Source organism: Apostichopus japonicus, chromosome 2, assembly GCF_037975245.1.
Source record: "Apostichopus japonicus isolate 1M-3 chromosome 2, ASM3797524v1, whole genome shotgun sequence".
Taxonomy (NCBI): domain Eukaryota; kingdom Metazoa; phylum Echinodermata; class Holothuroidea; order Aspidochirotida; family Stichopodidae; genus Apostichopus; species Apostichopus japonicus.
In genome coordinates this window covers 12,882,525-13,026,703 of record NC_092562.1, presented here as the reverse complement: position 1 = coordinate 13,026,703, position 144,179 = coordinate 12,882,525, and the positions used below count along the sequence as shown (strand labels likewise).

Genomic DNA, 144,179 nt, shown 5'->3' with positions numbered 1-144,179 from the left:
CTGGATTACGATTCTCTGTTCATTCTCGTCTTTTCCGTTTTGCCTTTGAACCCAGCGTCCTGTCTGGATTCAGATTCTCTGTTGATTCTCATCTTTTTTGTTTGCCTCAGTCACCCCCTCACTGCTTTATGCACGGTAAGGAATTAGATCTATTTTTCTCCAGCAGAGATCCATTCCAAGCCATCCCGACTCCTCCTTCTCCCCGGTCGGGCCAAATGGACGCCAGATCGTTACAGAGTTTGGTTACGGGAGACGGGATATCGGGAGAATGCTCCCTTCTCTTCTCTCCGTCCATCTCATCTTTATGACTTCCCTGTTGCGATTCGTAGTAGAACGGATTGAGTTTCTCGCTGACTCTTTGGACGTTTAGGGCCCTAGAGCCGGAGTCAGAGTTGCTTCTGGTTACACCTCTCTTTCTGGACGACTTGTAGAGGTTGCCGGGGGCGTCCGTTGTCGCGGTGGTCCTACAGCGGCTTCTATGTAATTCTGCAGGATGAAAATAATTATGTCCTGAACCAATAAGTTTGATAGTATCTTTCAAACTAATTGTGAATAATTGTGAGAATTCTTCAATTTCTTCCACATGGTAGCCTAACACCACACTAAGTCAGTGGGGTAATCTACCTAACCATCTGTTTATTAGCTGAACTTGTGACGCAGTTATAAGATATCCATGGAATACTTTCGTTGTTGCTGTCATCTTCGACCATATAGTAGCCTAAAACCACACTAAGTCAATGGGAAAAATTTTGCTTAGGAATTGGGTAATAAATCAGGAACCGGGTCGTATCGCGTCGGGCGGGTACCCTGCTACCCGGATAACCCGTGCAAACACTAGAAGAAACCATGACAAATAGCTGCAACTCCCATCAACATCCAGCAAAGATTGACCATTTTACAAGTCTTTTCTTAATTCTAGTTTCATTTATGAATAAACATTAGCTAATTATGCACATTGATGATGTAAAGGGAGTGACTGCCTTATTTTCTGTTATGTTATTCATTTGCTTTTACAACCTTTGTTTCAAGGACACTGAACACAGGTTTGTGGCCTATGGACAATTTCTCGAAATATTTTGTTGACTTCATCGAAAAGAGGAACATCACATTCTTCAAATGATATATTTGGGCTTGTAATAAAGGGTTAACTTCTGAAGGGGACAAACAAGAAATTTTGATGAGCACAACACTCCACGTCATAGTTTGCACATATTTAATGAGTTTCACAGATTGATCAAAACTTAAAATGTGTATATCTTGGAAACAAAAAAAAGAGCTTTTCAAACTTTTTCAAAAGATTTTGAATGACAATATCACACACAACAGATTTACTGAATATGGCTAGGTGTCCATAGTACTTCAAGAGTTTGGAAACATTTGTGGCACAACTGCCTCTACAGACACACTCCACTCTTTAAAATAAAACCTAGAGGAAGTCAGCAATCCCACAACACTATTCCAATCACACTGAATCATAACTGTTTAAATCAAAGACCAAACAACTTCATCCCCCTCCTCCACCACCTACTACCAACCACTCCCCCAAACCCCACCACCAACCTGCAAACCACAGTGCTAAGTGGTATCTCAACCTTGTACTATTTTAAACTTGGATTACTTTAGAATCTTTTGAATAGGCTTCACCATCAAGTGGAACTGTGATATCACACATTGTCGAGGTGGCTTCCATACTGAACAAGAACTTGCAATCTCTTGGATGCTCCCACCCCCCCCCCTCTCCCCAAGCATTTCTATCACATAAGACAAACGAACATTGTCTCCTATAATTAGCATTCTAAAGTGAGTCTGTGTCATGCTTTCTTGTAAACAACAACCGAAAAGAATCCTCCTGCTAATAACGGGCACGCATCAGACACAATGGGAAGTCTGTGAGGGTAGGTGAAGGGGTACACATCTTTTCCAAAGAAAAGCCCTCCTTGTTAAAAAAAAAATGTTCAGAAAAAAAATAATAAAAATGAAAAACTTACCAAACCTTGCATCTGTACAGGATAATGACTTGCTAACATTAGTGACATGTGGGTGTCTCATTTCGCCTAAAATGGCCACTATACTGTGAAATGTTGGCCTCTCCTTTGGAGAAACCTGGAGTTGATAGACGAAGGGAGAAGAAGATCTTGCTGACTTTGTCCAAAAATCTCAAAGCTCACCAAAGACTAGGGGAGGGGGGGGGGGGGAGAGTTAGTGTCGCAATTGCAACGAGGCATGAATTGTAAGAAAATCATGAGGTGAGAATTTACAAGTTACCATACATACATACACATATACCTTCACACATACATACCTTCTTCATTGAGGAAGGGGGGGGGGGGGGGAATTAATATATGGAAAACCAGAGCTCAGGTGTTTGATAGCTCTTTGAAACTCCATGAAACATAATATCTACTTTTCACAGAAAACAGTGCCAAAAATATATTACATATCCAGAAGGATGCCTAATATATGTTGTAATATTTGCAACCTAATGTGGTATTACATATCGACCCTGCAGTACTTTTATGTTTGTTTTCTAGTACTTTGGTTGGATAGGTAGGACAGAGGCATGAACATCCTGACAGTTCTAGACACACACTGACAATGTTTCCACGTCATGACGTGCATAAATGAAGAGCCAGACCATTTACACCCCACTGCATTTACTTTCCCCTTAAATGAGATGTAAAATCTGTTACGTGGGTCCCTCAAAAATCTCTCGGTCTATCGTCTGCATGACGAGCTAGCCAATTACTCTGTACCTGCGTGAAAATCAGTAACACTTGAAGATGTGGTAGATACTTTACCTTACAGCACTGTATTGCGATATTAAACATATTCTTAGGACATTCACCGGCCAGAAATTGAAAGCCTGCTTCATTCAAACCGAAATCCTAAAAGGAGAAAAAGAAGAATACAAATTTCTATTTTGGTTTGCTCATATAATTTGCTCATATAATTTTTTATTTCAAAAGGGGGGGGGGGGAAAACAATAAAAGGGATGAATTTTTTTGGAAATATCACAAGAATTTTTGAAAACCCTTTAAACAGCGATTATTGAATGTGTTAAGATACTTTGCACATGCAACGCTTCAGGTTCATAAACAGTAATAACCATGTACATACACACAACAGACAACGGATTAGATACAAATGTCCCAAAGATCAGCGGCGACTCACCATCCTCCTTGGCAGTTCTTCGGGATCGGCGCTTACTCTGCCGATGATCTCGCACATGATAATCCCAAAAGAAAATACGTCGCACTGTAGCAAATGGAAGAAGAGATCAAAGGATGCATTTATGAAGAGGTTCTCACACGAGGAGTGTTCAACAAGCACTAAACGTGTCATAACCCGAAACTAATACCTAGTAATGGATCAACATCTTGTTCGTTCCTAACAAAGAATCAAGACAAGCTGACAACGTGCATTGCAATTTTTACCATAGTAACATAGGGAAATTCGGTCTTCGTAATAGAGCAATACAAATTTGGAATGATCTATCAAGAAAGTTGAAGTCTATAACTTCAAAACCCACATTCACCAGACATTTGAAATTAGAAATTTATTAACTCGTACTAGTATTATATAATCTATTCACATATTCATCTCAGCATCATTAGGATTTTATTACTGTATATTTAATCCTTACGTATATTCTGTATTATATATATTTGTACATTTTTCTTTTCTTTTCTCCCAGGCAGTCTCCTACCTTGTTAAGTCTTTTTAAGACTTTATAGGAGACTTCCTTTCCCACTGTACACAATTGGCGATCAAACAAATAAATGAATTAAACTAAGTTTGCTTCCCACAAAACTCTACTAGCATTTAAAGGGTTAGAGGGCCCGACAGGTTCCATTTCTGTGCAGGCTCTTCTTCGGTTTGTCTACGGGAAGAAGGACCTGCAAGGTTTGAAATGTGATTGACAATTTTTTTGCAGTACTTAGATAAAACAGGTTTTTTTTTTTTAACAGGATCACTTTCCTCTAAGCCTCTTTCACATTTTCCTACGGTAGATGATAACACCGTACAGCTGTGTAGAAGATAAATTTTTGCAATCAGCATGTTGCATTCATACTGTTGATTACTCTACTAATTACTTGATAATTTACATGAATAACAGCAAAATCTTCTACTAAAAGTCTATACCTAGTGTTTTTTTCCCATTTTGGGGTTGAAGGGTAGTCAAATTTCTTGTGAGAATTTTTAAAAGCATTTTATTTTTAATATGCTGAACAATCTGACTTGGGTTGGTGAAATTCCACATTGGGAGACATTACAGGGTGATCGAAAACATGTTTGGAACCTAAGATTTAAGCTCACTGAGAAGATTAGTGGACACAAAGTCACCAAGTTATTAACAAATGGTAGCATTGTGGTTTGTTTTTTATCTTTCTTTACAGCATATAACCTGCCATTTGTTCGGATTTATGGTGAATCTTTGCCTCAAGTTTAAAGTACTCTGAAAGCAAAAGGGCCTTAGGACATGCAAAAATTCCGCACATTCCAGGATTAATGTGAACTTATTTACTTCAAACTAACATGCATGGTAACATAAAAATCGATGCTAAACTTGGTAGTCCAGCTGCTTTGGCTGATGAGCCTTCCTTCTGGAAGTAATAAGTACTACCAAGATGTGTAAACCTATACTAATAGTTGTAATTAAATGTTGAACCAGTATATGAACATTGATGTAATGTTGGGAAAAGTCACAGTTTAAACCATCAGTTAGAGAAGATCCTACCGTTAGGGTAAACAGCTGTTTTTTTGCCTGTTGCATGGCTTTAATTATCACTAGTTGTAACAAACAGGAAGTAGAAATAACACTTCCAAATCCTGAAATGGAGTATGTTGAACATACTGGTGAATTTTTAGTCCACATCGACACTCTGCAGACTGTGTGGTGCAACAACAAAAGCGGGTTGCGAGAACCTTTAGGTCGGTCGCTGGAATTTATCCAGACGTCGGAAATTTTATCTCTTGACAGCGAAAACAGAGATGGATTTGAAAGTGTTTTTTTTTTTTTTCTTTTAAACATTCAGTACATATAGTCCAAGCTAGATTTCATGAAATCTGAACATTGATTCTGAAGGGTGGAGTTGGGGGGGGGGGGGGGGGGGGGTGGTAGGTCATTGTTGCACTCTACATGGAAGATCATGGGCTGTGGGCCTAGAAGTTTTGTCGGACCGCTGATCTAGGTCCATTAGTGAAACATGTGGCTTACCTTTGAATCGTAAAATTTCCCATGAAGGCACTCAGGTGATATCCAATATGGCGTCCCGACAACCGGTAAGACTTCATTCTCACTTCTACGATTTTTAAACAGAAGAAAAGAACGCATAGTGACATCATATACAGACAATCGATGCTCCCAAATCCTAAATCTACGCCGTTTATGCCTCGTGTTATTGTTGGAGGTGTGTTAAACATCCTTCTAACCAAGCCATGTTTAGCATTAACAAATAACTGGATATCGACTCTCAAAATTAACTAAGAGATCTTTGTGGATGAAACCATCGGCTGAGCCTGTGTTGCTTGTGCTACACACTGTCTAGTCTAGTGGGGTGGGGTGGGGTGGGGTGGGGGTAGTGCAGTTGCAGTCCGCATCTAACCCTGACGCAATTTTCTAAGACCATCGAGTCGGCTTTTCACAACCTCTGCAGGCAATGGAGGAGGAGAGATCAAACAAGCTTTCAAGCAAGTTTCTCAAACAAGGAGTCTTCCAACATGCTTTCAACATTTCATAACCCCAGAACTAATCCCTTGCATCATTCAAGTGGAGGTCCTACATCTTTGTTTGGTCCTTAAATAAAATCCAACTTAGTTTGCTCCCCCCAAAATTCTACCAGCATTTAAAAAATGTAAAATAAGTGCACCCGGTGTTCCATTCTAGCGGGAACTTCTTGTGGCCAGAAGTAGATGAAATATGTATACTTTGAGGCATTTGTGCAGCAACAACAGGCTTCTTAGGGTTAAATTGTGCGAGGATATTTCAACGTTTTATAGATGGGTATCAATGCACATGTAAAGCTCTTTGATCCTATGAGCTTATAATAACAAAATAAACATAGAGTAAGATTCCCAAATCACTGGCCCACCACCCAGTACGGTCACATCCTTAAGTGTTCTGGCCCGTGGAACAGGAACCAAAATTTCACTGTGGTGTGCAGGATCCCTTTTTGAGCCCATTCCTGGTTTACTACAATTATTACCAAAGTTTTGAATCCCACAGATTTATCATTAGCTTTATTTCCAGGTCATCAAGCTACCAACATGCCAACACTAGAAATTACAGTTACTGTATCTCAGCTTCTGTGTCATCAAGAAACCGTTATCCAGTTCTAGTATATTTGAAGCTGTATTTTTAGCTTTGGGGTTTCTCATAAATTTTTGCAATCCTCAATCCAGCTGATTGACTGAAAATATTACCACAAAAATACAACAACAAAAAAGCACACAATTTCTAAATAACGGACTCTTCTCAGATGTCAGCAGAATAAAACTAGTTGTGTACAAGTACTTCATAGCATGTACTGTAGTCATTATCAATCTAATCAGTACATAGTATCCTAACCACAACTACATACAATAATTCCTGCTTGTTAATACTCTGTGCTTCAGGTTTCATGTTTGCTACTTACTTCCTTCCTTAGTACATTAATTGCTTCCTTATTTACCTGATTGTTGGTTAAGTCCAACCTCCAACATTTCTACCTTAAGTTTTTAAGATAAAATACCCCCCAAAAATTACCAAAAAAACCACAAAAAAAACAGGTAAATCTATGCAGAATACAGCAAGGAAAGTTTCTTACTTTGGTATCCTTACAGCAAGTCCAAGATCAGCAATTACACATTCAAGATCAAGGTTTTTTCTTCTTACTAAAATATTCTGAAATAAAGTGTTTTCAAAAAGAGAGAGAGGAAAGAAATTATCATATCACCAGGTTGTCAACTGAATTGAACTGATACACACATTTGTAATATTAAATTTAATATCATGTTGAATTCTTGTATTCCCTTACTGGAGTACATGCTGGGACCTATAAGCATGACAGAACATTGCAGGGATAATGAAACTTTAACTGGTGATATTTACATGAATGATAACAATTTTCACAACCTTAACAAGAAGCCATGGTGATATTTTCCTCATCCTGTTTCCATTGTCACTAGTGCTGCACTTATGCTCCAAGGGACAATCTTACTTTGAGACTGTATGACAGTATCTTCCAGGAGACAAACTTACTGTACTTTCAGACTGTACACTGTCATACTCCAGGAGACAACCTAACTCTCAGACTGTACACTGTCATACTCCAGGAGACAACCTCACTCTCAGGCTGTACACTGTTATACTCCAGGAGACAACCTCACTCTCAGACTGTACACTGTCATACTCCAGGAGACAACCTCACTCTCAGACTGTACACTGTCATACTCCAGGAGACAACCTCACTCTCAGGCTGTACACTGTTATACTCCAGGAGACAACCTAACTCTCAGACTGTACACTGTCATACTCCAGGAGACAACCTCACTCTCAGGCTGTACACTGTTATACTCCAGGAGACAACCTCACTCTCAGACTGTACACTGTCATACTCCAGGAGACAACCTCACTCTCAGACTGTACACTGTTATACTCCAGGAGACAACCTCACTTTCAGACTGTACACTGTCATACTCCAGGAGACAACCTAACTCTCAGACTGTACACTGTCATACTCCAGGAGACAACCTCACTCTCAGGCTGTACACTGTTATACTCCAGGAGACAACCTCACTCTCAGACTGTACACTGTCATACTCCAGGAGACAACCTCACTCTCAGGCTGTACACTGTTATACTCCAGGAGACAACCTCACTCTCAGGCTGTACACTGTTATACTCCAGGAGACAACCTCACTCTCAGACTGTACACTGTCATACTCCAGGAGACGACCTCACTCTCAGACTGTACACTGTTATACTTCAGGAGACGACCTCACTCTCAGACTGTACACTGTCATACTTCAGGAGACAACCTCACTCTCAGACTGTACACTGTTATACTCCAGGAGACGACCTCACTCTCAGACTGTACACTGTTATACTCCAGGAGACGACCTCACTCTCAGACTGTACACTGTCATACTCCAGGAGACAACCACACTTTCAGGCTGTACACCATTAAATGTTAAAGGAGACAAGTTTACTAACATTTTACAGTCAAGGAGAGGTATTCATGTTCAATGCCATTCATTTCCTGTGAGTATGACAAACATACTAACCTGAGATGATAAGTCTCTATGCATAAATCCTTTGGAGTGTAAGTACTTCATGCCCTTTGCTACATCGTTGGACAATTTTAATTTTACAGGCCACGAGAGGTATTCCCGGTCATCACAGATTAACTCTTGGAGATTCCCGCCGTTGATAAACTGAAAGCAAGAGAAGAGAGAAGACACCAAATATAACTTAAAAAGCCATAACAAAAAAACAAAAAAAGCCATTTTCAGCTTTGTAATGCACAGGCTGACAACTCCCACTTTTGAGAACAATATTCCTTACTATTAGTCTGTTACTGTAAAGTACAGTACATCAGATGCTATAGTGAATTTTAAGGCTTTATAGCTTTTGTTAGTCTAAATGACAGTGTGTATTAAAAGTTCATTGCACTGTGCACTATTTATGAGGCCTCTGGAAAGTCTCATCCTTGATATATGTCAATTATAATGAATAGCCTGGGCTGATAGTCTTCCTTGTAACAGTCTTGACACGAGACACTCGGTACAGATATTAACACGATTAACCATTAAGTACAAAGTCAACATGTAGTTTCAATTTCCGTGAACAGGCTCTCCAAATGTCAAAGAAATATGACTTTAATTTTATCAGCAACATTAATAAACTTATCGGGTTTGAGTGACGAGCTTACCTGTCTCCTCACAAACTTAGCAGTCTCGTTCTCATGCACAAAACCAACGTTCTGGTGCGCTTTGGGTGGTAGAATGAGAAGGAAGGGCATTGATAGGACGGGTCCGGTCATAGAGGGCGCACAGTGTTAAAAAGGTTACCAGTTCATTCTATGCATGGTAGAACGAGGTGCTGAGGTTGTGGGGAGACAGGTAAGCGAGGAATGAAGTCAATCGTACCATTCAGTGTGAAGACTATGTTTAACATTTGCAACATTCAGTGTTTACTGCAGCTATTACATTCTTCAGAAATAAACTACTAACCCAGGGTCCCAAGTACAATCTATACCAACCTCCCTCTGAAAGCTTCATGGGATATGGTTCTCCATGATGTACTGTTTACTACTTTCTGTGTTGACCTTTGATGACCTTTGGATACCATTCAATAATGAAGTTTCGTACAAAAGTTGTCCATCAGTCCGAACTTTCATGCTTCATTTCAAATCAAGGGGGGTAAAAAAATACCCCCCAACAATTTTGAAGTTTCTCTTTTAAATACCGGGTGTAAATACGCTTGGAATGAAATGCAAGTACCAAATCTATTCTCCACTTGACATGTATTTGACCCCCAAAACAACACAACCCTAACAACGAAAAAAACAAAACAATAGCACAGATGGCAGATTTGGTCGATTGATGACAAGACCGGCTACCAAACATTAAGGGCAGCATTCAAACTCATGGGATATAAAACCGATCAGCGATGACTGAGCTAGTTATAGCCAGTTACAGAAATATTGAACTTCTGGTAATTTATAACCTTTCAAATGGTTGTGTCATTTCCTTTCTTGTGGATATGATACTGCAACAAAAGAACCGGAAAATTCAAGAAGCAGGAATCGATCAGTGACCTTCGCATCCTGTGTCAATCCTATTCCTTTCTTTTCGAGCTTAAACAACAGGATATCAACAGACTTGTGTTCTAGCCCAATGTTGTCAAAGATAGCTCGGGGAGAAGAAAAAAAGCCCACATGACACAGCGTACACAGAACTTGTTGGTGATTTATATTTGATAAGCGTTCTTTCCTTCTTAGCAATTCCTCTTGCACGATGCCAGTTAATATTGTTGTCACACTCTCGAAAGGAAGTAACACCTGTTTCCAAAACCATCTCACAGATCATGTCTACAAATTGGCAAGTACCCATTGATCTCTAGGAAATAGCCGAGAGGGAACTGTTTTGTCTCTACTGTCGATGATATGTAGTCTAACCTGCGTCCCAGTCTTCCAATCTAGTTTTGGCCTGTAAGAGGAACTTCATCAAGATATCTTGCTGAAGGTTTGCGTTAACGAAAAAATCAAAATCTCAGATCGCTGGTTGGACAGTTATCACACCCTGTACCCGAGGGGGAAAGCAAGCAGGTGTGATGTCATAGATCTGCATATTTTGACAAAAAACATGTTCCTTTTTGCCCTTTTGTATTTTTTCACTCTAAGGTTTTTTTAATTTCCAACCCTCAGTACGATACAGTAGTATGTGAAGATTATACATTACCAAAAGAACATGAAGAGATGCATCCACTTTTAGGGTAGAAATTTGAACAGAAGTAAAACAAGTATATCAATACTGTTGCTCACTTCAAGTTCACTTTTGGTACCAAACATAAGCTCTGGCCTAGATTAGCTCTGCTTCTGCCAGGTCTCTCCCACTTCACATCATTTGTATATTGTTTAATTCCTATGGAATGTATTTGTATTGTATATTCAAATGTTATATGTTCACTTTGTTTATGTTTTTGTGAAGTGGAAATAAATAGTTTCCAATTTCAATATATCATAAACAACAAGTGAACAGACCTTGAAAACCACAAGTAAGGAAAATAAATATTTCCCCCACATGCTTAGATTACATTACTCTTTTACACGTCAACAGTCAATAAGGCTCTAAAGTATCCATTAAATATTGTGATGCAAGATGTGGTGTAGGATGGGGTGTGGGATGTGATGCAGGATGTGGTGCCTGATGTTATGCCTGATGTGGTACGGGATGTGGTGCGGGATGTGGTGCGGGATGTGGTGCGGGATGTGATGCCGGATGTGATGCCGGATGTGAGACCCCATGTAATGCCTGATGTGCTGCAAATGAGACACTTTCTGGTTGTGATGTAGTGATGTTGTAAAACTATGAGTTTGAGAGAAACACTTACATTTGTTTTCATTGCTTTCCTTCAGGGCAAGTTGTACATATTCAGCTGAATTTAGCATCCCCCCTCCACCCTAATCCTCATAGATTCCCCACTAGAAATTTCAACCTTCCCTACCTAAGCTTGAAAATGTCTCTTTTAAACCAAATATGTTACAACTAAAAGAGGATCAAGGACCTGCACCTTCATACTGCCAAGTCCCCCATTCCGTATTGATTTTTTTTCTCTGTATACTGACGATATATACATTACAAATCCTACATTGAATTCAATGCATACAAACTCATGTTCAGAAGAATTATAGAATTATGTAAAAAAATTGTGTTTATGTGAACGCCTGTGAACCATCGACGTGATGCTTGAGATTCTTTAAGATGCATTCTGACAAAAACTACTCTGTGTGTAGAATGCTTACCATTTAATCAGGTATAAACATAAAATTAACTACCTTTGTCTACATATTACATAATAAACATTCCTTTTGGTAACAGACTAAACACTGGTTGTTCATGATCTGAAAAGAGATCATCTACGTCAACTGCATTTCTTTAGGAAGGAAGTTTTTGGCCCATAATCATAAACAAACAGTTTTGTGGGTAGCGACCGATAAAGGAAAGCCTTCCACAGTTCAACTGTAAGGTATTTATGCCAAGAATAAAAGACGAAGCGATGAAATGTGATATTTTGAAAAACCATCACCAAGTGCCTTTCGAGATATATAATTACAATATCCCCCATCTTGGCAGCTTACATAAGAGGAAACAAGATCTAAAGAAGATGGTACCATCTATGAAAAAGACTTACTATCGAAGATATTGATGGTGGAACCTCGCTGCCTAACAAAGATGGAGTGTTGATATGATAATATATAGATACCTGTTGCTCTACTGCTCTGTCAACAACAACAGCTAATAGTGTTAATGCTACATTATACTTGACAGGCATCATTCCATAACACTAGTTTTACAGCTTCAGTGTTAATGTTGCATTACAGTATACTTCCCAGACATCATTCCATAACACTAGTTTTGCAGCTTCAGTGTTTATACTGCATTATACTTGCCATGCATCATTCCATAACACTAGTTTTACAGTTTCAGTGTTAATGCTGCATTATACTTGCCATGCATTTTTCCATAACACTAGTTTTACAGCTTCAGTGTTTATACTGCATTATACTTGCCATGCATCGTTCCATAACACTAGTTTTACAGCTTCAGTGTTAATGCTGCATTATACTTGCCAGGCATCATTCCATAACACTAGTTTTACAGCTTCAGTGTTAATGTTGCATTATACTTGCCAGACATCGTTCCATAACACTAGTTTTACAGCTTCAGTGTTTATACTGCATTATACTTGCCATGCATCATTCCATAACACTAGTTTTACAGTTTCAGTGTTAATGTTGCATTATACTTGCCAGACATCATTCCATAACACTAGTTTTACAGCTTTAGTGTTTATACTGCATTATACTTGCCATGCATCATTCCATAACACTAGTTTTACAGCTTCAGTGTTAATGCTGCATTATACTTGCCAGGCATCATTCCATAACACTAGTTTTACAGTTTCAGTGTTAATGTTGCATTATACTTGCCATACATCATTCCATAAAACGTTTTACAGCTTCAGTGTTTATACTGTGCTTATACTTGCCATGCATCATTCCATAACACTAGTTTTACAGCTTCAGTGTTAATGTTGCATTATACTTGCCATGCATCATTCCATAACACTAGTTTCACAGCTTCAGTGTTAATGTTGCATTATACTTGCCAGGCATCATTCCATAACACTAGTTTTATAACTTCAGTGTTAATGCTGCATTATACTTGCCAGGCATCATTCCATAACACTAGTTTTACAGCTTCAGTGTTAATGTTGCATTATACTTGCCAGGCATCATTCCATAACACTAGTTTTACAGCTTCAGTGTTAATGCCATTCAAAGGACAGGTACTGTACAATCTCATACAAACAAATACAAATTCATGTTACCCCGCTGTTCTACTTCCTTCACAGGTATTATAACTCTCATAACTCTCTATATAACTCTAACTCTATTACTCTATATAACTCTCTATATAACTCTCTATATAACTCTCTATATAACTCTCTATACAACTCTCATAACGACACAACAAGAAATTACAAGTTCATCTTTAGTTTGTACACAGTAGCACAATAATAATCTCAAAACAAGACAAACCAGTAATAAATCACATATTGTTCAGAGACTGCAACACAAAACAACAACACAAATAAAATACACAAATATCGTTTCAGTGTTAGCACTCTACCCTTAGAATGCACCACAGTATACATTGATCAATGTTTAAGTTCTGTTAATATGGCAGATGCATTAGTCCAGGTCTCGAAATTATACAATGTACAGTAGCTAATTATAGCTTGGTTTCCTCTACAATTAACTGCAACAGGAAAAACTCACTCACCTCTGTTAGAGCATGTAATTGACCTTCTTCAATGCACACACCTTTTAACCTGCAAGGAAGCAAGCAAGAAAAAAAAAGAAAAAAAAAAAACACAATATTGATATGAACTTATTACGTTTAGTCTTTGACGAGGTTTCTATATGAAAAATTTGGAAAAAAAAAAATGGCTTCTTTAACCCCTGATGACATTAAGATAACAGAACAAGAAAAATGATACTGTTGTTACTATGGTATTAACAGTAACATGGAATTCCAGTACATTATTAATAGGCAAACTCAATATCCATATCATTTAAATGAGTCACCTCTGCGGGATGATGAGTGAGAAACAGTGAGAAATGTCTTTGGCTCTTGAAGTTAGCTCTCTTTTGATACTCAAGATCAAAGTCAAATGGTGACAAAATAACAAGAAAATCCTCTATACCTTGAATCTTACACAGTTCAATGGATTTCCAGCAACTTGACAAAATCATCTGAATTAGCTTCTAAAGGTCATTAGCATTGCGGGTCCAATATGACGATCATCAACTACAGTTTGTTCTTGACTTTTTTATTTCTCATCCCCCAGACCCTTTTCTCTATTCCTGTATAGTACCCATAATAATCTGGCAAACATTGACTAGAATGTTCAAACTGATAGAATCAAATTTGAGACATCTGGTAGATCCATTTTAATTTTTCCATGTCGGCCCCCATAGCATTTAATCAGATGCTACCAGTTGGAACCGATTAAACATTTAACTAATTTCCCCAAAGATTTCAGCCACTGATCTCTTGCTGCATGGTCTAATCAATACCATGTGAAACTCTACATAACATGGATATCACAAACAGGTCAAATGCAAGGAGAAGACCCACCATTAAGAGGATTCCTAATGATACAAGAATGCACAGCACATACAGTATGTAAGACGAATATCTTGATGTGGTGGTGAAACGTACTTTCTTTACATGTCCCTGTACGCATGTATGCAAGTGATATTTTTTCTAGAGCGAAAGTCTGCAAACTATGGGACGCCACCCAAAAGTGGGTGGGTGGGCGGGCGGTGGGTCACAGCATATTTCAAGATGTTCGAACTTTATCTACGGTTTTTCGGCGCTTGCCAATTGAGATCGATGAAGTCATTTTTGTCGATATCTAGTCCATAGTCTAAGTTACAGTTTTCATGCATACTAAGTAACGATTCTGAAGGGGGAAGGGATCTTTGGTGGGTGGGTGGCACCAGTCCTCATGGAAGATCCTGGGTTGTGGGTCTTAAAGTTCACCTAACACTGATCTAGAACAATGAGGGTATCCTTAACCTAGAATGTTGCAATACATCAGTAGACACCTATAGCATAACCACATTATAGCATGATACCTGATCCTATAGCATGTTGTTCCCACAGCCAAATTACACCTTGCACCTATAGCATAACCACATTATAGCATGTTGTTCCCACAGCCAAATAACACCTTTAACCTATAGCATAACCACAATATAGCATGATACTTGATCCTGTAGCATAACCAATTTATAGCATGTTGTTCCCACAGCCAAATTACACCTTGAACCTATAGCATAACCACATTATAGCATGATACTTGATCCTGTAGCATAACCAATTTATAGCATGTTGTTCCCACAGCCAAATTACACCTTGAACCTATAGCATAACCACATTATATCATGATACTTGATCCTATAGCATAACCACTTTATAGCATGTTGTTCCCACAGCCAAATTACACCTTGAACCTATAGCATAACCATATATTATATTTAACCTTTCAAGCTAACCGGTTTCATTTTTCTCTCTGGAGTTATATTCTAGAAGGAGACCTAGCTATATCAGGATAGTGATGATGATGAATCATCCTGCAATCAGTTTACAGGAAATTTAACACCTCCAGTGGAAATAAACAGATCTTGTAAATCAGTATGGTCACCTACACGTATTTGCACTGTACTTACTAACTGCATCAAATCGACTTACACAACCGCATAGAGATGCTTCAGTTTATCCTCGTACATACTGTACAGTTAATAAAGTACACAACAATTGCTTACAGCTAGTTTCTTGTATTAAACAAAAAGTTTTCTTTCTCTTCCTTTCCCGTCACGCCCCTCCCCCCCCCCCCACTTGTTCACATGACACTATAATATATGCACGGTCAGAACTTTGAACTTTCGACGGAAACAGAAACTTTTCATAGAGATGAAAAAAGCTCAAATTTACGAGTGGTTAATCAAGTGCCTCTCCTATATTTACTGTAACATGGAGCTGATGGTTGGGCATCTTTCGATCGCTTCCTAATCATTCGCAAGCTACTGCGCTGTAGGTACAGTAGATCAGAGCCGAGGAGACGGGTATATGAGAAGAGAAATAAAATAGCATAAGTGGCCACATTACAGCATGGAAAATTCAACTTTGAGGCTTAGCTTTCAGATCTGGTTTCGAACTGTTGCATCAAAGAGAGCATTGACTTTCAGTAGGGCAGAGGAAAGAAAGTCTTCTTAAGAGGAACCAAACTGAAAAAAATAAAAAACAAACATGTCTTTAGTTCTGCCGACTTGGGTGGCACTTATATGCATACCCGAGAATATTAGGATGATGCAGTTGGTTCAGTAATTCAATTTCGTGGAGGTTGTTTGCTCTCGTGTTGGTCTGTTGACTTATCTTCATCACCAGAACCTCTCCGGAAGAGCGATGCTTCACCTGAAGCAAAAAGAAAAATGAAACATGAGGATGAATAGTTTACCTCAGTGAGCTGCTAATGCATGAATGGATGGAATGGGGGAGGGGGTAGGGGGCGGGTGGTATGGGAGGAGAATCTAATCTGTTTAAGACAGATAAAAGAAGCACTCATTGCAACTATATGTACACTACTAATATGTTGCTTTGTCACCTTAATGATGGCCTTGAAAGATAACTTCTACTATCGATCCTCTCGTATTCTTTCCTGTTTACATTGCTGAGTACAAATAATGTACTTCCACTTCTACAATGTCATAAATATACGGTATACAGTAGTGGCTATGACTATTAAAGTGATGCAAACTTTGTTTACAATGCAGCTCGAATTACGATGCTGAGAAAGAAGATGATTTTGCCAAGTTTCATGCAGGATGCAATCAACCAGTGACATTGCATTCAATACCCTGTAGTATTCCATCAATATGGTTAATTCTGAAATGCATAATACAATATGTACAGAGTTTACCATATAGAATAATATACTGTATATCTATTCTGCGTCATGCAGAATACTGTCTGTTTACCACACAATGCATTCAGTTACTTGTTATCTGCTTACAGTACTACTTACTGTTTACCATACAATGCATTCATTTACTTGTTATCTGCTTACAGTACACAGTAGTACTGTTTACCATACAATGCATTCAGTTACTTGTTCTCTGCTTACAGTACATAGTACTACTGTTTACCATACAATGCATTCAGTTACTTGTTATATGATTACAGTACATAGTACTACTGTTTACCATACAATGCATTCATTTCCTTGTTATCTGTTTACATTACATAGTAGTACTGTTTACCATACAGTACAATGCATTCATTTACTTGTTATCTGCTTACAGTACACAGTAGTACTGTTTACCATACAATGCATTCAGTTACTTGTTATCTGCTTACAGTACAGAGTAGTACTGTTTACCATACAATGCATTCATTTACTTGCTATCTGTTTTCAGTACATAGTAGTACTGTTTACCATACAATGCATTCAGTTACTTGTTATATGATTACAGTACATAGTAGTACTTTTTACCATACAATGCATTCATTTCCTTGTTATCTGCTTACAGTACATAGTAGTACTGTTTACCATACAATGCATTCAGTTACTTGTTATATGCTAAACAATACACAGTAGTACTGTTTACTATACAATGTAATCAGTTACTTGTTATCTGATTACAGTACTACTGTTTACCATACAATGCATTCAGTTACTTGTTATCTGATTACAGTACTACTGTTTACCATACAATGCATTCAGTTACTTGTTATCTGCTTACAATCCGTATATTGCTGTGTGAAGCAGCAGCATTAATATTACACTGAACTTAGAATAACCTTGCATTGAGTCTCCCACTACTAGCTGAGGTCACAAAGACAAAAACTGCTCTAGGTAGCAGATTAACAACAACCTTCAGCTTATAATTGCACATCTCATGGAATACTCTCAAGAAAAGCACTGAGCTTGCCAACCTTTTTCCTTCTTTCCATTTCATTTCCTAGTCGGGTTCAGGACTAGGTCAGATTACACTAATTAGAAATCAACATAGTGTAGAGCTTATTACTTGTTCCGTTTAGTAAGTTCTATGATGTAAGAGTAATTCTATATTTATATTATATACTAAAGGGAATAATTTTGCCTCCAACCTTGTGTAAAAATTTTGCGGGCACTGAATTTTACCTAATTCATATAGATACGGAACTTACAGTACTACTGCTAATACAAAATTGAGCACTAACCTGAAGGGTACATTTTTGCAACTGTATATCAATATGTACTAACAGTACTACTACTAAAATCGACCACTAACCTAAAGGGTACATTTTTGCAACTGTATGACCAATTTGTGGCATGAGTTAGCTGCAGTATGCGATACTGGACAAATTACTGCACGCAGCGTAGTAAAAAACTGTTCCGTCAACAACTACGCTGTGTGCAACACTACTTATTTATTGTACAATAGCTTAAGTACAGAGATGATGCATCATTTATTTAAGGCAGTGTTTTGCTTTCTGTCATCAATTTGAGCAAACTCATCATCCAGTATCACACAAAATAAGCTTTGAAGTTGATCAAACTGTACAGTAAGATTGCTTTTATATACCGTTCTACGGTACATATTTCTTCATGTCCTTCTGCAGTACAAAGGTCATGTCTTCACCAAGTGAAGGCTAGTGAGCAATTATTCAATCGGATTATATTCTCAACATTTTGGTGACTCCAGCACACTAGGTGTAAATAACTTGTTGTATCCGGAAAGGTCCGGATATTGAGGGCCCTCAGCGTTAATAGGTTACCAGTTCATTCTAGGCCAGTAGAACAAGGGTGCTAAGGTTGTAAGGAGACAGATTTAATCGAGGAAACAAGTACAGTAACTATAACTTGTCATAATAAGCAAAATTTCAGAAGAGTTGTGACGTTTCCTTTCACAGAGTGAGAGCTCAGTGTGTGTATACTGTATACATACAGTACAAGTTTGCACTACTTTACCACCTACTGCATAGTACATTGTTACATACGGAATTTTACTATCAAGTACAGCACTGCACATAGCATCATAAAGGTTCTAACAAGATTTAATCAACATTTTTTTTTTTTTTTTTTTTTTTTTTTTACGACGCTTGCGACCACAAATGTGGGAGAAACTCGCAAGGGCTTATGGATTACAACTTACTGTACACGTCTGGTGGCTTCCAATTCAACATTTTAACTCAAATTTGGAATCTTTTCAATTTAGAAAATCATATCAGATGGGAAAATCCGTAGATTGCTCTTGGATGAAAAACCCACCTTACTATGACCCGGCCGGGAATCGAACCCCGAACCTCCCGATTGCTAAGCCTCATTGCTTCAAATGCCACCGCCTTTATCCACTCGGCCACAGCACCGGTTACCTTAGAGAGGAGGCCATCATTATGCCATGCTTCCAGACATTGGTTGTTTGCCTACAGGTTTGGCTAATATGTACTATAAAAACAGTGCAGACAGCAGATTACTGTATGAATGTGAGATTTCATGTTCAGGGAGCCTCATTAACCAAAGAAGGATGCACATAAATTATACCAGTAGTCAGGCCTCGACAAATTTTTCCTTAACTACTCGCCAACCGGCGACGGAGTCTAAAATTCTACTCGCCGAAACGTTAAATTTACTCGCCATTTTTTCTCGCTAATTGTTTGTGTGATACAAGCCTACTAGTAGTACTGGTAGTATGGCCTTTAACTTAGGATATCGCCGTATTGTGTTACTGTTAGTTGTTTACAGCACAAGCCATATTAAATTGTGGTTCGTTAAAGTGTTTAATGACTACTGGCAGTAGTTGTTTGAAATGTATGTTGCTGGTCTATACATTTGTGCCTCTCATTTTAACAAGGTTAATAAATACTAGTGTTTACACGGGTCCAAAAATCGGGAACCGGGTACCCGAGGGCCGTTACCCGTCGGGTATCCGGGTACCCGGAAAAAAATTGTTAACGCTCGTGTATCACGATTTTCAAGAAATTACATATTGGATGCAGTAATAAATGCATTATGATCTCTACTGACAATGTTTTCATGTTCAAATACGTAGGTGTAAGATAAGGCATAAAACCCCTCCCTCAATAATTTTTATTTGCTTCTGTTTCTTTCATTAACTTGTTAATAAATTATTTAATTATAATTAGCATTACTACAAAGATCGCACTGCCGCCGCTGCTTATGCTAGCTCGTGCACGTCTATTGGATCAAACCATATAAATATCCAATTTAGCTCTTAAGCAGTTTTTAATACTACTTCTATCTATTATGCAGGCCCAGGGTTCGCATTAGCCGCGAGATTGCGCGATTGGCGCAATTTGATCGCATATGGAATAAACGGTTAGTAAAAAGCCACTTGCGATTACTATTTTTTAGTTATCCCGTCTATAATCCATAAACATCGCATAAAATTCCTTGTCAGCCTTTCCTTCTTTGAAATAAACGAATGAATAAATAATAATTTCTTCCACATGGTAGCCTAACACCACACTATGTCAATGAGAAATCTAGCTAAGCCTAACCATCTGTTTATTTGCTGGAGTTGTGACGCAGTTACAAGACATCCACGGAATACTTTCGTTATTTCTGTTACGTTCGACCACATGGTTGCCTAACACCACACTAAGTCAATAGGGGTAGTCTAGCCTAGTCATCTGTTCATTAGCTGAAATTGTGACGCAGTTATAAGATATCTATGGAAAGCTTACGTTATTGCCGTTATCCTTGAACACATGGTAGCCTAACAACACACTAAGTCAATGGGAAATCAGCCTAACCATCGTTTTGCAATTTTTTTTTAAACAATCACACTTTGCGTATGATTCGGTAATAAATTAGGAACCGGGTAGTAACGCGTCGAGCGGGCCCTTTCGTTATTGCTGTTATCTTCGACCACATTGTAGCCTAACACCACACTAAGTCAATGGGAAATCTGCCTAACCGTCGGTTTGGCCAATTTTTTTCTTAAATCACACTTTGCTTAGGATTCGGGTAATAAATTAGGAACCGGGTAGTTTCACGTCGGGCGGGTACCCGGGTACCCGGATAACCCGTGCAAACACTGATAAATACAGTACTTATGATACATATATACCATGCTGAATTAGCCTTTAAAGACCATTGGTATTGGCTCAAAGTCATATCAAAGTATAAACACTTTCCACAAGAATTTTCTCGGAGGTTTCCACCATCCAGGAAATGTTAAAAACTCGCAATGAAGAAAATTACTATGAAGGTGGCAATGAAATGCATATAAAACACTGTTATTTACAGGTTTATCTAAAGGTCATCAGAATCTCCCACCCCCCACCCTAATCCCCACTCCCACCCCCATCCCCAAATTTCCTTTAAAGTCAAATACTGGCTACTCACCTTCACACTAGCACCTTACTCCAGCACCCATGTTATGGTCACCATCATAAAATGTTTGACCCAAACTTGTCCAACTTAATCCATGAATCTGATAACCTGGGAATAATTTGGACCTCCAGAACCTAACGGAAGGTATTATTTTTTGGGGGGGAGGGGGGTGGGGTGGGGGGGAAACATTTGGCAATCGCTCAACTTTGGGACAGATCTACCTATGAACTTAGAAAGTTCACTCTACTGAAGGTACACATGACCTTGTAAGTGTTTATATATCCTATAGTGAATTGTCTAATACATCATCTAAGAGGTTATTTCCTCTTTGCCATCTGTTCAGGACTTTTGGCTAGTGACAGAGATTACTATCAACTATTTTAACCTTGGAAAAACTCTCTCTCAAAAGTTCAATCCAAGACCCTACAAACCACTCCAGGGGTTTTAACTTCCAATGTGCAGTAGGTGAATATATAAACAGGTTCTCTCCACAGCTCGAGGACGAGCCGACTCCGTAAATAATAATTATTAATTTTAAGCTCTTTTTAAAAAATATGGTTTACTATCGTGGGTGAGCTAACACCTGATGTCAGGTTAATTAGCTTGGCGTCCACCTTTTTGTACCCGAAACAAAGTCAGACTTTGATTCGTGACAAAATTAGAGCGGTTTAATACCGCCGCATGTTGCACCGGAACCACTTTACGAGGTTGTGTCTTAGCGACGTCACTAATATGCACCAGTTCAAAGAATATTGTCCTTTTGTTTTAATTTAGACAAAAAGAAAATGTCCTTTCTAGAAATTCATAGTCTCTACAGACATTCTTATCCACTTGTCAGGTCTTTTCAGATCATGACCAAACAAAGCAAGCAACATATATGAGATTATCGACAGTTATTACATCTCTGTCTACTTGCAACATGTACAGTAGGCCTACATGAATACTGTATACACAACAAAGATCGGATATTTGGCTACTTTTCCAGTTCAAGGAAATCATCCAGCTCAAATTCAAAATGGTTGATTTCTGAACTTTTCTGTTCGGTTTTGCTCGTTTTTTTGTGTTTTGAATGTGGATAGAGAGAAAGGATTAGGTTGGAGGTGGAGAGATAGTTGCAAGGTGTCCAATGTTACCAGAATGAACCTTTGTGCACAGGCCCACAATACCAACCAGCACAATACTTGAAATGGCAGTGTCAGCAAACTGTGCGTACAAGCTTGGACAATGGATCAGACTGCCGGCCGAATCGATTCTCTTTTGACAAAAACACAGACGTCGCAGCTTGACAAATTTGGGGAATTGTGAAGGCTGATTCTCTCTCCAAGTAGGATTTTTACACAGGTCTGCCACCTACTTACAGTATGTTCAACTGATTTTGTTTTGTTTTAAGTATTTAAGTGCATGCCTTTTTCTATAATTTACGTCTAGTATTTATTTCGATCCTCTTACCCCCAACTCCTTCAGAACTCCAATCTACCAAGTCCATGGAAGTTGGTAACATTTTTAGCACTATCCCATCCCTCTCCCACAATCCCAATCCCCCCCCCCGCCCCACTATATTACATCTCACAGACAGGACAATATCTAATTTCTCTCCCTTCCAAATCTACACAACTACAGTTTTCAGGGTACTTTCCATATCTGTAATCTTTCATCTTGGCTGTTAAAGTGTGAGGGTTCAAAGGTGTTAACATCATTATTGACACTGTTTGCCTTTATGTAACAAAACGGCTTACTGCATCACTGGGACTTTAAGTCAAACTATTTGTTTTTGTCTGTGCCATTACAAAGGATGATAGTACCACTTTAAAGAAGAATACATCCTCCTTTCATCCATTTCCTTATAATGATATTGTCTCAATCAGAGATTCATCCAAACGTTCGGTCATCATAATAATCTTGTTTTTGTACTGTCAAGTAATCCATTTACTGCCAAAGAAGTTTTTCTTGTTCCATCCTGATAGCTCATACAGTATCCTGTACGACTGAAATCTTCAGATTACCCCAGCCCCCCCACCCTCCCCCACCCTCCCCCACCCCAAAAACTGATAACATCTTTGAAAGTATTTTTTAACTGCCAGACTATCAACCTACTCTATTAATTTGTCATGACAGTGTTTGGGAGGTGATGGCAGGGTGGGCTTTGGAAGGGGGGGAGGGTGTATGGTGCAAAATCCAAAAATAGAAAACTACCATTTACTTGGGTCATATCATTACACAGAAATAAAACAGTTCAAAGACTGACCTGAAAAAAGTATGGACAAAGTTTGACAAAGCCAATAGCAGATATGTTGCTACAAGGTAATAGAATCTGTGTTGCCTCGGGAATACAAGCCCTCCAGTTCAGCAGATCCCTATCTTGGTACTATTCGTCTCTTGTTAACAAACTTTCTTTGCTGGAGGTACAGTAGGGGTAATGTCACTGAAGTCACTGTCACAGAATCTGGGCTATGAAGCCCATGATGACCTTTGCAAGTCTCTGGATGGTAGACACCATGCAGTACTGTACATACTGTACTGTAGGTAAAGTATATATGAGCAAAGTATCTCCATCGCAACTCACAGCCTCACAAGCGCTGATGACTAACAGGTCCGACTTTCAAGAAGCGTTCCTGTTTTGCACTCAGAACGACCTGGAGTTCTTTCGCAGTCCTTGTCGCAGGAATGTTAATAATATTTAAACATGGTACTATGGAAGGTACTCACTGACATACTTGCAGGTTAATTTACAATCGATTTATAACTTATAGGTCACAGTGACAGCACTAGCCTTAATTTTCCAGCAAGGACCTTAAACAGTCAATTCTGACCAATGCACAACCCCTTCTCCCCCTCCCCCCTCACCACCACCCCCCCCTTGATCTCTGTAGACTTTTATCTCCTAACCATTCTGTACCTGTTTTGTCAACACTTAAAAAGCAACATGTGATGCAGCTTACAACCTCTATAAATAATAAAATAAAGAGACTTTCAAATATGATATATATCGAAAGTATCGAAAGCAAGCAGAACGACAAAATTGTCACTTAAATATAGTCTTGCACAGGTCGTCTCCAACCTTAAGATTGTTCTATATATGACAATGGCCAAGAAAAACCCTGTCAATGAATAATCCACAAATATCATGCACTTGAGGGTCAAGTACTGTCACCCATTAATCACTATTGAAATTGAATAAATATGTCAGGGAAGATACATGAATTGTATAATGTGACGTTTATCAATCATTAAAATGGGAACCAGGATGTACATAGGGAACCAGGATGTGGGATCCTGGTGAAGTACATGAGCCCAGAAAACAAACAGTCTTCCAATGTATCATCTATCTACTCTCTGTAAAACATTACCCACTCTGTGGAAACAAATATTTGCAACTATAGATGTGAGTGATTAACCGACGGACCAAAAGGAGTGACGGTTGGCCACAAATTTTGCAGTAAACAGTTAAAATAATGTTGCAATAGGGCTTTCTAAGAAAGAAACATTAGGGAATATAATACGTAATACATTATCCAAATTTGATTTCTCTGGTCGACTGTGTGCCACTGATACTATCAAAAGCAATCTCAATTCATCAAATTTATCTTGTCTTGCAAAATTGTATTCCCATAGCAACAGAGCAATACTGCACATTATCTTTCTTGCCTGTCTTTTTGTAGTGTCTCATATATGGATTATAATTTATATTTTAATGCTTCTCATGTAGAGCGATCATTACATATAATTTAGCACAGACTATTATATCGAACATTTTCGAACTAAAGTATGTTCAACCACTTCATCTTTGCTGCAAGATTTTGCAAATGGAAGAATAGGATATCAATTCTCTACATCGGCCAACATGAAGTGTTATCAAACTTGCATCTGATATTCAAATAGCGAAAAATGTATGCGGTACAGTAGTCCCAACTTGTACTACTAAGTCCGTATTCAGACTTGTACTTCTAGCATACAGTAGTTGCATGTACTCTTTATATTCGCCGCCCTCATAAAATTGTACTCGAGCAGGCAGTGGCGGAGCGTCCATACAGTCAAGGGGGGCGGATGCCCCCCCCCCCTGAAAGACTCAAATGGACTGCTGGAGCCCTTTCCAGCTTTTTACCACCTTTAACTTATTCACTATTATTGACTTTTTATTGCGCTCTCATCTACCTTTTGACATTTGTCAAATTTTGTTGGCGGTGACACCTATTTATTCTTTGTTTATCTGCAAATTAGCAATGCCGGGAAAGGGTCATTTACAGCGATCCAGGGAGTATCTTTAATACTCAAAAAATTCCTGTACGCTCCGTGCCAACCTGTGGTGGCGCTCCGCTTAGATAGTGTCGAAAGCGCCCCTACAGAGCATTCTCGCCCCTCCTGACCAATACCCTTAGCTCCGCCACTGCGAGCAGGTACTCGAGGGATTTTGAAAATCTATAAACTATGCAATCTTACATGTTACTCTATAATAACTAGTGCTTGTAGAGTCTTGTACTCATACTCATACCAAAGGAAATACTACTTGTACTGTACACATGTATACATGCTAAATGTACAGTACCTGTAGTATTATGTACATCACTGTACAAACTATGTAATGATGTCCACATCTAACTATGACCCTCAATGTACAAATTTATGTTTGAGAGTAGTTCTACACATTATAACGTAAACCCAATTACTGTGCATATATACAGTATAGCTCACTGTCAGGTACATGGACAATTAATTCCCTCCAAACTACAGCTAAGTACTGTACCATACCTTGTACACGACGGAGAAGAAGCCGGAAGCAATCCTCTCCCTCCAGAAATCCTCTGCATTGTAGAGAGCCGAGAAAGCATTCTTCAGGGCGATGCAAGAACTCGAACGCTTCCTCTGTAAATTTCTCCTGTCTCCTGAACCATCCTCTGCGTTGTTCCTGGCCGCCTCTCGCATCCGGCCTAAATTACGACCTTTGGCATCTTCCAAGCTGTAGCATTGGCTGGAAGAGACGCAACTCTCCTGGGAAGGATGACGCTCGCCGTTTGTCACCCGCGGCGGCGACAAAGCTCCGGCAGCTCGCTCGTTCAGGTTGACGTTACCATTCTCGTCGCGGTATTTAGACGCCGCCGACTTGGTAGCATGGCAGGATTTCATGGCATTCATCAATCTCCCGGACGACGCTTAAAATGTTAAGGAGGGTGTACCACCTTGCCTTCCAACTAGGCTCGCCATTGGGTTCCGCAATCTGTAGTGCAAAACAATCAAACAAAGTTACAAATGTCTGCGTAACTTAAAACCAATCTTTAGATAGTTTCCGTGAAATGAGGAAATAACAACTGCTGGTTGAGGTCAGGCCAAAAGATATTTGGCAAGCAGGAAACATCCCAAACACTCACCCAATTAGACACCAATATATATTAAAACCCAAAGGAGTATTATAATTTCCTGTTTAATAGAACTGCATATAATTTGTATATTATATAGTATCTCCAAGGATTGAGACTATCTATCACTGCTTTGTCGTGCATACATTGCAACATTACTCAATACTTTGAACTTTTGCAGACGGTCCTTTTTTTTCCTCCTTTTTACCTTGTTATTTTTTAAAATGCCTTTGTAGGAACATACTGTAAACATGAAATCAACATTTATGTGGCAACTCAATGTTTAGTGTACATGTGTGGATATCCTGTACTGTACACAACTCAGGTTGACTAGCATTTTTTCGTATATAGTTACAGATTTTATAAATACTGCAAAGATCTTTGTTTCTTAAATAGCCAAACTAACAGCATACAGCAGTACTCTAGCATCGTACGAACAGACCTGTACATGCGCCGTAGTACCGTAGCATCGTACGTACAGACCTGTACATGTACATCAGTACCGTAACATAGTACAGACCTGTACAAATGTACAGCAGTACCCTAACATAGTACTCTAGCATTGTATGAACAGACCTGTACATGTACATCAGTACCCTAACATAGTACGTACAGACCTGTACATGTACAGCAGCACCCTAACATAGTACGTACAGACCTGTACATGTACAGCAGTACCCTAACATAGTACAGACCTGTACATGTACAGCAGCACCCTAACATAGTACGTACAGACCTGCACATGTACATCAGTACCCTAACATAGTACGTACAGACCTGTACATGTACAGCAGCACCCTAACATAGTACGTACAGACCTGTACATGTACAGCAGTACCCTAACATAGTACAGACCTGTAAAAATGTACAGCAGTACCCTAACATAGTACGTACAGACCTGTACATGTACATCAGTACTCTAACATAGTACGTACAGACCTGTACATGTACAGCAGTACCCTAACATAGTACAGACCTGTAAAAATGTACAGCAGTACCCTAACATAGTACGTACAGACCTGTACATGTACAGCAGTACCCTAACATAGTACAGACCTGTACATGTACAGCAGTACCCTAACATACAGTAGTATGTACAGACCTGTATGAATGTACAGCAGTACCCTAACATAGTATGTACAGACCTGTACTTGTACAGCAGTACTATAGCATCGTACGTACAGACCTGTACATGTACAGCAGTACCCTAACATAGTACGTACAGACCTGTACATGTACAGCAGCACCCTAACATAGTACGTACAGACCTGTACATGTACAGCAGTACCCTAACATAGTACAGACCTGTAAAAATGTACAGCAGTACCCTAACATAGTACGTACAGACCTGTACATGTACATCAGTACTCTAACATAGTACGTACAGACCTGTACATGTACAGCAGTACCCTAACATAGTACAGACCTGTAAAAATGTACAGCAGTACCCTAACATAGTACGTACAGACCTGTACATGTACAGCAGTACCCTAACATAGTACAGACCTGTACATGTACAGCAGTACCCTAACATACAGTAGTATGTACAGACCTGTATGAATGTACAGCAGTACCCTAACATAGTATGTACAGACCTGTACTTGTACAGCAGTACTATAGCATCGTACGTACAGACCTGTACTTGTACAGCAGTACCCTAACATAGTACGTACAGACCTGTACATGTACAGCAGTACCCTAACATAGTACGTACAGACCTGCACATGTACAGCAGTACCCTAACATAGTACGTACAGACCTGTACATGTACAGCAGTACCCTAACATAGTACGTACAGACCTGCACATGTACAGCAGTACCCTAACATAGTACGTACAGACCTGCACATGTACAGCAGTACCCTAACATAGTACGTACAGACCTGTACATGTACAGCAGTACCCTAACATAGTACGTACAGACCTGTACATGTACAGCAGTACCCTAACATAGTACAGACCTGTACAAATGTACAGCAGTACCCTAACATAGTACGTACAGACCTGTACATGTACAGCAGTACCCTAACATAGTACGTACAGACCTGTACATGTACAGCAGTACTCTAGCATCGTACAGACCTGTACAAATGTACATCAGTACCCTAACATAGTACGTACAGACCTGTACATGTACAGCAGTACCCTAACATAGTACGTACAGACCTGTACATGTACAGCAGTACTCTAGCATCGTACGTACAGACCTGTACATGTACAGCAGTACCATAGCTTTGTACGTATAGCGGTGTACTGTACACCTAGCATCGAATGTACAGACCTTAAAGTACAGACTTCATGGGCAACACTTGTGACCTACTATGACCCACTTCCGGGTCATATGCTCAAACTTCCTCGTCCTTCCAAAGCTACTGTACTGTACAGTAGCTACAACATGGTGCATTGTAGCTACAATGCACTATCATAGCTAGAATATTTAATGCAGAATGCAAGCGCAGTGCAGAATGCAGTACTTACTAGTATTTTCACTGAAAACAGGTAATTGAGGAATAAACTAAGTACATATCATGTACCAATAAAGTGCCAGCCCAACTGTAAGATAAACATATCCAGTGAATGTGTCATGGTGATTAACAATGCATACAGTATATTGGAATACCTCAAGGATCACACTTAACAGGCCATTGGAAGATTGTTATTTATTGTTTGATATGATTCAACTTGCATATAAACTACTCAACCTTTTGGCTATTAATGTATTACAAAAGGAGACACAAACCTCAACATTCATCATTGATCTATTAGATCTAGAGATAAATTAGATCTGAGAAAAATCTGATTCCATTTGAGAGATATTGCAGATTTAAAGGAATAGTTCAGGTGTCACAAATGTTTATCTTATATGAAAGAGGACAATAAAAGAAACCCAACAGTGAAGAAATTATTCAAATATCTTTTTCCGTTTAGGAGATATTCAAGTTTAAAGTTCTATCTGATTGTGTAGAAACTGCTGAAATCAGACTAGCTGTGACATCATATCCTCACAGTCCTGAAAAGTTTTTGTTATTTTATTAAAATATTGTGTAAGATTTTATGACCTACAACAAAAAGATACGTCAGGAGATCTCATATGTGTCAAGGGAAGTATTTGAGATTTAACATCTGAAGAATGTTTCATTAAATTTTTTTAGATTTGTGAAAAAAATGTTATTATTTTTTAATGAAATATATTGACACATGTTAAGGAAGTGAGGATGTGACATCACACCCTCACAGTTAGTCTTTCTACACCAGTCATTTGCAAAGAAATTGTGAAATCTTCAAAATGTCATATTTCCTTAACAGAGAATGCTATCATGGTAGTTTCTTCACTATTCTGTTTTTCTTTTTAAGCTCTTTCATACAAGATAGACATGTCAGACACCTGAACCAATCCTTTAATGTCCGTTATCATCACGCACGACTCTGAAGACTTGGTCCAGTCTAAGTATGACATCATCTAGCCACGTCTCAACTTGACATGTTGTTCATCTCTATTTATTACAATGTTTCTTTCCTGGGACACAGATGGGTTTTAGCAAATTCCCTATACAAAATATATATATATACTGAAGCTCTCTTAACACACACTGCCTAATGAGGGTATCGTTTTCAGTGTCAATTAGCCCAGTTAAAACTTTCTACTTGGAAAATTTGACAAGCAAAGAAAAAACTATTAAAATGACTTCAAATCCCAGGGGCACTTTGCCAAGTTGATGACACAATTTTACAAAATTAAGAGCTCTCAGATACATACAACAGGTTTCAAAGTATAATATTTCTCAAACAGAGCAAAACTCTCCTAAGCTTTTCTGTGTAGCCCTTCTTCACAAACAAGTATATCATATAGATAAGCTGAAGAAGCCAAGATTATGGTCAGGGTTTTGTCTCCTATAAAGCTAGTTCTGATAATATCTAGTATATATCTGAGACAATATTGCCAATTTATGACCACACTACTGTATATTTGACCTTCCAGAATAAATGAGCCTCACGGCACTATATGTATATATATATCTGTATATATTAACGAACATATCTAATACTCAAATGAAATTTTGGGCGGGATATTGATTTCATCTTTTCATTCCTTTATCTAAACGAGATGAAATCTGTAGGTCAGTGAAAATCAGCTTAAATTCTGTCAGAACGCCAATTTCGTACCAGCAAACGCAAAATTTGAATGGGAAATTTGACAAACGGATGCAAACGTGAGGAAGTGATTGGTTGTAAAGCTTCCAAATTATACAGTACTTCTTGATATCAGACCTATAGTGTTTGCATACTTCTAGGTTGTGGACGTGCAGCTGGTTATTGTTAATCAATTCTCGTTTGTGTTAGGCCAAGGCAAAAAAAGATGAGAGAATTAAGAACATTACAGTACATGTCAAAAGGATAAGTTTAAATGAACTATTCAGATTGTTTGTGGTAACCGACATCTGAACATGACAGGAAACATAATAAGATAATGTCATTCTTAATTCCCCCCAAAAAATGCGTCAAAAAAGTACAGTACTGTATGACAAAGGACAAGAGAGAAAAACAAAAACAGATACACAGCTTTTGAGTGGTCCATTTCAACCATATTTGGCAATGTTACAAGTGCATCCAATATGAAGAGAAATATTTACAGCAAATTTTAATGCACATAAACCAAATAAGCTATATTGAAGTATGGTATGCATGGTGTATATCAGTACATTCTGTTCCATTGTAACATGGGTTGATGTTGACTTACAACATTAAAGTACAATATGCATGGTGTATATCAGTACATTCTGTTCTAGATATATTGTAACATGGGTTGATATTGACTTACAACATTAAAGTACAGTATGCGTGGTATATATGAGTACATTCTGTTCTGTTGTAGCATGGGTTGATGTTGACTTACACATTAAAGTACAATATGCATGGTGTATATCAGTACATTCTGTTCTAGATATATTGTAACATGGGTTGATATTGACTTACAACATTAAAGTACAGTATGCGTGGTATATATGAGTACATTCTGTTCTGTTGTAGCATGGGTTGATGTTGACTTACACATTAAAGTACAATATGCATGGTGTATATCAGTACATTCTGTTCTAGATATATTGTAACATGGGTTGATATTGACTTACAACATTAAAGTACAATATGCATGGTGTATATCAGTACATTCTGTTCTAGATATTGTAACATCGGTTGATGTTGACTTACATTAAAGTACAGTATGCGTGGTATATATCTGTACATTGTTCTGTTGTAACATGGGTTGATGTTGACTTACAACAATAAAGTACATTATGCGTGGTATATATCAGTACAACCATTGTAACATGGGTTGATGTTGGCTTATAAACTTTCGTAAACTGCCCTATTCCCAGCAAGTTAAATTGATAAAGAAGTAGTATATAAAGTACTGTACACAGTGTGCAGCCACTGGGGTATTACATATCATCCCATCCACACAGTCAACCTTTAATCCCTATCTATTAATTATTCAAAAGAGTGTGGGTTCTATTAAAGTTAACGAGTATAATATAAGCCAGGGAAGGTTTACTTTTCGACAAAATGATTAACTTTTTTAATCCAGGAACACACAACCCTCTGTGAATTAGTAGTTTGTTGTATGAGTGAAGAATATAAAAAGATAATTAAACAAAGAAAGGGGGACTGAAACAAGACATAACTTGTACAAAGACACAGAAACTGCAGAGACTGAATAAAATCTGGCCGCATTCTTTCCCTAGGTTGTACCATATTTCTGAATAAGTTACTTTCTCTTGCATATTATTCAAGTTTTAATTTTTATGAACCACCTGCACATACTTCCTTTGATTTATATATCTGAGGTCAATATTGAACTTTCCGAGCAGCAACACTCTTATAGTAACTTTTTGTTGGGATCTTATATTGTATTGATGAGGTACTGTAGCTTTCTACTGTATATAACATATTCTGTATGAAAGATATATGATTGAAGGTAACCGGTATTGATCCATAACATTATACTGTATGACAGTGTATATATATATGATTGAAGGTAACCGGTATTGATCCATAACATATACTGTATGACATTGTATATATGATTGAAGGTAACCGGTATTGATCCATAACATATACTGTATGACAGTATATGATTGAAGTAACCGGTATTTATCCATAACATATACTGTATGACAGTGTGATTGAAGGTAACCAGTATTGATCCATAACATATATACTGAATGACAGTGTATGTGATTGAAGGTAACCGGTATTGATCCGTAACACATATACTGTATGACAGTGTATATGTGATTGAAGGTAACCGGTATTGATCCATAACATATACTGTATGACATTCATATGATTGAAGGCAACCGGTATTGATCCATAACAATGATAACATATACTGTATGACAGTGTATATGTGACTGAAGGTAACCGGTATTGATCCATAACATATACTGTATGACATATATGATTGAAGGCAACCGGTATTGATCCATAACATATACTGTACTGTATGACAGTATATATGTGATTGAAGGTAACAGGTATTGATACATAACATATACTGTATGACAGTGTACAGTATATATGTGATTGAAGGTAAACGGTATTGATCCCAAATATGCTAGAAAGTTAATAAATGGTCACCTCATGCTCCAACTTCAACTGTCATTTGCCTTGTCGGGACATTGTCCAACACTTCTCAAAGTCACGAAAAATACATAATTTGGAGGTTCAGAATCATCAGAAAAGTCCTTTTCAAATCTGTTATCAATTGTTAGCATAATGCTAAATGGTAGAATGAGAAGGAAGGGCATTGACCCGAGGGGTCCGGTCATAGAGGGCGCACAGTGTTCAAAGGTTACTGGTTCGTTCTAGACACTGTAGAACGAGAGTGCTAAGGTCGTGGGGAGGCAGGTAAGCGAGGAACGAAGTAAATATGCTATAAATCTGGGACCGACTCCTATGACCTTGAAGGTATCTAGGCACTGCAGTATACATGTGTTTAATAACCACCTCTCACCCTCAAAATGTAACAATGTTCCACTGAAAATATGAGCTGACATCAGTTCCATTATAGAATTTCCTCTTTTCGGCTTTTTACTTTGCTCGTCCTGTCTTGCAATTGCCAAACTTACCCATGTTAACTATGTAGATCCTCTTTCAAGTTTGTCCAGGAAAACAGCACCGTATATAGATCAAGTAAATAATACTCTGAATAAGCTTAGACTGCATGCAATATAATTACAGTACCTTATCTTTTGTGTTCAATGATACTTTGGCGGTCTGTGATTTTCCCACACCTACCGTGTACCCTAAGTTTTCTCAAAACAAAGACTGATCGAACTTAACGAGACACCCGTCTACCTTGTTCCCACCGAACGAATGGAAAAGGAAGAGAGTTTCAAATAAAAAAAAATTGAAAAAAGTAAACTCCAAATTTTGGGACTTTTTCTCCTCTCCAAATCTTGGCTAACTCAAACTTTATAATGAGATTTAATTGATATGAGATTTTATTATAAAAACAGCATCAACTTTTTTTTTTTTCATCAAAATCTACTCAATAAGCTGCTTAAAAAGGGAACAGAAGTATCATCTGTCTACCTTGTTCCCATCAAACGAATGGAAAAGGAAAAGAGTTGCAAAAAAAAATAAAAAATACATGGAAACTCAAAATTTTGGACTTTTATCTCCTCTCTAAATCTTGGCTAACTCAAGCTTTATCATGAGATCTAATTGATATGAGATTTTATTAACAATAACATCATCAACATTTTTTTTTTAATCAAAATCTACTCCATAAGCTGCATGAAAAAGTGAACAGAAATATCATATGTCCTTGCAAAAATAACAACAGTTACAAAGGATGATGGTCATGCACCTGTTGTACACGGTCAATCTTTGACCTCAATTTAACTGTTATTATCCGCACGCAGCAAAGGTCTCTGCAGGTTCCTGAAATTCCAAAATAGTCCGAATATTACTTGGAAACCTTAACAGGTGCTTGTCCAGTTTGTTGGTTTTCTTTACTTACATTTACAATTACACAGAGCTACACAGTACAGTATACCTTATGGGCCAGTACTGTGACCTACAGTATCCCTGTTAGAAACTTGTGTTTTTGATATTGATTTATAACTTGGCAATTTTTCTTTCTACAAACCAAGCCATGTACATTTATTACATTCACACATCATTGGATATCCTTTGTCATCTTGAAAGACTCTCTGTCCAAGAAACATGGTTTACTGTAGGCCTTTCATTTGGTTGCTTTTTTGCTTCTTTAATAGATCAATGAGTTATAAACGTGGTTTTAGGCCAACATATAACGTTTTGTGTCCCACAAAATTAAGGTAATCCCATTGTTTCATTGTTCCATCAATGTTAATTAATAATTTCGAGTTCAAAACTTTATGTAGCAGGTTTTATGGCTCTGTAACTTTTATCTCATATCTTGTGTACAAAAACATATAGAGTGACAACCTTCAGATCCATCAAAACCTGGTTAACAAAAATGTGATCACTGAAGTTATTACCTGTTACTGTACAGTTTGTACACCCACACTCACACACACAGAGACATATGACTATAACAATTATTTATACTATCAGTTGAGATGATAATATAGGCCTTGGACTCAAATCAGCAAGTTGTCTTTTTAATGAAAATATCCCAGTAATAGCCGTAGAGATCTGCTGACTTTGCTGGTGGGTATTAATCTACTGTACGTGTGAACATCAATTAACTGTCCGGTGAATGACAAAGATGGAAACGATGCACGATGCAGCTGATCATGGAGATGATTAGAGGGTATACGGTGTACTATGATGCTGTATAGCATACAGTGTACAGTGTGTACTTGTAAGTCTGCCATTCATGACCTACTGTACTACGTACACTGCACTCAAAGGCATTGCACTGCACTTGTACTGTATTGTACTGCACTGTAATCTATTGTATGATATGTACTGTACATATAAATGCACTGCACTGTAGATATTTAACAGCATTGTTACGAATGAACGACACAGGATTCTGCGTCGGGTTGCATTGTTTTAGCCAGGGACAAAAAATCTTCATATTGCGTGCGTGTGTGCTGGCGGGACGCAAACTTTTTTATTACAGAACAAACCCCAAGTACACACACTCACAACTCGGCCTATGCAAAACATTAAAAAAAAAATTTTGAATAAACATCTTTCTTTTCTTCTATCCAAAAAGCCCCAACTTCTTCTGAAAAGAACCAAAATTCCTTCCAATCCTACCTTTGAGTGATTTTGTTTGAAAACAAAAAGTATATCATAACAATCAACCAGCAAGGTACAGGGTTAATAACATTTCCATTACAGGGATTTTCAAGCTAAAAATAGTCAATGATGCTTGTCAAATCAAGTGATTTGATTGGCTAATAGTCCCTTACGCATTGTCTGCAGACATCATTGCATCTGTTCTGCTCAGTGAACACAAAGTACGTAACTACTGTACTTGTACCATTACATTCCCCTGTGTAGAGATAACAAAGTTTGTGGTATAGGCTATCATTATGTGTGCAGAGAGAAGAATGTACAGTATGTTGTCACATTCGGTACATGTACAACAAGCGCTCATAGTACAAAGATGCACTTGAATTGTCATCATGTAATATTTGAATCATTGTGTTGTTCAGAAAATGTTATGAGTTTAGACAAGCTATGAATTTTGTGGGAAGCTAGTTCGTCTCTGATCCTTAAAAGGATATTTCATCTCACAGTATGTTTCTTCTCTCTGCAAGGATAGTTGTTCATGTAAAATGTGCATTCATACCACAGTAGTTTCTTGCTTGCAAACTTTGTTGCGGTCCTTTTCACTACGTGGTTCAGTTAATTTTTGGGCTAGATAGTAACATTACTGGCAGTGTATAGTAAAATGGTTCTAAAGCTTGACATGTTAGGGTGCCGATATATCTGTATGGTTTTGAAGAGACAGGTAAGCAAGTAAGCGTTGAAAGTAAATCTGCAAATTATGCGCAGTACGGTACTTCCGTACAATGTCTCTACCGTGGTCCTGTACTGTCCAATACAGTGTACCCAATCCACGATTCGTGCCGATAACCAAGCCCACAAAAGATCAAACTAATTAGACGGGTGTATATAGCATGAGAAAGTGGGTAATTGGTTGGAAGTGAATGGCCGCTAAGGGTAAACTGCAGCTTAAAAGGTTACCTATGTGTATACCATAATTGACAGAAAACATTCACAGTAAAATCTTGATATGTACAGTAGTTTTGTTACAATGTGCTGTATACATAGTTACTGTTGCTTTAATACAAGTTATAATACACATATATCTGTCTAGTAAATTTCTAGTTGGGTATACTATATAACACACAGACTTGGAGAATTTCATGCATGTTGAAATGCAAAATTACTGATCTTGTGTATGATTCCAAAGTAACAGTATTAAACATGTACAGTGAGTTAATTTGTTCTAAAACTTGATGACCATGACCATCACCATGACGATTATGAAACAAACTTTAATTTATGGAAAATTATTTGATATACTGTAGATCTAGACACAAAAAAAAAATGTGAGGCTTTCATTAACGCATGTCTGGACCTCTCCGGCTTGAACAAAAATGGCGCAGTGTTAAGAGGTTACCAGTTCGTTCTAGGTACGTAAGAACGAGAGCGCTAAGGATATGGGGAGACAGGTAAGCGAGGAGGGAATTAAATTTTTATAGTTTCCTTTTACACACTTTCAGTTTCTCAACAGGTGTGTTTTCCAACTCCAAGCAAATGTTCTTTCCTTATAATCAATATATTTCATCATCATTTTGAATTCTTTGGCTACATGTACAGTACAGTACTGAACATGGATGCTATGTAAAAGTATAAACTGCCAGCTGCATAATACTGTACATGAGCCAAATTCCACACGTAAACTGTATCCAACGACTAGATCAAGATTAATCGTTTCGTGCAATAAATTTACAAATGGGTACCACGCACTATACTGACATACATACAACATGTGAAACCACTTACTGTCAAACCAATGTTTACAAAAGTCTGTTCTTACAGTGTTTATGGTACACTAATTACCAATTAATTAGTGATAAAGCAGGTGCGAGATAATTCAATATACCGCCTGTAAAGGATGTATATATATTTAATTAGAACTACAGTACAGTATGTTGGATATATACCTGTATACATAATTTACACAATATGGTCTATAGTACAAACATATACAAGTATTGTCACATATGTGACAGTCTTTTAAGGTTCACTTTGCGGTCTGCAGACAATTTACAGCTCTTTAAGGATTTATTTAAGTAGAACTGTGTTGGATATAACTGAATACATAATTTACACAATATGGTCTACAGTACTACAAACATATAGACAAGTCTTGTCACATATAGACAGTCTTCACAAGGTTCACTTTGTGGTCTGCAGACAATTTGCAGCTCTTTATGGATTTATTTAAGTAGAACTGTGTTGGATATAAAGTTCTGAATACATAATTTACACAATATATATGGTCTACAGTACTACAAACATATAGACAAGTCTTGTCACATATAGACAGTCTTCACAAGGTTCACTTTGTGGTCTGCAAACAATTTACAGCTCTTTAAGGATTTATTTAAGTAGAACTGTGTTGGATATAACTGAATACATAATTTACACAATATGGTCTACAGTACTACAAACATATAGACAAGTCTTGTCACATATAGACAGTCTTCACAAGGTTCACTTTGTGGTCTGCAGACAATTTGCAGCTCTTTATGGATTTATTTAAGTAGAACTGTGTTGGATATAAAGTTCTGAATACATAATTTACACAATATATATGGTCTACAGTACTACAAACATATAGACAAGTGTTGTCACATATAGACAGTCTTCACAAGGTTCACTTTGCGGTCTGCAGACAATTTACAGCTCTTTAAGGATTTATTTAAGTAGAACTGTGTTGGATATAACTGAATACATAATTTACACAATATGGTCTACAGTACTACAAACATATAGACAAGTCTTGTCACATATAGACAGTCTTCACAAGGTTCACTTTGTGGTCTGCAGACAATTTGCAGCTCTTTATGGATTTATTTAAGTAGAACTGTGTTGGATATAAAGTTCTGAATACATAATTTACACAATATATATGGTCTACAGTACTACAAACATATAGACAAGTGTTGTCACATATAGACAGTCTTCACAAGGTTCACTTTGCGGTCTGCAGACAATTTACAGCTCTTTAAGGATTTATTTAAGTAGAACTGTGTTGGATATAACTGAATACATAATTTACACAATATGGTCTACAGTACTACAAATATATAGACAAGTCTTGTCACATATAGACAGTCTTCACAAGGTTCACTTTGTGGTCTGCAGACAATTTGCAGCTCTTTATGGATTTATTTAAGTAGAACTGTGTTGGATATAAAGTTCTGAATACATAATTTACACAATATATATGGTCTACAGTACTACAAACATATAGACAAGTCTTGTCACATATAGACAGTCTTCACAAGGTTCACTTTGTGGTCTGCAAACAATTTGCAGCTCTTTAAGGATGTATTTAAGTAGAGCTATGTTGGATATAACTGTATACATAATTTACACAATTTATATGGTCTACAGTACAAACATATAGACAAGTGTTGTCACATATAGACAGTCTTTTAAGGTTCACTTTGTGGTCTGCAGACAATTTGCAGCTCTTTAAGGATGTATTTAAGTAGAGGTATGTTGGATATAACTGTATACATAATTTAAACAATATATATGGTCTACAGTACAAACATATAGACAAGTGTTGTCACATATATGACAGACTTTTAGGGGTCACTTTGCGGTCTGCACACAATTTGCAGCTCTATAAAGGATGTACATTTAAGTAGAACTATGTTGGATATAACTGTATACATAATTTACACAATTTATATGGTCTATAGTACAAACATATATAGACAAGTGTTGTCACATATAGACAGTCTTCACAAGGTTCAATTTTGCGGTCTGCAGACAATTTGCAGTTCTAGAGAGCTGTTGTAAATTACAGCTCTCCCTAAAAAAGCAATTCTTGTCAGACTACTGTAACAGAATTAACTGAAAGGAGATGGGGGCAGGGCCGCAGGGGAAGGGTGTGTGACAATAGGTGTGGAGATGGTCTGTATTCATAGAAATTCATAAGATTGTAAGCTAAGGTAGCATTGTTATAACATGGATCCCTGCATGCTGACAACATCTTCACTCAAACAAGGAAACAAGTACTTGTTTTTATAAATAGTTTTCTCCACCTGTAGCTTTGCTGTTAATTCTGTGTAATATTTATGCAGTTATATGTTATTGTACAGTAGTACGACATTAAAGGGTGTGAAGACTCGTGCAAAAAGAAACGTCTAATGCCGGTAATCTGACCTAGTTTAGAATGAGGTGTAACAGAAGTGTTAGAAACCACCATTGATCCCAGAAAATACGCACACAGTTTGCTACCTTCGGTAATTAGACACTAGTGTACAGTCAGTGCATACAGCTGCAGTCAATACCCACAGCACAGTGTACAGACAATACAGCGATGGACATCTCAGGTCCAGCTAAAGATAACAAGGTATCATGTTTCATTACTGTCTGCATTTTGTAGCGACAAGCAGAAAACTTCACTTGCAAGCAACGGAAAGTTAACTTTTTCAAAGAGCTGCCCACGGTTTGGGGCGAGTCTTCAATGCCTTTAAAACATGTGTACCGTCTACAGTACCCTAGGCAAGGAACTGCATGTTTAAGTACCATGCACTGTCTACCTATGTGACATCAATCAGCACTGTCACAGTACTACTTTACTGGTTTCTCATGTTCCTTTTTACTTAACATACAGTAGAGTATTCATACAGTAGAGTATTCATATATATATAGCCTAAGTGGTTGGTCGCATAATAATCACACATTACCTCGAATCACTTTTATACAGTTCAATAGTGAATAAAACCTTGCATGAGAACAAAAATATGACAAATTTAGGTATATATTCTATTGTCAAGTTGGTCCAAGCTGGGTTCATGTTTGGAAGAGCCCAAGATGCTCATCTACATTCAGGAGCGTACATCAAAGGGAACTTGATCATTTTGAAAACCAAACAAACTTCATCTAAACTAAATTAAGTGTGCAATACATGTAGAGTAATGTGATTCTTTGAATTGCTATGTACTGTAATTGTAAAGTGCTCTATGTTTTCTGACTACTACTGTCTGTGGTTTTCAAAGAAATATGTACAGTTGAAATTACTACGATTTGTCACCCTTAGGGCCCCACCTCCATGCCACAGTATGTAGTAATGCACATACTGTACTTGAACAGTATCTACCAACGTATACAGGTATACAGTGCAGTAACTGATCTCATCCAGCATAAATTTGTATAACATGTACACAGTGGTACTACAGCATTTTAAACAAATCAGGCAAGCTGTGTAACAATAAACACAGCACATACTTCTATCCATCTGTGATTGGTATACTTACAGTAGCAATGTGCAAGTGGCAGTAATGTACTGTTTTTTCTTCATGTATTGGCATATACATTTGATAAATAACTGACATTTTTCATATGTAATATACTCAGATAAGATATTTGTATTAAAGCCCCAAAGATCAACAATGCCAGCAACAATGAACAAAAAAAAAAAGGAAATCTAAAGCACATAGTTAACCTCCTGGCTCAGAAAAGCAAATTGACTGAACTTAAAGAAATAATCAATGAAAACACATTTAAACTGTATGGTCTCATACATGAACTTTGAAACAGCAGTCTTCAACTGACTTGTTTGTACGTCTATAAATAAATGACAACTGGCCCAGAACCGCAGCTCTGGTTACCAACATACTGTATAGTCCTACCAGTTAACATACTTGACAGTTATTTCTGTCACTTGAGAGTACGTAGGTGGAGGAGGAGGAGGAGGAGGAGGAGGAGGGGGGGAGGAGGAGGAGGAGGAGGAGGAGGAGGAGGAGGAGGAGGAGGCGGCGGCGGCGGCGGCGGCGGCGGCGGCGGCGGCGGCGGCGGCGGCGGCGGCGGAAGAGGAGGAGGAGGAGGAGGAGGAGGAGGAGGAGGAGGAGGAGGAGGAGGAGGAGGAGGAGGAGGAGGAGGAGGAGGAGGAGGAGGAGGAGGAGGAATTTTTGTCAGTAATATGTATGTATTTTAGATCCTGTGGCAAGCATGAACTCGCGAAGAAGCCATCATTGGCTTATCAAAGCCACAAGCTGACTGAGTATCTTAGATTCATATTTAACGTCCATGATTATGTATTGTCAACAGCTCTGTAACTAGACGACAGACAGAGCTACTAAAGCATTTTAAACAAATCAGGCAAGCTGTGTAACAATAAACACAGCACATACTTCTATCCATCTGTGATTGGTATACTTACAGTAGCAATGCGCAAGTGGCAGTAATGTACTGTTTTTTCTTCATGTATTGGCATATACATTTGATAAATAACTGACATTTTTCATATGTAATATACTCAGATAAGATATTTGTATTAAAGCCCCAAAGATCAACAATGCCAGCAACAATGAACAAAAAAAAAAAGGAAATCTAAAGCACATAGTTAACCTCCTGGCTCAGAAAAGCAAATTGACTGAACTTAAAGAAATAATCAATGAAAACACATTTAAACTGTATGGTCTCATACATGAACTTTGAAACAGCAGTCTTCAACTGACTTGTTTGTACGTCTATAAATAAATGACAACTGGCCCAGAACCGCAGCTCTGGTTACCAACATACTGTATAGTCCTACCAGTTAACATACTTGACAGTTATTTCTGTCACTTGAGAGTACGTAGGTGGAGGAGGAGGAGGAGGAGGAGGGGGGGAGGAGGAGGAGGAGGAGGAGGAGGAGGAGGAGGAGGCGGCGGCGGCGGCGGCGGCGGCGGCGGCGGCGGCGGCGGAGGAGGAGGAGGAGGAGGAGGAGGAGGAGGAGGAGGAGGAGGAGGAGGAGGAGGAGGAGGAGGAGGAGGAGGAGGAGGAGGAGGAGGAGGAGGAGGAGGAGGAGGAGGAATTTTTGTCAGTAATATGTATGTATTTTAGATCCTGTGGCAAGCATGAACTCGCGAAGAAGCCATCATTGGCTTATCAAAGCCACAAGCTGACTGAGTATCTTAGATTCATATTTAACGTCCATGATTATGTATTGTCAACAGCTCTGTAACTAGACGACATACATTTATCTTGGAGTGACTCGAACTGGGGACCTAATGATTGAAAGGCACCGGCGTTAATACTGACATACAAACATCTCCCAATGTTGCTGTCATGCCTCACTGACATTGAGTACTGTAGATATATCAGTCTACCATGGTCCCACAGACTGGTTTTCATAATATTATGGCTACGTTAACAGGTTCCACTTTAAAGGGAAATATTGCGTTTAAATATCATCCCAAGGTCATGCCTGCATACCATTAATTGTGACCCTTACCCTACTCCAAACATGTACCAAAGTACCAAACATATTTTACAAAAAACGTCTTGAATCTTACAGAATTTTAGTAACATCGATGAACATTTTTCATCAGCAAAATGGCTAATTATCCCACGATAAGCCACGTCTATAAAAATTCTTACTGTAACATATGCATTTCATGCAGAAAGGTCACTCTACATGTAGAAGAATGCTATTGAATGAAAACTAATTTGAATATCATAAGAGAGTTTCATACACATTTTTTACCTAAATGTTTACTATAAATGTAGGCTGAGAGAAGACAGTAGATGTGTTGTTATAGAATATTAAGTTCTGCTACTGAATGATATAGCAATGAGCTTAATCATGCTGTGTTTTTGTTCAATGTACCATTTTGATGTTCAAATACCGAATGCAAGAAGAATGTGGAAAAGACAAAAATAAATAAAAAATAAGTTGATACCCTACTTGATCCAAGTTCAAACCAATAAACTAAACACAAGAAAGAAAAACAAAGCATTTTTTTCTGTCAGCGTGCAACAATGTTCTGTATGACAGGACACTTGTTTGCTCCAAGTTCACTTTCTGTTTAAATAAAAAGTATATACTGTAGTACTTACAAACAGTGACAGAATATCTCAAAAACGCTGCTGCGTAGAATCTAAACGCAAAATTTCTCCCAGAATGCATTTCCAAAATGTTCCTCTTTCATTTAACTAAAAAGTTAATTTTTCACTAGAACGATCCCTATTAAATACAAACAGTTTAGGTTTGACACAGAGCTCTAATGTACAAGTTGTGCTAAATATATCTGAAATTATAGATACAGTATATTGTGTATACTTAACTAAGTTACTACTTAGTGTTGTGCCACAGTCCCCATGTACAGTCACCTTGAAGGATTTATCCTGTTTGCAAATGGCTTTTCTGCAAGGTTGTGGATTGATACCAAAAAAACTCCCTACAGTGCACAGTACTTACTAACTTCAAATTGCATGCAACTTGAGGTGTACAGTAAAACCTAAAAGAATCTTTCACAAGAGCTTTTTTTAAGGAAATTCCATAATCTCACTTGGGTTTATTTATTGGATTTTCCACAGAGTGTAGTCAAAGGATTACACACATCTGTTGTGGAAGGAGATTATCAGGAATTTAAGCTCATTTGGAGGGGGGGGGCACTGCATGCCATGTTTAACTTGCCACTCAGTAAACTTTTCAAAATAATTGGAAGCAATGAAATGCAAACAACAGAGAGGAAAATAAAGAGTTAATTTAAAGAGTCAATGGCGAAAGCTTAAACCATTGCTAAGTGATGTACTATGGAATAACAAGACATGGAGAAGATTGTCCCACTTATGTACAGTAATTATGAGGTTGTTGAATATCAACACCAACAGTCTGGTCCTGTTATTATTCGACAAACTACTGAAGTCCAATTAAGCTATTTCTACACATGTCTGCTATTTTAAAGGCATTGAAGACGCGCCCCAAAACGTGTGCGGCCATCTGAAAAAGTTAACTTTCTGTTGCTTGCAAGTGACGTTTTGTTCGTGTCACTACAAAATGCAGACAGTACAGTAATGAAACGTGATACCTTGTTATCTTTAGCTGGACCTGAGATGTCCACTGCTGTATCGTTTGTATACTGTGCTGTGGGTATTGACCGCAGCTGTATGTACTGACTGTACACGAGTGTCTAATTACAGACGGTAGCAAGCTGTGTGTGTAATTTCTGGGATCGATGGTGGTGTCTAACACTTCTGTTACAACTCATTCGAAACTAGGTCAAATTACCGGCATTAGACGTTTCTTTTTGCGCGAATCTTCACACCCTTTAAATCTCTCTTTACAGACTAAGTCTGTTTTAATTCCAGTTGGCGTTTGGAGAAGATCCTGCTGGGATCGAAATGTCGGGCACACTGCCTATTAATGAACATTTACTTACCTGTACCTGATATTTGTGCGGTGTAAACGTAACATCAAAGTAAGCAATCAGAAAGACACATGCACACTGGTGTGGGAATAATATGTACTGTAGCTAGTGTATGGCACAGTATTTTTTATGACTAAAACTGTTCAAAAATTGTTCAAAAAAAGTGCCAAATTGTCCAGTTCTCAGTTTGAATAGAATTCAAACAGGAAAATTACATTGGAAAACATTTCACGTCAAAGGATTTTTCATAAATTTTAAATTGTAACCAGAGAGTTTGTTGTCAAGACCCATGAACAGTTGGAAATATTGAAATATATTATTTTTAGACAGCTTTATAAACTTTGCAGCTACAAACTGTGCATCTGTTGTCAAAACACGACAGCAAATTAGTAAAATTCAAAACTTGGTTTGACACACATCAATCTGCAACATCCACAGTAATAGTCATGGAGAGGAAATGGGTTTTTCAGGTTGTCCCTGTCTTACACATTTTGGTTGTGGACCTAAAAATATGCAGCTCAATTTAACATAGAACAAACAATTACATACATGTATCTACTGTAGGAGAGACACACAGGTTCAATGGTGCAACATCAGCTTCAGGCAAGTAGAATTCCACTTAGATTTCTGTTTTATTTCAAAATCTCCAAATTGATGTAACAATTCAACATATTTATATACCTGTTTCAGAGTATTTAGTTTATTAGTTACAATGCAATCTGACCTTTATGTACACAACTTCATCATACATTTTGCTATGACCTTCAAATGAACTTTGCAATGACCTTCAAAACTGATTTTGCTTGTCCGAACAGAAAGTTGGTCATCAAGCAGAACAATAGCTGTGGATTAATGACCCAAGAACAATAGGCCTCCAATCAAAGTGATATTATTCTGACTGAATATGAGTAAAAAAATCGTTGGTCGAAATGACCATGCTGGTTGGGCAAAATGACCATGCTGGTTGGGCGAAATGGTTGTTGGGCGAAGTGACCAGAAAGCTGCATGCCTAACATTATGTTTGGCTTGCTTTAGGCTACTGACAATTTGTGATTAACTTTGTGTCAGATCACATTGTATAAAACAACTTGCAGACATAGGCTTTAGCTCTTATCAGCCTAACGTCTAGGGGCCTAGACTAGGCCTAACTTAGATTCATAGGCCTAACTTAGATTCATAGTCCTAAGGCCTAGATCCATGTTTGTCAATCCAGCTGCCTAGACTAAGCTCAACCTAGGCTAATTGTAAAATCATTGTATGCGAAATAAAAGGTTGGCTTCTAAAGTGATAGTCATTTGAATTTGAGCCTAGCATAAGCTAGGACTAGAAATTTGTAGAATATGTCTAGGGTCTAGCTAGTGTGACTGTGGGTGTTATTCTGTAGGACGTACACACGTCTCTTCCTGTACTAAAATATGCATCACACTATGTGGCTAGAGTGAATGATAGCCTGAGCTACGGTAATTGTGAGGCCATGGCTAGGCATACTGTAACTTAGGCCTTAATGTTGTCTTCAGCAATAGAAGAAAAGATTTAGGCCTAGGGCCAAGACCTAAGCATAACAGCAGTAGGCCCTAGGCCTAGTAACAATAACAGTTAGAATTTTAATACGCTGAGACTTACCGGACGCCTCTCTTATCGGGCTTTATTTTTCTCTTCCTTCAAGATCGTTTGCTTCTTTTTCGGCTTCTATTACTTATTTAACCTGCATTCCGAGAAGAATAGTAAAACGTTCAAAGATTAATACTCAACAGCGATGCGTAGGCCAATGTTATGTTTTATTAGACAGCCTATCAGTACAATGCAACTAGTAATGTGTGGACCTAGGAAATGAAGTAACATGATGAACCTAAGCTCACCTTTGTAGTTTATATCTCAACTTATAACTGTAACAGCACAGAGAGAGAATTCCGACGAGCGCCCTCTTTTTTCTCTCTTTTTTTTTAGGGATTTAAATTTATTTTCTATGTAAATGCTAATCTGGGTTTAGACATTGTACGGTCTCTGTCTATACTGAAAAAAATCTCTGTTACTGTACTGCTTGGTCGCACAAAAATTCAACACAGTTCTGTGCACGATAGTCGCTACATATACTGTAAAGAGGGCGCTTCCTTTTGGCTATAAAGTCTAAAGTTGTAAAGGCGCACTCATAGCAGTAGCGTTAGCTTAATGCAGATTTGTTGATCTACTACCAGGGTCTTGAAAATATGGAATCCACATGACTAAAGGCCCGGTCACACTACAGCGATATTTTATCGGAATACGGTCCGATTTTTCCGATTTTAGGCCGAAGAGTGAGGTTTGTGGTAGTGAATGTAATGAATGCAGTGGAACATTCGAACACCTACTCCAAATCTGAGGAGTTCTGGAACTGACTACATTCTGAAGTGACGTCACATCGAAAAACGATAAAAATCGGAAGAGAAATCGGATAGCTATCCGATAAAAGGAAACGGAGTCAATATCAAAAGTTAGCAGAGGGCTATTCCACATCGGAATGGCTCAACAGATAGCAAATCAGGTCCTTTATCACTGTGGCTAGAAGACCCAAACAAAAAACTGGCTGTTTCGATTCCTCCGGGAAAATCGGATAGTATTCCGATAAAAAATCGGTATAGTGTGACCGGGCCTTAAGACTATATCAGGTGTGAAGTGGGGGTCAAATCAGGTATACGATAAACTTGTCAAACCGCGGCATGTACTGAGATGAACTTTGTCCGGGATGTTGCGTGAAATAACGTCTATACATATCGTTTCAAACTATAGCGGATTTTAAGTTGACAGGTGGGAGGTTGAAATAGTTAAAGATGATGAATCGGCAGTTTTATATTGCTGAGTCAGCAGTACATATTGGTAAAAACGATGATGCCCGGACACTATACTTTCCATGTGCGTTGTGTCTGTAACTAGTTGTCATCGTTACTGTGCTGCTTTTTGGATTTTAATATCCATATTTTCACTACTATCGACTCTCAATCCAACTTCAGAAAGGGAAAACCATGACGCTACGCAAAATTCGACACACGACATTGTTGGATTCCGCTGATGAGACGACGTCACATCTTTTCAATGCATGGTGCAATGGTCTATATAGAGAGAAGAAGCAGGCAGGAATTCTGCACCAACAATGCGAAAGAGTTATGAAAAGACACAAAACTTATCTCCTGACATTTGTGAAGTTTTCCTTCACATGATAGTGGCACCAATGTAGAGATTCTCTGCATCATGCCTACTCGCCCCTTCTCCAGGTGCCCGGTCTGACTAAGGGCCTGGAAAGAAGCCTTTGTCAGGTTTGTGCGTTGCTGCGGTGGACAGGCGCGTAGTCAGGGGGCGAAGGGGGCAGCCGCCCCCCCCCCCCCCTTGAGCATATTTGTTTTATTTGTTTTAATGTTTTTATGATATCGCTAGTAATTTCAAAAGAGAAATTCTAAGATGCAACTTACAAGGCCTGGGAAGTGCCATTTCCAGCAATCTGGGAGGCATTTTCAGCCAAAATGTTCTTGTGCGCTTCGCGCCAACTTATGGTGGCGCTACGCTTAGATAGTATGCAATGCCGGATCTACGCCTCTGATAATTTTTTTACATTTTCGCCCCTCTCTTGGCAAAATCCTGGCTACGCGCCTGGCGGTGGATGACAGGACGTATAGGAGGGAATGATCACATGCATGGGAGAATTGCACTGTAAAAACACTTGGGTCATTTTTTGACCCAAATTTGACCCAGCAACTTAGTGGAATCTCCACCAGCCCAGATTTGGGTCAATTTGACCAAGGATCTGTGTCATTTGACATCTGACCTAAAACTGGGTTATTTTGACCCATACGCTACTTTGACCCATATGCTACTTTGACCCAGCTTTTGACCCAGTGGTTAGTGCAATCTCCACCAGCCCAGCAGATTGGGTCAAAAAAATTGACCACGTAAATGGGTCAAAGCTGAATTTACATTTGCAGTTGCAGGAAGTCTATAAAAGAAATGACATAAGACTTCGATTCCTAATGATAAGTTAATTTATTCAAATCACAAAGTGGTGTTACAATAAAGCATGCAATTCCTTCTATTTCACATATAATTATCGATATTCATTTTGTTTTATTCCAACTAGAACATCATAGTAACAGTAAAAATCAGAGTAATGTGATATCCATAAAACTAAACAAACAATGAACACAAGAACATAAGCTAAGACTAATGTACCAATTGAGAATCATTGGAGACTAAGCAATGTTCCTTAAAATCCTGACATACTTAACTAAAACAACTGATCATTTATTCAAGTGCACAAACTTTAGTTCACTGAGGAATATGTTCTGTACTACTTGAAAGACTTTAATTGTTGATCTCACAGCTAGGTTTGCTGCAGTGTTTGTAATATTAAGTTAATCAAGACTGGAGCATGCACTCACTCTCTACTTGTATCCTTAGTCACTGTAGTAATTTGATTATTAGCTAGCATTTCTAAGAATATAAATAAACAACATTCCATAGTTATCAATTGTATAAAATGTTAGGTATACAAAGAAGACATGTAGTACATCAATGGTGGCTGTAAGAAATCAAATATTTTGGAAAGCTCAATGTTTGGTGGGGGCTTTGTCATGGTTAAAAGTCAAAGACAATATCAAACATATTTTGCAGTGGGTTGGTGGGGCAAGACAAACCCTATGGCCAGCTGCCAATTAATAAAATCTTGCAAGCATATCCCAAAGGTGATAATTTCCTCAGTAGTTCTTGTACCAAAACAGCATTAGATTTGAATGAGGAAAAGCTGTTTAAAACATACAGTACAAGACTTATAATCACTGAAAAGTCATCAATAAATGGAAACACTATGAATAAATAAATATTTTTGCACCACCAATATGTTACAATATGTATTAAATTTTCAGTTGCTCAGGCAAAAAATGTACATCAGCCATGCTTTTGGCTAGTTGTACATATATGATGTATGGTGGAACACTTGTTTTGCACCACTGTTTGTGAGGCAGTTCTGCTTCTTTAGTCCCTCTAAACTTAACAATAACAAATACCAAATGAAACTTAAACCTTGTTCAAGGTAATATAACATGCAAACATAAATAGCAAACAACTTTGTCACATTATGTAAATTAAAAACCTCATGTAATCATCCCATCATGTTAATGACCATGAACTAAGTGTAAACCTAATGTTGCACTGCCCAAGGTTTACATGAGATATGTTCATATCCCTTATATGTGTTTTGAGAAAATTATACGATAAAAGGTTACAATGTATAAAAAACCAAATAAATCATATTAAACACTACTTTTGACAAAGTTGTTTACATACCTTTTTTTCCTCTTACTGACTACTTAAAAAAGCATGAAGGCTTCTTACTGAAGGGGATGTCGAAACCTTTCCTTTCCCTTCACTAACCTTAATGAGGAATTTGTGTATAAATTCCCAGGTTGTTTGACACTGGCAGGGGTAGGCTATGTCAAACAAGTACAATGATTTGAAAGAAATATCAAAAGCTGCAATCACATCTGTTGCTGGCAGAGCAACCCCTTCGATGTCGGATACCTTCTATCACCAAATGCAAGGACGAATGGCTGCTTTTGAGTCCTATCTTGCTTAAGCTCATCTTCCATGAATTGAGGAAGATTGGTCCCAACCTTTGGAAGAAAGAAAATAAATTGCTGCTTTCAATGCACACTTAATTCTGTTGTCACTAATTTAAATAATTAGCAAATCTTTTCACTTGAATCATTACCATAGCAGATTTAAGATTCTGTTGACCTCAAATGATCTTGGACCTCCATTAAAAAATAGAGGGATCATCTACTCACAAAGGGCTACCTACATACTAAGTTTAAGGTTTAAGCAAGTTAACTTGGCACCTGACTGTTATACGTGAAAAATCATTATGACATTTTATGCGATTTAATTACATACCAGTAGGAATGACTGAGGATGTAGGAATATCAGTTACTTAGCCTACACAGTTAAAAGAAATTGACCCATATCCCTTACTGAGTATATTGTATGTAGACTGTTCAAGATAATGGTATTACCTTTTGGATTTGTTTTTATGTTGAACTTTACAGGTGTAGGCTTCTTTACTTCTTTCGGTGTTGCTTCTTGTTTCTTAAAGGCAAGGGATCGTTTTCGGGCAATCTTTCCTCAAGATAGTCTGTAGCATAGCCTGTAGCAGGATGTTTCCCATGGGCTTTTGGGTACCATGCTACCTATAGTCCACAGATAAAAATAGGACATATATAGTTAACTTCAATTGTTCAATTACACCGACTATAGTCTTGGCAAAGACTGTTTGTTGGAGTATATCATATTTTACTGCAGTACGTGGCATAACCAGTAGGGGAAATGCCCCCAATTGGTCACCCCCATCCCCCCAAATTGACATACAAGTAAATTAGTAAGATAGAAATGATGAACCATTTTACATCTTGTCCACCCCTTAAATACAAGAATTTTATCCCTCCCCTTACACCCCTTCCCCATATCTTGTCCCCCTCCCCTTGCACAGACTCCTTGCTACCCTTCAGCTCTCCCCCACCCCCACTAAAAAGTCTGATTATACTACTGTTTTACTACATTTAAAAGCACACTGTTAACTCTCTGTTCAGCAAGAAAGCTAGTAACAAGTAACATTATACTAGTCTTAGCCTCTAACGTTATATTTAGTTAAACTTACGTAGTGAGGTTATGGCTATGCTTTATCAAAGACCAAACGTTAGGTCTAACATTACAGCTATCTATGTATCACTATCAGTATCACTGTATCAGGGTAATTATGGGCTTGTCTGAACCACGGCGCTCGCAGCACTAATAACATGTTACTTAGGCCTATAGCCTATCATCATATCTACAATGGCATACTATAATATAGTATTTAACTAATAAACGTTGCGAGCGCCTGTGGCCTGAACTAGTCAGCATACTTTGGCGTATATTTACCTTTGAATATTGGTATTTACATTGGTAAACCCCAGTCATCAAGGATGGAACTAACAAACGTGTCCATTTTCAGAGCCCATCAAAGTTTTTGATTCAACTAAGACAGCCTTCTTGGTCCTGAATTTACGTATGGTTTGTAGATTTGTGTGACGGTGTTCAGCTGTTGTCTACGAAAGGCGTCATGCAAAAACGCTGATAGTGGTCACATGACATAACTTATCCAATGAGAAAAGTCTTTGAGAATGACCCAGTGCAAAAAGTCAAACTTTCATCGAGCTATTTCACAATTTCAAACAATCTTGCGTAATAACTCAACCAATACGACCCATTTCTGGGTACAGTATGGCTGACTCAGCAGATGGGTCACACAAAATGACCCAGGTGTTTTTACAGTGTGGGGATCTTTAAAACCGGCATCACGAGGTGCATGTATATGCAAACAGTGCACAGAAGCCATGCCTTAGCACGGCCAGCTTTCATTGAGAGTTAAACATTCCATGCAAATCTATAAAGCCTCCTTGCTTCCCATCATATACACCTCACTCTTTCAACATTTGGTTGAGTCTCACACCAAGCGGCCTTTTCCTTTTTTTTTCCTTCAGAGTCGTCAAACGTCCGTCATATCATATCGACGAGAAAATATATATAAAAAAAACGGTTTTGGTGATTTTCAATGAGTTGAATGAAATTATTATTATTATTTTCAGACACAATTGATTATCAAGTTAATGAAATAAACTTGATAGCCCCCCCCCCCCCCGCCCCTCCAAAAACAAAAATGTTCAAAGCATCATTTGGAGTTTTATTTTTCTTTTAGGATATATTGAGATTAAATTCTGACCGATAGAGACGGCTCCATAATGTAAAGTTGAAGATGACGTCACATGCCCCTTTGTTCAAAGTTTGAACAACTTCAAACCATATTGCTATTGTTTAATATATGGTTTGTAAAATACATTTCCATAACTCTATCCATCCAACCGTTCATGTGAAAAAGAAAGAGATTACAAAGAGAGAGAGGGACAGTGAGTGGGGGGGGGGGGAGAGAAGACGATAATAGTTAAGATTTTTGTCTTATCTTTATTGTAAACCGTATACATTAAATTTTATAAAAGTTAATGCTTCACAGGGGCGGATCCAAGATTTTAAAAGTGGTGATAGGGGGGGGGGGGGTGGGCTGCGGTCCTGAGGACATATAAGCTCATAAACTAAGTCTATGACTAGGTCTACAAGGAAGGTTGTGCCAATAAGTACGTTTAATTTTGGAGGGCGGTGGAGGGATTAACAAAAGACAAGGAATACCCCCAATCCGTGGATTCACAAATGTATTGGCATGCTTATGATATAAAGGCATAACTTTGAACCAACAGTTTTCAGTTAGTTATGGCTGTTAGTTAATACGGTATACTACACTGACCCCATCATTGATGCATTATTGCAAAACTCAGGTCTCACTTCTCAATATATTTATATATCTATATATCTATATATATATATATATATATATATATAGCCTGTTCTGAGTGCGCATTTACAAATGAGAAGATAAATGTAAACTTGAATAAATAACTCTGCATATAATACCGTACAATATAGCTGGCATTTCTACAACACTTAAATTAATAACAATTAAAAAAACGACTGCTTCGTGGCCGTAAAATATCATTATTTGCACACTGTTCAGTCACATCGTTTGTAAGTTAACCTAAAAAGTGTGCATCAATAAAAGAACCCCCCGCCCCTTCCATGATGACGTTTAAACTTCAAAAACATATTTTAGGTAAGAATTATTGATCATACGGAGTTCTCGAAGTGACAGATATGTACTTACTGTGTTAATAGTAGTAGTTGTAGTATGACAACACGTGAAAAGTATGATATTTATCGAACTGACAGGTAACGATAAAATGATATTTTGTCGAAAACTATCAGTGTCGAGTTGCTAAGTGTTGTTTTGTTTTTTTGCACGTGACTTGAAAACACGTCATAAATACGAGTTGACAATTTCTGATAATGTGACGACTTGTCGAAACAATATCAAATTTTCGAGTTATGGCGTTGCAAAACAACATTTGTCGAGATGTCGCGTTATATAATAACACGCTAAGTCTACACTTCTGTTTGTCCCTTGAGAACCACCTTAGAGAATAGGATACAACACTTCATTGCAGTCCTAGTACATATATCACAAATCTACGATATGGTGCAGTAACAACCGCAAAACTGTACCAGGTAAGCCTATGCTTATAAGCAATATTTCAGTAACCTTGTCTGTTTCACTGTTTAGACAGGGAGCGATGCTGTTGTCAAAATTCGAGACTAGCAACTCATTAAAAAAGAGTTTTAAACCTTGTTTCTAGTGTAGAGAACTAAAACATGGCGTAACATACGGTTACCATGTCAACACATCTTCGGTATTTTAGGAGTTCTCTCTTCACGAGTTATCAGCTCTTCCCAATGAGCGGCAAAACTGATTTCATTATCCTCAGCCAACAGTGAATTACCGACTTTCATTTGTGCGTCGAATAACTCTAAGTAACTAATTCCCTCGGGAAAATATGTTGACGTCACATCTCGTCCGCCGTGTCGGTGATGACGTTTACCTGGTCGTGACTTCATTAAGGGAGGAGACATCCAATGAGTGAACAGAAAAGAGCGCCGTCTGTAAATGAAATCAAAACATTTGTAGTAACTATTCAGTTTTGCCTTTGTTTTACTCTATCTCGCCCAGTCTCTTAAAAACATCCTCACGTAGCACTCTAAAACGCAGCAACTGGGCTCTTCCCTCTCTAATCTAATCAATACAATAGTATAAAATATTCCCTGAAAGAAAATGAGGGCGGTATTGATGAACTATGGCTACGGCTGTGAGTACTGCGTTTCTGTATGCTGTCGTGTTGGACGAATCTAACGGTAGTAGTATACAGTTATACCGACAATTCGATCCGGGTTATATAGCCATTGCCGACTTTGCAATCCGGTTGCCGCTCACAATTATGTAAATTCGGTAAGAGGGACTCCATAGTTTTCTATGCTTTATGAAACAGCCAACAACAACCCCCCCCCCCAATAATCAACAACAATAAAAGTCACGGTTACAAGCCCCCTGCATGAGTAGTGTGTAGGTGGTGCACCGTGGCTGCAAACGCGATAGGTGGAGAGTAAAAGTGATGGCGCAATGTAATATTCAAGCAATATCACTAGCATGCTAGAACTGCATTTGCCTGCAACTACGCAGTATTTGTAGTGCACGTGAAGAGCTTGCAGTATTAGGAAGAACTTTCGATTGTTCATGGTGTTATTTTTTTGGGCAGACAACACACCAGGGAGTATAGTCATGTAGGTACCTACAAAGTGAGGGCGCTTGTGAGCACCGTGACAGCAGAGTTGGGGACTCGAGTCAGGGACTCGGACTCGAGTCCGACTCGAGTCGCAAATTTTAGGACTTGAGACTCGACTCGAGACTCGGCTGTCAGAGACTTGGGACTTGACTTGAGCCTTGCCCAAAAAGTTAGCAAAGACTTGGGACTTGACTTGAGACTTGCCTTCAAAAGACTCGGTTTTTCTACTAGAGACTTGTATTTCACAATTTTCTAATCATTAAATAACTTCATAAGTTGATATCGATAATAAATAATTATGGTTTCGTGTACGCAGGGCCGTCTTAAGTGATCACCGGGCCCTGGGCCCCGCAATGGAGCGGGGCCCATCAATCAAGTGAGTTCGAAAAAAGTTGCGTGAAAAATTGACATCCTTGACAATCGCTCAAGCATAGACATGCCTGCATTTACCACCCCTCCCTATGTCGCGCATAAAGCATAAAACTTTAGCTGAATAACATACGTGATATATCTAAAAAATGAAATACATTATAGAAGAGAAGTCTTCCAGTTGCCCTCCATCCCTTCCCTAACAATACTGGACTTACCATTGTAACACCCTTGTGTTGAGTCTTTCAACTGAGAGGGAGATGTAGGCGGTTTTACACTATCTAACGCAACGTAGTCGCCAAGAACATGAAGTATTTTTAAGGGAGGGCCCGAGGAACATGAACTTATAGCATGCTCCTCATGGTGAAACATAATTGCACCTATTAGGTGAATTGAGTGTACTGTTAATAGTAGGAGAGACTAGCGTAGGTTCTTATGACCAACTAGACCGGTTTCTGCTTTCAAACTTCATAGGAGGAGCTTCATCAGTAGTAGCCTTTGAATATTTTATATTCGGCCTGGGCGTCTCATTCTCAAAATGCATCTATTTTCTGTGTACAAGTTTTTATGGACTCATGGTGCAGCTATAAGAGCATCTAAAAGAGCTTCGTGTGAACCTTGAGAGTCAGCTGATTCTTCGTTAGTACGAAACCTTGAGTTAACAAGTAAATCTTTGAGATTTTGGGCCCTATTGTAGGCTAGAATCGGTTCTTTTGGAAACAGTTTGGATAATTGTTGCGTGTTGCGAGATTAAGTGCCAATGTTTCTAAAGTGTTTTTTTTTTCAAATGCGTGGTTTTGATATGGGGTGTAAAGGTGAGCTTGAACACAAGTGGTGGTTACTTTTGTTTAGGTTTGGTAGTGAGGTATTGCCCACGGTTTTCAAATTTTATGCCTTTCGTGGCTGAGGCAATTTCCTCTTTCTTATAGTTACGGAGTAACAGTTTCTCTGTGTAAGCCTTCGGGCATTGTATATTCCAGGGTTGCCAACTCAGATTTGAATATTTAATGTCAAACTCTCAAGTGTATCACCAACTCTCGTCACAAGTTGTCAAGTATCGAATTCAATCAGGCATAATGGCCTATTCAATAAGTTTTCCTCCCAGATTAAGACACGGGGTTACTGTGATTGCGGGGCCCCTGACATCGCGGGGCCCTGGGCCAGGGCCCAGTGGGCCCATGCGTTAAGACGGCCCTGCGTGTACGCTCGAATTACGAGCGCCCAACGACGACTACAGGCGTTACCATAACTACCATCGGCTTGGTTGAATATTCCATCCAGGGCTGCTGTTTGGCTGAAAGTTGGCCTTTTTCAATAAAACAGTGGCTAGCAAATTTTGAGGTAATTTGTTCCGTGGCGTGTGCCCCGGTTTTGCTATTCGGCTGTTTAATTTATACCACATAATTCCTGGAACACTGTTACATTATTCGTAGCCTGCATCATTGTATTCAAACTTCAAAGACTTGAGACTTGACTTGGGACTTGCTCATAGGGACTTGAGACTTGACTCGAGACTCGACCTCCAAAGACTTGAGACTTGACTTGAGACTCGCTCAAAATTTTCAAGGTGACTTGAGACTTGACTTGAGACTTGCTGGTAAAGACTTGAGACTTGACTTGAGACTTGCAGCTAGCTAGGGACTTGTTGACAACTCTGCGTGACAGGCTCATAATAAGTTGGCTACGCAGCTAGCCTCTGAAAGGTATCGTTCACTAGCCAGTAATGCCAATATTGTAGCGCGCACGCGCACTTCAATAATGAAACAAGTAAGATAAATCCTTTGCAATAACGTACAAAGTGGCTCTCTTGCTGTGTGTATATACAAGGTAAATCTGGGAGTTGGAGGTGATGGGGCAGGTAAAGTGTGTGTGTGCATTGAGGGGGGGGGGGGGTACCGAATTGATGAAAAAAAGAGGAAACGTGTAGAGATTACTCACTAAAACAATGTGTAATAATAACAACGTGCATACGTTGTACATGATTAATGTATAATAAAAATTTTACAATTTTTATATAGCGCATTATACCGTCTCAGTGCGCTTTACAAGAAACAAAATGTATACAAAAACGACAGCATAAAGGAACAAAAACTTAAAGATATACATGAAAGGATCGGGAAAATGACAACGGTTCAATGAGGGTAGCTCATGAATAAGTGAGTTTTTAAGACGCCTTTAAAATTTTCTATGGTATATAGGGGCATTCATAATGTGGGTGGGGAGAGTGTTCCAGAGTTTGGGAGACGCAAATTGATGAGAACGCTCACCGTACGTTTTAGTTTTAATTTTTGGTGGCTTTAAGAAAATAGCACTGTTAGATCTGAGTGAGCCAGTTGGAATTTGAAGGGTGAGTAAAGTTGGAATTATAGATTGGGGCAAAACCATGGATTGCTTAGTAGGTGAGGATGAGAAGTTTGTATTTAATTCTTTCAGAAACAGAAAGCCAGTGGAGTTGGTGGAGAATAGGTTTAATATGGGATCTGTTATCTGTGAGAGTAACTAATCTGGCAGCGATGCTTGAATGCGCTGAATTCAAAGAAGGAACAAATGATATATTTAATAACGTATTTTCAGAAACGTGCAATGTTAAAGAACGCCCTCACTTATGTTGTAGACGTGATGCCGTATATATCTCATTAAATTATGTACTCACCTGTCTTTGAACCCCATCACTTGGCTAACGTCTTCATCCGATAATCGTAAACAAATTTCTAATATTAGTTTCTCGTCATCATCGGTATCCATAGTAACGACATCTGCTGAAGATTGAATTAACTGCTACAAAACAAGAATTGAATGTGGGTGAATGAAGGTAAACCATCAAGCCTAACATTATATGTAATTTCACGTGTCAGTCACCCCCGGTCTGTGCACCCCAGTTTGTTATTAAATCCTCGTGTTACAGAATACCACACAGAAGATCTTTGCATCAGGAAATGATAAAATGTTGACTGGGAGGTGGTCAGCGAATGGGGGGGGGGGGGTGGAAGGTGGGGATAAACCACATGTAGTCAAACCGGCACTCTGGCTCACAGAAGTTGGGAAATGAGATAAGGATTCCTGCCTATTCCTTTGACCACCGCACCCCCGCCCCATCACTCTTCAGTCCCCACCCCCACACACGCTTTCACATTTTAAACCTTAACACGGCTGACAAAAAACTTTTAGATATGTAATATAGACTTAATGAACTATGGTATCAATGAATACGTGAGCCCATGTATTTTAACCAGATAGCTAGGTGTATAGGCAATGTATACCCGCAGTTATAAGGACTAGCAAACGTTCAAAAATAGGAAATTCATTACGCATTATTCCTTTGCCTTTTTATCTTATTTTGATGGTTCGTAAACATCCCTGCTTAGCCAAGACTTAAAAGATACCCTTCTTAAATTAGGTAAATTAAGATAAAATTCGCCCTGCCCCTACAGCCCCTGTATTCCCCTTCCAAAACAGAGGTCAGTTAACCATTCGAACTAGGCGTATACCGTAGATTTAAATTTAAAATTCGGCTCGCAGGTGAATAAATATTCATATTTCTTCATACTGGGAGTAGTCACTTCCAAATTACCGATCTAGCCTACACTTCATTCTACAAGCTTTTAAGATATCAGGGCGGCAGCCTATTGGACTATTTGGCGTTATAACGCAGGCCAGGGCAGCAAATATAAAGTTCATCCCTTTGTTAAAAGTGTCCGGTGGACCATATCGATCAACACAAACATTGATATAGCTTACCTGTTCACGTTAAAGGGAAATGATTTTCAACTCTGCATGTGGTAGGCCTAACCATGAAACAAACGGTCGTTAAATCGCATTGAATAAGCTGTTATAACGGTTTAATTTCAAACGCACACTTCAAATTGGTTTGCTGTTGGCGCGCTGGATGTTAGATATTTGCGTTCACACATTTTATCAATGCGTTTGCAAAATGCGAATGCTCTGCCTGTTGCACGCAGTTGCACGCGATGGTGAAAGTTGCCTATGGTAACCGTTTACGTCATAAATGCGCCATATCCGTAAGGGGAACTTCATGCTCATTATTTAAAAAAACTACGGATCTATATTTCATTGCAGCCATATATGTATATTAATTTCTCTGATGTTATTACGTTGAAGTCCTTCCCAGACGGTCTTGAGTCACCTCCGTACCGTATACAATATAGAGGAACATAGGTAATGTTGACAAAGAATTTCTTTGAAAGTCTAAAAATTATTCTAATAGTTCCTTTCGTTCAGGAATACCGCCCTCGTTTACTACACGCGAGCTGTCGTCATCGGCGGCCATCCAAAGGTAAGTGTACCTATGGAGCTATTAACGTTAATAGCGCCATGGTTTAACGAACCTGACAAAGGGCCCTGCTACGTCAGAATGTTCACCCAGGCGAATATGACAGAGATTATTGAACAATAAATTCAGTAGATAGCTTAATTTAGATATTACTAAAGTTGTACATGTCTGCGACATGCTAGACAAAGTCTGGAAAATCCAAAGCGCTAGTCGCGGACGAACATCGCAGAAACAGAGCCGTGCGTATAGAAGTTCGCTAAGGGCACTCATGAATGTTAAACTTATCCTATGTTTAATCTTACTTTCATTCATACTTAATAAAGATTCCTAAATCCTATTGGTCCATTCAGGTCAGCTGACCGTGGTTAATCCTTTGAGTAACGCACGGTAAAATTACGGGGCATCACTTTAATAAATCTTTGGTTATATGTAACCAAAAATGTTTTGATTTATGATTTTTCCCCCACACAAATGGTAGTGTATGAATGAACGGGGTTAATCAACGGTCTAGCGTGCGTTACTCACATGATTAATGCACTCCGGGTGTTAAAGCTATCGCTGGATGCACTCGGGCTCCGTCCTCGTGCATCGCTTGCATTATTCCCCGATCGGTAGCGACCCACAAGCTACGAAATCACCTAATATGTATATATATATATATATATATATATATATATATATATATATATATATATATATATATATCTCCCCTGCACGCTATTAATGATTTAACTGTATGTTGACTATTTTGATTTGCAATTAAGTGCATATTGGTTCAAAAAACAGCACATACAATTGATATCAAAGTTTCGCGTGACATGTACATATGTTTTTTGAGTCACCGCTGTCCCTATCGCGAGCTATCGTATGACCGTTTGGCGATCCATTTGTGGGTAACGACCGGCCCATAGGTCAACTCAATGGAAAGCGTGGCCGGAGTGTGCTGAACAACGCTATCAGACCATATATAATCGTAGTGAGTTGGAAAATGAAGAACAGTAAAAAAACTCCCAGCCTCCCACCGGGATTCGGACCCGGGCCTCTCGCTTAATATGCGGACACCCTAACCACTAGGCCATGGACGCCAGTGGCGGCGGAACCGGGGGGGGGGGGGCTTGGGGGGGCTCAGCCCCCCAATGAAAAAGTTGAGGGGGCAAATGCATGATAAGCCCCCCCAATATTTACCAAGGCTCCGAAACGTGCATCTGCCCATTTTTCAATGCATACTTGTCGATCTGTCCGATGCACACGTATACTATATAGGTGTAATAATTTTAGTAAATGCTGGGGGACCCTCGGCCCGTCCCCTGGCTATAGACCACATTGTCACCCCAACCGCGTCTTCACGCCCAGTGAAAAGTGGAAGCAATGAGTGTGAGTACCGGTAAGCGCAACACAACTTCGTCTTAGGCCAATGACTTGCATCATTTCAGCCAGTTCTCCAACATCCCCTTACTCAGTGGCGGAGTGTCCATACAGTCAGGGGCGGATGCCCCCCTGACGGACTCAAATGGACTGCAGGCGCCCTTTTCAGCTTTTCACTACTTTTTACTTATTCGCGATTATTGACTATTTTATTGCGCTCTCATCTACCTTTTGACATTTGCCATATTCTGTTGGTGTAATTTTACGACCAAATGGCGACGACAGCTATTTATTCTCCGTTTATCTGCAAATTAGCAAGGCCCGGAAAGGATCATTTCCTGCAATCTAGGGAGTGTCTTTACTCAAAAATTTTCTGTACGCTCCGCGCCAACCTGTGGTGGCGCTCCGCTTAGATAGTGTCGAAAGCGCCCCTACAGACCATTCTTGTCCCTCTGACCAATACCCCTAGCTCCGCCACTGCCCTTACTACACTCAAAAACGTCTTTGCGAGTACACTACGAGTAATAGCTACTCTCTTAAAACACCATCGAATATACAAATTACAATGTTTTACAGACTTTTACGTGCAATCTCAGAAATTGCAGGCTTGAGACCCATACTTTAGGGCTAGGTATTCGCAGCATAAAACACTCGGGAAGTGCCGTTTCCGGCCATCTGGGGGTTTGAAAAACCCCCAAATTTTCTTGTACGCTCCGCGCCAACCGATGGTGGCGCTCCGCTTAGATAGTCTCCACACATTAGCCCCCCCAATAATTTTTCCGTTCCGCCGCGCCTGATGGACGCTAATTGTGTATATATATATATATATATATATATATATATATATATATATATATATATATATATATATATATATATATATATATATATATATATATATATATATATATCGATATCTTCTTGATAGTTTACTTTATTTTCTATTGAATGATCTCAATTCTACGGAGGTGTACCTTTATAATAAATATTTGCATTCTGTCAATGACTTGAATAGCGTCAACTTAAGCCTAGTAACCCACCACCTGACCTTCGGTCTATAACACAAATTTGAACAAGTTAAACGTAGGAGCCTAACTTCTTTTTTTTTTAAAAGGGCAGCTTTACTTCTGAGAAAACGTAAATCACAACAGCATAAAATGTTTACAACTGATAAGTTAGGTGGGAATATAGATTATGGTATATACTTAATCCATTGGAATATGTTTGCATATATTATCTGGACGAATCACACATCAAAGTGGTCTTGTCATTAAACCTCATCTCGAGTCCCTTTTATCAATTTCAAGGGTACAGCTCTTTCCTCAAAAACAGTATAAATAAAGGCGTGGTGTCCGGGTAGAAGAAGGTGATGACGTCGGGCGGGGGGTGGGAGTGGGGACAGACTAGTGAAGACATTGTAGGCCTACTTAATTTAGTGCAATTTGCTCTTATGCACTGTTAAGAAAACTAATTTAAAGGAGAATTTCTGACGTAATAAATTAAAAAGTAATAAATTATTGTGGCACGCCGTTTGTACGATATATCAGTTTTTAAGGCTAAAATAACGGGAACCGTTATTTGGCGTGTGTATTCATCGTTAGTTAACGTTCATTGCCCGCTCTGTAAAATTACAGAACGTTATGAACGTACAAAAACCCGTTATACCGTAAATTCGTTGTAGAATAACAGTTGAACGCACTTGAATTGTATATAACGTTAATTAATTGTATATTTATTGGTTGGTATAACGACATAACACCAATTATATAACCTTTATGAGAATGTGCTTTTACGCTTTATTACCGTTTTGTATCAGTTACGTGTACAAGTAAGAGGGCATGACGTTTCGATCCTAGCAGGATCTTCTTCAGAGGCTGAATGGCAAGTTATAGTAAGAGAAGGGACAAATACACACACAGAATACAGACAGGTTAATGAGCAGGGTGAACACCAAAGAGAAAGATGTAAGAGGATTAGTAGACAAGGGATGGAGAGAAGAAAGAAACCAACAGGGGGTTGAGGTGAGGTATGTGATAAACTGTAGAGGGACAAAAGGAGGATGATGGGAAGTGGATAGGGAGTAAACTGGAGAAGGACAAAGACAGAAAAGTGTGGAGAATTGAAAAGGGTGGAAGAGAGCTGCTAGAAGAGGGGTGACAGTGGGGGGGGGGGGGAGGGGAGATGGTAGGGGGATAGGAGAAGAAAGGTTAGTCATGCCCTTCCTGAATGTTGAGCCCATGAGGTTGAATGGTGTGAACGCGTTGCATCCATAGTCTCTCTCTGCTGATTCGTATTAGGTCAGGACGGCTACCTAAATGTTCAATACCCTGCAGGGACATGTTATTAATGGTATGGTTGGGATGGTTCAAGTGTTCTCCAACCGGGGATCCCATTTTAGTTTATATTTGTATCATTATCCATACACCGGGACACTGCCAATTTTCCCACCCCGATGGACGGGTTGTTAGCCCTATTTGCCCACCCCGGTGGACGGGTTGTTAGCCCCATTTACCCACCCCCGGTGACCGGGTTGTTAGCCCCATTTGCCCACCCCGGTGGACGGGTTGTTTATTCCGATCCACACATATACAACAGTGTATTTACATTACTGCACAGGCGAGAGAATGCATTGCATTTTATGATTGTTTGACATTTGACGTGGGTCGAGAGATGAGTATCGATTAGTGCAGAGATGGGTATACGTATTGTATTTGTTGTTCAAATAGTTCGATCGACATATTGTTTGCGCTTCCACTATACAGCTTTGTTAACCTCTCTCTCCCTCACTATTGTAATACCGATTGTTGCTAATTCAATCGTGTATTGCTCTCCAATGCCAAGGATTGGTAAACTATTCACAGGGCCAAGGATTTCCAGATTGTGAAGCAGCAGCTCTGCCTGTAACTGGTTGAATCGACTGTGATAAATACCAAGCTTGTTTCATCTCTGAATAGCACTGAATGCATGCACTGTGTCATCTAGCAAGGATTTTGTAACAACGTCCCAGGATTCCTATTCCTTGTGTGATAGTCTTACACAATGGAGATATTGGATACGGGTTGCGAACGCTACCTTTGGAAGGAATAAGGCTACACATAACATCACTCCAAGCAATTCCTCTTTTGATGTCACATCGCACATATATACTTCAAGGATACGCGCGCGTGTGTATAGGTGGGGGTGTTGGGGGGGGGGCTACTAATAACCCGTCTGATTGACCTATGGACGTCAAATATTGCATTCTGAGGCATATATAAATCTAGTCTATTATCATAGGTCTAAACATAATCTACTCAGTGCCGGATTTATAGGGGGGGGGGGGGAGACGCGAACTTGCCCCAGGCACCCTCTTTACAAAAGTATTATAATTAAACAATGGTATTCTTTTATTTATTTATTTTTAATTGAAATGTCAGACCTAAAAATCACTTGGAGTATTGCTGGCATGTATTTACATGTAGGCCTATTTAGTTCAGGTATATAACTCATTTAACATTTTTATGTATGTATAAACTTGCCAGTTCAAATTACAAGCAATAAAGTGACTTTGATGTGTATTTTTTTTTCATTGGCCGTGTATTTCAATTTAGGTGTATGAGGGGCCCACCGAGCCTGAAGTGCCCCGCCCCTCCCCCAAGGGTCTAAATCCGGCATTGGCCCTACCTCCCTGCTTAGCGGGGCATCGCCCAGCAATAGTATTCAAAGCAATGGGAATAAGGGTACATGCATGACCTAGCTATACTGCTATGTTAATCTAATGTAAATTTACCGATAATGTTACCGTAACAGTTTACGAAAGCAATGTTGATCTATTCGACCAGACAATGGTCTATTGTTTCCATGTGAAAGCAACAGCTCAACCAACCTCATATTTATAGTCACATGACTCCAAAACAATACAAAAATCAGATTCACTTTCATTTTCATTTTATTTGAATAACTTTGTTGCCTGGCAAGACACTTTCGTACGTTACCAGTATAAAGTACAAACCCACAAAAGGTCATATATATATATATTATTTTCTTTAAAACCTGTACAGGAAAATTTCAGTCATGTAGCCATGGAAACACGGACTTACTACATAGCAAAAAAAAAAAAAAAAAGCATTGTCTTTAATATCAGCTAAACAATAAAAAAAATTAGACAATTCAATTTTTGAACATAAAATATCTATACCTTGGAATAAAGAACGTGAAATAAACTTACAACAATTCTTTACTTCAACATAATACAGAGCAGTTATCACGTGATGTGATTAACCTACCGTCAGCATGCCACAACAAAAACAGAAAATAAAGGAATGAAAAAAAACACGAAGAAAACAAAAACATAAGAACAAAACCCCCAAACAAACAAATTAGAAACGAAATGATCTTTATCTGGGGGTTTTCAAGTTTAGAGGGGAAGAAATTGATGCATGAACATGATATTAATATAACAAATATACTTGGCCATAGCATCTATAAAGTAACTATTATCCACTTTTCTACATGCCCCCCCCCCCCCCCCCTAACCCTTTCTGTAACCTCTGTACAACTTGGGTAGAGCATTATAAAGACCAAGTAGCCCTAATAATGTTATCCGTGTACGCAACTTCCTCGTGTTGTAGGGGCAAGTTAAAACAAAACGACAATACAAAGAGCCCGTATATAGAAGTATACCGCACATAGGTTAAAGGTCATTGCTTATGTGGATCCACTGATGTATGAATGATTGTTTGACTTTTACGTCAACTATAACGTCACATTAACATAATATAGTTCGGTATGCTTAATGCCTATACATTGCGTAGTGTACACATTACAATGCTGTCACGGTAAATGTTGGAGGTAAGGGTATATACACGATCATAATAACATACGCTGGTTAGTAGTCATTTATATATACGTAACCATTCAATTCAGTCGTAGCGTACACCAGATTTGCCGTGACGGTCTGTAAATTGTACTCATATTCTATAGCATACCGGTAGTTGTCTGTACTCGTTTCAAAGAGAAGTCTACTCTGTACCTCCTACTCAGGTTCTGATATACACGAACCATCGAGATCACCGTTATAGAGATAATATTTCCCATATCTAGATCAAAATAACATCAATAAATTTCCCGTGTTTGCACACATAATTAACACGATCCGATAACACAGGCAACAAACATACTACGCAAATGAATACATTGTGTTATTGATAACACCGAGTAAGGAACGCCGTCTGTTCACAATATGTTATAAAAGACATATCAGTATGTCAGATACTATAATGTTATACAAGTTAGCATCAGCATGTCAATATTAACATCAACATGTTCTGTTTCAATATCAAGATATATTTAGAAATAATACCAACATTTTACAACTCAATATCAGCATGCCATGAATGAAATCAACAGTCACATACCAATCTTAGAAACCCATCGGCGGTCATGGACAATGCCATTCGTGTCAAAAAAATTAGACTTTGTATCAATTAATTACAGTTAATTACAGTTCTTACTCCTTTTCCTTCTTTAAGGATATATTTGCGACCATAGGGAAACAAATGGCGTTCCATAATCGAGCGTTCATATATCTTAAAACTGAGATAGTTGCCAAGTTCAGAGTTTGACGCTCATTGCGGTCAATGGAAGCTCCTTTAAATATAACGTTGTACCATATTACCTATACAATTCTACACCAAAATCCATCTGTGTATAGTTATTGTAAATATCAGGCATGTCTCATTGCATGTTCCTGGATTTCTGTTTATATTAGCGGTTCCCTTTTCTCGAGACAACGAGAACGTTTAATTAATTCCTGCACACTTAAACTCAATTTTGTTTGTTCGTAAAAAAATCACTTTTCAGAGTTTATCTGCGAGAGTAGGGCCGTGTACTTAGAGCAATGTAACGGTATGATATCCAACATTATATATAGAAAGAATTCAACGTGCATATATATGCTATACTGGTTCCACGATTTTCTTTAATACCCGGTTTTTTTTTGGAAGGAAAACAAAAATTGTAACTGAATTGTGTAACTGATGTGTTCTATAAGAACGGGTTTGAACTACGAATTACCGTACAATCTATCATGACAATTATCATTGCAGCGCGCTACACACTCCACGATTAGACTTAATTAAAAAACGAAAAAATTAAACATCAGTAGGAAATAAGTCACTTCTTTACCTCTATGAGTCATAAATATAATTAACAAACCAATTAACATCGGCTTGACTGGATACAACCAGATGGCTTAAAAAACGTTCGTTTTGCGTGGACCGTGACATATATCACATGTAAGCACTTGGCTAACCTTATTTCATCTTTGAAAAATACAGTCCATGCGCGTTCAATGTCCTAACATTAATATATAGGCCTACCATGCATTTAGTTCAGTACCACACAATAACCAATGCGTTTCGAATATACAACACTCGGAACTCATGTAGATTACTAAATATGCAGCAAATAACGCAATGAGAAGTTTTGCGTCATAAAACAATATCGTCATATGACCGTTAACTTAAACCATTGTTATTTCAGGAACAAAGAAAAAAAGAGAGAAAAAGAAAGAAAAGAAAAGAGAAAGAAAACTGCACGATAACATCATAACAAAGACATATTGATGACTAAGTGCTAAACGAGGAACCAAATATTCAGTGCGTGACACTGTTGCAATGTATATATGTGTCGAATCGCCGTATAACGGTGAGAATATTGTGTACCTGTAGTTGTTGTTTTTTAGCAATTGATGAAGAATTATACGATGTCTCCCTATCTACATAGAAGGAATAAACACGGCAGATTTCAGTATCTATATACTAGGCATATCAATCAACACATAATACTTGTAAACACATATTCCACCAAATTCTTCGTAAAAAAAAAAAAAAACGTTTTCTTCATCATCCAAAGAAGCCAAAAATTAAAGGCAATAATTTCAGGACAGGCACTGATATATATCAGAAAGATTAAAAGTATAGGCATACTGATTGAAGTATAGCAGACTTCCAATCATGCATAATCAATATCAGCATGCATATTCAACAGTTGATTGCTTATATTAACGGTCCGGAAACGTTTTAACCAAACGACCCGCGGGAGTGAGGCTTCCGCGGGGACAAACTTTCTGAGCATCGACCCATGAACCAGAACGAACAGCTGTACACATCTTGTTATTAACATAAAGCTAACACATGTTAATTATCAATAATTAGCACCACCGCCGTGCAGTATAGAATGCCATACAGGTATACAGACAAACAGCATACAAATCTGCATGACAAACCTTTTGCAAGCCAATTCTCTTTTTAATTTTTTTGATAGCGTTGTATAATACGACGGGAAAAAAAAATTATATGATAACTCTTAAACTTATGTTCAAAATATTAACAGATTGTCGATGTTTATATATAACGCTTCTGGAAATTTACGAAAGGCTTAAGTTATCTGTTAATTACTAGCGTGTACGGAGGAGTTTGCTTCAATATACACCTTGGTATACTCATGGAGGTATCTGTTTTTACCTCCATGGTATACTATAGGCCTACTATACATAGTTGTCACAGCAGTAAAGCTAAACCAGACACATGGCTTGTGACTCTTGACATTTCACAAATAACGTGCTCTGCCTATCCCCAGCCCCTCCTCTACTCTTTCTTTAATTTCTCTCTAAAATATGAATACAACGTAAGTTTATTTTCAATATATCAATGCTTAACTTTGACTTTGATAGATATACAATGTTTACGAAATTTTTCTATATATTTTTTTTTTACATTTTATCATCTTTTACCAGACACCAAAACATAGACAGGAGTCGGACACGGTCGAGAGAACTATTTAGTCAACTGCTTTGTCTTCACTTCTATTGATCGTCATAGCCTATTGTCCTAGCTGTGAATTCAGGTATACCCCAGGTGAGACACGCACCGATGAACAACAACGCACCCATAAGAGGTCAAGTGAAGCTAATTATAGTTCAGATTTTTCAACTGTTGCCACCTCAACATGAGTTCCTACATTGAAGTATCGTGTCTGTATACGTCTTTAAACGAGTCAATATTAAGGAAGTACATTAGTCAGTATCTCAAACACGACATCATAGTCGCCAAAACTTGATCCCACACACTTTCCTAACGGTACCCATTCTCCCCACCCTCCCCTCCCCCACCCATGAATAATGAAAAGATTTAGGAAATTGCCAGTGATGGTACACCCCCTTTAATCCCATTCTCACCCCACTCCCCACCCCCACCAAATTATCCATACCACACCTGCAATCCTTGGGTCACGTCACTACAATTTAATTGAATAGTATATTTAGGAAGAAACTCATGACTTCATTTTCGTGACTTCATTTTCTTGTTCTTCGATAACATATCGAAACCTGGGTAATTTCCCTAGAAAACAACGATGTAACTATTGTGGTGACAACTTTCACAAGATTGTCATATGGAGATTGTTGATGCATGAATTCACTCACCACAAATAACTGTAAAGGTTCGCACGCAGATTAAGGTTACAAAGGATTTCGACGTTATTAAGGGCTTCCCCATAAATCAGTTATTTGTTGATATTATGCTATATCACACGTTCCTTCACTCTACAATATGCTAACCATTGACTTTTACAACGTAAGGTACAAAACAAAAGATGTTGCACTCGTATTTACAAGCTCCTTGGGACCTTGATGGGGACTTGAGTGTCCCTCCTGATCCTTTTTTTCTACTAAACTAAACTAAGCTTAAATGTAACTAAGCGATTAGCATATCAGGAAGAAAGTCTATCTTGAACTGTGGAAAATTCCACGATACTATATACCGAGGCATCATTTAAATTTGCTCATGACGGTCGAAACACTGTTGAATCGGATTTTTTTTTTTACTGGTTTTGTAATACTTAACACAATTGAAAATCCCGTTGTTATCAAAATATACTAGGCTTTATCGAACTCAATTTTACTGACAAACTGATTAGATAGCTCCCTAAAAGTTAATTGTCCCAGAAATCCCGGCCCATCCCTTCGAGCATGAATGCAATCATGGTAACGGAACTTCGCATATTTTACTACATACATAATTCCCACACAATTTCAACCTTACTTGTGTTCCGCGAACACTAGTTGAAACCAAACCCTCTGCATTCCCGCCACTCTTGACATACTGACGCGTATCTATTTGATGGTACCACGAGCATTGAGTTGTTACATAACCGCCTGTAAAGGCTCCATGCAGCATCGTGTGTTAAACCATGGAGGTATATATATGATTACAGTGTACGCTTCTGCAGTGTTACACGACTGATCGAGTAATCTTTATAGCGACTTTAATAGAGGTGAACAAACTTTTTCACACATCGGACGATTATAAACTTTGATCTCTTTTTCTCCTTTCTTTTAAATATTTTATCAGTGCCGATCTGCCGATTGTTACAGGATATGAAACAACTACTGTACATTTCGAGATATACGAGATATGATAATGGCAGTTTAAAATAAACATCTATGTAAACAAATTGTCTGTCCTAAGCTGATTGGTTATCACTGTAAAAACTGTTCATCAAAAGAAAGAAATTAAAAGTTACTTGTTGAGGGAGATGAGCTCTACGGAAATCGGAAGACAGAAAGAAAGATAAAATGAAAAGGCACATAATGGGACCACCTGTAAACCCATTTTTCTTCGTGCTACCTTAATATATTACTGTTAACCAGTGGCGTAGGAAGGTACTTTTGAGTGGGGGGGCTGAAGACTGATGGCCGGCCTGGGGGAGGGGTCTAAGGGGAGGGGTGTCCCCCTCCCCTTTGGGATTTTTTTGCATTTCTAGGTGGCCTCAGATGCAATTTGGTGCAATATAGCACACTTCAACTCCCACTCCTTATTGTAAAGAATTTTGCATTTTCACCTGGCCTTAAATGCAATTTGGTGCTCCAAATGAGATTTTTTTGTCATTTGGAAATGAAAAAGGGGTTTTCTGACTTGCGGAGCGGGGGGGCGGAATGATACTTCCGCCCCCCCCCCCCATATTTTTCACTGGGGGGGCTGGCGCCCCCAGCCCCCCCGGTTCCTACGCCCTTGCTGTTAACGTTTGAATACCGAAAATTTGATAAAATATGTCCAATCTTAGGCGTGATAACACTATTTAACATTACATGTTACATTCATGTTAACATTACATGTTAACATTCTCAAACAGTCCAGATAGGACCGTCGTATAACACTCTTTTTGTATCGTCATTGATGACAAAACACTAATTATTCAACTTTTATAAAGTACGTATTACTCAACCTCAATACGACGGTCTTTAATTACCGAAAAAATACAGGAATATGTCTCCTATGGATGCATGGTAAATTGTAATAACACTGTAAGCTACGATAACACTTAACTTTGCATAAAAAAATAAATGCAATTCATCATGACTCAACAAACTAAAATGTGATTGTGAATGCAAACGAATACCTTCTATAGGCATTTGCTTTGCTTTCTTTGAATCAAAATTAATTGATAAAAAATCTAAACTATCAAACTTCTACAATAGAAGCCTCTTGTAGATGGCAGCCTGCAATATAATGTGCGATTGAGTAGTTATTGGCAGTTGTAAATTTGCACGAGTAGTACGGTTTGTATCCCCCAGCCCCCCCCCCCCCCCCCGTCCCCTCATGAGAAAACAAATTAATAAACAAACAGACTTGATCTCTGCAGTCACAACATTCAACTTCCATTAAAAGTTACAGAAATAGATATCATCCAATTCTTATTGGTGAAGGCCATCAAAAAAACAGAGAAAAGATATGAAGTAAACAGAATTGCTCTCAGCTCTCTCCAGAAGTATCTTCAGTTTTACTTACAGAAATAAAACCTGTTCAAGCCTTCTTAAGACAGCCAAAAAACAAAAAAAAGAAAGAAAATTGAACAGAAATGGGAAGGTTGACTAAACACTTAAGTTCTCCTTTGGTCAAACGATGTTTCTCCCTTAAACTGTAGCCTCTTGCATCACCAAGTTAAATACTTTACTTCTAAAACCTAGGAAAGTTTTCCCAAGTGGCCCAACACTGTACTGTCTCAATACAGACATTGGTACACACAACCACATCACACCCTGCATTTATAGACACATTTGTTTATTTTACATAGACTTGGAACTAAAAATTCAAGGGTAATGTAGTACAGTTTATATAGTAACACGGCTAAAGTCTCCCAAACATGTTACAGCTCGAGTGTATGTATATATGTACAGCAGATACTGCGTCAACACTTCAACACTACCCCATTCATATAAATTCTTAAAATGAAGATTTATATTTGGTTGGTGCAAGTTTTAAAATCCACCCTTGACTTTGGTTCATGTTGTGTGTCTGCTTTTCAGTTTTCCTAGCTAGCACATGATGCTTAATTTAATGAATAGCTGTACATTGACGGTGAAACTTTTCTTGGCTTCGAACATACTTTGCCAACATCTATCACTTTGAGGCTTGAAGCAGAGATGGAAACCAAATGGTAACGGATCGCATGAAACAGAATAGTTCCATATTTTTCAACATTTTCCCTGCGTGATTTGACATAGGAGTAAAACTCGATAAAAGCGAAGACATACAGTTTTCATCAGATTGGACATCAAACCGTACCTCTACGGTAGTATTTGACATTGCAGACATACGACTGCCTGTTAGATGTTTTCTGGAGCAAACACCGCTCTAAATTGGGACAATTTTTGAGTCCTATTCCACATACTGTAGTCATGTCATTATACCAAACTTGTTGCCAATATTAGTGGATGATCTAAGCCCATAGCAACAAGTGGTAGGGGGTCACCGACAGGAAATTTACCTTTGTTACCATTGGTTGAATTCCATACTTGCACATGCACTTGAAGCATGGTAGAGATAAATCAATAAAAGCTACAAACAGGTGTGTGTTGTTGAATGGTTCAGTCAACCAATTTGCAAGTTGATGACCCAATCCCCTGTGAATTTCCAATCCCCTGTGAAATCACAGCTTGATAGTCTAACAGTCCCCTGTGAGCTACTTTCAAGTAGAGCACACAGAAATCCAGAGCCCTGACAGTCATGGGATAACATTGGTTAATAAATTACAATGCAAGACAAACTTTCTGTAGGAATGTCAAATTATTATTAAGTTTTTGTTACAGCACCCCCCCCCCCCAACCACCCCAGCAACGTCTACAGTGACACCCAGTCCATATACTGTATGTAAAGACAATCAGTCTAACCTGTAGAGGCCTGCAACTAAATGAGGCAATGATGGAAGGAAAATATATCAACAAAATCAATTTGATGTGTTTAAAAACAGCTGCAGTCTCCAGAGGACAGTTAGAGTTACTGTAATGTACCTTTGACTTTTAAATGTACCTTTGACCTTTAAAAGAGGAAGCATGCTAACTATGCTGATATTTTCCATACAATTTAAGACTGTAGCCTATATTGTGCCAATTTTGTGATGACAATGTATCTGAATTTGAAAGGCAAGCATGAAAACAAACAGTTGTGTCTACTGACCTAGAAAGGAAACAATAAAACGAGGATTGCTTTTCTGGGGAAAAAAATGGCTCTTTCCAAATTAGAATATTATGTTCCATTGAAAACACTGGTATTTCTTTGCCAAATGTTGTAAAACCCTTAAAAAACACTTTCCATGTAAAGTTGCGAGTTGTGACCAGGAACAATCCAAGGTTTAATGAGGATAGAATTAACTACTGACCAGTCTTCAAAGTAGAGAGACTTTGCCACCAATATCTATGACCACCCAAAAAAAAAAAGAAATAAGAAAAAAAAAAGAATGGCAAAAGCATAATTTACTGTATCTATGGGCTATCTTCCCTTGACAGGACCGAATCACAACATTCCTGTCAAACATACTGTTTAAGGTTAAAATTAATGAAAAGTGCAAGGTTTAGTCCATCACTTACTTACCAATGACACACATAACACGATTACACAATGAACTTGGTCACACACACTGGTTGGATCAGAAAAGGCCTACACTGTATACGCCTGTTCCTGTGGACCCTGTCACCGAAATGTAAGGTAGTAGCCTACCCTGTGATACCCTTTCAGTACAACAATTCCCAAAAAACACGGGAGGAAAAAAAATTGGAGACTTTCAGAGAGACATCTGCTCATACGATCCGATGCACCACACGGTGATGAATTGGTGGCAGCATTTTGGCAGGATGAGTATGGCATTGCATCCTAGTTCCCACACCAAGCAGAATCTCGTATGAATTCTGTTTCCTGTTTTACCTTCTTAAATCTTTGCTGTGAATCTCCGCTCGGAATAGAAACAGGACCTACAGTACGGTAGCTCGATGGTCGACGGAGCACGTCGCTAACTTACACCGGATGGATCCATGTTGTTAACATGAGCACAAGTTCGTTGAGCGTGCATTTGTATAAAAGTACCCATAATCGTCTTTCAATGTTGTTTTTTCCCCTGCTTACTCCCATCCAGATCGGCCGGACACTTGCTCCGCACATACATCACTGCACTCTTCCGAGTACCGTAGACACAGATATTGGACGTCCGTACTGACTCCCTGAATAACCATCAAATATAAATAGTTACAAATCTGCCATTTATCGCTATAATATGTAAACCTCCCCGAGTCGATTACGTTCACCCCACTCAGATGAGCTAGGATACCGACGTAGGCATCTTCCACTGGCAACAGGGGCACATAGGGGGCTATAGACACCATCTTTTCCAAAACATCTCCAGATATGAGATAACCCCCGCCCGAGGCATAACGAGGATAAAAATCACCTCGCGTGGCCTTCTCGGGTGCAATTTTATGCTTGTCCGGATGTCGTGATGCCTCCTTCGAATTTTGAGTCCGGCCGACGTAGAGGTCCTTTGAGCAGACCCTGTCGTTTGCCATGAGATAATTAGTCAATAACTTCACATTGACGAATGAATCGTCGGGGACTTTTAACAAGTAAGAAGGTTTACACTCCGTCCAGGCCCAGTAGAGGCCGTACTGCACATTTAATGACAAGTTATTGTAAGGGTCCGCTACATTCACAAAGACTACATCCTTGTGCTTATTGCTCTCCTCCAGCAGGCTCGCTCTCTCTTGGCTATCGGAGGGCAGCCCTATCACAAATACTGTTTGGTGGTATACAGGTCCTTTGACTTTCTTTAATGTACCCCAAGTGTTCCTTATAGCCGTCCTATGGTCTAACTGACCCGGGGTGGACGGTACAATGACCATCAGTAATTTATCCAGTTGGCAAGATGGTGACGGTTTATCTGTTTCATAGTCTGAGGGTCTCCAAACCCGTTTCTCCAACGGGTAATCCTCTAACGACCAAACTTTTAATTTCCCGATGGAGGGTGCACGGTGGTGTATTAACCTGCTTCTGTAACCGTGACTCGTCGGCTCTATGTCCCCTGGCTTCTCGATCAAGGACAGGAGCAGAAACAGACCGCAGGCCAGGAAGAACACGATAGTGACCTTAGGTCCACCGATCAACTTGATGAAGATAACTTTCATTTTCCCAGCATGGCTTCGGTGGTGCTTTGAAGACTTCATGAAGCATTTGTTCTGTGAAGTCTGCGATTATTCTCTCATCATGCCTCTCAATTTTTTACCCTGTTCTGCCAAAAAAAAAAAAGAGAGAGAATAAAAGGGATCAAAGCAATGGATACTGTAAATCACAAATTTTAACCATCTGAAAGGAATCTGAGCATTAATATCAATGACAGGTGTTTAAGCCTGCTAAGCTCATGGTTTCCCCTCTTCATAATATACTGTACAGTATGTGTTTGAGCTGAAACTGCATTGATGGGCATTAAATGAAATACTGTAACAGATGTTAAGGATATCAGAGATTACAGTCTGTTGGGCTGCACATGACAAATGTCAATACTCAACCAAGGCATGTACCAGCAGATTTACAGTACAGTACTGTAAGTAGCCTTAGTATGCAATTAACTATAGAGAGAATCAGAGGTATTTTTAGAATTAGGTCTGAACTTAGTTATATTTAATTGTTCTTGCTAAGTATATACTGTATGCACTATGTAGTCAGCTCATTGCTACTTTTTGGGTGCTCAGGAGAATTTTAAGACTTTGCAGAATGCATTGCTGGAGCAACTTGATGGAATCTGGGGAGAGCAGTAACTAGAACAGGGGTGGGCAACCTACGGCCGGCGGGCCACATGCGACCCGCCAGTGATTTTTTTGCGGCCAGTGAGATGTCTCAAGAAAAAGAAAAAAATCAATCTATTTTACATAATCACAAAAAAAGAGCTAGCTGCTTAGAATTTGTCGGCACTAATGATGCTGTCAGGTAGGCCTATTATCCCCATTAATTATCAACTACTGTATTGACATTATGTTTTGTGAATACAGATTTTAAAGTACACACACCTATTGCTTGAAAGTTCTCGGAATCAAAGGTTTGAAATCAACAGCAGGTCATTGGTTAGTTGCGGCCCAGTCAATTTTTCACCCCTTATATCTGGCCCATTCTTTCAAAAAGGTTGCCCACCCCTGATCTAGAAGAACATGGAAAGACAACCATCTATTATACAGTACTTAACCTATGACATGCACTGTGATATTAGCCACAGAATAGGGGGCAAACAGTACTGTACACCCACCCAACTGCAAAGATGTCATAAGAAAGCCAAGTGCTCTCAATGAAATGAAGTTTCATAAAAAATAATGAATTTAAATTTAAGGGGAAATAAAAATCATCATTAACATGATACAATGATTATGGCATGAACATGATTGAGGTAAGTCTGTACACTGTACAGTATACATTTGCCTTTTTTTTTGCTTTTTTTTTTTATCTATCGCTTTATACCAGCGATAGGTGTCAAAGGGCTTTACAGACGTTATATTACACCTAGTCAATGATAACCTGTCCCAGACACAGGTACCCATTTAACCCCTGGGTGGAGAGAGGCAAGTGAGATAAAGCACCTTGCCCAAAGGACACAACGTAATGAACTAGGCAGGAATCGAACCAGCAATCCTTGGATCACGAGTCCGACGCCTTAGCCAATTGGCCACCACTCTCTCAATGTACAGTATGTCAGAGATGAGGAACAATCCCAAAACAGCTAATTTACATAACTCCAGTCATTCCATTTGGCAGATATCATGACTATTTTAACGTTCACAAACAAAGCCTTGCACAAGTCTATAATAATTCAGTGTACAGTTTATATGACATCATCCAACTGTTCTGAATCTGAAGTTTTGGATCCTTACATAATACATACAGTGGGTACCACACTATTTATGTTCCTGCCCTACAGTATGCATGTAAGTTGGAACGTAAGGCAAAACGAAAGTGACAGAATCACGATTGCATGGGTAACGAATAGAAACATGGAAGCCGCACTGTGTCCTGTACAGCACAGGCCATTTTAAACCATCCTTCCCAGTCACATGAGGCACAATCTAAGAAGCAGCTTTAGAGCAAACATCAGTTTGACCTGTACACCAGTATAGTAGGGTTACAAACCAAACAGCATGAGACATCTGCCGGGCTAGATCTACCACACTGTACATGTACAGTACAGAGTTAATGTTAAATTTACAGTGCCACCACCAGCAATTGTGTAGCAGATGGCACACTGGTGTCCAACTAATGAACAAATAATTGAGTTTCTCTCATCACGATGTGATTTACCATTGATGCATGATAACAAAGTCTGTGAGTACTGTATGATATTGGTACTGTGCCACCATAACCTAATTGGATTTAATCATTGGCTTAAAATTTTTTCCATTAATTCCAGTTGAAATGATGGGGGGTGGGGGGGGGTGAGGACCCTGTGTGTAAATAGACCTACAGTACTGAAGAAGCATTTGGGGGGGGGTAGGTGCAGGAGAATGGAGGGTAGAGAATTAGAAATCTTTTTCATCCTGGGTTTTGACTGTTGAAGATTATGAGGAAAGAGGTGATGGTATAGCTGGTATGGCAGGAGGGTTGAAAGTACTTTAAAGACATTTTAGAAGACCTGATAAATGTCTGTGAAATGGCAAGAATAATATGCAAGGAGAGCTGCCACAAAGGGTAAGGAAGTGTACTGTATGCAAAACTTCTAGCTGAAAATCTAAACTGTGATGGTGGCTACAAATGTCAAAGTTCTGCCATGATAACTAGTCCAAGCCCTCAGTTATGGTATGTAGGGACATGCACAGTACCAGTTGAAAACTTTTATTGCACAGTAAGAATAAAGTGACATTGGAACTTGACAAGTTAGGGAACAAGTCTATGGGGGTCAGGTTTGACAATGACCCATTATCACCGAATGCTCAAAGAGTAAAATGATTGCAGCTGCTGTAACAGATGTGCAGTATAGGTTAGTATTTAAATCAACGAGTAGCTAAATTGCCCAGTGTCTACAGACTCTACACAGTAGTTAATAGCATCTTCTAACGACCTGATCCCTGCCGGCCAATGACTTCCTTTATAGAGTTGTCTGCCTTGAGGTATATATCAAGTTTGTGCAAGTTCAATACTACAGTATTATGTACAGTTGAGGAAGGACTGTTTGATGCTTTCCCTTTATCTCAGCAGCTGGCCAAATATGTAAGCAATAAAACAGGTCAGAAATTTGGCACTGTCTCTTTCATATGAAATATACTAATATGTACAGAGTAACTACTGTAGTACAGTAATGAGTTTGCACAGTTTGAAAATGTTCAGTATTAAGAGATCCCATCAACATCTTGATAGGCGACTTACACTGAGGCATGATTTTAAGCCTTGATATAAAGAGCTACAGTCTACTGTACAAGCAATAAAAAAAGTTTTATTGAGCTACCAAATAATGTTTCTATAACTATTGCAGTTATAATTACAAGATATTCGCCTCTAATATATATGCTAAACCTCTGGATGCTCATTTAAGGCTTCCAAAATGGGGACTCTACTCCTCAGTGGAGGCCCTCAATTACATTAATATTTACAGGTTGATATTGTCTATTAAATTCTTATAACTCATTCATCTCAGTTTCTTTAAACTTCATTTGAACAACAGATCATCCTTTTAAGACATTCGAGACCATCTCTCCTGTACACCTGTTTCATTTGAGGCTATAAAAGTCTTTAGTTTTTGTAACTTGGCATTACTGACCAAGTGAACAATAGTACTGTACCTACATGACTGGACGTTGAAACTTAAAGTTTCATATAGTCTCTGTACATTTGTAGTGTCAGAGGCTAGCAGCCTAGCTGCGTAGCTAACTTATTCTGAGCCTGTCACGGCGCTCACAAGAGCCTTCACACATGACTATCGTCACTATACTACCTGGTGTGTTGTCCGTCCACAAAATAACACCATGAACAACCCAAAGTTCTTCCTAATAATGCAAGCACTTCACACGCACTACAATACTGCGTATTTGCAGGCAAATGCAATTTCTAGTTTACCCATTGGGTTTTGTGGCGAATCTGAGGATGTGACCAAATGGTCCGGCCACTTTAACTAATATGCCTCAGATGTGTAAAAGTTAATTCCTCAAACCAAAAAGTGGAACAGGATATATATACAACCTGCACTGCTTCAGTAGCAGTGGTTTATAATCATCTACAACAATATATTAATAAAAAAAAAAATTTCTTTCCTTACTGTCCTTCAACAGTAAGTACAGAACTTCAGAGGTATATCAACCGACAAGTTGTAGTTTTGACTGACGTGTATAACAGGCATACTGCTTCCTGGTGAAAGTTTTACTAACACTAAAGCATACAGTAACTACGGTCTTTGAAGTTCTGTATAAACTTATATCACTCTATGGTCGCCTGTTCCAGTTTACCAAGTTTTGTAGCAACACTGCACTAAAAGCAAACAAGTGTTTGATGTTAACGATTGCAGATACTAGTTAGTAACTAAAAGGTCACATTTTTGCCAAATCTGAATTCAATGTTGTAACCATATTTCAAGTGCTGTCCCCACAAATGTTTCTGAAATATCCCCGAAATTTGTAGTCCTGAAGGCCTTGAATAATTTCAATTTCAACTGTTTGGCCTCCCCTTGGTAGAGACAGCTTGAACCTGGGCTATAAGGTGGTGATTATTTACAACTTTAAGGCTACAAATGTAAATTGAGTCATTTTCTCACAGATCATTGAATCATGTCATATACTGTAGCTCCTGTAGTTACATGCACGCATCAGGTTTCAGTGTTACTGAAAGTGATTACTATTTTGGATTCCAGTGACCTTCTAGGTTTGTGGCATTGAATTTTAATCTTGCACAACATACTTTTCTGGATAAGGTGTATAAGCCTTGGGCAATGTTTGAGACCCTAACAATGCCTCTCTTTAGAAGTTACTGTTGAGGTACCGTACTATGCTTGTACATCAACATTGTGTGGGGGGGGGGGGGGGAGGAAGTCAACATTAATATCACGTCCCAAACTTCCTGGAAAAATGTGGTCACCTTACTTTAATCGTCAATCGCACCCAAAGTGTTACCTTTCAAAAGGGCGGAGAAAAAGAGAGGAAAAAGAATAAGAATAGGAAAATCAGACACTTTTATGCCTTGTGCAAGTTCACTGCCATTTTCTGCAACCTATTATTAATTGTAAACTTTACAACGATGAGAACATAGAGGTAAGTGACATACTGTGTAATGGTGTGTATGTATGGAGACTTCAAGTGGCAGAAAATGCAGGTAGTTTTACAGTGTGTGTCAGGTTTTGTGCTGTAGGTTTGATATCGTGTTAGCTCTGCACTGTATATCCACTTGAGAATAGACACAATGATATATATCACAGATCACACTGCTGAACAATTATAACATGTCATGTATCTCAAATTATTGGAGGATTCAGTGGAGAGTATCATTTCATAGTTACAGTACCATAGAGATATGGTCCATTATCCCACTCCAGGAATAGGAAACCTGAATGTAAACCTCTGGAAGAAAAGTTTCCAAGTACTATAGATTGCAAAATGCTAAAAGCAAATTCGTTCTACATGTCATTTGTAACCAAATATTAAACAAAATGGCAGTCACGACTACTGTACACAACAAACGGTAGTAGGCCTTGAAAGGCATGCATGCCATGCTGTATATTACTGTAAATTGTAAACACTTAGCACTTTGAGACCTATTGCTGGTATAAAGCTCTAGAAGTGGAATATTATTGCTATTATTATTATTATTATTATTATCCTGGGATCTACACTGTATGGGAACCCCATAATGCAGCAGTGTCATAGGCGTAGGAGCCTCATTTGATTTGGGGGGGCTGTAACGACTTGTAGGTGGCGCAAAATTCTCAGCATATTGCCCAAATTTTCACCAAAAAAATTGAAAAAACACGCTGCAAATTATTATTCTTTCAGTAGGTGCCCGATAAAGTTCCCAGCATATTGCCCGAATTTTCACCAAAAAATTGAAAAACACATTGCAAATTATTATATTTTTAGTAGATGCCCGAAAAATTCTCAGCATATTGCCGAATTTTCACCAAAAACAAAAACACTTTGCAAATTCTTCTTCTTCCAGTAGGTGCCCGAAAAATTCTCAGCATATTGCCCGAATTTTCACCACAAAATTTGAAAAACACATTGCAAATTATTCTTCTTTCAGTAGGTGCTCGAACAAATTCCCAGCATATTGCCCGAATTTTCACCAAAAAATTGAAAAACACATTGCAAATTCTTATTCTTTTAGTAGATGCCCGAAAAATTCTCAGCATATTGCCGAATTTTCACTTAAAAAGAAAAGAAAAACACACTGCAAATTCTTCTTCTTCCAGTAGGTGCCCGAAAAATTCTCAGCATATTGCCCGAATTTTCACCCAAAAAAGTTGTTGGGGGGGCTGCAGCCCCCCCCAGCCCCCCGCCTCCTATGCCTATGAGCAGTGTTAATGGTTGTAACACATTAATTTACACGTAAAAACATGAATGGATGTCTGAAATTATCAATGCAGTTTAGACAATGGGGTGGGGGAGGGGGGGTACTTCGGTGCTGTTGTACAGATACATGAAATTTTGTGCACACAGTTTCAAGGATATAAATATATACAGTATGTACATGTTTTACATGGTGCTTCTGGGATAAACGGTTCAAATGTTGTGTATTTACTTCTGCAGGGAACATGGTGCTAATTTGGGATCAGAAGTTTCTCCAACAGAAGAATGAAACTGTATGCGTCTTCAGTAGACGGCATCTATCTGAATCAGAAAGCTTAGGAAAAAATATTTTTGGAAATCATAAATGTATTAATTTGTTTAGTACATTTTAGTGTATGATGTCATTTGGGTTAATTTTTATCTGGCTGGATGGCTCATTACTCAAGGGCAGCCTATTCTGCAAATTGTGGATTTTGTCACTCATTTAAATGTGAAATGAATATCGATGGTATTTATGCTAACAAAAGCCAGTACCTTGACACACATGATTTATGTGATAATTTACCTTATTTCTGTTCAGAAACCTCTATTCTTCCTCTCCTCCCCATCCCTGAAACTTGCAGGTGTGTCATCACATCATGAAGAATTCTGATGATAAATTGCTATAGATCCGTTTCAAATTCAAGTTGCAATGCTATTTTTTAATATTGGTCCAAAATGTTAACTCACCTGAATGTAACGATTTAATCATGAACATGGGTATGATCCACATACCTATTGCACTGAAGGTCAGCCTTTGTTAATGTTAGGTAATGCATAATTGATGATGATCACTGTTTTATTTTTATCTTCTCTTATATTAGAAATAAAAAAACAAACACCTCATCAGTTACTGCAGTGTAGCCAATGAGGAGATGTACGTAGAAAGTTATGGCCTATGCCAAATTTTGCTTTTTGATGATGTGGTTCGTCGATGTAAAAAAAACAAAAGTTGGCACTGGCTCTCAGACAACACAAGCCTAGGCTTGTAAAGCACAAGGCCTACGAACACGGATGTTTTGGACCATTGCCAAGTTGGATAAATTTAAGTTGCTACTTTGTCGTTGTGCATCCGCGTGAAAACTACATTGCCATGTGTCAGCTAATTTTTACTTACTGAAGTTCCTCCAGGCGATTAAAATGAAGTAGGCACTTACCATGTACTGCAGTCTGTAGTCTTTTCTGCCGAGGTAGATTCAGACATACATTTTGTTGAACTTTCCTAGAACGTTACATTGCTTTCACAAAATATTCGGGAAAAAATAGTCAAACCATTTTGACCACGTACTACTAGTACTAGCCTAGGCCAACGTTTGTCTCTTTATCCTACGTTAACACAATAAAAGAAATTTTACCATGGGGATATTTACGGTTACAAAGAGGATAAGATTTATCATATTATTCCGCCAGCTACAAGATACAGTGGCCTAGGCCTTTATGATTTTGGTCAAAGTTACCATTGGCAAAACCAGCGGCAAAACAAATGCGTAATTACGTCACTATGTGTAATACGTACCTATGAATGATGCACACTGTATATTGGGAAGCAGCAGGGAAACTGCACAAACGACTTGTAAACATAGCCTCGTGGAGAACTTGAATCCAATTATGAAATCCTTTTCTCGACTTGTTTAAATATGACTCAACAGTCTGTACCTTATTAAACACAAATGACAATTTCCTTTTCAAGCTGGAAGGAAAATACCGGCTCTATTTAGGTCACAACGACCATAACAGATAGAGCGAGGAAAGTCAACAGTTACAAATCTATGCATACCAACATTGTAACGTGGACATGGATCTTTTAGAAAGCGTACGTATGAATGGTGTTATAGCAGTAGTAATTAATGTCGTCATGAAAATACTAGACTGTGATTGGTTTATTCAGCAGGAGAAGCAGGGGGCTTGATCACTGAAGGTTGACAAACTTTTCGTAGGCAAAAGTTTGTTCACCTGAAAACACAGACAACCGTACGCAAATATTATACCGTCCTTTGCGCTTATAAGTAAATGATTTACTACATCACGTCTACAGCATGCATGCACATAACGTATCACATTTCTGTGGTCTTCAACATATAATACGCGTACCATCATATTCTACAGTTATATCAAATGTGAGATAAGTGCGTATTGTTTCTCAATTTAGAATATGTTTACATGTAAGCTAAATAAAAGGCATGAACACTGCAGAGAGCTTCTACATTTAAGATGACGTAGGAAAGTAATATTTTGAAGGCATGGTGTTATGCGTTGACACGACTACGGTTTTTGTATGCGGTTGTTGTTGGCATGCTCGTTTTGAACGTGGCGGTATGAAACCGAGGGGTAATACTTCCAAGCTTTGTATATGGCTCTGTTATACCGATGAGTTGTTTTAATATGGTTGAACTACTACCACGGAACTGTGGACAAGATCACCCGACAATAGCCCATGGTGTGATAACTACAAAACTCTTAACAAAGTACAGCGGCTCAGCATGTATAATAATTATCTCCTCAAATTTGGATTCCGATCAGAAATGAGCCGCTTGTACGTTTTTACCTTCGTTGGGAAGGTATTAATCCAATCCCGGCGTTCTCTGGGAAATAGACAGGATCGCGTATCATGAAGAGGGTTGGGTGGTTGTGGGGATCGGTGGGGTTGTAACCCATCAGAAATTCCAAAGTGGGGTCAATTAAGTGGCAGGGGGGAGGGGAGCAAACAGTTGGAGCAAACATTTAGGAACGTGCTAACATACGAACAATGAAGTGCACATCATTGGCAAATGTATAGGGGGTTATGCCCTCTCTGTTCACACGCTTCATCGGTGAACCAACGCCAAATTTGAATTATTAATATTTTACATTTTACATGAAATTCAAAATTGTGACAAAACTTTGAATGTCATACTACCAGGGTCGACGGTTCACCATTTTGCAAGAGGGATATGTTGATCGATTTCGAGACCGACTTGCAGTGAACTATAGCTGAGCAACGTTTCGAAAAATATCAAAAGGTGCAACTTGCTTTATCATTACAGCTGTACATTGCTATTGGCTGGGAATGCATTCATGGCTCCCAGAAGCATGCAGCACATTTAAATGTTTTCCTGTTGGCCTTAGTAGTAATTTAGAGCCTGGTGATTTGGTGATTAAGCGCGCAGTTACATATTTTTTTAAATTTTATTAACGTCAACCCTATATCCAAATAGTAGTTTTGTATAACAAAGACATATTTTTTTTCAGATTTGGTGATAAGTTTTGTATACATCTGGCAACAGCAGAAATTATGTCATCATGGCGGCAACTTCAGGTGAGAATGATTAAGTTTTCTATGTAATATGTAACTCAATTATGCACAGAGGAAAATGATGTTTCTAGGAGAAAGTTTTCAGTTCGATAAAATTCTATAAATACAGATAACGTTTGGCAGCTAAGCAAACATTCCAAAGGTGTCACATTTCGCAAAATAATTCGGCAAGAAGATTATAAGAGGCAAGATAGTACATCTTTTGAGCAACGTGAATGAGGTATCATGTACAGACCGCTGATTCCGATCAACTCACTGCATGTAAGTATAGAGAGTTGAGCCAATCAAAATAGGTTACATTCAAGAATGTGGTATTCGACTAACAGTGTTGGAAACCTTTCTCTTTCAAGTTCCACGGACGTCTACAGGAACAACATTGCCCTAATCATTCTAAAGGGTATTAGAAATCATGACAATAGCTGCAACTCCCATCAAAGACTGACCATTTTACAAGTCTTTTCTTAATTCTAGTTTATTTATGAATAAACATGAGCTAATTATGCACATTGATGATGTAAGGGGATTGACTGCCTAATTATCTGTTATGTTATTCCTAAGTTCTTACAACCTACGTTTGAAGGACACTGAACACAGGTTTTGGCCTACTATAGGGCGACTTTTGGAAATATTTTATTTTCTATTTTGAAATGAGAACATCACATTATTCAAATGATTTATGTGGTCTTGTAATTAAGGGTAAACTTATAAAGAGCTAAAACAAGAAATATTGATGAGCGCAACACTCTACGTCATAGTTTGCACATATTTAAGGACTTCCCCAAGATTTATAAAAAAATTCAGATATGTATATTTTGGAAACTAGAAGAGCTATTCGAAAAATGTCCACAGATTTTGAATGAGATTAAATCACACATACAACAAATGTATTGAATATGGGGCAAATTGGTTAGGTGTCTGTAGACCTCATAGACAAGCGTTTTATCGTCTGCCAACTGTATAACGATTTACGTCAACTACCGAACACATTCTCTGAAAATTATTGTTTCAAGCATGCGGAAATGCGCATTCATAAACTGGATACGGTTCTTATATATTGGAGCCTGTCACTGGAAGAGTTTAAAGTCTGCTGTATAGAACCCAACTCAGTATAACTTGCTATCCTGGAAAAGTTTCTTGAGATTACTTCATCGACCTGCCTTGGTCGTAAAATGACTTCTTTTTTACTAATTACCTGCCACATATTTTTTTCTTGTATGAGGATCTTTGTGTGAACGCTGTATGATTAATTACACTGTAAACATGAACATATTTCCACACAGTGTTTACACAAAGATATATAATGGTTTTAAGAAGCTGATGCAAGCTAATCTTAGAGCCTGAGGTGGATTTACGACCGTGGCAGGTCGACTATGTAATCACAAAACTTTCCTAGCTATAGCGTGCTGTAATTGGAGCCAATAAAGCAGATCTTTAAAGTCAACTCCCTATTCAGTTCGCGCCAATTGAACTGAGGATCATAATGGTTCCACACCATTGTCAAAACATAGCCCACCTGACTATGAAACGGAATCGGATATTGTTCCGGGGTTGCATTTAGATTTGGATCGTACACAACAAAATCCGAAAATGTATAACTTTGCTTTAATGCTATGACAGAAATCTGATCATGCAATTTTAAATGTCAAATTTCATTCGATAAACGAAAACGAAGAAGAAATTACACGCAAATGTTAAAACAGATGTAGCCTAATTTTAAAGCAATCAAAATGAGATGGGGAGGGTCGGGGGTGAGTCGGAACGGATGAGTGGATGTTCCTTGAACCAATATAATTTAGCGTATGTGACGCATAAATGATATATTTATTTATCATCAGTTGTATTCATGGGCGGCGATCCTGGGGGGGAAGGGGGGGATATATCCCCCCATGAAAATGGGTGGAGGGGATGTAACACACCATATCCCCCCCCCCACCAAATGCCAGGGATAAGAATATTTTCATGCCTTTATATGCATCATCGTGAATGTACGGCTCTTTTTTAGCTTCATTTCTCGCCTACCATAAACGCAGTGCGATATTTTCAAATAAACCGTCTTTATAAAGCAAGAATAGTTGACTGTAGGCTTCATTGGCCCTATAACAACAAAATGTATTATTGCGCCCACCGTATATAGTACATATATGCACCCTCATAGTATTCATATAGGCCCTATAGTAGGCCTACACACGTACATGTATGTTCCCTCGAACCGCTGAGAATCTCATGTTACCAGGGTAATGCTTAATACACGTTTCACCTGGATGCCCTAGCAATCGGTACCTAGGAATGTAACTATGTGTAATTGTGTATGTGTATAGGCCTATAATAGCCTGCATGAGGCCATTTTCTTCATGGCATAATAGAAAAGAGCTCTCGAACATTCTAACGTAGTGCCTGAAACAAGATTGACAGGGGCAATTTTCCCAAAATAACACCCGATATTAAAAAAAAAAAGTATTTTGGATCCTGATTATAAGATATTTCGGACATGATATCCCTATTTTAAAGTTGGGTATATGCCGCTTGGAAACCTCGGGAAGTGCCGTTTCCGGCCATATAGAGGGTTTGTAAATCCCAAAATTTTCTTGTACGCTTCGCGCCAACTCATGGTGGCGCTACGCTTCGATAGTCAACAAGGTCATATCCCCCCACTCTGAAGTACGGATCGCCGCCCATGGTTGTATTCATAACTGTATGAACATTCTTTTGAAGGTTAGGTGAACTGTTGGACCGATGGCAAAAATAACACGATACAAAAATAATCAACATACAAATACACTGACTGTATAAAGTTTTCACTTTTATCTATTGTCCAACCAACTATTACAAATCTATCCAATTATAATATTTATAATGTATTGTGAGATTTCAAAGGAAAACAAAGACACAATATGATATAGACTATTAATTATTAAACTAAATTATAATTCGTTAGAAAAACTATAGTTATATTTTATTGTAATATATAGGCAGTTTTCATCTGTTTGTCAAAGCAATAATGCAACATGGATAATTCAGTCTGTTATACATGTATAATTAATACTTTATTGAGCTGATATATAGGCAATTGAGTTCTTTTTTAAAGAGTTAATCTACAGGCGGAACCAAGACAAGGAAATAATATAGTTTATGAAAACACAATCTGTAAACTTTGATGCACCAAAATAGTACCATGCATGAATGATGAAAAATAAACATAAACTTCCTGAACGATTTTAAACAAAGGTTAATAATAGAGCGTCGTCGTTGTGCACACGATATACCGTAGTAATGAACGTTTGATAGCACGCTCATTAAGTCTTAGGGTACGGTCATGCTCTTGGTCAAAGGCAGTGGAGTTGGGTGAGGGGGAGGCATCCTCCACATTCAAATAAAGAGGAGCAGAAGTGTGTATCTGCCACCCGGCACTTTTCCAACCAGTGGAAAAACTGATGCAGTTATATAGCATTGCTGGATCATTCAGCTAACCATCGAATTAGTACAAGTTTAATGTCATAATAATGAATAATCCTTGCAAACAATATCAAGAAAATCATACTCGATGTGATGAGCAGATTATGATCAACTATTTTTTAGAGATTCGTTCAACAGTTATTCTTGTTCAACACACACAATACCTCCAACCCAGGTCACTTGGTACTTGCTACTTACTCATGTCGACCGTATTATAGGAATTACGATTTTTTTTAAAATATGATTTTGTTTATGTTTGTTTTGTTTTCATTGAGTGATTTAACTTCAATTCATTTTGTTTTGTGATACCACTGAAATTTCAAATTATTTATTGACACTTGAGATTGTGTATAGATTTACACATAAAGAGATGAATCAACACATCATAACAATGGAAATTTATAGGCCTTTGTACGTCACAAATGACTTACTTCTGCGCAATCGCAGTCAAAATCACAGGACAACATACTGACCTCTAACCATGAATGCAAAATAAGAGGTATACTGCCACTCGGTCAGAACAACATTATTCACAAATTGAAATTAGCACGAAGTTTAAAATAGAAACAATTTTCCTGATAAATAGGGAGAGGAGGAAAGAAACAACCGTAAAAAGAGGTAAAAATAAGATAGTTTTGAGCAAAAACTGGAAGGAAAGTTTATGAAAGATGTAAATGGTACAGACTATTCATTAGTTATATTAACAGAAGGAAAAATGAAAAGGAATTATATCAAATAATGATGGTAGAAAATGAAACTAATTACCCGACCCCCCCCCCAAAAAAAAATAATAAACTACATATATCATAAAACAAAAGAACAAGGGAAAGCACTTGATAAAAAAGGCCGGAGGAAAAACGTTTGGTGCGATAAATATTGGTCATCTCCGAAAAAAAAGTGACAATGATGGTTTGTATGGTACAAACTATCTGATAGTAGCCTACACGGATTTATCATAGCCTCTTGTGTTTGGGCGGGAAAAAAAGATGTACAAAATCAAAATACACGGTAACGAAAACTGAAACATTTAAAGAGTGTGAGGTATGGGCTATAGCAAACTATTCCAAGTTTTTATTCCTAAAATCCCTTCTTGGCCACCGTACCTTTCCAGGCAGAATGCTCACTATACAAGTTGTGCGAAGTACTGACAGAAATCGTTTAATTTCACCGCCAAAAACATTATGGACGGAAGAGTCTTTCGACCTTATAGATTTCTGTGATATTGTATAATTAACAGAATAACAGACTACAGTTGGACGACATTGTGTCTCACAGGTACGTCCGTAGTGTTAACATGCATGGTGATCGCTTTTAACAACTGTCGCATAGTGTTAGCGCAATTTCACGAGAACATCACAATAGCGTATGTCATCATGAAAAACACGATTTAACTGTAGTCGATGACGCTTTTTTATCAGTTATGAAATGTGTCTTAGAAAAGGCAGAATAAACTATAATGACTGCGATGGAGACAATGTACAAATCAATTAGCTACTGAGTAAGATAATACTCCTAGCCAAACGTTGAGGAAGATATTAACAAATATGATTATGAAAGGAAACAGGGTTAATGGAGATAGCAGCACACAATGGAGTACATGGAAATGGTTATGATGTACTGTACAGTATAAAGAGCCAAATGATCCATTACTGTCCAGGGAATGGGGGGGGGGGGGGTTAGATGTACACCCCCATTTAACCCCAATCATAAAATTGAAATTAGCTATTTGCACAACCTCGCAAAACCTTGGATGGGGGGTGTGGTGTTCGATGGCAGGAAACTTTAAAAAAACTGAAAAAAAACTAAGACCAACTTAATTAACTATTGGCCCTGCACCTGTCTCAGCTGCTGGACCCGTTCTAGCACCCTTGCTTTAGTGGCAGTAAATCACTTCTATTCATAAAATACACAACTTTTAAAATCAACTGTAATAAATTATATATGCAAATGTACCGTGAACGTCAAAGTTCTTCACCAAATTGTCTGTAAAAGTCAAAAATAAAAATATGTGAAAAATTTCAGTGGAATGGCAAGATGAATTTACCTTATTTAATACTGAGGTTACCGATGGATGAATGTATGTTTTTCTCTGGTCTTGTAGTCCACAAACTATGGGAGCAGAGGGGTAGGGTGGGGAGGGGAGGGAGACCCAAAGTGGGTTTCAAATGGTCTTTGGTCGGTCGCAAGTCTTACTCCAGACGACAACAAATACACCTACAGTTTTTGGAGCTGCCCAAGGAGATCGATTTAGCTATATTTTTGTAACATTGAGTCCACAATCCAAATCACCTGTCATGAATTCTGAGCTATGAATCTGAATGGTTGGTGGGGGGGGGGGGGAGGAGGGGGTTCTGGTAGGTCCTCATGAAATATCCTGGTATGTGGGCCTAAATGGTTGTGGACCAAAACGCCTTCTTCTGTTACACTATCCAGCAGTGAAACTAGGTAAGTATCTGAGCAATTCAAGGTCAGGTTTGAGGTTAAAATGGGCACTAATAAGTGCTAGGCTTTCTTAAACTTTTTTACCCAAAACTTTGATCCAGCTGATAGAGCATCATGGGATCTGTAGGGGTCATTCTTCTGCTACAGAGGAGTTTTTTGGTTTTTGGTCTGACCACCTGATCCAGCAGAAATGGCATCATGGGATACGTAAGGATCATGTTCCGGCTGTAAAGGAGTTCTACGTTTGTTTTCAAACTCTGATCCAGTTAAAAGAGCATCGTGGGATACATAGGGATCATCTTTCTGCTGCAGACAAGATTCAGGTTTGCTTTCAAATTCGGATCCAGCTTTAAGAACATCATGGCACACATACGGATCATCATTCTCATGCAGAGGAGGTTTAAGTTTGCTTTGAAACTCTAATCCAGCAGAAAGAACATCACATGATACGTAGGGATCGTTTCGCTGCTGCAACGGATCCTTTGGTTCGTGTCCAAGGTCTGATGCAGCTGAGAGAGCATCATGGGATACCGTCGAATCATTCCTCTGGTGGAGAAGAGTCTTAGGTTTGTTTCCAATCTCTGGTCCAGCTGACAGAGCATCATGGGATATGTAAGGATCATGGTTTTGATCCAGATGAGCTTTAGGTTCATTTTTAATCACTGATCCAGATAAAAGAGCATCATGGGATACATATGGATCATTTCTCTGCTGCAAGGGAGTGCTAGGTTTGTTTAACCCAGCTGACAGAGCATCATGGGATATGTAAGGATCATCCCTCGGGTGCAGAACAGGTACGGGTTTGTTTCCGAACTCTGATCCAGTTGACAAAGCATCATGGGATATGTAAGGATCATGGTTTTGATCCAGAGGAGCTTTAGGTTCATTTTTAAACACTGATCCAGTTGAAAGAGCATCATGGGATATGTAAGGATCATCCCTCGGGTGCAGAACAGATACGGGTTTGTTTCTGAACTCTGATCCAGTTGACAGAGCATCATGGGAAATGTAAGGATCATCCCTCGTGTGCAGAACAGATACGGGTTTGTTTCCGAACTCTGATCCAGCTATAAGAGAAACATGAGATGTGTATGGATCATTTTCCTGTTGTAAAACAGTAGATCCATCAGATTTGTCAACAGTTCTATGACTGGTAGAAGGTTTACTCCCAGTGGTAGCCGTGTCGTTAGATCCACGAACAGCTTTGGCGTGAGCAACATATGGATCGACAGGAGCTTCAGTCATGTCTTCAAAAATTGAAGGTTTTGCTGGCATTGCTGGTGCACGTGTGGTACTTCCATGCCACCCTTCATTCGATGGGAGCTCGTTTGGCACATCAAGATTTTTAATCTTCGACTCAAGGGAAGCTTGTGTTACATATGGATCAGAGATAAACGTCTCTTCTGATACATTAAATGACGGTGAACTGTTCTGACCAGCAGCTGAGGCAGAATGGGAGATATATGGATCAAAAGTTGTGTCCTTCTTCCCCTTCTTCGGATCAGGGATCAAGGGATCGGTATCAGAGGCTAACATGTGAGGAAGGTACGGATCAAGACTGCCTCCGGTCGAGTCTGACCGGTCAGGAACACATGGATCAGTCTGTGAACGAGGGCTTGGCTTCCAACCGGTCGAATCTCTACCATTTGAATTGTATGAATGGCAGGTTCTATCCACATTCTCTCCTTTTGATCCTGGAATGCACTTTTCTTTAGATATATATGGTTTACTAGCCATGGTCATCAGATCCTTGCTTCCTCTCAAGTTTGATCCGTCACAAACATTTGCATCACCTGGCCGTTCCGGATTCTGTTTCCGTGCAGGAGCATCGTTACCATTCGAGACGTAGGGATCACATGTGCGGTTGAAGTCTGATCCGGGAGTACTACCAACCTTCAACAAATATGGATCACTTCCGGAGGAGGAAGAAACGTTACCTTTAGAGTCCTGCACCAGCGATCTCTGATTGGAAATATATGGATCATGGAAGCCTGTAACCATTGAAGGTTCGACACAATCGGTGTCTATTATGTTAGGAAGATAAGGTTCTCTATGTGTTCTATCTGGGCTAACGATGCCTAAATCATTGGAGACGTTAGCACCACCAGCAGCCTTCCAACGAGCCTGGGAAGATTGGGCCGCAGGTGGATCAACGAAACCCGGTGTGGGGAAACTCTCGGAAGTAGCACCTCCATCTAATCCATTACCAGCTTTCTGCCTGCTAGACCTCCCTCTATCTATTGGTTCTTTGTCATACATCTCTCCACTTGGAAAATCCTCCAGTTTTCTGGCGGCGAACATGTCATATTCCTGACCTCCGCTGGCAGAAGCACCATCGGGGTGATCCGCAAGCAAGGCGACTCGGGCATAGTCCTCTGTTGTATCGGACTGGTATTCTTCGTTCGTACTCAGTTGTGGTGTAGTTACTCTAACGGTATTGCCGTCGGTATTGGAGGTATATGTTGCCGTTCCTGTTAAGTCATCACACCTGGACGGTAGAGACGTGTAAGTATTGTGCTGTATGTCGTGTGTTCCCACGGCCTGCAGACCCGTTAATTCTTGGCTGCCGTGATGTATCGACGAGCCGTTACTGCTCTCGAATCGTCTGTATGAGTAACCGGTGCCGTTCGCCTCGCTCCAGACCCTAACCGCAGGCTCCGACGTAACCACATCGCCGTTTGCGATCTGGGTGGACGTTTCGACGGGTGGAGAATTCAATGGATCAAAGACTTCGGGTTCTATGGAATGTGTGCACTGCAACTGTGTCATCTGAAAATGTGAAAGAAATTGAGAAGAAAAAAATGTACATAGTCCAGAGATTTTAGCATCTTGGTAAAAGTCTCTTTTGTAAAAACCGATCATGCATATATTTCTCAAGGATGAATGGTAGGTACCTTATTAATTTTGCCACATTGTAGACTGTGATTGAAAACACTGGTACCAAATCCATGTTGTATTTCTCTACCACTTTAAATATTTTGAAAATCACTTTTTTCAACCATCTGAGTTTCACCAACTAAAAGGTCTTGAACTATTGTACCTGTTCTAAGACTCATCAACTCATCAAAAGCAATCAAAGAGGAGGTTTCTTTGGAAAATAAGAGGCATTTTATGGCCTCAGATAAACATTATTTAAACATATTTTGCAGTGAGTTACAAATCTGTCTTGAGCCAAAGAACGTGCTGGATATCGCACCGCACCGGTGAGGATGTTAGTTATGAAGAAAACAGAACATTTTTTTCTTCATGGTATCTTACTATAATCCATCTAGTATGTCTGGTCAATACAGTCAATGTCATCTTTTGATAAAGCTGACATTTAGCATACATTAAAAATGAATATCTTAAAAAGCAGGCAATCTATACTAACTTCATACTTCATGTGCAAAATTTGTCCAGTGGGGAGGGGGTACCCCACCCATGAGATCCCTCTCCCAGGGTGTGGATCACACTACCGCACAATCTGCTCGGCACTCAAATATTCCTGAGCACATCCCTGGAGACCGTATGTAAGGTATCATATTATACATATCATGTCTTATTGCATTGTATAATATCAGCATTATAACTCTGCCTTCTAAGGTCATCCTGCACAGTGGTTAGAGATTGATGGATTGGGGGGGGGGGGAGCAGCTGAGAGAGTATTGTTATGACAGGGACATTTTCTTCTTTGAGGAGTTTGAAGATATTTTTGAATTGATATTGGCATATGGTGTAAAAGTGTCAATTGCAATGTAGCATTGATTGTTATTGGTTTATTGCTTTATCCACCCCTCCAATTGCTGGAGAGTATGGGGGGTGGGAGGGGTGGTCACCTCAGCAGTATTTCCCACTATAATCCTCCTCTCCCAAGCTATTTTGTGGTGTTCTTTGTCAAGAGAAAAAGAACTGAAGGTGATAAAACTAACCACACTTATCTGAAATAAACTTGTGAAAGACTTTATGGCTGTTCAAACTAGAAAATTTTAATCCATTTTTTTCAAACTATTTTCTTTCTAGCTACCATTTTGTGTAATACTCTCCATTCTTTAAAGTGACCAAAATGATCACAGGTTTTTGTGATAGATTTGTGAGGGCCACCCGTGTCTCCAGCGGGGTAATGTACGACAGCACATTTAAAAAAACAAAAACAATGGCACAGATTAGATTTGTGAGAACTGACTAGAACACACCCAATTGGTACTTACGAAGGGATCGTTGTAGTACACTGGTTCGGGAACTTTCGGGAGTACCCTTTTCTTAATCTTGGAGTACAAACATATCGTTAGCATGATGCAACAGATGATCGTGAGTACCACTAATGTGCAAATGATGATTAAAGGTGCTGCAAGGCAAAGTGGAAATAATTGAAGAATTGCTAGTACATTGCTGCACCAATGTCTGAACAACACAGCACAGATGAGAGTTTAACAACTATCAATATTACGTAAAAAAACATCCCTTAATGTCGAAAGGAGAAGCAAACCCAACCATCATGCATGCTCTTTACCTTTAAGTGATAGATACCTCTTTTTTTGGGGGGAGAGGGGTTAAAAATTCTCTCTACACAACAGCTTCTATAAGGGAGATGTTCTAGTTCTAACAAGCCATATCATTGGATTATGGTCATATTATCAATGAGGGATGTGCCATTGTGCCACAAGGGAGGTGAAATATCTTACATACTCTGCCATATTTCTTTTGTTCCATGTTTTCATGAACCCCCACCCCCCAATTTTTTTTTTTTTTTTTTCAAATTACAGCATTTTTGTTAATACTGACATTGATTATAGCTTTGGTAATATTACAAATTTCATTACAATTGTGGCACAAAATTTGCTGCAGACTTCGAAAAAAAGAGAGAAAAAAAAAGAGTGAAAAAAAAAAAAAAAAAAATTCATTTTTATAAACAAAATATCTCAGGAAACAGAATGAAGGTTTCTCTTGGCTGTTTCGGGGGTATTGGTCATCACATGCATAACTCTATCAAAGTTAAGATTATCATGTTGATGGTTCTGTCCGCATCTCCCTGAATTAATGTGATTACAACAAACACAAAATGAAAAAGAAAGGAAGTCTCTGGAAATCTGCTATCAGGGGAGGTAGGGAGTGAGTGAAGTGAGAGCAGGATCTAAAGAAGTTGAGTGTAAAATTGGGAAAGAAGGAAAAAGGAAGTTAATCTTACCCTTATTAGGTGTGACGACTTTAGTGATGGTCACGTTACTCGGATCGGATTCGCCGAAAGCATTGATCGCAAAAAGTTGGGCTTTGTATTCCTGGTATGATAAGATACCTAGAAGAACGAAAGACAAAAAGAAAAGGAGAGAACTTGGTAAAAAAAAAAAGCATATGGAGAAAGAAAAGATTTGGGTAGGTACCAAAGCATACATGCACACAATACAAATATATTCCATCTGTAGATTTCATTAATACCTCTAAAACCGTCTCATCTTTTGTGTCCCAATATCACAATCTGTCAGACAATGTATACCCCGTGTGCTGTTACACTTGTGTGCTAAAATAAAAACACCTCAACAAAATTACACCCCATTAGGACAAAAGAATCCACTTGGTCGGGTTTATGACGCCTGACCAGACAGTCATGATGATTTCAGATTTCCCAAGCTTTTTAATGTCCAAGAATATTTCCTTTCCCTGAGCTGCTAAGAAGAAAATAACCGGCTTTCCCTGATTGTCCACTTGTGATTTCACAATCTGCACCAACATAGTTTCACAGATCAAAGTTTTTCATTTCTGTTAGTATGACATTTCATGTTACAATGTATTTTATGATGGCAAGTCTTACAACAGGCCAAAACGGAGGAAAGTTAAACGCTCGATCACACACACGTATACCCTATCTATCCTTTGCATTCCTTCTCTTATAGTTGATCCTGCATTCCACTTTCCCAAAACATTCTCATGTTTTTTGTTATGATGTGCCCACATATTTTCCAGCAACTCTTCCCAAATTCTCATGTTATTCAAAAATGATTAATCCATGTGAAGACTGCTATGAATCCCAAAATATTGAAAAATATTAGGGCATCTTTCTCACAATATTCTTGGTGTTTTGCAAAGTAATCTTCAAATCCTCTGTATGTGTTACATATATAAATATATTTATATATATATATATATATATATAGTCACACTTTGCATGATGGCTCTGTTTCCTGTGTCTAAAATCTTTCTGTACAGCATTTTAAATTCTTTAGTTTCTACGTGTTTCTGTTTGTTTCTTCAATAGGCTCCTGATTTCTCAAAAGGTTCTCCATCTATTGTAATACTCTCCATGCTGATAATTAGGCAATCCCACCACCGACGTACCTTTGACTAATGTAGTTGTGTCGTTCGGTGGAATGTGATATTCCCATAGATTTGTGGAATTAGAAGTTCTCCAAACGGTCAATCTATAACCAGTGATGATACCGTTAGCTTCTTTTGGAGCCAGGGGCTGTGAAATACATGCAAAAGTCGGTAAAAGAATCTTTTGACATTATCCCTCCGTACTGCTGACACAACGTACATGCCATACGTGAGCTTTACGCCACATTTAATTATAGCTACCTGCCACAAGTTCATAGACTGTATTCTTGCGCAAACGTTAACCTTGATATTTGCTTTCGACTTCTAAATATTCCTTTTTTTTAACTTCTACCCCTCTGTGTCTTTGTATAAGTTCAGTTGGGCAGAGAACTAACCGCAGTTGGTCTTGATAGGGAGGTTAAACATAACACTACCAAGGCCTCCTCATCCCATGCAAGTGCTCATTAACAATTTATGAAGTCTCCAGACCAAAAATTTAAAAATAATATCAAGGTACAGATACGAGTGTGACTGTCATGACGACAAAATTAATCGCATCTCTAAAAATGACTGAAATTTGCCCCAAAAGCAGACTACCTACCTCTAATATTTTACCCTTTGAAATTATTGATAGAAATTAAAAAAACATGTGTTACAAGTTAAAACAATACAGCGCATAAATCATACACAGTCAGACTTGACTGATCTGAGGCCGCAATTTTGTCTGGCCTCTGTTATCCAGATCTGGAAAAGCTTGTACAAATGGAGGAGGTACAGGGAGAAGGGGAGGGGAGAGGGGGGTGACCCCACTCTCCATCGTACATCAGGGAAAATGTTTCAGAGAGCCACAACAGAAAAATGCTAATGCTGTTGCCATACACATACTCTCTTTAATTAATTTGAAACAATGCTTTAATACCATGTAGTCCCAAAGAAAGAACTTCCCATCCCACAACGCTGACATTCCTCGTGACAGTACTCTCGCTCCCATACTACCCCGCCCCCTTCCCCACCCCACCCCTACACTCCCGCAAAATTCAAATGTTAAAACAAACAAGAACAAACAGCTCATACATACGTCCCAACTGAGCAGTACATTTCTTCGCTGAGGATCTTGGCTGTCTTGTGTAGAATTAATAAATGTGAAATTCTTAGGGCCAGATGACGGTCCTGAAAATGGAAAGTTGCAAACCCAATTTTTAACATAAATACATATTTCTGAAACAGACATATTTTTGGGGACCGCCGCCTAGGCTGTCACGCCCTAGTGTTTGCCCATCCTGATGTGGTCTTTTCTGTTGATAATTAAAGGTAGGTCCTAGCCAGCAAATGCTTGCCCTATCATTGGTAGCGACAAATGTGGTGGCAGAGGTGGGATTACCAATTAATGAGGGAAATAATGAAAAAAATTAATGCACGACTCCACCAAATATCCCCAAATGTCACATATACATTAGACCAGTACAAAACCAATATGTACACTTACTAGCCATCCTTGTACGTCTACAACCGGCTTCTGAAAATTCTGACTCTCCTACAGTTTTTAGAGCGACTCGAACACAGACCATGGAGTAAGCTTCGTCTGAGACGCTTAAAGAATAAAACATTCCAGTTTCATTACCTCCCTGAGGAAGAGAAATCGTCTCCATTTATGAATTCAAAAACCAAAATCAGGGTGAAATATCTGCGCTAGAATCATGCTTTCTCGTTGTACCTGGCCGAATTGAAAACTGCGCAGTGGGTGTCTGCGAAGCGTTCGCCGTAACGCTCGTCCACCGTCGATAGCAAACGCTCGTAAATACTGCAGTCGACTGTTGCATCGAGTTCAAGTTTGCTATGAGACACGATTAACTACTTTCAGTTATGAATGCATATTACTTTGTTTACATCTCTAACAGCCATGTCAGTGCACAACAACCCACAGGGCCTTCCATGGTGTTTAGAGCAGAGGAGGCAGACAAGGAAAAAATTGATTTACATTGGGTACGGCAATAATTCAACATCTATAACAATGATTATATGGTTTTTTCTCCTAGATGCATTCCCTAACTGAATTGCTGTATCATTTATATTTATAAAATACACCATTAAATGATACACTTGAGCAAAGGGGGCCTGATGTGATAGGATTTTTATGGAGTTTTCTCCTAAGGAGGAATCCCTAACTTAATTGCTGTATCATTTATATTTATGAAATAAAACATTTAAATGATACACTTGAGCAAAGGGGGCCTGATGGTATGGGATTTTATGGAGTTTTCTCCTAAGGAGGAATCCCTAACTTAATTGCTGTATCATTTATATTTATGAAATAAAACATTTAAATGATACACTTGAGCAAAGGGGGCCTGATGGTATGGGATTTTATGGAGTTTTCTCCTAAGGAGGAATCCCTAACTTAATTGCTGTATCATTTATATTTATGAAATAAAACATTTAAATGATACACTTGAGCAAAGGGGGCCTGATGGTATGGGATTTTATGGAGTTTTCTCCTAAGGAGGAATCCCTAACTTAATTGCTGTATCATTTATATTTATGAAATACAACATTTAATGATACACTTGAGCAAAGGGGGCCTGATGGTATGGGATTTTATGGAGTTTTCTCCTAAGGAGGAATCCCTTACTTAATTGCTGTATCATATATATTTATGAAATAAAACATTTAAATGATACACTTGAGCAAAGGGGGCCTGATGGTATGGGATTGTATGGAGTTTTCTCCTAAGGAGGCATCCCTAACTTAATTGCTGTATCATTTATAATTATGAAATACAACATTTAAATGATACACTTAAGCAAAGGGGGCCTGGTGGGGTGGGTTAACAGGGGGAGATCGGTGGGGATTAACTTACAAGTGTGATTTATTCTTCATGGTTGTGAGCACACATAAATCATTGTCATATAAACTACACATTGATATGATGATTACTTCCAAGTATCGTCACTGATAGTAATTACTAAATTACTAAAGCTTTGAAAAGTTGCTGGTTTAGTCAACAAATAGATATGTAAGATTTGGCTTGATTTTTTTTCCTTAGGAGAAATGCTGTTGTTTATATCAGAGGAAAGAACCAGACTGTGAGTGATATTAAAAAAAAATCAATAGACTGACCTTTGACCTGCTCACTTCCTGCTGTTTCACGACCTGGAATGACGATAAAAGATATTCAAGTTTTGTCACACATTTCGTCTACATTCATATAAAATTATGGAAAAAAAAATTACGTGACCATCATGACTGCCTATATCATCTTTTTTACCTCTGCTTTTTTAAGCTAACAGACTTGGGTTGCATTATCAACATGAGGCAATTCTGCGTTTTTGAATTTTTCTCCTCTCTGATGAGGAATCGACATCTTTTGGCACCCGATATTAACAAAGCTAAGAGGGCATCGTCCACATATCAAACACTGTCGAATTGATGAAGCAATCACTGCATGCTAGTTTCAGCCGATCGAAAATAAATGACTGAGTGATAAATTAATCGATTGATTCTGGAGTTTTCTTGTCTCAACTTTTCGTTTCGTTTCGATATTAATATTTCATTGCGATACAAAGAGCAGGCATGAACTTGAGGGAGTCATCACCAAATCGATACACCATTTGAGCTTTGTCGTAAAGATTTGTAAAGTGATGATGGCCCCCTCCCCTCCCCCTCCCCAGCCCTCATTTTCCACAGATCACTCCAAGACATCTCATGTGAGAGGCATTATTTATCACATTACATAATATCAGATACATAAATAAAAAAGAACAAGCAAAAATGGTCGATGACAAACCAATTTAGAAAAGAACAACACAATTTTTCTCTGCTCTTAAAACCCCAGTCAGTTTTCTGTTCTTGATTTACTCTTATGTCTCTATACATAGAAAAAGATCAAAGCCACAAAGACTGTAATTCCCTGCCATTTTGTCGGGGTTTTATCAAACGAATCAAATGGTGGTGTGCTCCCTGGATACACGTTATGATAAGTTACTCTGCCTTCTGCAGGGGTAACCCCGTAAGCAAAGAAATGGCCATCGTCGAGGTATTGGAACTGATTATTAGAGTTACCGAATAGCTGGGTTGGTAAAGCGCAGGACTTGTGACAGTAAGGTCACCGAATAACACTCCACAGCTAAAAAAAAATTTCTTTCTTTGCTCTCTTCAGGTAACATAAAGTTAGTTTACAAAACAAGAAAATTACAACATGATTTGAAAAGCTGCCGGTGAGAGTTTGAGAATATCGTTACCTTTCTGTTCCGATCATCCCAGTCTGCAGATGCGATCATGGACTGGGTGAACCAGAAAATAAATTTATCTGTACTTATGAGTTCACGTGCCGTCCACTCTTCTGGTAGGTCAAAGGTAACATTCACAAGTGATATGCTGCTATTAAGTGCAGCTACTTTGACATTTCTGGGGGGAAGACTTGTCACTGCCAAAATAAAAAGATAAGAAATATGGATATAAGAAACTACATTTATTCAGATTCTTCGACTATGTAGTGTATTGCAGTTGACCTCATATTTAAATGTGCTAATGTAGCACAAATAAGACCTATCAGATCTGAAGTTAGATCCATTAGAACACCTCAAAGTCATAGAAGAAAAAAACAAACAAAAAACATCAAAGAGAGGGCTTTCTCTCGAGCAGAATGGTCTTTTAAGTCTATACCTTAACTTTTTGCACAAAATCTATCACAGGAAAGGACATTAGAATGACAGAGCCTTAGACCAATTTAATGGCATTGAAGACTCGCCCCAAACCGCATGCCACGCTCTGAAAAAGTTAACTTTCCGTTGCTTGCAAGTGAAGTTTTCTGCTTGTCGCTACAAATGCAGACAGTAATGAAACGTGATACCTTGTTATCTATAGCTGGACCTGAGATGTCCATCGCTGTATTGTCTGTACACTGTGCTGTGGGTATTGACTGCAGCTGTATCGACTGACTGTACACTAGAGTCATATTTGCCGACTGTAGCAAGCTGTGTGTATATTTTCAGGGATTCATGGTGGTGTCTAACACTTCTGTTACACCTCATTCGAAACTAGGTCAGATTACCAGCATTAGACATTTCTTTTTGCGCAAGTCTTCACACCCATTAAGTCACAATTTACAAGCTTGGTACACACCAAACTGAGATGCAAAAGGTGCCATCATTTTGTTAGATAATAATGCGCAAGCTTTCAAATAAAAGGAAACTGCAAACGCACAATCTGCAAATATTTCATACGCTTCATACAACTAAACAAAACATGCTAAGATTTCATACTGTAAAATCTGAGTCTCATAAAACTGTTTGTAAAAGTGAAGAGAGAGCAGGTTATATTGACCTTTGTTGTGCTTTTAGTCCATGTCTTAATATTTTGATTTGGAACACTGTTTGTATCGGATTCATTTCTGTGTAAATCTGGAACAAAGGGACTTTGATCTCAATCAATGATTCTCCCCCCCCCCATCCCCCTAAAAATTCACATTCTAATGTTTTGATTAGATACAAACGGCAAAACTTGTGCACTGTATCATGTTACATTTAACACTACACCCACCCATCCAGGAGTATAGCTTGCAGCAACGGATTCAGATCAGATCTTCAACAAATGTCAAAACGGCTGCACGGGGGTCAGATGAATCATGTGAATTTAATAACGAAACTTTCATTCTGTAGAACTGGCTTGAATTCACTATGTTACACACGTATTAAACTCAAGCCGGTTTCGCAGAAATGAAGCAAACTGCCAAAACTGAGAATAAAAAAAACATGAAATATTTACATTCACATGGTGGCTTATGGGGGTCAGCGTCGAAATAGTTTGAATGGCTATGACCCAGGCAGTTGATGGTTGTGACGACCCCTGTGTAACCTTTGGTCAGACTCCCCATGTCAAACACATGGGTTCTGGTCTTGGTTTCAAACGTACAAGTTTGGTACCTGTAAAAAGAAAAGAATAAAATAGAAGAGAATAGAATCAAATATAAAGTCAATGGTTATAAATATTGTTTCTCAACTTTTTTTATCTTGTCTTCTAGTTTTGTAGGGCACTATAGGATGGTATTAGTTGTTAAAGTGAAATTTGGCTTTCAATAGTAATTGTCCGCCCCTATCTAAACTGCCAGTGTGAGATCTGAAGATTAAGGGGAATGATACTGTAATGTTATTGAATATTCATAAGTTTGTCCATGTGCAAATGATACACTACATTGTAGAATCTGCACCTGGTTGTCATTGAGCTGTGCATTTGCATATTGATATATAAGTTAGGGCATGCCGTCTGCTCGTCCTTGTTTCACCCTGTCTCTCCATCTGTCAACACGTAATCTCGGACATGTCGTCTGATATCTGTCCTGTACAGCATGACTATGTTACGCAATCAAATATGACATGTTAATAATCAACGTCGTCGACGGTGTTCTACTTGATTGTTTCAAGAACTCATATATCTACACAAAGAAACATGACAGATACTAAACGTACTGCTCCTGTAAAAGACCAAGTATCAACAACATGGAAAGCAGCATGCTCAAGCAAACGACTAACAAAATTAATTCAAAGTGTCAGCAGATATTTAGTTCCCTTGATATCATGTCAACAAAATCCAAAGATTTTCATTACAATATTACCTGTACAAAAAACCAAACAAATGAGCCACTTACTCCAGGTTGTCATGTTTATAAGTCAACTTCATTTGGTGAATGGTAGGCAGTCTATAATCAGTAGTTCCATGCCAACTGCAGTTAAACCGCTTTCTACTTCTACATCTGCAGGTTGCCACGGGAACATTACTCGGTTTCTCTGGGTACAAGTAAAAGGAAATACAGATTAAAAATCCCAGATGGACACGAGTCAGCCTGGCACAAAAATTGTTTTCTGATATGATATGCAAAAATATATATATATATATTTAAACTTGGAAAAGCTTGCTTTCGATTAAGTTAAGGTACCTTATCTTTCTCTGTGAGGTAAACTTTGAGTACCAACAGCATGCTGAAAAGTAAAACTGCATGGACCAATGAGATCATGGCTCTTGTATCAAAGAAACGATATGAAGTTTTGAGAGAGTATTTGGTGAACTGATGATGTTGCCAGTCTCTAGCAGGACCTCTGTCCCTACGACTGTCTAACAACAACCCCAACCACAACCCCAACACAAGGAAGACCTTGATATCATACGGCACAGTATGTGAACTGGCCTATAATAGATCTTACGAAATATGACCAGACATTTAGGCAGTTTTTTTAACCATAAGTTACTTTTAATTGAAAGAATTTCTACCCCTCTAACTAATGAGTGTACAATTCTAGCAACCATTGCTTTTTCTTGTAGCTGCATGTTTATTGGAAGTATGAAGTTAATAAATGGTTCACTTTCTTACGAGAAGGAAGTGGAAAGTCCATTGTTATTGTTTTGAGTTTGTCACACATTGACCTGTACGTTCATGAGCTTTTACGCATCAAGTCTCTGGTATGTGAGAATCTGCTAACTTTGACAGCAAATTTCTCTCAATTAATGTCTCTTTTGACTCAACAGGAACCACAGTATTCTTTGTGTACTAAAATACTTTTAGTATGAGCCAAAAAACAAGATTTTTGTTGTTGTTGCCAGCAGCTATGCATTTTAAAATCATTTGGGAGGTGTTTTGTACATATAAGCTGTTATGGGCAATAAAGATGTTCATATCTAACACCAGTTTACCAGCCAGTGCTACCTATTATAATAAGAAGAAAAAGTAGGGTCGACGGTTGGTTGCATGTATTAGCTCTAGATTTGTTGCATGTATTAGCTCTAGAATTACCGCTTCGTTGCATGTACAAGCTCTCAAATTACCACTTTGTTGAATGTATTACCTCTAGAATTACCACTTTGTTGCTTGTATTAGCTCTCGAATTAACGCTTTGTTGCATGTATTAGCTCTAGAATTACAGCTTTGTTGCATTTATTAGCGCTGGAATTACCGCTTGTTGCATGTATTAGCTCTAGTATTGCCACTTTGAAGCAAGTATTAGCTCTAGAATTACCGCTTTGTTGCATGTTTTAGCTCTAGAGTTAGCTTTGTTGCATGTACTAGCTCTAGAATTACCGCCTTGTTGCATGCATTAGCTCTACAATTACTGCTTTGTTGCATGTGTTAGCTCTAGAATTACCACTTTGTTGCATGTATCATAGAATTACCGCTTTGAAGCAAGTATTAGCTCTAGAATTACCGCTTTGTTGCATGTTTTAGCTCTAGAGTTAGCTTTGTAGCATGTATTAGCTCTAGAATTACCGCCTTGTTGCATGCATTAGCTCTACAATTACTGCTTTGTTGCATGTATTAGCTCTAGAATTACCGCTTTGTTGCATGTATCATAGAATTACCGCTTTGAAGCAAGTATTAGCTCTAGAATTACCGCTTTGTTGCATGTTTTAGCTCTAGAATTACCGCTTTGTTGCATGTATTAGCTCTAGAATTACTGCTTTGTTGCAAGTATTAGCTCTAGAATTACTGCTTTGTTGCATGTATTAGCTCTAGTGTTACCACAGTTATCCATGGTTTAAGACTTTGTCTGATAAACCATCAATGAGCAATCTGCAGGTTCTCTTGTATGTTCAGGATTGCACTTGGACGTGCATGGCTTAATCTTTGAAAAGAGCATATGACTACTCAATCGTCATGCCGTGGTTATACGGTACGGTCATCGAAAAACCGTCCGAAGGTATTCTCAAGGTGCACAGACGGACTGGTTCGAAGTGACGCCGGATGGCGATGGCTCTTCCACTGGACAAAAAGTAATAAATTAGAACTGACTACCCACCTCCAACTAAAACAGGCAGAGAAACCAGTTCTCGGTCTTCATGTCGGCAGGAATAATTCCCACTGTCTGCAAGCAGGAGGCGATTTTGGGAATTATAGTGTGAACCTGTCACATTCAGTGAGCGGCCATCTTTAAACCAAACAATGTCCTCGTCTGGAATGGTCTGAGAGTTGGTAGGTACTGTGTAGGTACATGTCAGGTTTAAAGTGTCTCCAACACTGTAAGTGTTTGCTGCACACTCTGTAGGTTAAAAGACATGATAATAATACTAATAATAATCATAATAATAATACTGAGTTATATAGCCCATTATACCGACAGTCTCAATGCGCTTTACATGAAACAAAATGAGAACAAAAATACAGCAAAGTAGAACAAAACCGTAAAGATACACCAAAAGGATCAAAAAATTTATAAGGTCCAATGAGGGTAGCACGTGAATAAGTGAGTTTTTTATTAAGAAGCTTTTAATATTGTCTATGGTAGGGGCATTCCTAATGTGGGTTGGGAGAGTGTTCCAGAGTTTTGGGGGGGGGGGCGTTAATTGAAAAGAACGCTCACCGTTCATCTTTGTTTGAAGTTTTGGTGGCTTTTATAGAATAGCTCTGTTAGATCTGAGTGAGCGAGTCTGAATTTTTAAGTCGAGTAAGTTGAATATATAGCTTGAGGCAAAACCAAATGGATAGCTTTGTAAAGTGAAGGGTGAGAAGGTAACTTGTTAAAGACTTTAGAGTCTCTTTCAGACATGGCAACCTCCCAAAGGTGTCAACCTGGAAGATTACAGCAAAGACACCCAGGAGAATGGTACCCAAACGTGACGATTTTGCAAAATATTCCAGAGTCACATAAAAATCAGTAAAAAACAGTAACTGCAAGTCAAAAGTTGTCATCACACTTCTTAACGACAATTCCACAAGACTTGCATCCTTTATTAATATAAAATTTTTAATCCAGACTCTGTAAATCTAAACGTAGATCGACTTAAAAGGTTATCCCAGCATAAGACGATACATAAAACTGTGAGCGTTGGCAGGTAAAGTCCTCTCACAGTGTTCACTGGTCACAAAGGACGTATGGCTGATTGAGAGCACTATTATTAAACATATAGGCTACGTAGGAGTTTGCAGATGTCAAAAATTTTCACCTATTGACAGTTTTCAGCGCTTGCCAATCAAGATTGATAACGCTGTAAGTTATTTTGCATAACACAAAGTCCATTGTCCACGCTACGTATACATCCCAAGCATCGATTAGGATGATTTAGGTCTAGTAGGTCACTAATCGGTCTTCAAGGAAAATTCTCGGTTGTGGACCTATGAGTATGCGGACCACTGTTATAAATGATGTTGATGGCCATGCAGGCTTGCTTGTCGCTGGACATTTGAGGGAAAATTAAGACAGCTAAGATTTACTGTAGCCTACTTTGACTGAATGATGAAGCATTTACATTATATTCTTGTATGCACTGCCTAGACTCCAACGTTATAAATACCAGGTCATGCATGAAGGCTAAAATATTTGTGTTAATGCTACATCTGATGTTAATGACATAGGATAATGACATAGGTTAATGACATAGGATAATATAGGATAATTTCATAGAATTAGACAACAAACATTGCAGTGGCGTAGGAAGGTACTTTTGAGTGGAGGGGCTGAAGACTGATGGCCGGCCTGGGGGAGGGGTCTAAGGGGAGGGGGTGTCCCCCTCCCCTTTGGAATTTTTTGCATTTCCAGGTAGCCGCAGATGCAATTTGGTACAATATAGCACACTTCAACACCCACTCCATTTTGTAAACTTAATTTTGTATTTTCACCAGGCCTTAGATGCATTTTGGTGCTCCAAATGAGATTTTTTTTCTCATTTGGAAATGAAAAAGGGGTTTTCTGACTTGCGAAGCGGGGGGGGCGGAATGATACTTCCGCCCCTCCACATTTTTCACTGGGGGGGCTGGCGCCCCCCCCAGCCCCCCCGGTTCCTACGCCCTTGAAACATTGTATTGCACTCTATTGTTCTGTACTGTACTGTGTTGTATTGTACTGCTTGGTACAGTATGCACGATACAGTATATATATTGTCAACCTTTTTATTTGTCTATGCCAACCAAACATTTAACCTTCATGTAAAGTACACATTACATTATTTCCCCCTCCCCCACCTTCTCCCCTCACTTCCCCCTCCCTTTATTGTCAGCATGCAGAATGCATGATACAGTCTACATATTGTCAAACTTTTTGTTTGTCCATGCCAACCAAACATTCAACCTACATGTAGATTACATCTATAGTACAGTAGTACATGTATTATAATTTCTATCCCACTGATTAATTTCTGTTGTAACCTTATATATCAGCAACATACTGAGTATTACCTGTAAATTGTTTCCATTCATGAACTGTTAAGTTGCGGCAGGCTTCAGCTATACAGAGGAGGAAGAGAGAATTAAAATACAGTTTACTCTTTAGGTGAAATTATCATCATCTGAAGTGTTAAAGCATCTGGATTCCTACAGCAGGGTAAAGTAATTTTCTTTGGCTGTGTATGGAATTAATTTCTCAGTATAAACCTCTTACATACAATCTGACTTATTGTTAATTTGTTATAACTACTGTACATGAAACTTTCAGTTTAATCTAACAGATGAGAGATATTTTCACTGTATATATACCATAACTCGCAATCGTCTGGTATGAATATTACAAATGGACGGTACAGAGGGATATTTATTGTTGACTATATCTAAAATGAAAGACAAGAAAATAATATGAAATTCCTACATTAACACATTTTGCATCCCATACATATACTGTGTTGCATAGATCTCTCACGATATTTCACATGTAACTGTACTCGTGGCACGGCAAATGTTTAACGGTAGTCCAATCGCCCCAGACGACCAATTTTCTTTTCGGACAACCAAAATCAACTATGGCGGTCGTCCTGCGGGTGACTTAAGTTGTTTCTAACATCTAATACGGATAGCAATTCGTAATTAAAAAAACCCAAATGGGCAAAAATGACAAATTTGTAATTATCCAGGTCACTTTGGAGAAACTGAAAATGATACAAAATTAGTAATCTATGCCTAAGATCCATCTGAAGTGGAGTTTTTACTATTAAAGGGATTATCTGGTGGAAGATTTTGATACATTGTCCTCATAGTTCTTAGTTTTCTCTTTCTAACCATGTGCAAATTGTCCCCATTCAACGTTTTCTTCTTGTAGCAATTTGGTTTTCAAATTCACCAGTTTCTCACCAAAAGCTTTGTTTGTTCGAACCCATAAATTTGGTGATTGACTTAGTGCTGGCAAATTGGCAAAACGAGCGACTTGAAGTTAGCACTACCATTTCCTCTGCAAAATACATTCTCGCGTGTACACGCACAGGTGATTGCCTATTATATATTACGTACACATCCCCGATACACTATAACAGTATGTGACAGCGTAACAATTTTTTTTTTAAAACATATATAATTTATAAGAAATTTCACCGAAATTTAAGGAAGAAGTTAATCTGTATTCAAACATGGTTTTTGTTGTGATTACTGTAGTTACTGTACGGAGCGTGGGTTATGTCGCAATCTGCATTTGCCAAGGTGACGTCACATTCTGTACTGTTGAAAGTAGACTTGAAATATCCATCCTACACGATTAAAAAATCGTTTCTCTGTCAAACGCAACATTAGCATTCTCATATTTTGAAAACATGTTTGGAAAATTATTGATCATTTTTTAAGGTAACTTCTAAGGGCTACGAGACAATTCTTTTAACCCAAAGCTGGATTTCTATTCACCACACCTACTCTGCACAACCCTCCTACAGTCTACTGCACATGTTGACAATTCTTCGTTATCTTGCTACAGTACATGTTTTTCGGAAAACCAATGATAAAGATCAGAAAAGACCTACAGCTAAAATATTGCTCTGCGTGGTATCTATGCACAATGAACAATGAATACAATTTAAGCCAAAACATAACAATGGGTTTTAGTAAGTCTTCATTGCATTGTGCATTGAATTGCAATTTTAAACTAAAGTATATTATATCTAGATATTATTAGTTTATTACTATGACTCATAACTGTGAACTGTGACTCACAACTCAAAACTGTGAACCACAAAAATACAAAATACCCAAACTACGTCAACACTTCTAAATATGTCTCTATAAGTTGATCTGTGATATATATGTACCAGTGTACTGCAAGCATAATACCCGCATATATAGATATGCATAGATGTATGAACTGTGCAGTGTGTTTTATAAGAACTCAAGTACTGTGTAGGCATGTTTACTTGCCGACTGAGACTAGTAAAACCACCAACACAGGCAGTGCATCATGCATTCTTATTGGTTCATAACAGTAATGCTTCATAATTTGTGTATCATCGACAGCATATCTTGTACCAGTACAAGTCTTTTTTTTTTCTTCTCTTTTTTTCCTTTTGGGTTTTGTTGACTTAGCAATTTCTGATATAACATACAGATAATATAAAAATCTATAGAGAACTTCAAAAGTTGCAGACTCATTTGGTTTGCACTTGTGAAGTACTGTTTATTATCACGATCATCATGATCACGATCATCATGATCATAATTATGATCATCATCATCATCATCATCATCATCATCATCATCATCATCATCATCATCATCACCATCATCATCACCATCATCATCGTTCTTCTTGTTATTATTATTAATATTGTGATAACAATCTTTAAGGAGGGTTAAAAAGACTCGGTATAGCTAAGTGCTACTCCCTCAAATATCAAAAAAATAAAGCATAATCAAATTAATTATGAATCCAAGTGTGAGTATGAAATCTAATGTATTTCTTCTAGTTTCAAGTCTCCTTATTTTCTCCAGTACCGTCTGGATCATAAATTCCTTAGTTCCCAGTGATCAGAGTATAGTAAAATTTGTTGAGGCCTAACAAAATGCTACAAATTATGAAAAGATGATCCACATATTTATGTATGCATGTAAATGTCCACAGCAGGAGGATTAAACAAAGTACATTTCGAATATACTTACATCACTCTTAACCATGCCTTTCACACAGGGTTGTCTAATACGTATGTAACATTTGAATCTGTACTGCATGTAAATATCCATAGCAGGAGGATTATACAACTACATTTTGAATATACTTACATCACTCCATTTAACACAGAGCTGTCTACCACATATGTAAACATTTGAAACTGTACTGTCAGTAAAAAATAATTGCACTTACAATTTTGATCCAGAACGAACTCATCTGAAGTTGCACGGATGACTCCCAATGCAGTCCACGACCAGAACACTAAGACAGACCACTGAAGCGTCGTCAGCCATGACATCCTGTCTCCGACCAACGCTAAAGACAAGACCGAGATGAGATAAAAGCCATTGATGTTCAGAAAATAAGGAAATATTCCTGTCTACAGTATATGATCACATCCAGGACGGCTTGTTATCGTTACATGCTAACTTGTCACATATTGACACATATGGTACCGTGTTTGCCCAGTGCCTCTCCTTTAGAAATGTCATAGGTTCATTTTATATTAACTTTATACACACTTGGATTAAGACAACCATGACTAACGTAACTCCTATGTCATTCAAAATCTGTGTGACCAGGTTGTTGAAAAAAAAAAAAAAATTAGACTTCAGAATGTTGCAGTAATTAAAAAAATAATAATCATTATAAAGGAGGGAGAGAAACACCACCTAATTAAAAAGCCCGAATCATAATTCGTTACACTGTGAGATAAGTGTTGCAAATTTTCTGTTTGTTGGATCGTTGCCAATTCTTCCTCCGCAAACGTAAAATAAAAGGGGAAAAAAACGTTGAACGAAAGACCCGAGAAGACTTTCGATAAAAGGCAATGGTTTCAGACTTTGTGTAACTCCTGAGAACAATTTATTAGCAGAGTCTACTTTCATAGCAAATGTCAGAGTTGCTGCTGATCAATTTTCCAGGAAATACATAAAAAAGTACAGACCTTGATCTCCCTGATGGTATTTTAATCAAAGGTTAAAAGAATTCAATTTATTTGCAGGGTAGGTTTTTCTTGCACTATAAATTCTACAATTAGTGTAATGGTGGGGGACTGCTGAAAGGGGTGGGAGGAGGAATTGAATTGGGGCAGCCTCGTTATTAGAAATGAACTGTTTTAAAGGACAGTGCATTGTAAAGGATTAACTATGGATTTACAGTATATATAGTGAAAGAATTGATTGATTTTGCCTTTTTGGATAATTTATACCATAGGTTACACAGGTCTTTATATGGGGACCTGCAAGGTAAATTGTGAATAAAGCTGCGTGCACTGGTTTTTGGCTATACCCTATGGAAAGTCTCCTAGGGGACAAGTTAACGTGGTGTACCATTCCGCCCCCACCCCTTTCCAAGAAGAATGGGTGTGTATACTGTACTGTAGGTATGACAAGTTACCAATCATGTCCAGTGCTTAACTGTCCTAAAACTGTGTGAGAGATGGCAGATAGTGATTACTGTATATGTCCAGAGATTCGAAACAGGTAAGGAAAGTCGTTAGTCCAGTGTAGGCGTTTGTCACCTATATCAAACAATTTGCTAGTTCTGTTTTGGTGACATATTTGCTTTAAGTACTCTTATCTAGAAATCATTTGTGACTCTTAAAGCCGGAACTCAAAACGAGACAGTATCTAGATACAAACCTGGACAGATATCAGTAAATTTAAGGGTTCTCAACATTTTCAAAATTAAATTTATGTCCCTAAAGTCACCCTTTAAACTTTTCTCTATTGAGTTTTTGAAAAACTAACTTCTTGGCTGGTTCTACCAATGGAGCACAATTGTCATCATACAGAGGGAAAGGGATCATGTGATTCAGTGCATTTATTAGCATATTTTGTGCATATTCTAAGGCCTAATGTTAAGGAAGCTGGTAAGTGTTACTGCACATGTTAGTAAGTTGGTACTGGTGTAGTCATGGTCTCAGGTCATATGAACCCTGTTGCCCATTTTGTATTAATTTGTCAGAAGGATGTCCTTATTTCCTAAACTAAAGAAATTATGCAGGTAGTTAACTTAATTAACTTAATTTTTCTCCTCAAATATTTTTTTTTCTTCTTCAAAATATTGCAAACATTTGTGCCAAGTTACTATAGCAATGCCAAATTTGCTACTCGAAACCTGCTGAATCGGCTGTGTACTGGACATGTATACATACAGATCTCTATATAACATGTACAGTGTTTTGTAGTTTTGGTAATGAACAACTACCACAGTGAAGTAAAACAGATCGATACAGTGTTGAACAGATGGTCAATTTTTAATTGGTTGAAATAACAAGAAACTGATACATCCATATTTGTGTAGTCTTAAAGGCCATCTTTGGTTCACCCTGATACTTATCATGTACATGCATGCATGGATAATTTTGAACATTGATCTAGTTACAGAACCAGGTTGTAGATATGTACTTGCCTTTCAGTCACCTTCTTGCCGTAATCAGTGCATAGTGGAATCATCCGTAATTATGTATGTACAGTAGAATCCACAAAAATTATCTGGTACTGGGTAACGATTGATCTCCACTCAAACATCGCCCACAATTCAGATATTACCCACTGTTAAATTCAGATTATGATGATTTTTGTTTTATTAATAAAAACATAATAATTATTATGTTTTTCATCAGTTTTATTATTATGGATTATTGCAATAGTTTGCTCTATGGTATTCCAGGGTATCTGATTCAGAGACTGCAACGTCTGCAGAACAGCACAGCCAGGCTTGTTGTAGACTGCTTTTGAATTCAGAATTAAGTTCAAAGTACTGCTCCTGGTGCATAAGTGCATTCATGGAATGGCACCCGCCTATTTGTCAGACCATCTGTCCTTCCAGGTCAATACTCGTTAATACCTTGCGTTCTAGCAATACACTCACTCTCACTGTTCCCAGAACTAAACTGAAAACCTATGGCGACAGTGCCTTTCCATCAGCCGGGCCCAAGCTCTGGAATGGTCTACCCATATCTATGCGGAGTTCTCCCACTCTCAGTCAGTTCAAGTCTTGCTTGAAGACTCATATTTTCAAGTTGGCGTTCTATTAGGGTTGTACAGTGCTATTGAATACTTCGTAGATTTAAGCGCTTTATAAGTTCATTTACTATTATATATTATAGATGGTAGTGCTCAGTGTTTCACAATCGGGGCAGAATTCCAGCGTTTATACAGAGGGCGCTATCATACATCGGTCCTAATGATGTGTGTAAATCTGTACCGTTCACAGATGTCTGAATCAGAGAAACGGGATCATGTGAAATTGCTCACAAGCATGCAACAATCCCGGATGAAGTTGCGTACATGTGCCCTGGGTGATGGGCATACTGTACTGTACAGTATTTATGCAGAACTTTCAAAGTTCCACTCGTGTAGTTCCGTAGAACGAAACGGGTGGGAAAAAAGGGGGCTCTAGAAAACACAAGTTAAGCTGCTTACAATGTACCTGTAGTTAGCTTGACTTGATTCAAAGGGTCTCTAACTACAATAATTGTTAACGAAAATACAATAGTGATCAACTCAAACTACTTTATGATTGTCAAGTTAAATTGCAGAAACAGATACAGTGGGACTGATATGACCCCGCCCTTTGTTCAAGAGTTGGGGTGTGGCTGAAAAACCACATTAATTTTGCATGAAGGTTTATACATAAAGAGAAACATTGGTTGCGGCATAGAGCTACCCAAAAACATTTTACTATATATACACAGTAGGCTACATACAGTAGAAGAAGACAGTGCAATGAGCAGAAGTAATCAATAATGGTGCTTAGACTTGAGGCATTTAAAGGCATTGAGACTCGCCCCAAACCGCGTGCGGCCATCTGAAATAGTTAACTTGCTGTTGCTTGCAAGTGACGTTTTGTTCGTGTCGCTACAAAGTGCAGACAGTAATGAAACGTGATACCTTCTTATCTTTAGCTGGACCTGAAATGTCCATCGCTGTATAGTTTGTATACTGTGCTGTGGGTATTGACCGCAGCTATATGTAATGACTGTACACTAGTGTATAATTACCAACGGTAGCAAGCTGTGTGTGTATTTTCTGGTGGTGTTTAACACTTTTGTTACACCTCCTTCGAAACTTGGCCAAATTACCGGCATTTGACGTTTCTTTTTGCGCGAGTCTTCACACCCTTTAAGGGGTCAAAGATACCTGATAAAAGCTATGATTATGCTCCATTATATTTATTTTATGCAGACCAGATTGATATCCTGTGGGGCTGGATTTGGTCAGCAGCACATGTATCTACTGGGAAACCATCAGGCCAACAGAAATGAAAATTTAATCTAATTATGAAAAAAAAAAATTGTAATTACATATTCTCATATTCTGAAGAAATAAAGAAAAGTTTCAAGGGGCTGAGTAGAAAGTAAGAACAATACAACTGACAGAATTTGAAGCACTAATTATTTTAATTTTTTGTTTTCAAAGGACATTCTGCCCATGGATGTTACCTACCTGTTATCATAGGAAGTGAGTCTTCATAATCTCACTGTATATGCTGCCACTGGTCTGTAACCTTTATCTCTTTGTTCAATGGACGACGGCTGTCTCTCACAGAAGTTTATCGATCCTTGTCTTGGCTCTGATGACTTTTGCTTGTCATCGAAAAAGCAGGCTTAACCACCTCATACTATGGCTGGTGAAAAAAGGTTTAAAAATTTGATAACAGTTAATATATAGTCACAGTACCTTGATGAAAATTCTTAAATCAGGTGTTAACTATTAATAATGGTACTATATGTTGTTGAAATGATCATGTCCATGCATGAAATAGTTACTGGAATAATGCTAAAACAAAAAAATGTTCATCAATCAAGGCTGGTGCAGAGAGTGGCCAGTCACGTTCTTATACAAATTTCTGTAATAGCCAGCGATTTATATGAAAACTTTTTTCAGTTCCCTATATAGCAAATATAGAAGTTGTGGGAAAGCTTCCAGTTGCCAAAGCAGAAAGTTAAATTGTCCGATGACTAACTGTTACTGTTAGTACACTGTATCGTAAGTAGTTATTAAAGGAACCAAGTTAACAACTTACCGTTAACACTCTACAGTATGACTACCAGCATAGGAAGCTTTAGGAACTGAGTGACCATTGCACACAAAAAAGTAGCACAAGTGACCGAGACAGTAAAAGCACAATACAGTAAGTAGAAGATTGTGTTCTTTATTTCTTCTCTGGCTGAAACACTGTTTCTTTTTAACGCTTTGTTCATCTTGAGCATATCAGACAGTACAGTACATTTTACATGAGACATGGTAAGTCACAGCTTCTTAGAAAAGTATGAGCAGAGTACAGTAGGTGATAACGTGTAATAATATAGTTTAACTGGAAGAAATGAAAATGAAAGGACCTCCACCAACTATGGGCTGGTAGCTACCCCACCGCCTCCCCCCACCCCTTCCCCCCATCCCAAAAAGTAGAAGGAAAACAGTCAATCACTGAATTGAATTCTTTTCATGGTCAAATGAGGATGATCAATAGTTTCTCAGTGACACTAGTTCTTTACTGCCCTAGTATTGTGCCTTCCTTGCTGAACAAAACCTCAACACAATCCTGTACTTGTACTGTAGGCTTATTTAGTTATTTTAAAATTAGTTTGATGTTGCCATGGAAGTTAAACAGCAGGAACCTTTACATCTTATATATAATCTTTAGAAATGAATTAGTGTTTCTATACAGTACATATTTGTTCGTCTTTGCTTTAAAATCATTTTTATTAATTCTTTCTCTACTGTATATTTTCAAGCATAAAATTAGCAAGTGTGGCTGAAACAAAATGTCAGTTTCTCACAAAGTGGACCTGGAATTTGGTCACTGATCTACATTTACTGTAAGGACTGCTGATGGTGTCACAGTAAGTCTAGTACACTTCAGCTAATTTGCTGTTCCTTCTTAGCTTCTATGTCACAAAAGAAGTTGTGAAACTTGCTCTACATCTCAGAGAATGGGTAAGCACTGATGGGTGGTACTTCTCTGTTGAACAGAATCCTTTTATACAGTATGACAGGTACCACTAAAAAGATCTTAGAAGAAGTTATATTGGACACGTATATCATTTGGTTGGAGTTTGAACATTTAAATAAAATACTATTCTTACATGTATGTATTTTAAGTTCTTGCTCAAACTTACCAGCACACTTATCTTACCCAACATCTATTAATGAGAAGAAAGCAAAATGGAAAAAAAATTACATGACCGGTCAGGATGCTATCAAAGATTACCAGCATGTTGATAATAAATGTCAAGAGTACAGAACTATTATTGTGCAGTACTACTGCAGGAACTAACATATCTACAATAACATTTGAAGTTACTTTACAAATAACTACTACTATAATAAAGGCCTACATTTAGCATATTTTATGGGCATTGGTGGAATCTGATTATATTCACAGCGAATCCCTGAGGGCTATACGCACACCATACATTTATGAAGTTTCACAATCAAGACATTACTTATAAGAGGTTAATCCCAACCCTAAGAAGATAAAACAGATATGCAACTAATTTAAAGTTCACTTTTAGGAGGTGTAATAAATCAATAATCAAGTAACAGTATTATGTATAGTATGGTATCACACATGAAACAAGATTGTGAATGACAGAGCTACAACTCAGTGAAAGAAAATATATGTTCAACTTTGAGATCAACAGAAATATATAGCAGACAGGCACTGAGTGGTTTCCAACTTACTGGCATATACTTCTTCTTTTTTCCTTAACCCATCACCATTTTGCAGTTTATGCACACTTGTCTAACATAATTTCTAAGTAGCAACCTAAAGGCCTAGGCTATACCTGTACCTACAGTATTAAATAAAAAATGAAAATATGTTCAAATTTGAGTTCAACAGAACTATATAGCAGAAAGGCACTTAGTGGTTTCCAACTTACTGGCATATACTTCTTCTTTTTCCTTTTTTCTTCTTTCTTTGCAGAACCCATCCCCATTTTGCAGTTTCTGCACACTTGTCTAACAATAATTTCTACTGTAGCAACCTAAAGGCCTAGGCTACTGTATACCTATTAATAATTATACCTAACATAACAATGTAAACACTGCAAAACTGTTAACCTAGTAAAGGGATTCCAGACCTGTGTTGAAAACATTCTTTTTTCCCACTGCATCCATATGTGATGCCAAAGTTCTGCGATTCATAGAAATATTGTACTAACGTAAGTAACGTTAATACCCCAAAACACTGTCGGTAAACCTAGTAACTAGTAGTAGTAATAAGCTATAGGGCCTAGGCCTAGCCTAAGTCAAATTTGAGGTTACGCCTTAGACCCTAACATTAGGCCGAGGCTGTGTTTTAGAGTACTGTACTTGTTTAGGCAAAATATTAAGTTATTTCTTACAAGAAAAAACATTAATAACAAAAAATATATAAAAAACTCACTTGTCAACAGTTTACTCTATGTGTTACATCCAGGTGGTTTCATGCTGACAAATCTCTGAGTTGAAGACCAATGATGATCGTTTACTTGGAGTTGGAACTTGGATGTTGGTGTTGTGTGCGTTCGAATGAATGGAAGATCAGGAAGTGAATATGTAAACTGTGTGACACAGTTGGAACTTACGTCACTTTTTTACTTGGAAAATTCCAATCCATTCTAAGAAAAAGAAGTGTGACATGGACAACCAAAAGTGTAAAAAAAAATGAATACAGACAATTACAGGATATAGTTATGTCACTAGCCTATTAGAAATGATATTAGATCAAACCAAAGCAAAACTTATTTAAAGAGGAACATAAAACTATAGGACTATGTCTTATGAAATCAAAACAGACGACACTATATACAACAATCGAATCACAAGTTTTACCGTTCATCGTATATGGCAAGCCATATGAGACAAACACCGCATAATATATCCTCGTATATTAATACGAATATATACGCGTATTAATTCGAATATATTCGCGTATTAAATCAGACAATAACTGACATGTCTTATAGCTTTCACAAACGAGTTTCGAGAGTTATCACAATGTCTCGTCAGTGCAATAAATGATTGATTGCAAAGTTAGTCTCTATTGACGTACACTCAGGCCAAACGTACTTGACCTAGACAACAGCATGATTTAATACGTGAATATATTCGAATTAATGCGTGTATATATTCGAATTAATATGTGTTTATTTTCGAATATATCCTCAAATGTATTCGAATTAATACGTATTTATATTCGAAATAATACGCGGATATATTTAAGCCTTATGATTGGCTAATAATATATACGGGTATATATTCGAATAAATACGAGTATAAATTCAAAATAATACGCGGATATATCATGCGGTGTTTGTCCCACATGGATTGCCATAATCGAATCATGAGAAAAACCTCCGTCTTTCGCCACCCGAAAAACTGCCTTAAATTTTAATCTGAAATTAAAGGTCTGCTGTATATAGATCCCAACTAAAGCAACGCTATCATTGACAAGTTTCTTGAGATTACGTAATCGTACTAATCGACCTACCTTGGTCGTAAAATGACCTCTTTTTACCAATTAGTCTGCAACGCCTGCCACATATTTTTTCTTGTATGAGGGATTTTGTGTGAACGCTGTATGATTAACTACACTGTAGACTTGAACATATTTCCGCACAGAGTTTACACAAAGAGCCTAATGGTGTTAAGAAGCTATGCAGGCTAATTGTAGAGCCCGAGGTCGATTTACGACCGTGGCAGGTCGATTAAGTAATCACAAAACTTTGCTAGTTATAGCGTGCTATAATTGGAGCCAATAAAGCAGATCTTTAAGGACGTTTGAAAGAAGCAGAAGGATACACAGCAGAAACCAGAGATCACTAAAAGTATATCAAGCACATGAGAACAGGGACGTAGCCAGGGGGGAGCAGGGGGAGCAACCGCTCCCCCCCCCCTTCAGTGTTGATTTTTTTTTTACAAACTGTCGTTTTTTTAGCATGGTATTTTGTCTGTGCTCTTTTGATCTTGAATACTCGTCAGCTCCGTTAACTCGATTGTAATCGTAGTAACATTCAGGCCTACTGATTCAGCTACTTACTTAGTTTGGCAGATGCAATTAGCTAAATTTAGCTTAGCCAATTACAAGCCTACAGTTGGCCACTGCGTAATAAAATACATATATATTGTCTACCTAACCGCACTCTATGGAATGTCACGAACCGTATATGCACAACAACGTCGACAACATTCTTTCTATGAGTCGTCCTAAGTTGTTGCACGAACAGCATGTTATGAAGCTAAGCTAGCAATCGTATACGTGATACGCACTTCCTATAATAATTATTACACTGCTAATACACTGCGATAACGATATTTGTTTTTAGGCCACTGCATATCTGGCTATATTACAAAATATGAAAGTTTATATTGTCCATCACAGTTAAAGTTCGTCAAATTTATTAAAGTCCAGACATTTGACAATAAACAAGAATCATCCTACTGGAAAAAAATGTAAAAGAGCACTATGTTTGTCTTTCGATATATTATGTAAAAGAACATATAAAAGAATTCAAACAGGAAACAAAATCTGTTGATAATGATATCATATGATCAGGGGCGTAGCCAGTATATATGTAGCACTGTAGGCCCGGACCTACATTTTTTTGGCCAAGTTATCTTTTTTTACCCCACCCATAATTCAAATCGATAAGCTTGCTGGACGAGTTTAAGAGTCTATAGACAGGAAACACTATTGAAATGAACGTAGCAAGAATATGGCTAAATTAGGTGACCTATTCTTCTGTCATCTAGGCTGTCATTTCTAACGCGTGCCATTTCATTCAAAAGACTAGGATCCGATCTTGTCAGTTTTTTAACATGTAGTTAAGAACCCGTTTACGCAGATAATATTTCAGTTGAGAAAACAGTTGAGACATTTGCATCAGATGGCAATCGTCGGATAGCTCTCGCCTTCTCTTATTAGGCTAACTTAAACATTTACTAGCTACAGTTGTATCAAAGACAACTACTGGCCATAGTTGTATCGAAGACATATCTGGCCTATCTTTGTATCTACAAGTATCAGAAGTTGAAAAGTAAGACTACTCTGTACATGTACCTTGCTAATTTTAAATACATTATGTAGTATTGCATTACGTACTATTTTTAACTCGTTTGTTTTTGGGTTTAAAAGTGATATTGAATGAGGTGTCTCAAGTTAGCAAGAGGCCAGGGAACCAGAATGAACACTCGGGAAGGGCCGTTTCCGGCCATCTGGGGGGTTTGTAAAACCAAAAATTTTCTTGTACGCTCCGCGCCAACCGATGGTGGCGCTCCGCTCAGATAGTCGTGCCTACAAATTTGAGAATCCATATCAATCGCAAAAAGTGCTCCCCCCCCCCTTTCAAATTCCTGGCTACGTCGCTGCATGAGAAAGTGTGTTTCACACATTGTCTAACATTTGTAACTGAATGAATGCGCTTGTTGCAACACTCAAGTATTCGAAGAAAAATATCAAATTATAATGTAGATGTATGTTGCTTTTTAACACCTTGTATGATGGTGATTTAGCCTACCGGCTGCTATGCTCCGCTCTGCACAATGCGTTTCGAATATGGTAGGCCATACGGGAAGTAATTGCTAATTTATTGTCCTTACAAATTAAATTATTGATTAAGTATTCATTCTATTTAATACCGGCATTAATTCTCAGCCAATCACCATACAGCTTCATATGCCGGTATAAAATAGAATCAATACCATATATCTATATATAGATATATCTATATATTTATATATCTATATATATATATATCTATATATAGATATATATATATATATATATATATATATATATAATATGCATATATATAGTATAAAAGAATTGCATGAATAATGTTAGGGAGAAAGTATGTCATAGTATAGTTACTGAATCTAAAGGCTGGTAAAAAATTAACGCAACGAAACAAACCACAAGCTATTCCACTCGCACACAATGTGTCATTAAAACAGATATTTCGTTATACCTGGCAATAACACACGACGCTTAAATGAATATATTCCGGTCACAAATAATACTTTAAAGATGACTTTAAGCAAAAATTTCAGTTTCGACAAAGAAAAAGTGAAAAAAGAGTGCTTATATAGTATTTCTGTATATCTGTTCCAATTTTCATGATATTCACCTTAAACTATCTAACGCTCCTTTAAGGTGCAATTCATTATGACGTCAGGTCCCAAAGTGAATGCCTTATTGTTAATATTAATCCACTGTTTCCTAAATTGTAATAACTCAACAAAAACATGTTCTTTTTATTTCGTATAAACAACAGATCACCATTTGGAGGAACATTAACAGGTATACGTGTCCAAGTTGACAAATCTGTGTTACAACATAAACATGTTATTTCAGACCATTCAAATTCTATTGTTTCTCACTTTGAGTTTTGTGTTCATGTATACTATAGGACATAATGGTCCAGACCGTCCAGTTGCTTTATCTCATGAACCTCAACTGTTTAAAGGGTCACTTCTCAAAACTTAAATGGGGTACAGAATTACAGCCTGGACTGAAGTGAATTTAAACGGTCTATACTGTCTGATAAAATCAACCTTGTACCTAAAGTATGTGTGTGACCACGGGAGGGGTATGCCCCTCCATTTGGTAATTTTGTTTGAAAAATGCAGGGTACTTAATATAGACAAAATGAAGCTATATCTTGTAACTTTCTGAGACAATGTTGAGGAATTTATTGCAACTTATTTCAACAATACATTTGACTGTGATATCCCATCACATTGTAAATTGATTGTGAAAATGTCATTTTTAGTTTCAAATATAAAAAAAAATAAGTGAAAATTATCATCGTTTCAATGGCCATATAAACAATATCCAATATATTTAAAATTTAAAATAAACATTCCGATTTAGCTTAAATAATCACATATACTTGAGCTAAAACAGTGGACGTCCATAATAAAAAGTATGGTTTGAAGTATGGTTTGTTTAAAGTTTTCTTACCGATTAATCATCGTTAAAATGCGTTGCTAAGTAAGTAGACATACCAGCAACATTATTAGCTAAAGAAGACATATATATTTACATATACTTTATAACACTATCACAGCTTTAATTCTTTATTATATAGCAAGCAGGGTGCATCTTATCAACAACAAGACCATATGTTTGAACCCCAAACTTGATATATCTTTCGTTGCCTTTAGAAGAATAACAGATGATTGTGAAACAACCAGACAACCGGAGACGTGTATTGCTCTCGTACAAGCGTAGACACTATACGGATAAACCTGCAAACATTGCAACATGGACCTCTGAAGAAACGGTTTAGATATCACCCTAAATTGAAAGGTAACGTAAGTAATTTAATAATTTTCTCAAATATATATATACATATATGTACAATATATATATACAATATATATATACAATATATATATAAATATATGTATGTTGATACTAGATGAGACTAGTGGAACAGTAGTTGTAACTCGGAGTTTCACGCTTTGTAGCGATCTTCAGACAACTATAAATATATGTATATATATATATATATATATATATATATATATATATATATATATATATATATATATATATATATAGGAATAACGGAAAAACTGTTAAACAACTATGCTGCATTTAGAGAAAGGCTGGATCTCGAGTGAGATACAATAATTGAAATAGGTAAGTGATTGGAAGTAAAACAGCCAATGTTTGGTTTTTGCAGAGCTTTTGAGCAAAACTAGCTCTTCTTCAGTGCATGATCACCGAAAGTGACAAGGAGTAGCAGGAATTGAAACTATTTTATAGAGAAGATTGTCGGCATGGTTGTAAAGGCAAAGCGACTTACTGATTTCTGCTGAATTGAGCAGAAGTTTTAGAAATTCGGATTATTTTAATCCGCGTCGGATTATTTTAATCCGATTCCGTCGTAATTGTAAAGGAATTGTTTTGGTTTATCTGGGACGGCAAATCGTTTCTGATGTGTAAACCGAATGGTGCCGTGGTCTTTAGGTTTAGTTCCCAGAAATTTTCTTTCGCTTCTACGTTAGAATCGTTCTGGTCAATGGCAATAACACGCAAATTCTCAATTGAATGATTTTGGAGATTGAAGTGATTTGCAACAGGTTGGTAGATCTTTTTTGTTTTGATCGCCGATCTATGTTGTGTCATTCTCATTCTAAGAGTGTTTTTTGACTCTCCAATGTATTGTAAGTTACAAATATTGCAGTAGATGAGGTAAATGACATTTTTGGATATAGGCAGTTAATTTTGTGCCGAATTTGGAACGTGCGTTTGGTTTGGTTGCTCTGAAAGGCCCGGTCGAATCGACAAGTAAGCACGTTTTGCAATTTTGTGTACAGGGCGATGATCCTGTAGTTTCTGTTTTGCTTTCCCCTAATGGGGTGTCATCCCGAAAGGATGCCCGAACTAAGATATCCCGAAGGTTGCTGGGTCTTTTAAAAGCGATGACAGGTAATTCTGGGAATACTAATTTCAGGCGTTCGGTGCCTTGAAGTAGGTGAAAATTCTTCTGCCAGTGGTGGGAGACCAGGGTGGAACTCAGTAACCAATGGTACCCTTTTGGAACTGGTTTGACGAGTTTTGTACGTCAATGTTTCGGTACGGGGTTGCTTTTAGCCTTTTTGATGGCATTTTCAATAGTACCCCGAAAATACTGCCTGTTTAGGAGGTGTTGTGACAGTTCTTTAGTGCGTGAATCAAAATCGACTTCAGAGGAGCAAATGCGTCGAATGCGCAACGCTTGACTGTACGGAATATTTTTGGTACAGTGACGTGGATGGCAACTGCTTGGTAAGAGGTAGTTGTGCTTGTTCGTGGGTTTATTGAACAAGTCTGTTTTGAGTGAGCCATTTTGTAGGGTCACGGTGGTGTCCAGAAAGTGAACGCCATGTCCAGAAAAATCAGCAGTGAATTTGATAGTGTGATGAAACGAGTTTATGTCATCAATGAAGAGTTTTAGATTTGCCTCACCATGGGTCCATATCATAAAGATATCGTCAATGTAACGTAACCACGTATGTGGTTTCAAGTTTTGTCGAGATAAAAATTCTTTCTCGAGGTTTCCCATAAAGATGTTGGCAAAAGACGGTGCCATTTTGGTACCCATTGCGGTGCCATGAATTTGGAGGTAGTGTTTGTTGCCAAATACCAGATTATTGTTGGTCAAGATAAGTTGCATTAATTCGGCCAATTCTTTCTTCGTGGGGGTTTTGCCACGTTTCGGTTTGAATGCTTTTGTGCAGGCCGAAATGCCCTCTTCGTTAGGGATATTTGTGTATAACGAAGACACATCCAAGGTAACTAACAGAGAAGATAAGGGAAGATTTTTTATTTCCCCAATTTTCCGGATGAAATCCGTAGTGTCCTGCACATAGGACGGTAGGGCCGAAACGAGAGGTTGGATGAGGAGATCCACGAATTTGGAAATTTTTTCAGTCGCTGTACCATTACCCGATATTATGGGCCTCCCGGGATTGCATTCTTTGTGAATTTTAGGCAGAAAATAAAAGCGACCAGGCTTTGGGTCGTTTTCCAGGAGGTTTTGGCCTTGGTTTTGGAACCGTTAGAGACTATCTTTTGGATGACTCTTTTCACGTTTTGTGTGATTTCTTGAGTAGGATCAGAATCTAGGAGTTTGTAGTGTTGAGGGTTGCCGAGTAGTCTGTTGGCTTCCTCTCTGTAGAATTGTTTGCCCATAGCGACAATTGCAGAACCCTTGTCGGCTGGCTTGATGACAATGTCATCGCGCTTCCGGAGTTCATGAATGGCCTGTCTCTCAGTTTTGTTGAGATTGTCGCGGAAGTCTGGAGCGGAGGTGTGTGTTTTAACATCCTCTTCAATGGCCGAAATAAATGATTCAAGAGGCGCACAATGGGCCTTGGGTGGATTCCACGAGCTTTTGGACTTAAAATTGGACTTAAAATATATATATATATATATATATATATATATATATATATATATATATATATATATATATATATATATATATATATATATATATATATATATATATATATATATATATATATATATATAGTAGGTTGGCGTCTATCTTGGCGCAGAGTGCTCTATGTCCATTGGACAGAGCGGAATATATGTTGATACTAGATGAGACTAGTGGAACACTAGTAGTTGTACAACTACTAGTGTTCCACTAGTCTCGTCTAGTATCAACATATATATATATATATATATATACATATTTATATATATATATATACATATATATATATATATATATATATATATATATATATATATATATATATATATATATATATATATATAAAGAGAGAAACACAGAGAAATAAGATATGACTCATGATTGACAAATAAGGAGTAATGTTCCAGAAGATATATTAGACCTACTACTTATTTGCCAATTATGAGTCATATCTTATTTCTCTGGTTTTCTCTTATAATATTTTCTTTGGAGTAAACGTGGATTTTCATTATAATATATATATATATATATATAAGCATAATATATATATATATATATATATATATGAGTGTGTGTGTATGCGTGTGTAGGGTGTTGGAATATAAAGCGGGAGGCCTGGGTTCGAATCCCGGTGGAGGTTGGAAGTTTTATCACCGTTCTGGATTTTCCAACTCACTACAATTCCAAAATATGATATCTGATGTCTTAAGTTAAGCATTATAACTTTTTTGTTTTACTATATTAATATAACGAATCAATTGGAATAAAACCCTATAGACTAGAGTAACATAATGGCCGTTAAAAATGGTGCAGTATAATATACACATATCGAATAATTCCCACTCCTTAGGCACAACATCGCTAAATGCGCGTACATCCTTTTTGCATTAGTCGTTGTCTTTACAAGTTGTAAATAGGCATGCAGGCAACTCAATAAACAATTTTGGCAGGTGTTAATTATCTTATTAAAGCGATATATCACTGACATAACATGATATTTTGGTGGATGAAGTTAATAGATTAGCCGTGAAGTTTTCCTAAATCTTTAGTTTAAAACCGAACCCTCATTATAGCATTTTGTATCGCAAAGAGACGAATTTGTCAAATGTTGTGATATTTGTTTTAAATGCATTTGCAGGGCAACAGCAAAATGGATGATGGCAATTCAGATATTTTTCTCTTCACTATCAGTTTCACATTGTTTGTCACAGCAAATCCTTTTAAGTAAGGCGATCATAAAAAGGTTTCATCGTAACATTAATATAGTTGATAATCCTTGTTTTATCTTAAATGAAAATTATGCAGCCTCGGAACACATGTGTTTTTGGTATATATAAATGTAGTACCTATGTTGGATTGAGTTTTGACAAATATTTTAGAGTCTATAAGATTCGTGTACCCTTCTGGTTCACGTGAAGGAATACATATGCAATGGTACGATTTCACGGTATTAATACGAATGAAGTTTTCATGTCAACGTGCAAAGTATATCAAAATAAACATAAATCAAGAAAAACAACTAAGGGAATCGTTTTACAATGTGGTTATAACAAGTTCCTTTATATTGAAATATCAATGTTGAAGTTATAAAGATTATATCTAACTTGGTATTTTTATACGTCAACAGAAACAATTATAAGTAAGAGACTAATATATATATATATATATATATATATATATATATGTCACCAAAAACAGAACTAGTATTGTTCGATACAGGTGACAAACGCCGACAGTGGAATTACGACCTTCCTTACCGGTTTCGAACCTCTGGACATACAATCAGCGTTCATAGCCTAGTGGTTAGGGTGTCCGCGTGCAGAGCGGAAGGCCCGTGGTTCGAATCCCGGTGGAGGCTGAAAGTTTTTTCACTGTTCTTGATTTTCCAACTCATTACGAATTTTCATTCATATATATATATATATATAAATAAATTGTAAGTAAGATACTTTACTTTCTTCAAACAATCAATTTTGTTATATATATATATATATATATATATATATATCTATATATCTATATATATATATATATATATATATATATATATATATATATATATATATATATATATATATATATATATATATTGTAAAGTATTATTTTTGCCCAAGTTTTCTTTTAATTCCTCTTTTTGCTTTGCAGATTCTTTGATCAGATCATTTAAATTGAAAGAACTGAAGCATCGACATGAAAACACCAGAAAGTGGCGTGCTTTAAGTTCTAAACAAAACAAACAAGAGATATCATGCCTCTTCCATTACAGTCTCAACGGATGGCTCTGCTTCAGATGATACTGACATTCTTCATTTCTTTAATGCAAATAACCTCAGCCCGCAGCTTACTTGGTAAGAATGTTAGATATAGCGAAGTGATATTGGGTGTGGAGGGTGGGGGAAGGGGTTTCTTTTGTCGGGTGCAGTGGGGCATGGTTGGGGGGTAATATTTGTCAACATTTTCTCTCTAGGCACTCTTACAATACCCTTATAGTACCGGTATCGTACATCAATACATAATTATGGGAAAGGGAACGAGAATGGTGGTTGCTTTCTTCCAAGGAACGGCATAAATTTTGGTCAATTACTGATATCTTTATATTTTGGTTCTCTTGAATCGGCCTTGACACAAGGAAGATATTTGTAGAATAGTTGAATGTTTCAGCTTGGGTCAAGTATAGTCCAAGGGCTAGCTTAGTCCCTTTAATCGTTCGGGTCCAAAATAAGTCGAGCAGACCCATCAAGTCCGAATCATGAGTTATGTAAATTATGACGTATAGTACGTATATGAGCATGCGTACAACGCCATAGTATTATTTCATGTCCCCATCAAAATCTTTTTGGTGACTGTTTCTATAGCTAATTGCCAATTAATGCACATTTGATACACATATATATGCATTTTTCTCAGTCCCTACAACTTACATTTACATGTGTAAATATTTCAATATTCCGCTTCAGTTAAACCGGTCGCATATGGAACCAACTTCTCTCTGAATTGCCAAACTGTGCATAATTTGAACGAGACGTTACAGGAACTATATTGGTTTAAAGATGGATCGATGCTGCTCAATGGATCAGGTATTAATACATACAGCGTGGACAACGCAACTTTTACCGACAGTGGAAATTACTCTTGCCGAACAGCCGGAAGTACGGATTACCTTCAGAGGACAAAAGTGATAGTCGGTAGTAAGTAAACATCAAGTTGTCATTCCATTCCTTAAAAATATGACTTTAGGAACGAAATTGATTTTGATTTGTAATAGACCGTAAAATCCACTGTTTCCTTTTATGGAGAATTAACCATTTACAGCATTTCAGATTCACCAAATTAAAAGTGGCTGAACAACTTAGTTTCACGGGCAAACTGAAAATAGCTCAGTTTCCTCAGATGTAACGCAAATGTCTTTTAAGGCCTCAAATAACACATTACAACATTGTAAAGCTCAAATGGTGTTGCAAGTCATATATACAAAGCTGCTCTTTTTGTTCAAGAGGTTATCAGAACATGTTCTGGTTGGATCAATGGAAGTAGTAAACAATGGACTTAAATTAATATTTAGGCATGTGATGTGGAGGATGACGTCATCACCAGTTTAGCCTTAAAGGAGTACTCCAGAAATGTATAGTTTATTTTAAATTTGAATATCTTAAAAATCTAGAATATCTAAGAAACCATTACTTGCAACCATTTTATCTTTCCTCTATATTTTCTTGGACTATGAAAGATCAAGACGAAAGTTCTACCTATGGCAATGCTTTAATTAATGAAGTCTGTTCTATTCTTATACTATAGGAAAACCTGCAAGTCCCTCACCTTCTGTTTGCTTCGGTAGCAAGTCCCCCATGGTAACTTGCACCTTTTACTCCGGGAGCCAGGGCGAGATCAAACTGTGCTGGGAGATAGCTAATACGTAAGTCAACAAAACCTTCATACTGTACCTTAATATCCGTCATCGGCAATGTTGGTGACCAGATTTTCCCAAAGTATTCACGGCCAAGTCTGCTTTCCTAATGGGTTGATGTCGCCAGTTGGCCGATTAGTAAAGATATTTCTGGCAGTTATTACTGTGGTGACATCTTGCCACCAAAATTACCCATTGGCGCACTAAAGTTTTTTAGTTAGGCTGCAGCGCGAGTGCCTCCTCTTTTATATCCAAATACCGCGTGCGCTGCGGCACATACATACACAGGATATCGTCTGCCCGCACAGTGATGATATCAAAAGTACGAAGATCGTTACACTATATACCGTATTATGCTTTATGAACCGTATAATCATTGTTTAACTATAGTACCGCTATAATATAACCTTCCCGCGAGGGCAATTTAAAACAGTTAGACAACCTTAAATAATCTTAATTGTTTATTAATTATTCTCCAACTTCGACAATAAACCAAGGTGTAATAAATGTACGTTCAGAATAAACCAAATAACATCTTTTGATTGAAATCATTAATAGAAAACATATTATTTCTAGTTCATTGACATCGTACCTCATAACCATGTATGGGTTTTTTTATTGTATTGTACATATATAAAATATGACGAGTCATTCATTTGGAGACGTAGGTTATTGTATAGGCTATGATATGAGATACACTCTTCTTCATTGGTTTGGTTTTGTAGCGAGATTTTAGTCTACTCCAGAAATGAAGTCATATAAATTTATGACCGGTTCAAGGGTATAAAAATTACTGACTAGAAATAGGGTTAAATAGCATACAGTCACGCTTTGATTCGAGTGAATTTCACATTAATTGTAAAAATTCTGGTGCCGCGACTGGTTTCTGAATTTGACATTCTGTGTGGTGTTCCTGTTATACTTTCTATATTCACAGCGGCCCCCCCCCGCACGGGGTTCCCCCACCCCCGCATTGTTGGTTGCCTGATGAGAGTTTACTACCGACTGTATTTTAAATTGATGATTCTGTATATACTTATAAAAGAGTAAAATCATCACTCTTTGGCATGGAACAGTTTATGGTGCCGTTAAAATGTTAAAATTTCTTAGTAATTAAAGTAGCAAATTTCAACAACGTTATTAATTGCTCAGTCAAGCTATTACCAGCTAGCAACGAAATGACAGATCTAAGAAGTGAAGAATTTTAGCATTGTGTTGCAAAAAGACAAAAATAATATTTTACAATCTGCATCAAAATTATAAATATATCACTTAAAATATTGCAATAATTTGAAACGAAACGCAGAGTCAAGCTATCGGAAAGTCAACATTTCAACAATTCCTTTGCAAAATGATAACTTGATCGCTTAATTCGTCTCGTTAACTCAATCTGGCTCGCACCAGAAGGTCATGATTTTCAATATTTTGCAGCAAAGTTGCCAAAAAATGATGTTAACGTTTTGACGGTACCTAAAGTTTGACATGCTTTGGAATTCAAAGTGTACACTGTCAACATTGAGCTTCTACGAACGTTTAGCTACTGTACAATTTATAGAGGAATTAATTCTGCATGGGGTAAAAAATATCTTGTTGCCGAACATGATACTTGGTTAAATGTAAAATTCAAATATTTTTGCCCCTTTGGTGTAACTAAATTTCAGATGGGTCGATTTCTTCATATATGTGGCGAATTATGCAAATAAATAATAAAATAATTTTTCCTTTTCAATTTAACAGCAACAGATATGTCTGGATAAGTGGATGTGAAGATAATAACGTGCAGCAAAAGAATGTGACATTTTTATTAGAGGAGCCTAGATTACTGCTGACTACTACAGTAAAGAATGAATTCGGCAACAGTAACAGGACAGACAGACACGAACCGATTGGTATGTTCGTCAAGAATAGTGTATGTTCGTAAAGAATAATGTATGTTCGTAACTGAGAATAATATGGGTCTAAACACAGTTCTTTGATTAATATGTATAGCCGTATGCTATATTTCGGCAGTTAAATAAGTTATAACCGCCCGACTGAGCCTTACGCGACAGCCAGGAGCGCGGATCAACGTCTCGATTAGACAGCACCTGTTCCAGAAAACTGGGAGAATTTTACAAATACACCTCATGAACCTGACGACGAAAATTTAGTGCATGGAGGGGGGGGGGTAGGAAGGGGGTGGGGGTGAGTATGGGAGGGGTGCTACATCAACACCGACTACCCATTGTGTCGGCCCTGGCCTATGCTGTTTAGACTACTATAGTTGAGTTTCGACAAACTAAAATCATTTGCTTATTTAAATGCCTTAATAGGAGTTCCATCCCCATCCGGTTCCTCCTTCCGAATATAACAATACCGTTAATCCCTTCACATGTTAATTTTTAAAACGTTCTTATACCATCTTTTGAAGTAAAATTAGTTATATTTAAATAATTGAGTAACAAGATTTATGCAAATGAAAATATTTTTTCTCTGATTTGCATTTGGTTTTGTCAGTTCAACCAGATCCACCGACCATAAAGAGATTATTTACGACCAGCATCGATACTCTAAACGCCAGTTTTACTATCCCGCGTACCTGGAGCACTGAATCATGGCTAAATTACAAAGGAAACTATACACAAAACGGCAGTGAAGGAAAGGTATGATTATCAATTTCCTTTTGGTTGTTTGTTTGTTTGTTTGTTTGTTTTTGTTTGTTTGTTTCTTTTTTCTTTATTGTTTGTTTCTTTTTTTCTTTGTTTGTTTGTTTCTTTGTTTCTTTTTTCTTTGTTTGTTGGTTGTTTTTTGTTTGTTTGTTTGTTTGTTTATTTGTTTGTTTTTCTGTTTGTTTGTTTTTTCTTTGTTTGTTTGTTTGTTTGTTTTTTTCTTTGTTTGTTTGTTTTTTGTTTGTTTGTTTGTTTGTTTCTTTATTTGTTTGTTTTTCTGTTTGTTTGTTTTTTCTTTGTTTGTTTGTTTGTTTGTTTTTTCTTTGTTTGTTTGTTTTTTGTTTGTTTGTTTGTTTGTTTCTTTATTTGTTTGTTTTTCTGTTTGTTTGTTTGTTTGTTTGTCTGTTTGTTTGTTTGTTTTTTCTTTGTTTGTTTGTTTGTTTGTTTCTTTTTTCTTTGTTTGTTTGTTTGTTGTTTGTTTGTTTTGTTTGGTTGTTTGTTTCTTTTTTCTTTCTTTCCTTAAAAAATAGAATTAATTTTTATAATAAATAAATCTTTAAATGAACCAAATTTAACACAACATTATGCATTTGTTCGAAGAGAACGGTTACGAATAACGAGATTACCAATCATTTATAACACTCAATTATATGCAAGGGTGGTAAGTTTTAGCTACTTTTTGCCCCTTTTAGTTATTGGAGGACTTCACCAGACGAAAGAAGGAAGTCTTTTTTTCCTTCACGGTTGAAAGGTTGCCATATTCACTAGTCTGTCTAACCATGCAAATACAGAATGGAATCCTAACACCATATATGCAGGTGGATTCATTGCCATGGAGCAACTTCTCTAAACCGATGTGTTCATATACGCCAATGGCTGGTAAGAACATGTACGAAATATATAGAATCTATAAGCGTGCTGTATTATACGGGTATGGTATTCGTGACCACTGACTGGTATATGCACATGTGATCTGGCGCTCTTCCAACGGAAGCCTATACTGACCTTTGCGTTCACTCATTTTCTGTAAACACTTTTCAAGTATGAATACTGACGTATAAACGATGAGGAACATTCATACTTGACTAACGAAAGACGAACATATTGTAAGCGATCTGGTTAAATTTGCATGAAATTCGTGGGCATTGCCATTCGGAGACATTGATAGTTGCAATTATTACGGTTTGTTTACCATGAGTAGACTTAAAGCAAACAGGTGTGATGTCTTAGTTAAACAATCAAAATGCTTCGATTTCCTCTTTTTTTCCCCCCATTCACATGTCAATTGGATCCGGCCATTGCTTGAAAGATACTAATACCACAATGACTGTATAATGTATTCATATTTTAATGCATTTCAATTTTCACGCCGAACATTCGACGAAAGGTTTTAAAGAAACATTTAAAACCATTTTGTCAATGTGCCTCTCCAGGTAGGCTATAGCATAACATATTTCGTTTATATGTTTTATTGAAGCTCCATCGAAGAGCCCGATTATCTATAGAGTATCAGTGAATCAAAGTCAATCTGAGTCAGAACTGCGCAATATCACTCTCAGCTGGCATGTAAGTTGTTTGCATTTTAAATATTATCACAGTCCCTTCCCCATTCAGGTTCACGACCCTCATCCGACCTCCTTCACTGACCCACCTTCCCATCCCTCATCCTACTCTCATTTCTTTCCCAGCAGCGTCCTTTTTTCGCGTCCCCATTTTCGTTTCTCCCCCTCCCCCCCCCCCCCACGTCCCAGTTCCGGACCGCTTAGTCTCCAGACGCGGCTCCAGGGTTGTGTGTGTGTGTGGGGGGGGGGGTTCTTTTAAATCCCACAAGAATTAAAAGTAGTTATTGTACATCCTTGAGTGTATGTATGTATGTATTTTAGATCCTCCTGCAAGCAGGAACTCGCGAAGACGCCTCATTGGCTTATCAAAGCCGCAAGCTGATCAAAGACAGTCTCTTAGATTCATATTTAACGTCCATGATTATGAATTGTCAATTGTCAACAACTCTGTAACTGGACGACATACATTAATCTTGGAGTGACTCAAACTCGGGTCCTTATGATTGAAAGGCACCGGTGTTAACCACTGAGCTAACACTCCACTATAATTTACATAGCACATGACATAAACATATTACATAAACACACACATAAACATAACATATTAGTGTAAACCTAACTATAAACTCAACTTATCATAGCCTATAAATATGCCCCAGAATGCCCTATTTCAGGTCTATTTTTTTCTTAAGGAGAGCCTCAAATACCCCTCTACATGGGAGTCGGCTTTACCGATCTCAGATCCACACCCCATACTTTGTAAAATCATGGATCCGTCCTTCACCTCTTTTCCCATCCTAGTCGAGATTCCCCTATAAAATAAATCTCAACTTAATTCCTCATTCCACCTAAAATATTGTTTAATCATTTTCTTCTGTTAATTTCTGTGTTTAGCCTCCACCTCCAGAAAATAGGAACGGGATTATTGACCATTACGAGTTACTTACCATTCTACATAACAAAACCATTCTGAAGTATGAATTGCCCGGAAATGCGACAAACACCAAGGTTGTAGGTAAGTCAAATCCCGTGGTCGTTATTTCCTTCACTGCTATAGTTTGTGATGACATGTTTTATGGCAACTCACCTTACCCACTATAGGATAGTGCGTGGATGCTCAGCCTGCCACTGCCGTATATCATGTGTCGATAATTTGTTTCTTATATAATTTATATCTTTTTTAAACCACTTAAATGATGACTTTAGGCGTACATTCAATATTGATATATCCTAGCCCAAGATAAAATAAAAATGGGTCGTTGTTAAAGTTTCTATAGCTTGTCCAGTTCTCTAGATATTCAGCTATTAAAATATGCTTTAGGTCTGGAATGCTCCTTTAAGGCTAACTTGATGATGACGTCAGCTTCTCGGTTCAGGCCTATTTTTTTTTTTAAATCCATCGTTATATAAATTATAATGCTTAACCAAAACATATCTTTTTTTAACTACATATAAACAACAGTGCACCGTCGTTGACAAATTTGCAATCCACTGTATACATGCCATATGATGCCAAATATGTTTTATATGGTTTATGTTCTATCTCGGGAATTGACTAAATTGTCATTTTACCCAGATGTTTAAAGGGTTATTTCTCGCCAAAAAAAAAGATAAAATAAAGTTAGCATAGAAAGGTAATCTGGACTGCTAGCAGTGTGTCTCAATGGTCTATAACTTATAATACTTAAAGTAATTTTGAACCTTAAGTCATCATCATGTTTAACGTACAGAAGCAGGAGGTTCAAAATGCCAATTCGCAAACGTCTGTTTTAACACCAAACAATGTTTGATTGGATACTTGTGTCTTTTTGATCAAGTACATTACGATTTACCAATCAACACACACGTGGAAGCCGTGTAGTACCGCAACTATGTACAGTATTGGCATAGAGTTCCAGTGTAAATCTTGCTGTTTTATTGTGGGGAGTGAGGGGGGGGGGGTGGGTGGGAATTCATATATTGTGCTATTGCATGGAAACATAATAGACCAAAATATTACCACACATCACATATGGCTCGGCGGTTTTATCTAAAAAAATTTTATATATTACCAGATTCTACCACTATTTAATATTCAACCAAAGAAACTGTATAGCGAGATATTTCCTCAGTAAAACTATCATTCAGTAGAATTTCTCGCCCAAGTCCGCTTGTTAGGCCGATATAGGCTTCAAATTGGTAAATGGCAATTAAAAATCACCGTTTATAACATGAAAGGTAATTTAGACTTGGAATATGTTTTATTCGTTTTGGTATATTTTATTTGTTATGATCATGATATATGTTTTTCTTAAGTGAAGCTTAGACAAAATCGTAATATTTTTTATCACAATTTTGCATTATATATCCATAAAGTAATGTTTCTATTCCATTCTGGACACGGTATAGCCTATAGGACTACAAACATTACTGTTGGTCATGCATGATTCATATGTAATGCAATAATGATTTTTACTATTCATATTTAAAGGAATAATTTTCTAATCAAACTTAACGAATGACATTTGTTGGGAATTTTAGTAACCAATGTGTACACAACAAAACACGACATTTTGCTTAAAAAAAAACATTGCTTTTAAAATAGCAATTTTGTCTTCATGTAAGAAAGTTGACGTTACCTACATTATGAACCATTAGCTATGTTTTATGTGTAACCCTTGGCTACACCGGTACCACTGTTGTCTCCGTTCATGTTGCAGGAGTAAAGTCATCCAAATCTTACGTTTTTCGTCTCTATGCTTGGACGATTGCGGGAAGGTCGCCACCATTTGTTTACGTTTTGAATCCCTCGGTGCCTCTTCAAAAAGGTACGTCATTCTGGTCGGAGTTCCCCACACCATCCATTCCCAGCAGGGTATACCCTGCTGGCAAAATGTTCAATCTGTTACTAGGGTGATATATTGAGTCTCTCTGATCTTTCCCCCACCCCCCCACCCCCACCAACCATTATTTATATCTGTTCCTCTTAAAATTAATTGGGAACCCCTGGTTGGTGATATCAGATGCGATTGGGGGGGGGGGGGGCGAGAATCTATATGCATAATCTTAAACGATATGTCTTCTATAAAACATACCAAGGACACAAATTTAATGGTTCATCAATTGTTTAAAGTGTGAGCATTATGGAACCGGGTAGGGTGGGAGGTAGGGGGAATGAGGAATGGAGAAGGGGAAGTGAGGAAAGAGGACGTAGATCGTTGGTGTGTCTTCTCCCCGCTTTCTTTGTTTTTTATGCATGTGTTGTTCTAGACACTCTCTATAAAATTGGTCGAATAATTTACCTATATACACGTATGTATATATCCAACCAAAACATTTGGTTACAGGATTGCTCCAAAACGACCAAACTTACTACAGTTGTTTAAACAATTGAATTGCTAAAACCTTGTAAAGTAGTCAAAATTATCTGCATTTTTCTTGTTTTGGGCCACGTTTGGTTAGCCTACTTTCTTAGACAGTATACGACCTCGTCTTTTACTTGAACTATTGAGTTTTAATTTTCTTTCTTTAGCTGTGAAAATTGTACTGTCGGAAATAGTCCAATACTAACCAAAAAACTCAGAGAATTGAGTTTTGATACAGATTTGGTCAAATTGAACACCAAGTGGATGGTTTCATGAATGTCGGAAATAGTCCAATACTGACCAATAACTCAGAGAATTGAGTCTTGATACAGATATAGTCAAATTGAACACCAAAATGGATGATTTCATGAATGTCGGAAAAAGTCCAATACTGACCAAAAACTCAGAGAATTGAGTCTTGATACAGATATGGTCAAATTGAACACCAAATGGATGATTTAGTTCTATAATCATTAATGTTTCTCATTTTCTTCTGGTTCATATTTTTGTTTTCTTTATATTATCTAGTACCGACTAAACAAATAAAGTAAATGATGGCGATTAAAAAAAATCGTACATTTTTCCTTTGTCTGTTTGATTGTAGCTGTTTTTATTCTTATTCATATTTTGCCATCATTAAAAAAAAAGGAAATCTTAAAGTCTGTTTTTGTTCCTGCTGTCAATAATATTCCTCAGCGTATTGCAAAACCGATTGAGCCCCCCCCCCCCCTTCAAACAAAAAGAGAGAAGAAAAAGGGAAAGTTGCTACAATAGCATGGATCCCGAGTCTTAGCCTCTCTCTAGATTCCTAGTATATATATACTCTGCCCTTGCACCTTTGGGTGTGTTGTCAAGTTTTCATTTTCTTTTGCATATGTAAGTTAGTTAAGAGTATAGTTGCAAACATTATTGCTATTAAGCGAAGGAACATTGAGGTAGGAAGAGGGAAGGGAAAGCAGTATTATGTGTCTGCCCCCTCACTGTTTCAACAAGGGATGCACTCTATACATACAGCAGTGCTAAATCTAGTGTTTCTATACTGGACCCTTCGTATTAGCAAAAGGAGTGGCAGGCAATCAAGTGATCAATTATTCCATTACTTTTTTTTTGGCCCTTCGAGGTGTCGATAAAAAATCGAAACTTTGGCCTGAAAGTTTGGTTCAAATTTACCACCCTCATAGACCCACCGTAGCGTCAATACCAAAACTAAACTTCTTCTGATGAAGACCCCAACCCCATCTGTTTCCTGCCTCATCAATATTTACTACGTTTTACTCTCATCTTCTTTCTCTTGTTTCCTTCTCGATTTTAAACTTAACTCTCTCTCTTCTACAAATATATAGATGTGGGACTCCTGGTGTGGTTGTCGATCTTGCTCAGTTCCATTTTCCTATTGGCTGTCTTTGGCAGAATTACTTGCGTGATTAAAAACAAGTTATCTGCTAGTCATCTACCAGAACCGTATTTTATACCAGAGGCTAAGGTATTCTAATGTAATTAATTAAGTTCGTCTTCCATACATTCTTGAAAGGGCATAATGCCCGGCTAGATTAGAAATTCATGCAAGATTTGATCCGCAATGATACCGGTACCATATATGGTCCGCCGTTCGAAAACTGGCGGTTGTCACTACCTGAAAACGTTGGTTTATTGAACTATCGTGTGTGAAAAGCAAAGCAGCCGTTGTAAGTGTTAGGGAAAGTTAAGTCCATACTGACTAATAGCTGTGGTTACAATACCATTAATAAACAGCTTCATTTTGCTGATTGGTTTTGAAATCATGCAAGGTGCCACGGTCGTATAAGACGTAGAATTGGTTGCAAATAAACCAATATTCTGGACGGATATTTTATTCCCGAGGAAAACATTTACATCGTGGGCAATGAAGGTGGTGTATCATGTCCAGCCGGACACTATTACCAGGAATATTGTGTCCGGCCGGATATTGTATACAGGGAGACTTTATTTACTGTTACAGTGGCAGGCATTGGGCGGCCTGCGATATGGTTTTCAAAACTCTTTAAATGCGGCCGGTAGAACTTAATCGCAAGGACAAACACGAAATATGGATCGGCTATTCATTGGTGTCATTTTTAAAGAAGCCTATATATGGCTGATGGAAATTGTGCATGTATAAAGTTTTGACCTTTTATTTGATCACGTTATGAAGACTACCATTTTATGGGAGTAAAGTCGTCTTTATGTGTTGTGGCTGGTTGATCAGGTACAAAACCGTGATACATCCCGAAAGAATAAAGATTTACTGCTAGGGGGCAGTGTTGTTTTCCAATAGCACACGGTCCTAATGTAACTGAAAAGTTGCTCATCGAAAATATATGGGTTTGACATAAAAGTTGTTGTTTATCCACAACCGTGAAATGGAATGGGTTTAAAATGAGTTTCTGTAGGCTGTCTAACTCTCTGAAAGTACTGATATAACCTATATGCTTTAAAAGGGATGTTAGCCTGTTATGTGTCTTCCCTTAAGAGGAAACATTTTTCAAGTTTTTTTATATCTTTTTATAATCACATTCTTTTCATCTGATTTGGAATATTTGATATATAGATGAATCACTACATGTCAAAGAAGCGACCACCGCCTTGTCAAAAAGAAATCTTTGACGACTTGAAAATGCCTTCGTCAACCGACGTTATCGGTACAGAAGTGGACTGTTACCGTGGCTCGGTAGAGTCTTCAAGTCCTAACGAATCCAAGAGTACAACCTCCGAGGAATTTAGCAGATACGCCAGTTCGAAAGATGAGGCAGGCCCGGACGAGAACACGTTAACTACATCTTACGAGTCGAACGAAGGTGCAAGCGTGTACATCCTATCATCTACCGACGCAGAGGCCTCGTCGTCAAACGACGATCCCAATACCGGATGTGACGTATTTCATAAGGAATGTCCACGAGACGAGAGCGCAATTGCCGTTTGTGGTTCACCTGTCAATGTTAACACCGAGGATTACATCCCGCGGGACGATACAGTGGAATACTTTCGCATACTGTGTGGCGCAAAGAAGAATGAAAAGCAAACGGTATCGATCGATAATGAATATGCATCAACCGCGGGAATTCCCGAAGGAAATCGTCAAACTTCGGATGCCTGTAAGGCTTCAACGTACTTTGCGGGAGCTGACATTGAATGCGAAGGGCTGCATGCTTCTGCCTTGAATGAAAAGTGTCTACCGTGTACCAACATGGTGACGAATATGGAGTATCTTTTCGTTTGTGATAAACCCAACAACCAAGAAGCCCAACATTATGCGAATTATGTGCCATTCGAAGGAAGGGTGCATGACACTATGTCAAAATTGAATGCCCTCTCACAGACTAAAACAGGATGATGAATATCATGATATTCATGATATCATGAATATCATGATATTCATCAGTGGCGTAGGAAGGTACTTTTGAGTGGGGGGGGGGGGGGCTGAAGACTGATGGCCGGCCTGGGGGAGGTGTCGCCCTCCCCTTTGGATTTTTTTTTGCATTTCCAGGTGGCCTCAGATGCAATTTGGTGCAATATAGCACACTTCAACACCCACTCCATTTTGTAAATAATTTTGCATTTTCACCTGGCCTTAGATGCAATTTGGTGCTCCGAATGAGATTTATTTCTCATTTGGAAATGAAAAAGGGGTTTTCTGACTAGCGAAGCGGGGGGGGGGGGGGGGCGGAATGATACTTCCGCCCCCCATATTTTTCACTGGGGGGGGCTGGCGCCCCCAGCCCCCCGGTTCCTACGCCCTTGATATTCATGATATCCATCAGGATGATGAATATCATGATATATTTTGAACCGCTAATTACATCGTTGCTAATTGTAGTTTAGTAAATTAGCAAATCCAGAATTTGCTAATTTCTGGATTTGAAATTATCAAACCTACTCTCATCAAAAAGAGTAGGTTCTGATGAAAATCCAGAACCTACTCTATGTCTGCAAGTTGCTAACATCTCATCACTCACTGTTCATATTTATTGCATGTATATCTTTGGTATTGATGTGGTTTCATGCCTGACATCTAAAAGACGATGTTCTAATTTAATATCAATTTATATATACATGTAAATCCAGCCTATAGCGCCTACAGTCAGGCCAAACGTGTAACGTAAAACTACCCTTGTGTATCCATGAAATTGAGGAAGTTGATTCGGAAGCCGACTCCATTGCTGGTAGAAAACGTTACAGAGCTTTGTTATATTTTGTTTTACTATACTACAATAAGCAACGATGTAATTAGCGGTTCAAAATATATCTTATTCATTGATTTTATTCATATTGACATTCTAACTTCAACTTTCATCAGTTTAGTTTAGGTCAATATATTTTTAGGTTTCAAGGACTTTTTTTTATCTTTTAGTTTCATTTATCGTCTACTGTGTAGACAACATTGAGTATACATTGAAAGTTGTTCTTTGATAGGCCTACTAAGTCGTCTCTTTTCATGCGGTTGTCCCTAATTTGGTCTGTAAAAGCGTATAAAGCGTTATTTTTACGTAACATTTCCTGATTACTTACCTGAACATCTAACCTGCGACCTATACATGATCCCATTTGCTGGACTATCACGTATACAAGCTATATACATGATCCCATTTGCTGGACTATCACGCACACATCCTATACTATAGCTCCCATTTGCTGGACTATACGCATACATCAAATGCCTGCTAGTCAAGATATCAAGACGCAACACCTCATGTTTTAATTACCGTTTGACGAAGTTAATTAACGATCCGCGAACGTTTAGTCCCACCACCCATGAACTTCATTGATGGATTTAATTGCGACCCACCAGATCTCCCACCCCTCGGTACAGATTCTCAGAATGCGTGAAAGTTAGCTCGGGATATGGGCTTGATGTTAGAAAGAAAATTGCAATCGATCTCCGTCGGCAAGCTGCAAATCCTGTAATAACTTTCTGACGTCTGAAAAAAATCCTGCGACTCAGCGACCAATGATCACGACCCACTTTTGCTCCCACCTCATAGTTTGCGAACTGTTGGTAATAATAGTAATATGAATGTGTTGCAAAACCCAGCACATGATATAAACATATATTAAAGATTAGTTATACCTCTTATCTCCTGAACGAAAGTATATAGGCTGATATTTGTATATAGGCTCATTTCAGTTATTAATTAATTTCCGTTATAAAAAAAACAACATTATTTTCACTTTCTCCTTTTATTTTACTTAAATGAAATTAATTTCGAAATCCCATGTAAATACGATATTCTGGTGGCAGACATTGTTGTACTTGGAAGGAAGATAAATATATCCAAATTTTTAAAGTTGAAAATCACATTTCAATATATTGTGTTTAATTTGAGGATATTCAGGAACAAAATAAGGACTAGTAGAGTGGGTGGTGGGGAGGGGGGGTGGGGAGGGGAGGGCGGGTGGTGACATAAACCATTCCCAATGAAAGTAGAAGTCAATACCCTGTCGGTGTTGAAATCAGTGAGGTTTTACACCCACGGACCTATGAGATGGAACTAAAAGGAATGCAGGGGTTTAATTTACTCGAGTTCCTTATTTTACCCCAGTCATTGGTTGACTTAAGTCAAGTTATGGTCGAGTACCGAAACAAGTCATTTCGACAAAGTAAAAAAAAAAAAAAATCCCGACTCGATTTGGAATCAGTGACTTGATTGGTTACAACGCTGTCGTTAAATTGAGAAGATTTTTGTCTTTGTTATAGACCTTTAACAAAAACAATTCTGTAACCAGTTTTAAAAAGCTACTAAATCTATCCCATCATAAAACTTATCTCCTCAAATGATACTTACTAAACCCTATTATGGAGGAAGGGTGGGAGGGGTGGCAAAGTTCGATATTTGGAGAAAATAAATTGAAACTTATAAAATAGACAGTTGACATAAAACAGACAAAATGTCGGTTTCAAATTAAATAACAACCATTCGAAAAACAGTCGAGCTGTTGAAAACGTAGACGTCGAAATTTCGAGTGTAAAATTGAAATTGTGAGATGACATGATGTATTTGTGAAAACTGACATAAAAGTTTGACATTTTTCAACCGCCCTTTATGACCCACCGTATATAGCGTCTACAGGACTAGAAATCTCTGGTATATATTCCAGGTATATCCGTCGATAAACTAGGTTTTAGAACCAATAATGACTGGAATATCTAGTATTGGGCATTTGGCTTGCCATATACAGCAGCTAGGGGCTCCTATGAAAAGAAACTGTTGTCATGGAAAGACGTTACACATGCAATAACTACACATATATATATATATATATATATATATATATATATATATATATATATATATATATATATATATATATATACTGCATATATGTACTGCAGGGACGGTGGTGTGGGGGGGGGGGGGTTGCATAAAAACCTTTT

General features: G+C 38.0%; 4 protein-coding genes, 2 long non-coding RNA genes and 1 other non-coding gene across 11 annotated transcripts in view; 2 read left to right on the top strand and 5 right to left on the bottom strand.

Moving 5' to 3' along the window:
* The window catches only part of LOC139978598 (dual specificity testis-specific protein kinase 2-like), a 52,045-nt gene extending 5,281 nt beyond the window's left edge, over positions 1-46,764 (bottom strand). Inside the window, exons 1-11 of one of the 2 annotated variants that reach the window (XM_071988940.1) lie at positions 46,544-46,764; positions 25,925-26,390; positions 16,130-16,251; positions 13,552-13,600; positions 8,266-8,415; positions 6,807-6,883; positions 5,219-5,303; positions 3,172-3,255; positions 2,799-2,885; positions 1,989-2,103; positions 1-486 (exon numbers count right to left, since the gene is read on the bottom strand). The exon at positions 1-486 is cut by the window's left edge and continues 5,281 nt beyond it. In XM_071988940.1, coding sequence (XP_071845041.1) covers positions 119-486; positions 1,989-2,103; positions 2,799-2,885; positions 3,172-3,255; positions 5,219-5,303; positions 6,807-6,883; positions 8,266-8,415; positions 13,552-13,600; positions 16,130-16,251; positions 25,925-26,308 — 1,521 coding nt within the window. In that variant the 5' untranslated portion in view covers positions 26,309-26,390; positions 46,544-46,764 and the 3' untranslated portion in view covers positions 1-118. Of the gene's footprint in view, positions 487-1,988; positions 2,104-2,798; positions 2,886-3,171; positions 3,256-5,218; positions 5,304-6,806; positions 6,884-8,265; positions 8,416-13,551; positions 13,601-16,129; positions 16,252-25,924; positions 26,391-43,607; positions 43,633-46,543 lie in introns of those variants that run through there. The other variant, XM_071988949.1, reaches the window with a different exon arrangement.
* A 1,854-nt stretch (positions 46,765-48,618) lies between these two features.
* Positions 48,619-52,252, bottom strand: LOC139972837 (uncharacterized). The gene is made up of 3 exons (XR_011795084.1): positions 51,860-52,252; positions 50,956-51,129; positions 48,619-50,556 (listed from the first exon to the last, which is right to left on the bottom strand). It is a non-coding gene; the product is annotated as an uncharacterized lncRNA (long non-coding RNA).
* A 752-nt stretch (positions 52,253-53,004) lies between these two features.
* LOC139978591 (uncharacterized) lies at positions 53,005-59,466 on the bottom strand. Its single transcript, XR_011796983.1, has 3 exons — positions 59,308-59,466; positions 58,223-58,347; positions 53,005-54,521 (listed from the first exon to the last, which is right to left on the bottom strand). It is a non-coding gene; the product is annotated as an uncharacterized lncRNA (long non-coding RNA).
* Positions 59,467-72,914: 13,448 nt separating this feature from the next.
* LOC139978580 (beta-1,3-galactosyltransferase 5-like) lies at positions 72,915-83,896 on the bottom strand. 2 transcript variants are annotated; one of them, XM_071988915.1, is made up of 2 exons: positions 83,611-83,896; positions 72,915-75,820 (listed from the first exon to the last, which is right to left on the bottom strand). In XM_071988915.1, the coding sequence occupies exon 2, from the start codon at positions 75,753-75,755 to the stop codon at positions 74,661-74,663; it is 1,095 nt and encodes a 364-aa protein (XP_071845016.1). In that variant the 5' UTR covers positions 75,756-75,820; positions 83,611-83,896; the 3' UTR covers positions 72,915-74,660. The 2 variants fall into 2 exon arrangements, with proteins under 2 accessions (XP_071845016.1, XP_071845026.1); XM_071988925.1 differs by having other exon boundaries at positions 72,915-75,815.
* Positions 83,897-88,173: 4,277 nt separating this feature from the next.
* Positions 88,174-119,175, bottom strand: LOC139978557 (uncharacterized). Of its 2 annotated transcripts, XM_071988878.1 has the most exons (16): positions 118,806-119,175; positions 117,535-117,558; positions 115,859-116,039; positions 111,597-111,719; positions 108,725-108,772; positions 106,353-106,592; positions 104,213-104,351; positions 103,333-103,490; positions 101,808-101,992; positions 100,687-100,719; positions 99,056-99,194; positions 98,648-98,739; positions 97,591-97,717; positions 96,446-96,553; positions 95,469-95,605; positions 88,174-94,050 (listed from the first exon to the last, which is right to left on the bottom strand). In XM_071988878.1, the coding sequence occupies exons 3-16, from the start codon at positions 115,866-115,868 to the stop codon at positions 91,423-91,425; spliced, it is 4,167 nt and encodes a 1,388-aa protein (XP_071844979.1). In that variant the 5' UTR covers positions 115,869-116,039; positions 117,535-117,558; positions 118,806-119,175; the 3' UTR covers positions 88,174-91,422. The 2 variants fall into 2 exon arrangements, with proteins under 2 accessions (XP_071844979.1, XP_071844972.1); XM_071988871.1 differs by lacking the exon at positions 117,535-117,558.
* A 4,311-nt stretch (positions 119,176-123,486) lies between these two features.
* Positions 123,487-141,140, top strand: LOC139978572 (uncharacterized). Of its 2 annotated transcripts, none has more exons than XM_071988891.1 (12): positions 123,487-123,710; positions 128,479-128,681; positions 129,291-129,521; positions 130,129-130,246; positions 131,975-132,126; positions 132,734-132,879; positions 133,578-133,764; positions 134,363-134,451; positions 135,342-135,462; positions 137,147-137,254; positions 139,135-139,274; positions 140,358-141,140. In XM_071988891.1, exons 2-12 carry the CDS (start codon positions 128,582-128,584, stop codon positions 141,138-141,140), a joined length of 2,175 nt encoding a protein of 724 aa, XP_071844992.1. In that variant the 5' UTR covers positions 123,487-123,710; positions 128,479-128,581. The 2 variants fall into 2 exon arrangements, with proteins under 2 accessions (XP_071844992.1, XP_071845002.1); XM_071988901.1 differs by having other exon boundaries at positions 123,487-123,715.
* Positions 128,119-128,191, top strand: Trnac-gca (transfer RNA cysteine (anticodon GCA)). Its single transcript has one exon. It is a non-coding gene; the product is annotated as a tRNA-Cys (tRNA).
* Positions 141,141-144,179: the final 3,039 nt, after the last annotated feature.

What these genes read in the sequence shown, in the direction of transcription:
- LOC139978557 (XM_071988878.1), bottom strand. An exon ending in CCATAAGCCACCATGTGAAT is followed by an intron (nt 101,993 to 103,332) that starts GTAAATATTTCA and finishes TTATTTTGGCAG; the next exon opens with TGACAAGTCTTCCCCCCAGA. An exon ending in GGGATGATCGGAACAGAAAG is followed by an intron (nt 100,720 to 101,807) that starts GTAACGATATTC and finishes TCGTCATTCCAG; the next exon opens with GTCGTGAAACAGCAGGAAGT.
- LOC139978572 (XM_071988891.1), top strand. Translation starts at nt 128,582, where the DNA reads ATGCCTCTTCCATTACAGTCTCAACGGATGGCTCTGCTTCAGATGATA. An exon ending in AAAACGGCAGTGAAGGAAAG is followed by an intron (nt 132,880 to 133,577) that starts GTATGATTATCA and finishes TGCCCCTTTTAG; the next exon opens with TTATTGGAGGACTTCACCAG. An exon ending in TTCATATACGCCAATGGCTG is followed by an intron (nt 133,765 to 134,362) that starts GTAAGAACATGT and finishes GTTTTATTGAAG; the next exon opens with CTCCATCGAAGAGCCCGATT.
- LOC139978580 (XM_071988915.1), bottom strand. Translation starts at nt 75,755, where the DNA reads ATGAAGTCTTCAAAGCACCACCGAAGCCATGCTGGGAAAATGAAAGTT.